Genomic DNA, 144,179 nt, shown 5'->3' with positions numbered 1-144,179 from the left:
AAAACCTACTCCTGACTCGTTTGTTCCACCTTTCCGCTTTAGAGTGACGCCCAATTACTTGGTCCGCTCACAATATGCATATTCTTGATAACATTTGAAAGGAAACACATTGAAGTTTGTGGAAATGTGAAATTAGTGTAGGAGAATTTAAGACAGATCTGGTAAAAGATAATACAAACAAAAAAACATGCGTTTTCTATATATTTTTTGTTCCATCATCTTTGAAATGCCAGAGAAAGGCCATACATTGAGATTGGATTCTAGGTGTGATTTAGATTTTGTCCACAAGATAGCAGCAGTGTTTCAGAGTGATCTAGTGAAGAATTACATCACTACACAAAATGTTGTATCAAGTCCGCCAGGAGTTTTCCCAAATGTGCCAATTTATACATTTTCAAGTACATAACTATAGAGAACATACAAAAATGCTACAGTAATAAAACATTTAAGTTTACACACTCCCAGGAATGTCATACATGATGGATCATTATGTACCCTACAGAAAATACACTAACCTTCACACATCTGCAGTGGTTGCTCAACTAAAAGTTTTGAGATTATGCTGCGGGATTTAGAGGTCATTTGTGGTTTAGCACGGTACCCTGCGTCACCACTTCATTGCTCCAGACCAGCGCAAGGGGGAGTTAGAGCACTGATTATGCTTTTGGGTCCCAAGGCGCTAATGTGTCTAACTGACAATGAATGGGTGACATAAACCAAATAGAAACTGATCATTGTGCACGACTTCAAAATTGAATTTCAATTAACTGAATGATGAGGATGAAAAAGGTGAATGAATTTAGAACAATAGTGTAAGAATTATTATTCCTCTGTCCCGGGAGAAATACACTTTCTTTTGTTACTACTCGTCAGTATTACTTACTAAAACTGTTGTTACACTAAAGTTTTTATTCTAAGAGAAATGTTCAATTATATTCCATGATATTCTTAAAATATGTGTTGACTGAATATAAGGAAGTGATGTCTGCTAAATAATCAAGTTGGCAGCGCAGTCATATAGCCTCGGCACCTACGTAAAGCTGAGTGACTCACTCATTCATGGCTTTGGATCACAATACAGCAGAGTGGCGCAGCGGTCTAAGACACTGCATTACAGTGTAAACTGTGTTGCTAAAGATGCTGGTTCGATACCCGTGCTGGCCATGACCGGGAGACAATTTTTTTAACAAAACAATTATATTTAATTTAGAATTATATAAAAGCAATAGGATTTGAAGCAATAGCCTACCCGCGTTAAACTCAAATATACTAATTGATTAAAAAAACTTTATCGATTGGAATCTTTAACAAGAGGAAGGGGGAAAGTATTATTATTATTAACCCTGTTTTACACAAGCGAAGCAGGCTGTGAATTCTGTAAACAACGTTTCTAGGATGGGCTTTTAGCAGGACAATATATATTGGTCATGTTGGTCATGGCTCCTGAGTGGCGCAGTGGTCCAAGGAACTGCATCTCAAGGCAAGAAGCATCACTACAGTCCCAGGCTGTATAACATCCGACCGTGATGGGGAGTCCCATAGGGCGGCGCACAATTGGCCCAGCGTCGTCCGGGTTAGGGGAGGGTATGTCCGGCCCGGGATGTCCATGTCCAAAAAATAGGCAAGGTAGGCTTTTGGTTTCTCTCCCTCTAAAAACAGAAATAAATATTTTGGCCTTCATTAATATTATTTGGCCTTTATTCAGATTACAACTGGTGACTTTCGGTTATTTGAAAACCAAATAATCTCCAAAATATCGTTCTTTTTTAAACAAGGATTTGAAAATGAGATCGTGAACTCTGCAAACAATGTTTCCAGTCCGAGAATGAGAATAGTAAATGACTGTAATTAATACATTCATTCAATGCATTGGATTGCAAAATAAGCCATTATGAGCCAGAGCTGAGAGGATCACCAAAACTAAAGGTATTTTGGTTTCAGTGCCTTTTCTTTAAAAAAAAAAGTAAACAGCCTATTAATGTGTAGGCATACTGTGTAATAAAATCGATAATTGTGTACTAAAAACGAGAATGTGTTTCTGCAGAGCATACAACCATGCCGACAACCATCCGTGGAGATCAGTGGACAAAGGGCTGGACAACGGACCGCACCGAAAAATGCATGGTTCAACAGAATAACAACTGCGATGGATCCCGAGGCGAATGTGGCTTCTTCATCAACATCTTTATGCTTTGGTTAATAAAATAATGATACAAATACTCTCACCAGCTTTGATCCATGCCTGGGCCTGCAGGACGCACATTTCTCTGTTTGTCAGACAAATCATTGGGTCAAAACTACAAAACAAGAGAACACACATGGTTAATGTTCTGAAAAAAATATATACACTACCGTTCAAAAGTTTGGGGTCACTTAGAAATGTCCTTGTTTTTGAAAGAAAAGCACATTTAGCACCTCGGACTCAGTGACTACCTACAGGGAGAAACTTTGTAACAGGGCATGGGAAAAAAGAGGGAGAATCATCAGGGCTAGTCGCATTAAAAGGGGTGGGAGATGTGGAAATGTTGGACGGCCAAGGAGACATGGCGGAGGCAAATAGGAATCCTGACTTTTAATGAAGTGATGATTAAAGAGCTCAGCCATGTGCTTCTTGTCAGTAATAACCACATCATCAACTTCAAGGGACATGGGCAGCTGTGAGGAGAAGGGTTTATTCTCCAGGTCTTTATCCGTTTTCCAGAACTTCTTGGGTTTAGAACCACAGAGAGAGAACTGCTCCTTAAACTAACTAAGTTTGGCCTTCCGGACAGCCTGAGTGCACTTATTTCTCATTTGCCTGAACGAGAGCCAGTCAAGTATGCGTGTGCCGAGCCTTTCGCCAAATGCAATTCTTGAGGTGGAGTAACTCTGCAAGATAACGGTCAAACCAGGGGCTGAACCTGTTTTTAATTCTCATTTTCTTTATGGGGGCGTGTTTGTTAACAATATCACTGAAAATATTTAAAAAATAAGGTCCAAGCTTCTTCGACAGAGGGGATCAAGCTGATTCTATACAAATTTACAGAAGCCAGGTCATGAAGGAAGGCTTGCTCATTAAAGTTCTTTAGCAAGCATCTATGACAAATCAGGACAGGACATTTCATTGAGCAGCCATTACGAACAAAGGCTGAAAAACAGTGATCACTAAGGTCATTACAGAAAACACCAGACTGATAACATCGAGGAGAGTAGCCTTTCTGGTTGTTTGGGGTCATACCTTGTGGGATTGGTAATAATCTGAGAAAGATTTAGGGAGTCCCATTGCTTTAGGACTTGGTCAGGTGGTTTAAGCATGTCCCAGTTTAGGTCACCTAGCAGGACAAATTCAGACTTAGTGTAAGGGCCAGGAGAGAGCTTAGGGCAGGTAGGGTACAGGCCGGTGCTGATGGAGGACGATAACACCCCACAACAGTCAACAAAAAGCAATTGAAAGTTGAATGCTTAAAACCAGTGAATCAAATTGTTTGGGGACAAACCGAGCAGTGAAGGTGATCCTTGGTAAAGATTGCCACTCCCCCACCTTTGGAAGACCTGTCTTGACAAAAAAGGTTATAGCCAGAAAGAGTGTTTTGAATACTGATGTTAACCTTTCTTAACCACGTCTCAGTAATGACCAACACATCTGGATTGGAGCTGTGAACCCACACCTTCAATTGATCCATTTTAGGTAATAAGCTTCTGGTGTTAAAGTGCAGAAAACTCAGGCTTTTACGAGAGCAGAAATCAGTGAAAGAGATCAGCGCACAAGTCAGAATTGGGGCTAGCAACAGTAGATGGGCCAGAGTGTACATGCACATTTCCAGATATCATCAACAGTAATACAATCAAGGCACGGCAGAGGACAGGGAGAGCTCTGCAGTGTTGATTTATGAAATTTGAATGTGCATTAGATGACAACAGGATCATATTATACAGCAATTTCATCAGGTAACATGAATACAAAGCCAACGAGAGGTGGTTAGAATAGAATGGGGGTCAAAATTCTGTGTAACCAATAGAGAGCCAAAGTCCTGAGTGTGGGAACAAACATAGTCTGTCCCACGATAGTGTAAACAAGAAAGTTCATAGTCAACAAAGCATGCAGGAGTCATGAGACAAATAACAAAATGCACAAGAAAAAAATAACGACTTGGGGCTAGCCATTGGAAGTTGAGTCACTCACCCCAACAGTGCCTGTGTGCTCGAGGCGAGCGAAAGCTCGGTAGAGAGGGGGGAGTGTGGTGGGGGTACTTGTACCAGACAGGGGTAGACAAGCCAGGGCAGACGGTGAACAGATCGCCAGGTGGAATCCAAGCAGCAGTGCAGCGGAAGTAGGTGTCACACCCACTTGGGAGAAGCTTTATTTCTGGAGGCAGATTTCTTGGGAACATTGATGAACCCCATAAAGTGCTATTCAATGGCAACACCATTGTATTGCACACACAGTGTATGATACAGCTGTTCAGTATGGTTTATATCTGGCGTGTAGTCCATGATGACAGCAAATAATTGTACCTTATTAATCTTCTCAATTCCCTCTATGGTTTTATGTGCAACCAGAGTTATAAGTTCATTTTTGATACTCTTGCTAAGATAACAGTCACTTATTTCCTGATTTTCAAACTTTCTCAAACGTTCACTCATTACAGGGTCAAATTGTGCCATTAACTCCACCTGCCAGTGATTTACCTCAAGTGCCATTAACTCTTGGTTGATTACGTCAATGATTGTGCATGTTTTCAATCTTTCCGCAAGGTGTCGCCAACTCTCCATGTTTTGTAAATGCTCAGTATAACACTCATGTGCTTCTAAATTGGTCCTGATATTCTTCCAGTAACAAAAACCATCACTGCTCAAATAAGTCACTTTTTCCAAAAATGCGACAACAAAAACAAAAAGCTGCATCAGCTCTACTTGAATACAGAAGCCATGTCTATGTGAAATATATATTTTTTCATAGTTGTCACTACTAAATCTTCAAGGGACTGGGTCCCCACTTTGAGGGAATACAATATCTCTGATCTGTTTTGATCCCTTTTTGACAAGATCACACCTATGTTTGTCAGACAGCACCTCCGGCCACAGTGCCTCAGGCTTCTAAATACCTAACCCTGGGATAGAGTTGTATTTTTCAGTGGGACAATTACACTCATTTTAATGCCAAAGACTCACCAGAATGTTTTCCCAAGAGGTGTTGAGTGTTCCTGAGGAGTCGAGTCTGTCCTGTTTTAAATCTGCTTGAAAGTGTGGGACAAGGTTTGAATATTGCTGTCCAGCAATGATTCCTAACCACATTTACTGAGCTTAATAAGCAATTTTGAGAAAAACAATGGATATACACTATATGTACACAAGTACGTGGACACCCCTTCAAATTAGTTGATTTGTCTATTTCAGCCTCCGCCATTGCTGACAGGTGTATAAAATCGAGCACACCGCCATGCAATCTCCATAGACAAACATTGGCAATAGAATGGCCTTACTGAAGAGCTCAGTGATTTTCAACGTGACATTGTCATAGCATGCCACCTTTCCAACAAGTCAGTTAGTCACATTTCTGCACTGCTGAAACTGCCCCGTCTAGGAGCAACAACGGCCCAGCCGCAAGGTGGTAGGCCACAAAAGCTCACAGAACGGGAAAGCTGAGTGCTGAAGCAAGTAGCGGGTAAAAATCGTGCACAAAGCGAGGTCCATACATAAATGATCGGTGTGAAAGAACTTGACTGGCCTGCACAGAGCCCTGACCTCAACCCCATCGAACACCTTTGGTATGAATTGCAAAGCCGACTGAGAGCCAAGCCTAATCGCCCAACATCAGTGCCCAACCTCACTAATGCTCTTGTGGCTTAATGGAAGCAAGTCCCTGCAGCAATATTCCAGCATCTAGTAGAAAACCTTCCCAGAAGAGTGGAGGCTGTTATGGCAGCAAAGGGGGGACCAACTCCATATTAATGCTCATGATTTTGGAATGAGATGTTCAATGAGCAGTTGTCCACATACAGTACTTTTGGTCATGTAGTGTATGTTGCCCTAAGACTTGTACAGAGTTGGTAGTATCTTATTCAAAATTATTTATTGCTGTTATTTAGGACCGGTGTTATGGGTGGACGGGCAACCGTACCTCGTTGCCCGTCAAAATAAAATATTTAAATATTGATAATTTATTTGACGAGACGCTCGCCGACAGAAAGACATCAATCTCATTTGAAGCATCCGAGTGAGCGAAATAGCACCCCTCTGTCTCACTATGTGTAGACCATGTTAAATACATGCTTAATCATGTGGACAAGTATCCTGCCTCTATTGTGTTTTGGAGAAAATGGGGGTCATGTTAGCAGTAACTGAAACCAAGGTAAATAAAAGCCATTTTTCTCAGTTCCACGCTATGAGCAGTTACTTCCTTTCGCTCACTCAGATACTTTCTCCTGTGATTTAGTTTCAGTAGAGAGGAAGAGGCAAAGCGAGAGGGCTTACTCTCGCCAAAATCTGTCCAGTATAACCCCAATGCATTTCTATAGGAATAATATACAGACCTAAGCTTGTCTCCTGCCTTCCCGCCTCTGGGACAAAGACTCCCATTGTCAGGGCGGAGACATGAGCATCTCGCCATTACATACGGACCTCTAGTTTCCACCTCTTGCAAATTGGAAAGGAAAGTTGGCGAGTGAATAGTGCACTGTTAGGATTCTGGATTGCCCTAAAGTAAATTCATGTTTTGCCAAAATTCTATAATTACTCCTGTCCAGGGTCGAAAATCTGATATCAACTTTGGAGGGGACAATTACATGACATTTTCTCAAGAGAAATTCCTGAGGGGGACACCAAAGGTAGAGCTGTAACACATAGCCTACGTTGTAATACGTTAAATGTATATTGTGGAACCATAATTACTACAACTGGATAATTGATATTTAAATCATTATAATACTACTACAAATAATAGTTATAGCAGTGTTCCTTATCAGTCCAGTATGTATGCAGGTATTTGTATTTATAACCAGCAATACCAAGAAAGGCCAGTAGGTGGCAATGGTACTGTACACTGTGTATGGGTGCAGTTTCCATAAATACAATGAGCATCGTGCGATCTCACAAAGTTGGTCTCAGTATTGTGCAGTGAAATGTTTAGGCATTCCAGCGCTCCAAGAACAGCAGAGGCAAGTGTGAGGCCCAACACAGTCTTGCTTTTGCTGAAGTGCTCAAATAAGCCACTGGCAGTTGAAGCTGTCTTGGATGCAGTTTTTGCCATCTCCTCTAGGCTGTTTAGTACCCACTCATACTGCCCTAGCACAGCTCTAATAGCAGTATTCCGCACAGTCCACCTTGTTGGACATAGGGGTTTCAGGGTGGTGAGATGTGTATCTTCGGACATGGCAATTGATTCAAACATGTTCTTAAACTTTCCTGACTGGACATAGAGGACACCTAACTGATGGACCCAAGAAAGGGAATCCCGGATCAGTGGGGAGGCTGAGCAGCCAGCCTGTGTAATCAGATTTACACAGTGTGCTCCACAATGCACATAGAGGGCTAATGGCTGCTGCCTCCTCACAATTGCCTGTGCACCTGTGTATTTTCCTGCCATGTTTGAGGCACCATCGTAACTCTGCCCACGTAAGCCAGACATGGGCAAATTGAGCCTCAACAACACATCAGCTGCCACTTTCGCAATGCCCTCGCCTGTTGTCTCCGACACCCTGTGTAGCCCAATAACCTCCTCGTGAGGGACAAGGTCATGGTCAACATAACGCAGGCAGACACTCTCCTGTTCAGCACCAGAGACATCTTGAGTACCATCAACAATTACTGAAAATTGTACAATCGGAAGAGACCTAATCTCAGCTGCGATGCCTCGAATGACTGTTATGTTCATAATTTCATTCTGTGCTTTGGGGCCTGTGTACATTGTGGTATGGTCTGTTAACCACTTCAGTAAAATGGGATCATCCTCTTCTGCCCTATGTTTCAAAAGCTGGTATAAATTCCCACTGTCATCCGTGTGGCCTCTAAAGGCTTGTCCCTGTCTTGCTACATGCCGCACCAAACTAACAATTTTCATCAAACAATGCCTTGCGTCCTCCTGCTGTTTACCCCACTCGCTGGATCACTGGGCACTGATTGGATTTAGCTGCTGTGCTGTTACAGTTACAAAGTGGTGGGTTTGGCAGTTTTGATGTGCTGTGAATTGTACAATTGCTTTTCTCCAGTTCCTAAATCCTGCACTAATGAAGGCAGCATCCGCTCTTTGGTCAAAAGATGGCTGGCTTGAAAACGCTTGGCTACAGTGAAAACACAACACTCCTTTTATTGATGGATTATAATGTAGGCAGGGGAACTCGCAAAACCATCTCTTGAAACGTCAACACTGTTGACAAGAGTTTGCGGTTCTATAAATTGCGGGTGTGGGTGATATGCTTTTGTGCCATCACTGAGGTAACTGGACAATGCTGTGCCACTGTCCCCTAAATGGTGCTGCTGACAATAAGGTTGACACCTGGTCCTGCCGTGGCTGTGACATTGTCATCTGAAGTCTCTCTCCCTGGCTCTTTCCCTTTCACCACCCTCACTGACTCACAGTCTGTCTCCTAGAAAATAAATAAGGTGTTTGCTGTACTCCTAACTACCGGTACCCAAAACTAAACAATTAATCGCAACAGCAATACCATTGCCTTAAACAAATCGTGGTTCAGTCACCAGTTTAAGTTGAGCGTGGGGGTATCCATGTCATTGTCCAATTATGTCCCTATTTTACAAGTCTAAAAAAAGAGAGAACTCAAAATGTTGCCAAACAAAGACACAAACTTACCTGAGACTCCCTGTCTCTGCCAGTCTGTCCCTGCCTATCTGTCCCCAGCTCTGCTGCCTGTGTGCAATCCGTTGCCTGCTCTGTGTGACATAACTCCACATTTTAGAGGCCTTTTATTGTCCCCAGCACAAGGTGCATCTTGGTAATGGTCACGCTATTTAATAAGCTTCTAGATATGCCACACCTGTCAGGTGGATGGATTATCTTGGCAAAGGAGAAATGTTAACATGGATGTAAACAAATTTGTGCACAACATTTGAGAGATAATGACATCATCATGAAACATTTCCATTAGCATTTCACCTCTTTCTTATGAACATTTTATCAACTAGTATTTGAGATATTAGGCTACTGGTTCTTCCTTTGCGTTTTGGTGTACTGAAAAATTCTCTTGATATCTGTCTTTATTCTGCCACGTTTCTACCTGGCTGGCTGGCTACACACACATACAGTGTGCAGGTTATTTACAGTAGGAGATGGGCTTCTATCATATATTATCGTCTATCATTCTATAATGGGCTTCGATCTATCAGGTAGCTAGTCAGCTAGCATATGTTAAACGGATTGCAGTGACAAGGGTTCACCATTTAAGCTACAACCTTTTGTAATTGTAATATAGTTTATGTTTTAGTTTTATATTGACTGGCTTCCCACAATAGCTGAATTTGCAGAGCTAGCGAGCGCCAATTCGATTTCTGTGGTGTTTGATATCTTTGCTATTGTCAGTTTACGCCAAGATCGGCACACAGGTGCTTCAAAGTCCCCTAGCGACAATTTAGCTTTTGCAACGAGACCATTAAAGACATTTAAGACAATGCTAGAAGAGAGTGTAGTTCTGTTCAGTTTATCGCTAACCTTATCACAGGGACTTCGAAGAACTACGCTGCATGCTGGTCTTGGAATAAACTGACGATAGCAAAGATTCCATCTTTGACGACGCCGCATAAATGGAATAGGTGCTAGCTAGCTTGATAGTTAATGTTTGCTTTAGTTTGCTCCATCGGTTTGCTCGCTAGCTCTGCAAATTAAACTATTGTGTGTGTGTGAACCCTGCCAACATAAAACAAAATTGCTATGGTGCGATTGACTGGATTAACCTTGAGTGCCTTTCAGACGGTAGACACAAACCCTCTGTCACCTTGCCAGCTAAGGAACACTACGTTGCATTGCTAGCTTTTCTCATTGACTCGAATTCAAACAGCTGCAAACACTGGTTGATGTTACTGTAGCTAGCTAGAAATCGTCAGCTAACCGCTAGCTAACATAAAGAGTGACCTGTAAATCAATGCAGCAAAAATGAAGACTTGTGACGGTTATAAATGTGTTTTATTGTATTGAGTGGTAGAAGTAAAGAAATGTCTAACATATCCTTTGTTTGAACTACTTACTGGAGGTCAGCCACCAACGACAGACTTGTCAGATTCCCACACATGCAGTGTACTAACATCCGGTGCCACTGTTGAGGGCTGGGGGGGCAGTGGATCAAACCATTGTGAGGCAAAGGGCGGGGGTTTGCAAACTTTTGAAACTTAAAAACGCGCTATTAACTGTCTGTAATAAGCACAAGTGCTTTCATTGCGTATTATTAATATTATTGAAATTATATAGTTATGTTTACAATTATATATTGGGTGTGACAAATCATATTCCCCCGTCCCCCCTGGGATTTCAGCCTATGCTACTGTCTACATAAAATCATTCAAAATAGTTAGAAACAAATAACGTTTTTCAACCATCTACAGAAGGACTAGTAGCTATGCACTACAGTTTGGGGGTTATTTAGCCAGGAGATTACATAGGAAGTATCCAAATACTGACTAGCTGATGTGGTTATGGTAAATATTTTCCCAAGTTTCTCTGTTTAAAAAAGTGTTTTAAAAATATTTATTACATATGACTGTATTAAAATACCTGGTTTGTAGAAATACTAAGAAGATATTGAGGTGATGAGGATGTGGTTTCACTTGACAATAAATCTGTCTTTAAGTGATCTACAATACAGGACAAAGATGAAGACTTCAACTTGTAAGCTTTGTCACTCAGAATTCATTTATCTGATTTGTATACAGATTTGTATAAAAAGTAGTTGCATTTGATAAAAACTAAATTCAATAGACTTGAAACAAACTGAAAACAACCCAAATGAAACAAACAAAATGAAACCTTAACTTGTTCACAGGCCAATGTCAATTGAACAATTAAACCTCATTCTATGTAAAGTCATAAGTGACTATTCAGGTATTGATTACCAACCATACATTAAAATGTTTTTAAAAAATCAACAAAAAATCAATATAATAAACATCAAACAACAAAGAAAGTTATTATACGAAAGAAAGAAATACATGTTTTAGTTAAAAATACATAAATATAAATAATATATATAATACTTAATTTGTACATGAAATTCCTACCTGAAATACAAGTATATTTATTAGCACCACCTGAATCACTGCAAAATGACTAAGCTGACTTCACAGAGATCATTCTGTAGCCTATAATTTTTGCAGAGTTGTTTTTGAGGACGAGAGTAGCCTGCAACATCTTTTTTCCCACCATCCTCGGAATGAAACCGACGCTCCTCTCCATAGTGCCCCCTGGCTTTAACAGTTGAATACTGCAAGATAGGAAGGCATTTTTATGTTAGGTATTTGTCTGAATGACGCAACATATGAATTGACAAGACTGGTTATTCATGTGAAGGTTAGGTGAATGGGGGTTAAAGGGGTAGTTCACCCAATTACAAAATTACATATTTGTTTCCTTACCCTGTAAGCAGTCTATGGACAAGATAAGACACTGGCAGCAATCCAGGCTTTGGTTTTGTTTACCTATCTTTCCATGTCAATAGCCCGCTTACAGGATAAGGAAATCAATATGTCTATTTGTAATTTGAGTGAACTATCCCTTTGAATCTAGTGAAGTTAATCTACAGCGTAACATCTCATAATGAAAATGTTGAAGTGCAAAGAGTTTACAGAATGTAGTTTTGCCTCTAAATCTTGTAAAGTTCCCCTGTGGATATCACTCACATTGCCGTGGCTCATATTGCCATGGCACCAAGTAACCATGTACAGTATAGTTACAGCCTTTAGATAAGAGTTTCAATTGTTTCTCCAAATGATCTTATACTGGCGCTTAGGTTTACACAGCGTTACGTTCTGTCCTTGACTAACCATACAAATATTTAAGGACTTATACCTTACGACTATGCCACTCCTTGTGTTTGCACATTCTTTTGCCAATGCTCAATGGAATGCACATTTTTGTTGTTGTTGGCAGTTACCATCACTGCCTGCCGTCACTCCTTACGTAAGAAATGTTTTCGAGTTGACGTCTGAGACACCCAAGAAGGAAACACATTCAAAGAACACTTAAAGAACATGTTCTTACCTTGAGTGCATTTCCCCCTCGATCAAACCAGAGCCAGTCACGGTTAATAGGCCGCTCACAGGTACAGAGAAGGGGTTGCAGAAGACTACGAGGGCTGTGTGCTCCTTGTGTGGCATGACGGAGTCTTCATCTGCAATCTAAAGAATAAAAAAGGTTAAAGCTATGTCCTTCGTCTGCACACATAGTACACAGGATGTTATCAACCCATTTGTTTTAGGTATAAAACAAGTAATGGACCTATTTCACATAGCAAATCACTGTCTAAACATAGCTATATTGTTTAGTCTAGGACTTAATTGCTTGAATGTTGACGCAAGATGTATAACAGACGTTCAAATACCCTGTGTGAAGTTAATTTGGTGTGTAGAGACTTTCTGAAGAGATGTCTGTACCTGTATGGAGAGTTGAGGGCTGGTGATGTTGAACTCCTCTGAGGCCAAGACTCTCTCCCGAGTGCACTCGTCCTCCATGACCACAGCCAGGTTGACCAAGTCATCTCCCATCAGAGACTCATACTGGGCATGGTCGATCAGGTGATGAATGGCCTTATCTGGAGGGAGGGCGAGGGAGAGGGAGAAAAAGTGAGGGGGGAACCAATTAGTGAATACATGAGGTAGGTTCAACAAAATGGTATGGTGTCCCTGAATTGTTCCATATGACCAAAGACAGAATTTTAAGGAAAATTACTACTTTTAAGTGGTATAGTAGGCATGTCAAGAAATACAACACATTTCATTTCATAGATCTGTGTGGAGGGAGTACAGTATCTTTAGGGTGCTAGCCATATGACATTATGCGCCAATATTAACGTTAGCGATGCGTTAAGGTTCCTACCTTCATGCGGCGCTATCCGGATGACGTTATGGACCTCCCAGAAGGTGTCTGAGGGACTACGGTTGTACTCCTTGGTCTGAGCGTTGACATGCTCCCTCAGCACCTTGGGGATGCTGTCCATGTTGGTGACCATGACTGTGAAGGTTATGTTTTCCCCAGCCACAGGCACTTTAGGGAGGCTCAGAGACACTAAGAGGCCCTGGGTTGACCCTATGAGACACATATGAATGGAACATTAAATGAAGTGTATTATGTCAATGACTCAAAGAAGTGTAATATGTCAAGGACTCAAGGAAGTGTATTATGTCAATGATTCAATTAAGTGTAGTATGTCGATTACTCAATTAAATGTATGATGTCAATTACATTTGTGGACAGATGGAATATAGACAGAACCATATAGAAGATCAAATAATCAACACTCACCTCTCTTATGTGTTGATTCTCCTGAAAATACTAGAGAGAAAAAAAACATTGTTAGACATTTGGAAATAGGAATAGGCTTGTAATAAATACTGTTGAATAGTGCTATTTTTTCATACACTGAATGAATAATGTAGCTAGTAAGTTAGCACTTGCACTCTTGCAAATTAATTACTTAAAAATCATGCAATGTGATTTTCTGGATTTTTGTTTTAGATTCCGTCTCACAGTTGAAGTGTACCTATGATAGAAATTTCTTACCTCTACATGCTTTGTAAGTAGGAAAACCTGCAAAATCGGCAGTGTATCAAATACTTGTTCTCCCCACTGTATATATATAGTAAATATACATATATATATATATATATACACATACAGACAGTGTATTCGGAAAGTATTCAGACCACTTCGCTTTTTCCACATTTTGTTACCTTACAGCCTTAATCTAAAATGGATTAAATATTGTTTCCCTCATTAATCTACACACAATACCCCATAATGACAGAGCAAAAAAAAAATATCTAAATGTTCGAACATTTATTTAAAATAAAAAACGTATTTACATAAGTATTCAGACCCTTTGCTATGACACTCAAAATTTAGCTCATGTACATTCTGTTTCCATTGATCATCCTTGAGATGTTTCTACAACTTCATTGGAGTCCACCTGTGGTAAATTCAATTGATTGGACATGCTTTGGAAAGGCACACACCTGTCTATATAAGGTCCCACAGTTGACAGTGCATGTGAGAGCAAAAACCAAGTCATGAGGTCAAATTAATTGTCCGTAGAGCTCCGAGACAGTATTGTGTCAAGTTACAGATCTGGGGAAAGGTACCAAAACATTTTTGCAGCATTGAAGGTCCCCAAGAACACAGTGGCCTCCATCATTCTTAAATGGAAGCATTTTGGAACCACCAAGGCTCTTCCTAGAGCTGGATGCCAGGCCAAACTGAGCAATCGGGGGAGAAGGGCCTTGGTCAAGGAGGACCAAGAACCTAATGGTCACTCTGACAGAGCTCCAGAGTTCCTCTGTGGAGATGGGAGAACCTTCCAGAAGGACAACCATTTCTCCAGCACTCCACCAATCAGGCCTTTATGGTAGAGAGGCCAGATGGAAGCCACTCCTCAGTGAAAGGCACATGACAGCCCCCTTGCAATTTGCCAAAAGGCACCTAAAGGTCTGTCAGACCATGAGAAACAGGATTCTCTGGTCTGATGAAACCAAGTTTTAACTATTTGGCCTGAATGCCAAGCATAAGGTCTGGAGGAAACCAGGCACCGCTCATCACCTGGCCAATACCATCCTTACGGTGAAGCATGTTGGTGGCAGCATCATGCTGTGAGGATGTTTTTTAGCTGCAGGGACTGGCAGACCAGTCAGGATCGAGTGAAAGATTAATGGAGCAAAGTACAGAGAAATCCTTTATGAAAACCTGCTCCAGAGTGCTCAGGACCTCAGACTGGGGCGAAGGTTCACCTTCCAACAGGACAACAACCCTAAGCACACAGCCAAGACAACACAGGAGTGGCTTCGGGACAAGACTCTGAATGTCCTTGAGTGGCCACGCAAAGAGCCTGGACCTGAACTCGATCTAACATTTCTGGAGAGACATGAAAATAGCTGTGCAGCAATGCTCCCGATCCAACCTGAAGAGCTTGAGAGGATCTGCAGAGAAGAATGTGAGAAACTCCCCAAATAGAGGTATGCCAAGCTTGTAGCGTCATACCCAAGAAGACTCGCTGCTGTAATCGCTGCCAAAGGTGCTTCAACACAGTACTGAGTAAAGGGTCTAAATACTTATGTAAATGTGATAATTCCATTTTTCTAAAATCCTGTTTTTGTTTTGTCATTATGGGGTATTGATGAGGGGGGGAAATTATTTTATACATTTTAGAAAAAGTCTGTATCGTAACAAAATGTGGAAAAAGTGAAGTGGTCTGAATAGTTTACGAATGTGTGTGTGTGTGTGTGTGTGTGTGTGTGTGTGTGTGTGTGTGTGTGTGTGTCTTCATAGTCTACAAATAGTTTATTAACGCTTATCCATGATAGTTACTACAAAGTCTTACCGATTTGATATTAGCATTTGATTCATGGCATCACTTCCTGTTCGACTCACCTTTGGTGGGTTTGTAGTTCCCTGTGATGTTCTGAGGCCTTGGTGAGCCTACGGTCTGGGTGACGATGAGGGAACCAACTCTCTCTGTGTCTGTGCTGGAACTCAGCACCTGGCCCTGCTTCACAATGACCGTTTGGACGTCAGCATTCACCTCAGCATACACAAAGGGGATGTCGTAGACCAGGTCCACACGCCGGTCTCTGATAGCCTTCACTGGGGCTGGGCCACAGCAGAAGATTCCTAGGAGGAGGAAATATATGGTGGAGCTTTAGAACTAAAAGCAATAGTAGCCATACTCTTTGATTGATTCCAGTCTGGATGACGTAGAATGTGTCATAAAAATAATAGAAACAGGTAATAGACATATATTAATTTTTTTCTCTGGTTATCAGTGTCGGTGGCTTGTGACTGTGACAAGTGCAGGGTCTGAATATCATAAAAACTAAAATAATCGTTTTTTACTTGTTATTTATGAATGGACTTTCAGTTTTATTTAATCTAACTTGTATTATGGAGTTTCTATTTAGTCTGTTTCGACTCTGACCTTCGCTCCTCTCCTGCGGGGTTGGATCCAAAACCTGCCATCCGTCAAATCCTGCACCCAGGTCTGGCCGGGTCATCCAACACTCCACCCATACATGGAAATTCCTGAAATGGGGGACAAAACAGCACATTTTAATACCAAAGACTGATTGATTTTTACATGCAATTACTTACATGTTCCTTAAAATACTTCTTGCTATCATATAATCTACTTTCATATTATTTAATCTACAAATAATATTTAATACTCATGGTGTGGTAATGCTGTAGACTAGATATCTGCTTACCATATGCTGTCTTTACTGTGAGGTAGTTTCTTGCCCGTCTCAGAGTAAAACTCCTCGATGACCAGGTTGCCGTTGGTGTCATGGGCTGAGTTGAAGTTGGTGATGACACGGGATGGAATACCAAGAGCTCTCATGACTAGGAAGAGATAGAAATACAAGGATGAAGAATTTGTCAATCATTTGACCAATGATTTTCTAACTCGTTATATTCCTAACAGAAAGACAATCTTGTTCAAATATTCCATTACGATTGTGCCATGATGAACATATACAGAAATTCAGCTGGGAGTGATATTATTCAATATGCATTGATAAAATATTTTTACAATACATACATTTCCAACATATTCATTACCTGTGCACATCACAGCAGCAAACACCCAGCACTGGCCGTACATCACTGGGCTGAACTTGGACTTGGCCCACTGCCTCAAAATATCCGCACTTCCTGTCCACTTGGAGGGGGGCACCCCGTTCTTGAAATCGCCCAACCAGTTCCCTCTCAGGACTCCTCGGTCGTCCTCGCAGTTGATCTGATAGAGAATGACACAATTATCTACCCAATGTTCCCTCTAGGGATCAACAATGTTTATTCGGTAACCGTTTATTTGACATTTCTGAAATACCTGGTAACAAGGTACTTACATGGGAATTTTTTCGAGTCCAAAAGTTAAGTACAAAGTACCATTTATTAAATTCAGAGTGAAATCATTTAAGAAAGGTTAACATAGTAAGATGACTCAGCTACATAGAAACAATATTTTTTAATGGCCTTATCACGTAACCTCACTTCAAACCTCATTGCTTGAACTGAAATATAAACACATTGCGTGAGCGTATTATCAGTATTATAGACTACCAGACATTTCAAGCCAGGACCTGTTTTGTGAGCTCCAGAGCTCCTGAGCTCTTATTCTAATTTCAACACAAAGCGTGAGAGATTAATTTACTATCTGAGGGATCTGAGGCATTGTCACTCACCATGGCAGACACCACCCTACTGAGGTAGATAGGATCGGCGTGGCCTAGGTAGTCCTTCTGCCAGTTCCTGCCGTGCTGCGGGCTGACCTGGAGCAGCTTCAGACAAATATCCAGAATCTCTGGCTCGTACTGCATTGATAGAAACAAAATTGAATATTTATTTATTTATTTACTTTTTTCATCTATGTTATACATTTTTCATTTATGTAATTATTTTGTCAACTTATGTCATTATTTATTCATTTATGGAACAGATTTTTCATTTATTCCTTTATTTATCTTTAGTCATGTATGTTGTCATGTCAAGCCTTTTTGTAGATGTCTCTGGAAAATGTGGTAATTGACTGTGAATGGTATCGTAAAATGTTTTGAAGCTGGTCAGGAGATGCTCACCTGATCGAACGACCAAGGTTTTGATTGAAGGTTTTTAGGGGTCCCCATGTACAATAAACCAGAGTCCTTATTTACATATTCCTCTCTCTGGTCTTCGAAGGGAATGTACACTGCATCCTCTGGAGGGAGAACACTTTGATTACTTTAACATCAAACATGTTTGTATCTTATATAATTGGTACTTACTTTGAGAACGGATCGATGTAGAAATTTGCCAATATGAACCCTTACCTCTCCACCGCAATAACGGAGGTAGGATTCAAAATAGCTAGGATGCATCACCAACGTGATCACACTTAGTAAAGCAGTTTTGATGAAAGGCACTGCATTAATGCAGTGTACCATTATCATTTCCAGAAATCTTATTATCCTATCTAATCAAGATTAAAGTTTGCATTTGACTCAAGGACAATCTGTGTTGGGATAAATTCCATTTCATTTTGTGTCTTGAATCAGAATTTCTATTCACTTCTATATTGCTATGAAGCGAAATGGACTTGACACCAAATGCGGCTACAATCAATACATTTAATCATAGGAGCGGGTTTAAGTCGTCCTGTAGATTAACTCACCGTGGCACCAGGGGTTGCAAAGGAGAACAAAGTCTCCCACCACGTAGCCCTGCTGACCGTGCTGTGTGAGCACGTGGAGCTGAATACTGTAGCGCCCTATGGAGGAAGAGGCAGGGCTTGATATGTACAGAGAGGGAGAGTTGGGGTTCAGGCCTTTGGGGGTGAAGTAGGCACTCCATCGGGAGGGGGATCCCTGCTTGGAGAAGGTGACGGGGAACTCTGCGTACAGCCGACCTGTCGGGAAAAAGGAATGAATATGGGTCAGATAACGCAATGCACACCACCACTATTGTCTCCTTAATTCTCATGAATGGGTGTACTTGAGCTTTCTACAGAGTTAAATACATCATCCATGCTCTGACAAATGTCCTAACCGATTATTGGCAAAACAAATATGACTTGAACAGTATGTATCACAGTGTACCTAGGAGGATTCTGAACATCAGGGTGTCAGTGTGTGGGTTGAAGGCTCGTCCCTTCAGGAACAGGGTGATTTTGAATGGTGTTCCTCTCCGCACCACCAGGGTTTTAGAGTTGAACCCCTGGGTATAGTGGCTCTCATGGTTGCCCTGAAGTTCCAGGTTGACATATTGGATTCTCAATTCTGGAGGGAAAGAAACACTGGGCGTTTGTCAATGGAATACTGAAGACTTTAATGTGAGTCAAATGCAGAGATCGGAAACCACATCCAAATGCGGAAATACCAAGATGTTCCTTTTTGCTATTCAATAAGATATCTCGTCTGAATAGTAAATTCTGCTTAGCAGTGCTAATAACACATTTAACAATTCCATCTAGAATAGAAGGATTTTTTTAAATTCTTTTTTTACAGATAATAAAATCATTCAGTTTTGCGTGATGATTTACACTAGAATAATTTCAAGGATTATAAAAGCATACTGATTCAATTGTGGTGTCAAGAGCACACGGGGGTGCAATGTTGAATTGCTTCGAAAGTGTTATTGCGGATTGACCATGTGACCACAAAACTACAGTTTGACAGTTGAGTAAATCTGAGTTGTGATATAACCCACCAAAGAATCATACCACTAAACTTTTAATGTCACAGGACAATAAATTGAGTAGTCTAAAAAGAATATAGTGCAATAATAGTCATAAGACATAGCCTAACGATAAGCATAACAAAAGCAGTATCTCACCTTCCATTTGTGTGTGCTCCAGTTCGAAAGGCTCACTGTTTTAGTGATATGGGGAACACTTTCCATCTCTACCTATTTAAACAGTCTCCTCTGCCCCACCCACTGGAGTGTCTGAAGAATTACTGTACAGGGTGTTTGCAAGCAGATTAACTGGTTTCGCCTATGATCACTGACAGGTTTTTAATCGGACTTATAACCTTTATGTGATCGCCTAGGGAAAGAGTTGTACAATAGTCAAGGACATAGGTGTGTTCTTGCGCAGATGACTTACCAATGTGCGTGTTTAGAATGTGAGTGACTAACAGGACCAACTCACTCAAAAGTACAGTACATCCCAGATAGCAAGATATGTCCCCTGCTTGCTATTTTCCGCTGACACTACGACCAAGGCTATAAATTCGAGTTAGCCACTCAAGACATGATTTGCATTTCTGGCGGGTAGCCCCCATTCAGAGGACCACTATAAGCCCTTGGCAGACAGCTTTTGCATCGCTGGTATTAAGCCTCCGCTTAGAGGACAGCTATTTAGCCATGAGTTAATTTGAAGGACAATGGCAAGGAATTTCTCTCATCTCAAATTCGGCCTGCCACCCTTCGGCTACCATAGCCAGCCAGAGGCTGCAAGCTGTTTTGTTGTTTCTATAAATACCTTATATCTGTTGTGATTTTAATTAGATTTAATTTATTTGCCAATTTAAAACACAGTACAACCACACATGGGGACATAATCCATTTACAATCATTACTGATTACACAAAAAGTGATAGGCCTACATCTAAACATTTACAGTTTAAGTTAATGATAAAATGATTATACCCAATAATAGCCTACATTTTTACCATTGTTTTAATATAGGCTACTATATGTTTGAGGCACTAAAAAATGGTTCCTTCTTAGCAATAAATGCCACTACCTAAACTGCCTCAACCACTTGAAGAAAAATGTTAATCACAATGTACAGCAAGTAGGTGGCAGCGCCTCTTCAACCCACAGAAGAAATAGCTACCATCCTACATGGTCATCACTAGTTACCACAGCCACAAAGTCATAAATCCCGCCTATTTCTATAAACTATACTGAACAAAAATATAAACCAACATATAACAATTTCTAAGATTTTACTGAGTTACAGTTCACATAAGGAAATCAGCCAATTGAAATAAATTCATTAGGCCCTATTCTATGGATTTCACATGACTGGGAATACAGATATGCATCTGTTGGTCACAGACACCTTAATAAAATGTAGGAGCGTAGATCAGAAAAATAGTCAATATCTGGTGTGACCACCATTTGCCTCATGTAGCTTGACACAGCTCCTTCACATAGAGTTGATCAGGATGTTGACTGTGGATTGTTATCCCACTCCTCTTCAATGGCTGTGTGAAGTTGCTGGATATTGGCGGGAACTGGAACATGCTGTCGTTCTCGTTGATCCAGAGCATCCCAAACATGCTCAATGGTTGACATCTCTGGTGAGTATGCAGGTCATGGAAGAACTGGGACATTTTCAGTTTCCAGGAATTGTGTACAGATCCTTGCAACATGGGGCCGTGCATTATGATGCTGAAACATGAGGTGATGGCGGTGGATGAATGGCACAACAATGGGCCTCTGGATCTCGACAGGGTATCTTAATGTATTCAAATTGCCATCGATAAAATGTGTGCGTTGTTCACAGCTTATGCCTGCCCATACCATAACCCCACTGCCACCATTGGGCACTTTGTTCATAACGTTGACATCAGCAAACCGCTCCCCCACACCACGCCAGATGGCAGTCTGCCATCTGCCCGGTACAGTTGAAACCTGGATTCATCCGTGAAGAGCACACTTCTCCAGCGTGCCAGTGGCCATCGAAGGTGAGCATTTACCCATTGACGTCGGTTACGACGCCGAACTACAGTCAGGTCAAGACCTTGGTGAGGACTACGAGCACACAGATGAGCTTCCCTGAGACGATTTCTGACAGTTTTGGAGAAATTCAACGTTTTATCAGCTGTCCAGGTGGAGATCCTGGGCTGGCGTGGTTACATGTGGTCTGCAGTTGTGAGGCCGGTTGGACGTACTGCCCAATTCTCTAAAACAACATTGGAGCCGGTTTATGGTAAAGAAATTAACATTAAATTCTCTGGCAACAGCTCTGGTGGACATTCCTGCAGTCAGCATGCCGATTGTACGGTGGCATTGTGTTGTGTGACAAAACTGCACATTTTAGAGTGGCCTTTTATTGTACACAAGCTGCACCTGTGTAATGATCATGCTGTTTAATCAGCTTCTTGATATTCCACACCTGTCAGGTGGATGGGTTATCTTGGCAAAGGAGAAATGCTCACAAACAGGGATGTAAACAAATTTGTGCATGCAATTTTAGAGAAATAAGTATTTTATTTCAGCTCATAAAACATGGGACCAACACATGTTTATATTTTTGCTCAGTGTATAAAACGCCTATTTCTAATATGTTTCTAATTAAAAATAGATTTTAAACCTAACCCTGAGTTCAACCACACTGCTAATCCAAACCTTAAATTAAGACCCAAAAAGCACATTTTTGTTTTCACACATTTTTACGAAATAGACCACTTTAACTTTGTGAATGTGGTAATTAACGTTAGTGGAAACCATCCTCGACCAAGTTTTCAAACCTTTTTCAAGCCGGCACGCATTCAGTCAAACGATATAGATGGAGCAACAATACACTAGCCTGGATTTTTAATCTTGCAAGCAGCCAGGGGATCATTTGCGGGAGACAATATACCTTGTTAGCTACATAGCTTAGCTAACTATTTTTTTTTTTATTGTAATTGTTTTTGTTTTTAGTTCTCAGTTCTGCACCAGATTGGAAAGCAATGTTTGTTTAATCAAGTAAGTAGCTAATGTTACTGCTTTCCTTCATTTGTGAGTAGTTTTACTTCTGTAACGTCAACAAGGACAATAACGCAAGCTAGCTAGCTAGCCTAGCTAACTAGTCAACATTACTTGGCTAGCTTACTAACGTTAGCTAGCTAGCTACCTACACTATATTAACAAACGTATGTGGACACCCCTTCAAATTAGTGGATTTGGCTATTTTAGCCACACCTGTTGCTGACAGGTGTATAAAATTGAGAACATAGCCATGCAATCTCCATAGACAAACATTGGCAATAGAATGTACTTACTGAAGAGCTCAGTGACTTTCAATGTGGCACCGTCATAGGATGCCACCTTTCCAACAAGTCAGTTCATCAAATTTCTGCCCTGCTAGAGCTGCCCCGGTCAACTGTAAGTGCTGTTATTGTGGGTGGAAACGTCTAGGAGCAACAACAACTCAGCCGCAAAGTGGTAGGCCACACAAGCTCACAGAATGGGATCGCCGAGTGCTGAAGCGTGTAAAAAACGTCTGTCCCCGGTTGCAACACTCACTACCGAGTTCCAAAGTACCTCTGGAAGCAAGGTCATCACAAGAACTGTTCGTCGGGAGCTTCATGAAAGGGTTTCCATGGCCGAGGAGTCGTACACAAGCCTAAGATCACCATGCGCAATGCCAAGCCTCGGCTGAAGGGGTGTAAAGTTCGCCACCATTGGACTCTGGAGCAGTGGAAACGCGTTCTCTGGAGTGATGAATCACGCTTCACCATCTGGCAGTCCGACGGACGAATCTGGGTTTGGTGGATGCCAGGAGAACGCTACCAACCGAATGTATAGTGTTAACTGTAAAGTTTGGTGGATGAGGAATAACGCTACAGCATACAATGACATTCTTGACGATTCTGTGCTTCCAACTTTGTGGCAAAGCGAGGTCCATCCAAAATTGGTTTGTCGAGATCAGTGTGGAAGATCTTGACTGGCCTCACAGAGCCCTGACCTCAACCCCATCGAATACCTTTGGGATGAATTGGAACACCGACTGCGAGCCAGGCCTAATCGCCCAACATCAGTGCCCGACCTCACTGATTGGAAGCTGAATGGAAGCAAGTCACTGCAGCAATGTTCCAACATCTAATGGAAAGCCTTCCCAGAAGAAAAGTTGCTTTCGTCTCGACTTTCAAGAATGCCTGACAAATCATTATTTGAAGGATAAACCACAAGAAATGTAAGTTGTATAATGTTAATACAAAAAAAGCTGATAACTGCTCTAATCCCCTGGAGTCGATTGACGCACAAAGAAGAACCCTGCGCCGGCCAGGGAGGCGGAAGGACGAATGAACCCTGCAGCCAGAGTCCTCAATGTACCCTTCCATGATCTTGGTCTCCGGACCAAACAGTGAATAAAGCCGCCCCAGAGGTTGTGTAGTGCCCAGGAGGAGGTCAATGGCGCAGTCGTAGAGTCGATGCATAGGAAGAAATGTGGCGTGGGAACGGCTGAGAGATCTGAGGCTTTTCCTAAGGCTGCAGGAGGACATCCAGAGGCAGCCTGCGCCGCCTAGAGACAATGCGCGTGACAGAACGGGCTCCAAACTGGGATAGAACCCATAGCCCAGTCGATCAGGGGGTTGTGCCTCTGGAGCCATGACAATTCCAAAACCACAGGTACATGAGGAGACTCAATGAGCAGAAACTGCATGGACTCACTGTGGTTGCCTGACACTCGCAGGTTATTGGGAACCTTACTGTGAGTGACCTTGCCAATAGAGCGTCCGTCCAATGCACCGGCGTCCATGGGAATGGAGAGGGGTTGTGTGGAGATGCCCAGCTCCGACACCAGGGTAGCGTCCATAAAGCTCCCGTCGGCCCCAGAGTCCATTAGCACCCGGAGAGATTTAGACCAGTCACCCTACAGCTTAGAGAGGAGTACGAGTAATGAGAGATGGGAGACTCCCTGTATGGCCCACCAGCATACCCGTACCTACTGATGAGCCTGGTCTTTTTCTGGACAGGTGGATGTGTAATGAAGTACCACAATACAGACAACTTTTGGAGCACGTCTGCGTAAACATTCCTCAGGAGACAATTTAGCCTAGCCCAGTTGCATGGGCTCCGGAGGAGGCAATTCGACAGTCCTCGATGATTCCCAAGGAAACTCGGGTGACATCGGATTATGTCGGGAATGCAGGCGTCTGGGATCTCCAGGATTCTTAGCTAGCTAGCTAGCTAATAACATTACTAAAATGGACCCTTGCCTTGATTCTCGAGAGCTATGGCTATGAAGATGTCGTGTATGGATTGTAGAAGTGTTAGACTCAAGTCTTCTGCATGAAAATAATTGATTGTTTATACATAAGACCATGTAGTAAACATTACAATACAATCCACATGATGTTGGTGGCATCTTAATTGGGGAGGACGGGCATGTGGTAATTCTGGAGCTGAATCAGTGGAAAGGTATCAAATAAATCAAACACATGGTTTGATGCCATTTCATTCGCTCCGTTACAGACATTATTATGAGCCGTCTTTCCCTCAGCTGCCTTCACTGATACAATCCTATTTACAGTGTTGTATACATGTTTTTTTCTGTAGGATTCCAGAGCTGCTTGAGCTGGCCGTTTCCTGTATACCTGGAGTGATGTTTGACATCATGGAGTATGGGAGAGCTACAGTGCCTTGCTAAAGTATTCATCCCCCTGGCGTTTTTCCTATTTTGTTGCATTACAACCTGTAATTTAAATATATTTTTATTTGGATTTCATGTAATGGACATACACAAAATAGTCCAAATTGGTGAAGTGAAATGAAAAAAAAAGGAAAAAAAACAGAAAAGTGTATATTCATCCCCTTTGCTATGAAGCTCCTAAATAAGATCTGGTGCAACCGATTACCTTCAGAAGTCACATAATTAGTTAGATTGCACACAGGTGGACTTTATTTAAGTGTCACATGATCTGTCACATGATCTCAGTATATATACACCTGTTCTGAAAGCCCCCAGAGTCTGCAACACCACCAAGCAAGGGGCACAACCAAGCAAGTGGCACCATGAAGACCAAGGAGCTCTCAAAACAGGTCAGGAACAAAGTTGTGGAGAAATACAGATAAGGGTTTATGTTATAAAAAAAATATCAGAAGCTTTGAACATCCCACAGAGCACCATTAAATCCATAATTAAAAAATGGAAAGATTTGAGACTGGGATGGAGGTTGACCTTCCAGCAGAACAATGACCCTAAGCATACTGCTAAAGCAACACTTGAGTGGTTTAAATGTCTTGGAATGACCTAGTCAAAGCACAGACCTCAATCCAATTGGCAATCTGTGGTATGACTTGAAGATTGCTGTACACCAGCGGAACCCATCCAACTTGAAGGAGCTGGAGCAGTTTTGCCTTGAAGAATTGGCAAAAATCCCAGTGGAGTATGTCTCGATAAGCTTGGCACATCTAGCCAAGAGACTTGCAGTATTTGCTGAAAAAGGTGGCTCTAAAAGTATTGACTTTAGGGGAGTGAATAGTCAAGTTTTCTTGTCTTATTGTGTCTTTTGTCTTATTTCTTGTTTGTTTCACAATAAAAAAGATTTTAGCATCTTCAAACTGGTAGGCATGTTGTGTAAATCAAATGATACAAACCCCCCCCCCAAAAAGCGTTTTAAGGCAACGAAATAGGAAAAATGCCAAGGGGGTGAATACATTCGCAAGCCACTGTATTTGGAAGGGTGTGAGAACCATGAGCCTCCTAGGTTTTGTATTCCTAGTCAATGTACCTAGAAGAGGACAGAAGCTAACTGTCCTCCAGCTACACCATGGTGCTACCCCACAGAGTGCTGTTGAGGCTACTGTAGACCTTCTTTGCAAAATAGTGTGTTTTAATCAATTATTTGGTGATCTCCTGGCTAGCTCGCCAAGTATGTGGTGGAAAATCGTCTTTAGAAATATAACACTTACAAGAACTCGTGAACTAAATAAAGGCTTTTAATACAAAATATCATAAGCCGTGCTGGTCCGCGGAACAACCAACTTCCCTGAGCACTGGCTCTGCTTTTATACACATACGAGTCCATCCCACATGCAAATTAAGTTACTTCCCTCAGTCCATCTGCTTTCGGTTAGGTTATAATGGTTTCATGTCCTAAAAATAATATATTTATTATGACTATAGTCCATCTGTTGGTCAGTTGGCTGGCACCCTCCTTTGTGTGTCCCTCTGACATTGGTATGTCCAGTCGTCCTATGTCTTTGGCCTTTGTACTTCCCTCATCAGAGCTAGCGGATGCACCAAGTGTCGTCTTCTCCTGTGGTCTGTTCACGTTTCTCCTGTGGTCTGTTCACGCTTCTCCTGTGGTCTGAACTAGCAGATGCACCAAGTGTCATCTTCTCCTCCTGTGGTCTGATGTACACATGTCCTTGCTCTATAGTATTACATCTGTCCCTACATGTAACATTAACTCCCACAGGCGTGGGCAATGTTGTTGAGTTTTTCACTCACCACGTTTATTCCGAAAATGTCTGTCCTCACTCTGGTTAGCCTATGGACAAACATTAAGAATAAGCTACGTGGTGAGTTGATGCCTGTTCGGCAGCTAGTTAGCTAGGTGAATTGATCATGCTACTTTGTATGTGTTTGTTGGAATCCTTGTTTTTGGAACTGATTCCTGTTGGACCGTACCACAAATTATACCCACCCATGGGGACCGGTTAATATATTTTTTGTTTTTACATTTTGAGGCATCAGTCCCACAAAAAAATGCCAAAGCCCTCACCCTGTCAAGCAGAAATGTATTATGGTGTATGCCTGCCTGTAAGTCTTTGCTAGTGTCTGTGTGATGTGTGTTAGAAACGTGATTTATGTTTCTAGAACCATAAATAGAACATGTAAGGTTCTTGGACTATAACATTAGATTCCTTTAGTCCATTATTGGGCTAGCTAACAAGGAGCTTTATGGCACAGGTGGTAGTCAATCACATAGTTGCACCATGGGTGTTCCATCTCTATCACTATTCTTGCAAGCAAAGTATTTCAGATATAACCAAATGCAACTGAACAGTGCAGTGGGCAGGAGCTAAATTGAACGTGTAAATCTTTCTGCACAACAAGTTGACAAATGCAGAGCTTGCTGCCCGGTGGAAGTACTGTGCTCTCAGTACAGAGAAACTCCGGTGCCCTATTGTTGCTTGTGATCTGGGAAGGTGAGGACATTTTAAAATCAGTTTGTTGTTGTGAACTAGTCATATAGTATGACACCATTTTAAATCTAGCAATCTACAATATTTTGTGTTGGCATTATCAGTCTCCTAGGTGTCCCTATTAGATAATTGGATATAATCTGCATTTGAATAATATGAAAATCAGGAAGTAAGTGCTGTTTGTTGATTGGGTGCAGTTAAGAATTAAATGGCGCTGAATATTAGTAGCTTAGTTATAGGCTGCTCTTAGATACTTCTATCACACATGGATTTCATAATCAAAATGCTATTCTTGCTTACAGACTGTATAACAAAGATGCTGTGATTGAGTACCTTCTGGATAAATCTGCAGATAGACCCAACAGCGAGGTTGCATCACACCTTTGTGGCATTAAGGTATGGTAATTTTCCATGATTTCAGCTGAGGCCACATATCATTGCATTATGTAATGTGAATCAAAGGTGTGTGTGTGTGTGTGTCATTCCACAGGATATAAAGGAGCTGAACCTGATTGACAACCCAGCCTGGGAGGGCGAGAGGAGGAACACCAAAGGGGACCGCTATGAGAACATGGCACAGTGCCTGGAGATGAATGGCAAACATAGGTATGGTGTGTGTGTTGCTATGGTGTACACTAATGAATATGACTCTATATACAAGCATCTCATCAATGTCTCTACATCTTATCAATGTCTTTCAATGACAAGCGTAGAGTGGGGCATTTTGACCCGGAAGTGTCATCTCACAATGTCTGCATTTTGCTGAGTTCTGGCACTGAATCATGTGCATTAACCTACAGCCTGTCTGTGCTATAATTTTTTTAACTCCGACACAAACCGATCTGGGACCAGGGTATGTGCAGTAGGCCTCAGTGCTAAACTATAGAGATGAGATTCTGAGTGATGTGAGCCACTACACTATTTGTGCATTGCCCCATTTTTATTTTATTATTAATTTTTTTAGGTCCAATGCAGCCTTTTTTTAAATGTATCTCTATTTAAATCAGTTCTGGGCAATAATTTAAGAACCGTACTGTAATTGTTTTCAATTAAAATTGTCAAAAATGAACAAAGCTTCTTAGAAAATAGCAATTTCTCAAGCAAGAATTTTACTAGACTGTCTGGGAGTGGTCTAGGTGGGGAGGGGGGAAATGAAAACAAGTTCTTATTGGCAGAGGTTTGGAACTCTCAATGGTCTGTTAACTAGTTTCAAGTATTGTGCACAAGTACAGTGTTTTTGAAATCTGACACAGCGGTTGTATTAAGGAGAAGTTTATCTAAAGTTCCATGTTTAATACTTGTATCTTTTATCAATGTTTCTTATGAGTATTTCTGTAAATTGATGTGGCTCTCTGCAAAATCACCGGATGTTTTGGAGGCAAAACATTACTGAACATAACGCGCCAATGTAAACTAAGATTTTTGGATATAAATATGAACTTTATCGAACAAAACATACATGTATTGTGTAACATGAAGTCCTATGAGTGTCATCTGATGAAGATCATCAAAGGTTAGTGATTAATTTATCTCTTTCTGCTTTTTGTGACTCCTCTCTTTGGCTGGAAAAATGGCTGGGTTTTTCTGTGACTAGGTGCAGACCTAACAATCGTTTGGTGTGCTTTCGTCGTAAAGTCTTTTTGAAATCGGACACTGATGGGATTAACAAGTTTATCTTTAAAATGGTGTAAAATACATGTATGTCTGAGGAATTTTAATTATGAAATTAATGTTTTGAATTTGGCGCCCTGCACTTTCACTGGCTGTTGTCATATCGATCCCGTTAACGGGATTTCAGCCGTAAGAAGTTTTACAAGTAAGTTTAAATAAAACGTTAACGCCATGACTACACTGTAATTTATTATTCATAGTGAATTTTTCCTTGCCAGTTCAGTACTTTACCAGTTCAGTAATTTGCTTTTGGTATTTTGACGAAGGTTAGAGATCTATGTAATCGGACCGACTTGTACTCTGTTTACACCATGGTACTCCATCCGTCTGCTAGTCCATCCGGCTTCTAATTTGAAGTGTTAACAGTCAAGCGCATAGATATCCAGGAATAGAACAGTTTAATAAATTATTCTAAAACTATTCCAAAAGTACAATGTTGAAAATATGCTAAAGATAAAGAATGCACAATTATTGTTCCTCACACAAGCTTCTCTTATTTATATGATTTATATGTATAAAAAGTTTGACACTTTGCCTGTTATAGGTCCACCTCTTTCAACAACAATTCTGAGTACTCTGTGTGTTTTCACACTTCTAGTGACAACCGGGAAAGCTCCAGTTCTTCCCAGCTCAAGGATGTGCTAAACTGCATCCTGTGCTGAGTGGCAACGTCTCCTCAAAGTTGTAGCAGCTCAGCCGTTGTTGGTGGTGGCACTTCAGGGAGTCTTTGGGAATGATCCTGAGATCAGATGACAAGTCTTCTCAACACTACTCTTTGAAGTTCTGGGGTGTAGTCATTTGTAGTTTTCAATGTGTAGAAACTTCACCTTTGAGACTTGTTATTGTAGACTCTCCTTTAGCTGAAAGATAGAATAATATTTGGTGAGTTTTGTGTCTATAGAATGTCATTACTATCAGTGCAGAACTGTAGTGTTGACATCTGTTGAAAATATAACAGCGATAATGGGTTTGAAGAAATTGTACTTCTAGGGTTTTAGGTCATACAAATATTTTTCACAATTGAGAGGACAACTAACACTTACATATTGTTGCCCTACGCATTATCCAAGGCTCCAAACCATGTAAATGATTCTGGAAGGACTCCAGCTCAGACCTAGATCATGGATGGGCAACTTTGCTTACCGATCTGATTCTGCTACAATATTCGACATTGGTGGGGGTGGAAACACAGGTTTGCCATCCATTACAAAAAAGATTGCAGTTTTTAAACTGCAGTAAAAGTGCAGTAACTGCAGTCGACTGTGGTATTTTGGACACAGTAATTGTGTACTGCAGTTGAACTGCTGTTATATTGTATAATGGTGCCGGAGGGGATGGCTGCTGTTTTACGGGCTCCTAACCAACTGATATTTTGTTTGTTTTTTCACGTTGTTTGTAACTTATTTTTTAACTTTTGTATATAATGTTGCTGCTATAGTCTCTTATGACCGAAAAGAGCTTCTGGACATCAGAACAGCGATTACTCACCTCGAACTGGACAAAGATTTTTCTATAATGAGTCCGACACAAAGGATATATTGCTTTCTCGAGACAAGCCAAAATCTGCGTCATTTGCGTGAAGAAAAGGGGGTGGAGGTCAGGCTGCCTTCTGAGAATTTGTAGGTGAGTGCGTAAACCTCCACTACCATCTGTTCTATTGGCCAACGTGCAATCATTGGGTAAGAAAATGGATGATCTACGATTAAGACTATCATACCAATGGGACATTAAAAACTGTAATATATTATGTTTCACCGAGTCGTGGCTGAAAGACGACATGGATACTATAAAGCTGGCTGAGTATTCCGTGCATCGGTAGGACAATGAAGCTACAACCGGTAAGACGAGAGGCGGGGGTGTGTCTATCTGTAAATAACAGCTGGTGCGCGATTTCTAATATTAAAGAAGTCTCGAGGTATTGATTGCCTGAGGTAGAGTACTTCATGATAAGCTACAGACCACACTATCTACCAAGAGAGATCTCATCTATATTATTCGTAGCCGTCTATTTAATACCACAAACTGATGCTTGCACTAAGACCGCACTCAACGAGTTGTATAAGAAAATGCTTATCCAGAAGCGGCGCTCCTAGTGGCTGAAGACTTTAATGCAGGCGAACTTAAACCAATTTTACCTAATATCTACCAGCATGTCACATGTGCAACCAGAGGGAAAAAACACTCTAGACCACCTTTACTCCACACACAGAGATGTATACAAAGCTCTCCCCCGCCCTCCATTTGGCAAATCTGACCATAATTCTATCCTCCTGATTTCTGCTTACAAGCAAAAACTAAAGCAGGAAGTACCAGTGACTCGCTCAATACAGAAGTGGTCAGAGGACGCGGATGCCACACTACAGGACTGTTTTGGTAGCACAGACTGGAATATGTTCTGGGATTCATCCAATGGCATTGAGGAGTATACCACCTCAGTCACCGGCTTCATCAATAAGTGCATCGACAAAGTCGTCCCCACAGTGACCGTACGTACATATCCCAACCAGAAACCATGAATTACAGGCAACAACCGCATTGAGCTAAAGGCTAGAGCTGCCACTTTTTCAAGGTGCGGGACACTAATCCAGATGCTTATAAGAAAATCCCGCTATGCCCTCAGACGAACCATCAAACAGGCAAAGCTGGATGTGACAGGGCTTGAAATCTATTATGGACTACAAAGGGAAACCCAGCCGCGTGCTGCCCAGAGCCTACCAGACGAGCTAAATGCCTTTAACGCTTGCTTCGAGGGAAGCAACACTGAAGCATGCATGAGAGCACCAGCTGTTCCGGACGACAGTGTGATCACGCTCACTGTAGCTGCTGTGAGCAAGACCTTTTAAACCGGTCAATATTCACAAAGCCGTAGGCCAGATGGATTACCAGGATGTGTACTGGCAAGTGTCTTCACTGACATTTTCAACCTCTCCCTGACCGAGTCTGTAATACCTACAGGTTTCAAGAAGACCACCATAGTCACTGTGCCAAAGGAAGCGAAGGTAACCTGCCTAAATGGTTACCGCCCCGTAGCACTCACATCGGTAGCTATGAAGTGCTTTGAAAGGCTGGTCATGGATCACATCCACACCATCATCACGGAAAGCCTAGACCCACTCCAATTCGCATACCATGCCAACAGATCCACAGATGATGCAATCTCAATTGCGCTACATACTGCCCTTTCCCACCTGGACAAAAGGAACACCTATGTGAGAATGCTGTTCATTGACTAAAGCTCAGCATTCAACACCATAGTGCCCTCATAGCTCATCACTAAGTTAAGGACCCTGGGACTAAACACCTCCCTCTGCAACTGGATCCTGGACTTCGTGACAGGCCACCTTTAGGTGGTATGGGTAGGCAACAACACATTTGCCACGCTGATCCTCAATACTGGGGCCCCTCGGGTGCGTTTTTCATCCCCTTCTGTACTTCCTGTTCACCACTGTGTGGCCAAACACAACTCCAACACCATCATTAAGTTTGCTGATGACAAAACAGTGGCAGGCCTGATCACCAACAACGATGAGACAGCCTATAGGGAGGAGAGTTTCAAGTTCCTTGGTGTCCACATCACCAACAAACTATCATGGTCCAAACACCACAAGACAGTCGTGAAAAGGGCAAGACAACACCTTTTCCCCTTCAGGAGACTAAAACAATTTGGCATGGGTCCCCAAATCCTCAAATTTCTACAGCTGCACCATCGATTGCATTCTGACCGGTTGCATCATCGCCTGGTAGGGCAACTGCTCGGCATCTGACCATAAAGCGCTACAGAGGGTAGTGCGTACGGACCAGTACATCACTGGGGCCAAGCTTCCTGCCATCCAGGACCTATATACTAGGCGGTGTCAGAGGAAGACACAAAAAATGGTCATAGACTGTTCTCTCTCGTACCGGAAGTCTTGGACCAAAAGGCTCCTTAACAGCTTCTAACCCCAAGCCATAAGACTGCTGAACAGTTAATCAAATGGCCATCTGGACAATATATATTGACTCCCCCTCTCCCCTTTTTATTATTTCACTGCTGCTACGCGCTGTCTATCTATGCATAGTCACTTTACCCATACCTACTTGTACATATTACCTCGACTAACATGTACCCCCGCACATTGACTAGGTATCGGTACCACCTGTATATAGCCTCGTTATTGTTATTTATTTATTTTGTAGGGGGTGAATCAGCTTTAATATTGCGGATAGATTGTAGCTTCCATCAATAACTGTCTGCATCATTTCCAAACCCCCATATATTTTTTGGGGGGGTAAATATACATGCATACATACGACATGCCTACACATACAAACACTACCGTTCAAAAGTTTGGGGTCACTTAGAAATGTCCTTGTTATTGAAAGAAAAGCACTTTTTTTTTTTGTCCATTTAAAATAGCATAACATTTATCAGATATTCAGTGTAGACATTGTTAATGTTGTAAAGGACTATTGTAGCTGGAAACGGCAGATTTTTTAAATGGAATTTCTGCGTAGGTGTACAGGGGCCCATTATCAGCAACCATCACTCCTGTGTTCCAGTGGCACGTTGTGTTAGCTAATTATTTTGTTTGGCTTGCCATTCCAAATAAAATGTAATATTTTTGCTCACGTAATTTAAAAAACAGGTTGCTAGGTGTAGGCAAAACCATAATCAAAAGGGTAAACTATGATATGACTAAAGTTAATCAGTGTAATTTTTCCACAAATAGACAGGTATTTTCCTTTCCACGGTAGCAAGATTTTATCTATTTTTGCTAACTTTCCCTTAATTTTATTGTTGGATCTGATTTTAACAGCTAACATTTCAATGGCAATAATAAATAGATATGCCGATAGTGGACAACCTTGTTTTACTCCTCGACTTTCTGAGATGAAGCCATTATTTACTATTTTACACCTAGGGTTACTATACATAACTTTAACCCATTTTATAAGAGATTCTCCAAAATTGAAATATTCCAGGCATTTATATATAAACTCCAGTTGTACTTTATCAAAGGCCTTTTCAAAGACAGCTATGAATACCAGGCCTGGTTTGCCAGATATGTCACAGTGCTCTATTATTTCCAGTACTTATCTTATCTCCCATGTATCGTCCATGTAAAAAAAATTATTAGGATTAATAATATCCGACAATACCTTTTTAATTCTATGCGCTAAGCATTTAGCTAGAATTGTTGCATCACAACATTGAAGTGCATGAGGCCTCCATTCTTTTATGGACAGGAGCTTTACATTTACCACTTGGATCCTGTTTCAGTAATAATGAAATCAGACCTTGTTGAGTGTCCGATAATCTACCATTTACAGTATATGGGAGTGGTGTTTCACAGATGTTAAATTTACATTATTAATAGGAAAAAAATCCATACAATTGGCTTCTGTTAGTGGAGATGGAGGAGACAAATGAAAACATACGCTTAAAATACTTTACTTCTGGGCCTCCCGGGTGGCGCAGTGGTCTAGCTGCGCCACCAGAGTCTCTGGGTTCGCGCCCAGGCTCTGTCGCAGCCGGCCGCGACCGGGAGGTCCGTGGGGCAACGCACAATTGGCCTAGCGTCGTCCGGGTTAGGGAGGGTTTGGCCGGTAGGGATATCCTTGTCTCATCGCGCTCCAGCGACTCCTGTGGCGGGCCGGGCGCAGTGCGCGCTAACCAAGGGGGCCAGGTGCACGGTGTTTCTTCCGACACATTGGTGCGGCTGGCTTCCGGGTTGGAGGCGCGCTGTGTTAAGAAGCAGTGCGGCTTGGTTGGGTTGTGCTTCGGAGGACGCATGGCTTTCGACCTTCGTCTCTCCCGAGCCCGTACGGGAGTTGTAGCGATGAGACAAGATAGTAATTACTAGCGATTGGGGAGAAAAGGGGAGAAAAAAATTTACTCATAATAATAATTAAACTTCTTCTTTCAAAACATTGTTTAGATCATGGGTGACTGTACAAGTTACAGTAAATTATTTTTTGTAGCATTTCTATGTTGAAGATTTTAAAAAATTGTGCATTTTTCCCCATATTCCATCCAGTTCACTTTATTTTTATAATATATTACACTGGATCTTTCATGAATACGCTCCTCAATTTCTTTTAGTTTGTCCTCTAACTTACTCGGAGCCTCTATGGTACAGTTTGTATTGCCATCTATCTGTACTGTTAGTCTCTTTTGACCTAAATGTATTTTGTTGTATAGATGAGTACTGAATTGCATGGCCTCTAAAGGCACATTTTAAAAGTGTCCCATACAATAAGGGGATCTGCACCTGTACCCATGTTTTGTCGGAAAAGTCAGAAATAAATTATTCTATCCTAGTTATAAATAAGTTATCTAGTAGGCTTAGATTAAATTTCCAATATCTTCGCCCACGTGAAAATTCTGTAGAGCAATATATGCCAATTATGTGATGGTCCGACTGCATTCTGTCCCCTATCAACACATTTTGTTAAACTTTTGGTGCCAGAAAGAATGACATAAGAAAGTAATCAAGACGACTAGCTTGATTGAGCCTCTGCCATGTATATCTCACTAGGTAAGGGTATTTAAGCCTCCATATATCCACTAATTCCAATATATCCATGACATTCATGATTTCCTAAAGTGCATGAGGGTGATAGTTTGTAGTGTGATTTCCTTTACGTTCCATAGAGGTATTTAAAACCGTATTATAATCTCCCACCATAATAATATAGTCTTGTATTGCTTGTAGGGTTGAAAAATGATTATATCATTTCAAAGAAGCTTGGATCATCATTATTTGGACTGAATAGGTTAAGCCATATCTATTTATGGTCCAATAACAGATTTATAATCATCCATCTACCTTGAGGATCTGTTTGGACAATTTGTAAATTTGGATCAAAATTACTATTAATTAATATCATCACCCCTCTTCTTTGCCCATGGGAGAAAAATGTTTTGCACCTCCCCAGTCCTTTTTCCACACAACTTCATCTAAAATTGTTGACTGAGTTTCCTGTAAACAATAGATATTATATTCCTTCTCTTTTAGCCGGGTAAATACTGACTTTCTTTTCTTATCTGCTAAGCCATTACAATTATAACTGGCCATACTTATTTCACCATTTACCATAATGAAATACAAGTTTCATATATATTTATCATATATGTTTGTAAACTCACCATTAAAAAGTTCTATAGTGATTGAGTGTCCATATAGCTATTACCACCCTGCATCCCACTGCTGGCTTGCTTCTGAAGCTAAGAACGGTTGGTCTTGGTCAGTTCCTGGATGGGAGACCAGATGCTGCTGGAAATGGTGTTGGAGGACCAGTCGGAGGCACCCATTCCTCTGGTCTAAAAAAATATCCCCAGGGCCCTGTGTAGGGTGCTGTCTTTCGGCTGGGACGTTAAACGAGTGTCCTGATTCTCTGTGGTCACTAAAGATCCCATGACACTTATTAACCCTGGTGTCCTGGCTAAATTCCCAATCTGGTCTTCATACTGTACTGTCATGGCCACCTAATCATCCCCAGCTTACAATTGGCTCTTTCATCCCCCTCTCCCATGTAACTATTCCCCAGGTTGTTGCTGTAAATGAGAATGTGTTCTCAGTCAACTTACCTGGTAAAATAAGGGTAAAAAAAACATGATATTTGCATTGCTACTAAGTAAACATCCAATTGGTCCCCACTATTTCACCTGCTAAAACCCCTCCCCATCCTGAGTTGGGTTGTCATCCCAGTGACCAGCAGACTGAACCCTTCATCCTATATTGTCCCTAACATATTTACTCCCTAGCAAAAGTTGTGGGATACATACACACAAACACTCAGACACACTCAATCCCTTTCCCCCACAAACAACCATAAACTCAGATACTCAACAATTGTTCCATCCCAGAGTTCATCTCAAGAAAGGCCTTGATTTACGAATGCATATACAGTATGAGAAGGCATGCAAAATTGAGGAAAAATTTTGCAAAAATGGGGAGATTTGATTAACCATCGTCAAGTCCTAGGTGATAGAGATCAGATATACCCCCATCCCCTGAAACACCCACACGTGGTCCCCCGTTGTGAACATATTCACAAGCATCTCTGTGCAGTCAGACCTTTGATGATTTTGTGCCGTCAGGGCCACAATGATATGCCCCTTCTCTGAATGTCCGAGTGTGACCCCCTCCCCATGGGTTATTGCAGCTAGTGTTGCTAGCACTGCTAATGCCTGGGTAATTTCCTTGTATATTATGCTCTCCGATCAGGGGGCTTTAGCTTTGTTGGACCAACCCTGCCAGGCAGGCTCAGAATCTTGAGGGTGGCATGCTGCTTTAGTAGGTCTCTGACCACATTCATCTTTATGATTTGGCTGCTTATAGGCTACTTTTTATTTATTTTTAATTCATAAATTTATTTTATTTATTTTTAATTCATACATTTATTTTATGTATTTATTGTTTATTGAATATCTGAAAAATACAATATACTTGCAGTAAAGCCGCTCAACAACATCATCATACCAGTCATCCAACAGACTCCCATACAGAGCGACACACAGAAGCATCCAGGGTCAATGCCCTGCTCAAGGGCACGTTGACAGATCTCCCACCAGGCAAAAAAAACATGAACCCTCCAAGATCCCCCCACAGTTCCCCAATAGCTGTCCCTCAACCATTTAAGACCCCTCCCAAAGTCCCCCCCCAAAGAAGAAAAATACAATTAATTCCATTCCCCACCCCCATGAACCCCCAACCAAGAGATTGAACTAAAGAGAAAAAAGAAAGACAGAAAATAGCAAACAATGCAAAAAAAAGAAAACGAATAAAAAACAAAGTACATCAAGGACAAGTAAAATCATAACAGCAATGCCAACTGTATATGTTTACACCGCTGGCGTCGCGTGCGTGAGCGTTGCAAAATAAATGTAGAAATCTATATTATAAAATGATTGCACCCACACTGCTCACGAGTGTCTGCGTTGCCAAGGGCTCAAATAGATGTCAGTTCTATTTGTAATCGCGTTTGGTGTGGGGGGACAAAATAAATGTATGCACGATGGCGCACGCACGCAGCCGTTTTGGGTTTCGTGTTAGTTGTGGAAACACTGCCCCTCAGTGTCATTCAAACGTACTTTTTATTATGTTTTTTATTTTGACAAAAAAAAAAAAAAAAAAAAAACGTATGTTTGACCATCATTCTATCTCCCGCATTGCAACTCCACTCTCACAGCCCATCCCATCTATCTCTGCTGGCCACCCACTTCGGGTTTCTACGCAACACATACCTTTCAACTATGCTGTGATGTTTAACGTACAATTTAAATCTACCTAATCGAATAGAATCCATAGATAAATACTTTTACTAAGAGTATTAGTAATTGACTGATTCGGTCTCTCCAGATCTCCTATCAGTACTATTTCTAGGGTCAATTTTAGATCAATGCTATGCATTTTCAGCCATTCCTGAACCTGAGACCAGAAACAGGCTACCTGAGGGCAATACCAAAACAAATGGTCTATTGATTCTGTATCCTCACAACAAAATCTGCAGAGCTTCGATGATTTTATGCCCCAAATATTCAACATTTTACTGGTGGCAAGAATTCTATATAATAATTTTCACTGAAAAGTCTTGAATCTTGCGTTTTATATATCAACTCATACACCCTCTAACATGGAATCGGTACATCAAAAATCTCTTCCCAACTATTTTGCAATCTGTATGGCACAGTTGTCAACATCCTGGTCCTCAAATGAAACTGGTATACTTTCCTATTTATGCTATTTTTATTCCTCCACCAGTTTTGATCCCTTATATTGGGCAGACAGACCAGTTCCCTACCTCCTCTCGCTGCCACCTGCCTCCTCCATTTTTGGGGTAATGCTGTAATCAATTTGTACTCTTGGATTGAGCAGACCTTCCCGTACAATTCTGATAACTCCATGAAGGACATAACGCTACCATTCCAATTTACAATATAATTTATGAACAGAATACCCTTTTCAAATATCTTTCGCATAAATACAGGTATTTTATCAACCAGCACATTTGAGTTCAGCCATAATATTTGTTGTAATATTTGTTCTATCTTTTCAGAGGGATGAAATTGAAATTGTAGCCAGCTCTGCAATGCCTGTTTGAAAAAGAGATACTTAGAAAAAAAGTGTCATTTTCAATTAATCGAAAATGAGACATGGAAATCGGCAAAAAGGCCATTTTTAAACAATGGATGAGCTTTTCTTAGTAATCTACTTGAGAGCCATTTAGGGTTCAAGTAAAACTTTTGAATAAGTGAAGCTTTTAGAGAGGTTTAATGCTTTTATATTTAATAATCTTAACCCACCCTATTTATTATATAGATAGGCATGCTTTATTTTTCCATAAATAGACAGGTATTTACCTCTCCATGGTTGCAGGATCTTGTCTAGTTTGACAAGTTTTTAATTTAAATTCATTGGAGAGCTTATTTATATATTTTGTAATATGAATACCAAGTATGTCTACTTCACCATCAGCCCATTGTATAGGTAAACTGCAGGGTAATGTAAAAGTTTTATTTTTTTAAAGATCCACTACATAATATTGTACACTTATCATAATTAGGTTTTAGTCCAGAGAGTACAGAAAAGTTATCTAGATCTTCAATGAGACATTGCAGGGATCTAGCTTGCGTACTTAATATAAAACTTGAGTCATCAGCATACATACACCTTTGTTTTTAAGCCTTGGATTTCTAGTCCTCTAATGTTGTTATTGGATCTGATTTTAATAGCTAGTATTTCGATGGCCATAACGAATAGATATGGTGACACCGGACACCCTTGTTTAACTCCTCTTTACAATTCAAAACTCTCTGAGAAGTAGCCGTTATATACTACTTTACACCTGGGGTTGCTATACATTATTTTTAATCATTTTATAAGAAAATTACCGAAATTGAAAAAATCTAAGTCATTCATAAATAAAATCCAGTCTTTATCAAATGCTTTTTCAAAATCCACTATAAATACCAGGCCTGGCTTCTTAGATGTTTCATGATGTTCTATTATTTCTAGTAGTTTTCGTATATTATCTCCAATGTATCGTCCATGTAAAAAACCTCTCTGATCAGGATGAACAATACCTGGTAAAACCCTTTTAATTATGAGTGCTATGCATTTCGCTAGTATTTTTGCATCACAACAATGAAGTGTAAGGGGCCTCCAGTTTTTTTAGAAAGACTGGGTCTTTATATTTGCCATCTGGGTCTTGTTTTAATAATAGAGAAATCAGACCTTCCTGCTGAGTATCTGACAGACTACCATTTCTATAGGAGCAGTGAAAACAATCTAACAATTGAGCTTTTAGTATATCAAAATAGGCTTGATATACCTCTACCGGTATGCCATCAAGCCCTGGGGTATTTCCAGACAAAGGATTTAATAGCCTCAAAAAGTTCTTCCTCTGTAATTTGGCCTTCGCACTGATCTTTCTGTACATTTGTTAATTTGCTGTACCCAGTCCACCTGGTCATGCTGCTGCTCCAGTTTCAACTGTTCTGCCTGCGGCTATGGAACCCTGACCTGTTCACTGGACATGCTACCTTGTCCCGGACCTGCTGTTTTGGACTCTCTCTCTACCGCACCTGCTGTCTCTAACTCTGAATGATCGGCTATGAAAAGCCAACTGACATTTACTCCTCAGGTGCTGACCTGTTGCACCCTCTACGACTACTGTGATTATTATTATCTGACCCTGCTGGTCATCTATGAACGTTTGAACATCTTGGCCATGTTTTGTTATAATCTCCACCCGGTACAGCCAGAAGAGGACTGGCCACCCCTCAGAGCTTAGTTCCTCTCTAGGTTTTTTCCTAGGTTCTGGCCTTTCTAGGGAGTTTTTCCTAGCTACCGTGCATCTACATCTGCATTGCTTACTGTTTTGGGTTTTAGGCTGGGTTTCTGTACAGCACTTTGTGACATCGGCTGATGTAAAAAGGGCTTCATAAATACATTTGATTGATTAATTACCGTGACTAACCGGTCACGTGGAAGTTGACTGCCTTCCTGACTCGTGACCGCCGGTGTGGCGGAAATACGGTCACCGCAACAGCCCTAATCATACCACTAGAATATCCCATGTGGCGCCTTGTCCTCAGTGACAGAAAACACATCATTCATTGTGTGCTCCACAAAATCTGACAGAAAATCCGACCCGACCAGGAAAATGAATACCACTGAATACAGCGGTTCTCAGGCAGGCTAGGGGCACACTGTTGTTAGTGTTGCATCACATTGGATGACCACTAGTGACTTATTGAACACAAATACAAACAGTTATATTACAGCTTTAAGCCATATCATCTATTACACCTCCTGAAATAATGTTTTTCTAAGCATATAACGTAAAAATGAACCACATCTACAGTAGGCCTACTACTTTGGTTTTGAGGTGAGACGGGTATGATGAAAGGTTAAGGTGGATTAAGTATAGATCTACCAAACATCACACTATGGGCCTGTTTCCAGGTACTGATGAAATCTAGACCGGAAACCAGTTCTGTATAAAACAGATACATTTCACAGGAAAACAAGTGTGGGTGTGGGGACACACAAACACATGCACTCACTCAAGCACGCACACACACTCAAGCACGCACACACACTCAAGCACACACACACTGAAGCACACACACACGGGTTTATTTTAGATCTTATCAGTACCTGGCCTTGAATTTAGCTGCTTCTATTTAGTAATGTTTTCAAACAGAGATTTACACAATCATGTCTACTATTCTACCACGATGCCGTCTCTCATCCTTTCTCCTGGACTACTAACACCATGTCGTCAAAGTGGCATGGGGTGGACAATTCGGTTGAGGTTGACTCACCATACAAAGCCCTGAAGTGGAATAGGTTAATTTCACAGGAAAATTATTGGTCAGACAGTGTTAGAGGAACTACCCTGACGTCAGACATGCATCTGTTGCCTAGTCACTTTATCCCCAAATATATGTACATATCTACCTCAATTACCTCGTACCCTGCACATCGACTTGGTACCTAGGACTGTATTGGTGGTGGAAATTAGCTGCTTTTATTTCTCTACTAAACTCCCACTATGCTTTCTCCCATCCATTCTACTGTACTACTAAGACCATCAGTTGCATGGTTGAGGTGGAAAATTAGGTTAAAACAGGTTCAATTTGACTTACTTTGTTATTAACATACAGAGTTAGGGAGCAGGATAAGTTAATTTCACAGGAAAATTACAGGTGAGACCATGTGGGAATGCAATGAACTACGCGTCTCTCACAGAAGCGCGCGCGCACAGTACAGGTGAAAGGTTCATATAAAACCAACACACACAGCACATCCTCTTTCCCTTGAATTGAAACGGCTTTGTAAACCACACTTAGGGTGGCACTAGGAGCAGATCAAATGTTTACTCCGATAAACAATTATAGGGTGTAGAGAGAAAGAGGAACTGAACTAACAAATTCTCACAGTCCCTTGTGCCGTTGGAAGAGGATACTTTTTTTTCTCAGACTTGCTAGCTAGCATATGCTATTATTGTGAAAGGGTTGGGCAGTACAACAGCATTACTGTCCATATAATACTTGTCAAAGGACTCATTTGTTGGTCATGCCCATTTGTAAACTACCTTCATCTAGTGAACAATAGGCAAAATTATGAGCTATAAATATATATAGAGGAATGTGATGTAATTCAAAAGGTGAGTATCAGACTATTCTACAAACGTTGGGCTATATGTTTAGATCTGTAATACATTGTAAGGCTGCATGATGCGACTAATTGTCACGATCGTCAAAGGGAGAGAGAGAGGACCAAGGCGCAGCGCGTGAAAAATACATCTTCTCTTTATTATAAGAAGAAAAAACGAAACAAAACAACAAACAGACGAACGTGAAGCTAAGCAAGAACTAAGTGCACACATGCAACATAGAACATCGACATAGACAATTACCCACAAAACAGCTAAAGCCTATGGTTGCCTTAAATATGGCTCCCAATCAGAGACAACCATAACCAGCTGTCTCTAATTGAGACCCAATTCAGGCAACCATAGACTTTCCTAGACACCTACACTGAACACTAAACCATCTACTCTACTAAACCCCCTAAACCATACAACACCCTAGACAATACAACAACACACAAACTTCCCCATGTCACACCCTGACCTAACTAAAATAATAATGAAAACAAAGATAACTAAGGCCAGGGTGTGACATAACCCCCCCCTTAAGGTGCGAACTCCGGGCGCACCAGCATAAAGTCTAGGGGAGGGTCTGGGTGGGCGTCTGTCCACGGTGGCGGCTCTGGCACTGGTCGTGGACCCACCCCACCATAGTCACTACCCGCTTTCTTAACCCCACTGGAATAAGGGGCAGCACCGGACTAAGGGGCAGCACCGGACTAAGGGGCAGCACCGTACTAAGGGGCAGCACCGTACTAAGGGGCAGCACCAGGATAAGGGGCAGCACCAGGATAAGGGGCAGCTCCGGACTGAGGGACGGCAGCTCCGGACTGAGGGACAGCACCGGACTGAAGGGCAGCACCGGACTGAATGGCGGATCCTGGCTGGCTGGCTCTGGCGGATCCTGGCTGGACGGCTCTGGCGGATCCTGGCTGGACGGCTCTGGCGGATCCTGGCTGGACGGCTCTGGCGGATCCTGGCTGGACGGCTCATGGCTGGCTGGACGGCTCATGGCTGGCTGGCGGATCCTGGCTGGACGGCTCATGGCTGGCTGACGGATCTGGCTGCTCATGGCTGGCTGACGGATCTGGCTGCTCATGGCTGGCTGACGGATCTGGCTGCTCATGGCTGGCTGACGGATCTGGCTGCTCATGGCTGGCTGACGGATCTGGCTGCTCATGGCTGGCTGACGGATCTGGCTGCTCATGGCTGGCTGACGGATCTGGCTGCTCATGGCTGGCTGACGGATCTGGCTGCTCATGGCTGGTTGGCGGCTCTGGCAGATCCTGTCTGGTTGGCGGCTCTGGCAGATCCTGTCTGGTTGGCGGCTCTGGCAGATCCTGTCTGGTTGGCGGCTCTGGCAGATCCTGACTGACGAATGGCTCTAGCGGCTCCTGACTGACTAACGGCTCTGACGGCTCGGGACAGACGGGCGGCTCTAATGGCTCGGGACAGACGGATGGCTCAGATGGCGCTGGGGAGACGGATGGCTCAGATGGCGCTGGGGAGACGGATGGCTCAGATGGCGCTGGGGAGACGGATGGCTCAGATGGCGCTGGGGAGACGGATGGCTCAGATGGCGCTGGGGAGACGGATGGCTCAGATGGCGCTGGGGAGACGGATGGCTCAGATGGCGCTGGGGAGACGGATGGCTCAGATGGCGCTGGGGAGACGGATGGCTCAGATGGCGCTGGGGAGACGGATGGCTCAGATGGCGCTGGGGAGACGGATGGCTCAGACCGGATGAGGCGTACTGTAGGCCTGGTGCGTGGTGCCGGAACTGGAGGCACCGGGCTAAGGACACGCACCTTCAGGCTATTGCGGGGAGAAGGAACAGGGCATACTGGACCCTGGGGACGCACATTAGGCCTAGTGCGTGGTGCCGGAACTGGAGGTACCGGGCTGGGGACACGCATCTCAGGGCTAGTGCGGCGAGAAGGAACAGGGCATACTGGACCCTGGGGACGCACATTAGGCCTAGTGCGTGGTGCCGGAACTGGTGGTACCGGGCTGGGGACACGCATCTCAGGGCTAGTGCGGGGAGCAGCAACAGGACGCACAGGACTCTGGGGACACACAGGAGGCTTGGTGCGTGGTGTAGGCACTGGTGGTAATGGGCTGGAGACACGCACCACAGGGTTAGTGCGTGGAGGAGGAACAGGGCTCTGTTGACACACAGGAAGCTTGGTGCGTGGTACCGGACTGGAGACACGCACCATAGGGCTAGTACGTGGAGGAGGAACAGGGCACACTGGACTCTCGAGTCGCACTATAGGCCTGGTGCGTGGTACCGGTACTGGTGGTACCGGGCTGAGGGCACGCACCTCAGGAAGAGTGCGGGGAGAAGGAACAGTGCGTACAGGGCTCAGGAGACGCACAGGAGGCTTCCCAACCTTACCTGGTTGTATGCTCCCCCATATCAACATCTCTCTCTCTTCGCTCTCCTCCAATAACACCAACAACTCCTCAAATGTCTCATAATCTCCCATCCTTTCACTTTCCTCCAATCTGTCCAATAACTCCTCCACATTCTCCGACTCATACCTTAGTTTAGCCAACTGCTCCTGATGGTAAGCACGGGGAACTGGCTCAATTCTCCCACTTGACCCAGCCACACTCCCCGTGTGCCCTCCCCCAAGAAATTTTTGGGGGAGCCTCTCGGGCTTCCAGCCACTCTGCCTTGATTTACGCTGCTTGGTCCGATGTTGGTGGGTAATTCTGTCACGATCGTCAAAGGGAGAGAGAGAGGACCAAGGCGCAGCGCGTGAAAAATACATCTTCTCTTTATTATAAGAAGAAAAAACGAAACAAAACAACAAACAGACGAACGTGAAGCTAAGCAAGAACTAAGTGCACACATGCAACATAGAACATCGACATAGACAATTACCCACAAAACAGCTAAAGCCTATGGTTGCCTTAAATATGGCTCCCAATCAGAGACAACCATAACCAGCTGTCTCTAATTGAGACCCAATTCAGGCAACCATAGACTTTCCTAGACACCTACACTGAACACTAAACCATCTACTCTACTAAACCCCCTAAACCATACAACACCCTAGACAATACAACAACACACAAACTTCCCCATGTCACACCCTGACCTAACTAAAATAATAATGAAAACAAAGATAACTAAGGCCAGGGTGTGACACTAATGATGATTTGATAAAAGTCGCTTGAAAGGCATGAGCTCTGCTTTGTTTTTTGTGCAGGCAGTGCACACTACATCAGTCACTCATTCACAATTTGACAAGCACTTGACAATGCCTAGAATTTCACAGCAGCATCCCCTTTGTTTGACCGTAATGAACCCTAAAAACATCCATGCTGTTTGCGGCCAGTGGCCATTGTGCCCTTCTCCCTGAGTACTCCATCACATGATTGGGTCTTTCTCACAGGCTACAAGTGAAGACAGACACATCGGGGATGCAACTGTGTGCGTCTTTATCCAATTCCGAGGTGCATATTGAAGATATTGGAAGAACTGTCCATATTTACTTTTCATCAGCCAGCAATATGAGTAGGCCTAATGAACAGCAAAAGCACTAGCCTATGTCAATCTACTATCCCCCATACTACAAAAGTCAACTTATTATATTCTGTGCCAGAACAGTTGTGGGACGCAATAGATCCCAAATGAATACAACCACTAGCATAACATTTTTTTTAATGCAATGTGGCTGACACAACAGATCAGAACATTTAGCTTAAAATGTTGATAAACTATTAGGCTATTTCTTCAAATTATAAGAGCAGCAATGCACACATGGCAATAGGCTTAAAGCTTCAATGTTCCATTAGTGGGAAAACACCATTATCACAAGTGAACACAAATGTGATTATGCATGTAATGCTTTTATTATAAAGGTGTATTTTTATGGTGAAACTGACGCGCTGCTTATGTATGCCAGTTAGGCTCTAAACCCTTTGTAAAGCGGATTAATGTGCTTAATTTTAAGAAGTTATTTGGCCACTTTAGTTGTGATACAAACCTTATTAAAACATATAGGCCTATGGGCTAGGCTACATGAGGTGTGTGACTAGGATTAAAAAAGGCGCAAAAAAAAGGCTGTTCTTATGCTGGGCATCATTCACAAGTGATAGGCTAATTTTGTCACCTATCAGACTATTCTTGATTTAATCTTGTCTTTACATATACTACATAATACATGTGACATTTGTTGTGATTTAGAATGCACCTGTCATGCACTTAAATAGCGAATGGAGGACGCTTTTCCTGTGGTTGAATTTCATGCCAGTCAGGTAGGCTATACTCCTGTTGTAAAGATAAATAATGTGCTCAATATAAGAAAAAGTTGAGAAATAAATATAGGCCTAGTGTACAGAAAGCTGATGGGATCCTCCTCTTTTCAATAGAGGCCATCAAAACACGGTTTTCTCACGCAATTGCATAGCCTACATGTTGCGCAACATGAGCTCATGGGCTCTAATTAAGTGTTTTGATTAGATTTTTGATTAAATTTGCATTGATGTCAGAGTGATTAGAGGGACAATTGTCACGATCGTCGTTAGGTGAAAGACAGGACCAAGGCGCAGCGTGATATAAATACATCTTATTTATTAGAAGATGAAACGAACACGAAACACTAATACAAACTAAACAAAAACAACAAACGACCGTGAAGCTACAAACGAAAGTGCAGACACACGCTACTAACGTCAAACATAGACAATTACCCACAACCTGCCTAATGCCTATGGCTGCCTAAATATGACTCCCAATCAGAGACAACAACAGATAGCTGTCTTTAATTGAGAACCAATCTAGGCAACCATAGACTTACCTAAACACCTACACTGAACACAACCCCATAAACTCTACAAAACCTCCTATACAATACAAACACCCTAGACTAGACAAAACACACAAACATCCCCCATGTCACACCCTGACCTAACTAAAATAATAAAGAAAACAAAGATAACTAAGGCCAGGGCGTGACAACAATAGAGTGCTGAGTACCAGGCAGCTAGCAAGTTTGGTAGGCTACTAATGACCATCAGCAGCATCAGTGCTTGGAGAAACCTAATTGGTCTGATATATCCACGTGAGAGACGCAGACTCGGTCTCAACCTTTAAGTCTTTATTGAAGACTCATCTCTTCAGTAGGTCCTATGATTGAGTGTTGTCTGGCCCAGGGGTGTGAAGGTGAACGGAAAGGCACTGGAGCGACGAACCGCCCTTGCTGTCTCTGCCTGGCCGGTTCCCCTCTCTCCACTGGGATCCTCTGCCTCTAACCCTATTACGGGGGCTGAGTTACTGGTGCTCATCCATGCCGTCCCTAGGAGTGGTGCGTCACTTGAGTGGGTTGAGTCACTGTCCGGGTTGGCGCCCCCCTCGCATTCGTGCCGTGGGGGACGTCTTTGTGGGCTATACTCGGGCTTGTCTCAGGATAGTAGGTTGGTGGTTGAAGTTATCACTCTATCGCTCTGCCTTGGCAAAGTGGGTGGGTTTATATCCTACCTGTTTGGCCCTGTCCGGGGTTATCGTCAGATAGGGCCACAGTGTCTCCCGACCCCTCCTGTCTCAGCCTCCAGTATTTATGCTGTAATAGTTTGTGTCGGGGGCTAGGGTCAGTCTGTTATATCTGGAGTACTTCTCATGTCTTATCGGGTATCCTGTGTGAATTTAAGTATGCTCTCTTTTTTTCTCTCTCTCTTCTCTCGGAGGACCTGAGCCATAGGACCATGCCTCAGGGCTACCTGGCCTGATGACTCCTTGCTGTCCCCAGTCCACCTGGTCATGCTGCTGCTCCAGTTTCAACTGTTCTGCCTGCGGCTATGGAACCCTGACCTATTCACTGGACATGTTACCTTGTCCCAGACCTGCTGTTTTGGACTCTCTCTCTACCGCACCTGCTGTCTCTAACTCTGAATGATCGGCTATGAAAAGCCAACTGACATTTACTCCTCAGGTGCTGAATTGTTGCACCCTCTACAACCACTGTGATTATTATTATCTGACCCTGCTGGTCATCTATGAACGTTTGAACATCTTGGCCATGTTCTGTAACAATCTCCACCCGGCACAGCCAGAAGAGGACTGGCCACCCCTCAGAGCTTAGTTCCTCTCTAGGTTTTTTCCTAGGTTCTGGCCTTTCTAGGGAGTTTTTCCTAGCTACCGTACATCTGCATTACTTGCTGTTTTAGGCTGGGTTTCTGTACAGCACTTTGTGACATCGGCTGATGTAAAAAGGGCTTCATAAATACATTTGATTGATTAATTACCGTGACTAACCGGTCACGTGGAAGTTGACTGCCTTCCTGACTCGTGACCGCCGGTGTGGCGGAAATACGGTCACCGCAACAGCCCTAATCATACCACTAGAATATCCCATGTGGCGCCTTGTCCTCAGTGACAGAAAACACATCATTCATTGTGTGCTCCACAAAATCTGGCAGAAAATCCGACCCGACCAGGAAAATGAATACCACTGAATACAGCGGTTCTCAGGCAGGCTAGGGGCACACTGTTGTTAGTGTTGCATCACATTGGATGACCACTAGTGACTTATTGAACACAAATACAAACAGTTATATTACAGCTTTAACCCATATCATCTATTACACCTCCTGAAATAATGTTTTTCTAAGCATATAACGTAAAAATGAACCACACCTACAGTAGGTCTACTACTTTGGTTTTGAGGTGAGACGGGTATGATGAAAGGTTAAGGTGGATTAAGTATAGATCTACCAAACATCACATTATGGGCCTGTTTCCAGGTACTGATGAAATCTAGACCGGAAACCAGTTCTGTATAAAACAGATACATTTCACAGGAAAACAGGTGTGGCCCTGTGGGTGTGGACACACACACACACACACACACACACACACACACACACACACACACACAGGGGTTTAAGTGGGATCTTATCAGTACCTGGCCTTGAATTTAGCTGCTTCTATTTAGTAATGTTTTCAAACAGAGATTTACACAATCATGTCTACTATTCTTCCACGATGCCGTCTCTCATCCTTTCTCCTGGACTACTAACACCATGTCGTCAAAGTGGCATGGGGTGGACAATTCGGTTGAGGTTGACTCACCATACAAAGCCCTGAAGTGGAATAGGTTAATTTCACAGGAAAATTATTGGTCAGACAGTGTTAGAGGAACTACCCTGACGTCACACATGCATCTGTTGCCTAGTCACTTTATCCCCAAATATATGTACATATCTACCTCAATTACCTCGTACCCTGCACATCAACGTGGTACCTGTACACTGTGTATATAGCCAAGTTATCATTACTCATTGTGTATTTATTCCTTGTGTTATTATCTCTGTTATTTCACTTTTTCTCTCTCTGCATTGTTGGGAAGGGCCGCTAAGTAATCATTTCACTGTTAGTCTACTCCTGTTGTTTACGAAGTTTGTGGGAAATCAAATTTGATTGACATGCACACAAACACACACTAGTTTTAATAAGGACTGTATTGGTGGTGGAAATTTTCTGCTTTTATTTCTCTACTCAACTCCCACTATGCTTTCTCCCATCCATTCTACTGTACTACTAAGACCATCAGTTGCATGGTTGAGGTGGAAAATTAGGTTAAAACAGGTTCAATTTGACTGACTTTGTTATTAACCTATTTAATCCCATCGGTCATTTTCAGTTATAAGGCTCTAAAAATGTTACTGAATGATCTATCAATGCATTTCCAGCAAATATTGAAATAATAAAGGGTCTCAATGAAAGATGTGCAGTGTCACATGTTTAGTGTAAATTGTCACATGACCAGAGCTGTTTACTTCCTGGTTGCACCACAAGAAGAGGATGGCTGCATCAAAGCTCCCAAACAAAAGGTTAGTAAAGTATGTTAACATAAAGTTAGGACAAATATTTTTAGTACACGTCATCTTTAAGGTGTCTAGTAGTGATATATGCATTTGCAATTACTCAACTTTGTTCAGTGTGGTTATAGAATGAGTAAACATGTTGACGGCAACAATAGTGACCCGTGGGATATCACAGTGCGTCTAGGTATACACATAGTTATACACATACATAGTTCTTGTTCTAACTAACTTTCTACTCTGTTCTTTCTTTTAGTTTCACTTTGAGTCAAGTTCTGGATATGTTGGATCTAGGTGACTACCCAGACAAGGCATGCAACATTGCAGTTATCCCTCAAAATGAGAAAGATGCTGTCCTGATTGATTGTGATAGCGATGGGTCAGATATGGACTATGGACAGGCCATTTGCCAGCCAGGCTGTTGAATGCATATGCTGAACCTATGCAAACAGATAATGACAGGAACAACGTTACCCCCCCCCCCCCCATCAACAACCTCCCCCACCCCCCTCCATTGTTGATAATGAAGTGCCAAGGGCCTCTACCCGCCAGAGGATCCAGTCAGAAGAGCCAAGGGGAAAGCTGCAGGTGGTCAAAAATAAAGATTGAGTGTTCAAACGATCGAAGAGGCCTGCCACTGATGTGATTCCAAAAGACATAGTATACAGCCCAAATATGCAAAAGTTTGGCACGAAACCACTGAGCCACAGAAGGAGATCTTTACTGGCTGCTACTGTTGAAGATCAGGCAAGATATGACAAAACTTCTCACTGGCCAATCAACACAATGCACCGGTTCCAGAGAAGTCGTCATTGTGACAAATGTACTACCTATGCATGTGAGAAACGCAAAGTGCCACTGCACATTGAGTGCTTCAAGATATACCATGGACAGTAGAAAAGGAGATCAGATCGAATGAAAAAGGGCTGAAAAAGACAATAAAAGAAAAATAGAAAAGTCGATAAAGGGTGAGGAGAAGAAGTACAACGGACTCTAGGAAGAAAAGAAAAGTCGACGAAAAAGACAATCAAAATGACTGAAATGTTTTTGGAAAAGAAGGTCAATTGATTCAAGACATACTGTATGACAGTAGGACTGACTGATCACAGTTCAAAATAGTGATGCACAAACTAATCTGAAGCCTAACTCCATGATATATACTGTATATACAGTATATATAAGCACTCATTGTGCAGTGGTGCTTTTTACATATATATATATATATATATAAAATTGTATTTTGTTCAGTGTAGGCCTCTACTTGAATGCATATTCTACAGGCTAACTCTATCCTAAATGTTACCTTTATGTTCAGTGGGAATGAATCACAGGACTGCTATACAGTTGTTAGTGAATGTTGCACTAAAATGTCACAATGACAATGTTACAATGAATATTGCACTAAAGTACAAGTTCAAATGTTACAATAAAGTTACAATATTAATGTTACAATGTATGTTACAATAAAGTAACAATGTTGAAATACGTTGATGGTTGTTTTTTTGTCTTTGCTCTCAGTATTCATATCGGTGTAGTGTAATGGTTTTTGATGTGTAAAATAATCACACTAGAATGTGACGGGGCATTCTAGTAGCAATGCTGGGGACTGCTAGTGACAGAGTTTTAAATGTGTTAATAACTGGGTTGGGATATATAAGAACTTTGATAACTGCATAGGAGAAATATGTTAATTCAGTATACGTAACATTATCCCACCGGTCACAATTGTGACAGACCATAAAACACACTTTTTCACCTACTTTTCCATGAAAATTTCAAAAAACAATGAATGATTACTTCAAAGGGTTACTAATGACACATGATTTGGATATTTTCATGTCTGGGAAAAATTCGGGATTAAATGGGTTAACATACAAAGTTATGAAGCAGGATAAGTTAATTTCACAGGAAAATTACAGGTGAGACCATGTGGGAATGCAATGAACTACACATCTCTCTCACACACACACACACATACATGTGGCATGCACAGTACAGGTGAAAGGTTCATGTAAAACCAACACACATAGCACATCCTCTTTCTCTTGAATTGAAACGGCTTTGTAAACCACACTTAGGGTGGCACTAGGAGCAGATCAAATGTTTACTCCTATAAACAATTATAGGGTGTAGAGAGAAAGAGGAACTGAACTAACTGACAAATTCTGACAGTCCCTTGTGCCTTTGGAAGAGGATACTTTTTTCTCAGACTTGCTAGCTAGCATATGCTATTATTGTGAAAGGGTTGAGCAGTACAACAGCATTACTGTCCATATAATACTTGTCAACTTCAACTATACACACACACACAGTTGAAGTCGTAAGTTTACATGCACTTAGGTTGGAGTCATTAAAACTCGCTTTTCCACCACTCCACAAATTTCTTATTAACAAACTATAGTTTTGGTAATTCGGTTAGGACATGTACTTTGTGCATGACACAAGTCATTTTTCCAACAATTGTTAACAGACACAGTGAATTTTAAGTGAAATAATCTATCACAATTCCAGTGGGTCAGAAGTTTACATACACTAAATTGACTGCGCCTTTAAACAACTTGGAAAATTCCAGAAAAGGGATGTCATGGCTTTAGAAGCTTCTGCTAGGCTAATTGACATAATTTGAGTCAATTGGAGGTGTACCTGTGGATGTATTTCAAGCCCTACCTTCAAACACAGTGCCTCTTTCATGACATCATGGGAAAATCAAAAGAAATCAGCCAAGACAGCAGAAAAATAAATGTAGACCTCCACAAGTCTGATTCAGCCTTGAGGGCAATTTTCAAACGCCTGAAGGTACAACGTTCATCTGTACAAACAATAGTACGCAAGTATAAACACCATGGGACCACGCAGCTGTCATAGGGCTCAGGAAGGAGACACGTTCTGTCTCCTAGAGATGAATGTACTTTGGTGCAAAAAGTGCAAATCAATCCCAGAACAACAGCAAAGGACCTTGTGAAGATGCTGGAGGAAACCGGTACAAAAGTATCTATATCCACAGTAAAACGAGTCCAATATTGACATAACCTGAAAGGCCGCTCAGCAAGGAAGAAGCCACTGCTCCAAAACCGCCATAAAAAAGCCAGACTACGGTTTGCAACTGCACATGGGGACAAAGATCGTAGTTTTTGGAGAAATGTCCTCTGGTCTGATGAAACAAAAAAAGAACAGTTCGGCCATAATGACCATTGTTATGTTTGGAGGACAAAGGGGGATGCTTGCAAGCTGAGGAACACCATCCCAACCGTGAAGCACGGGGGTGGCAACATCATGTTGTGGGGGTGCTTTGCTGCAGGAGGGACTGGTGCACTTCACAAAATAGATGGATTATGAGGATGGAAAATTATGTGGATATATTGAAGCAACATCTCAAGACAGTCAGGAAGTTAAATTTTGGTCGCTAATGGGTCTTTCAAATGGACAATGACCCCAAGCATACTTCCAAAGTTGTGGCAAAACGGCTTAAGGACAACAAAGTCAAGGTATTGGAGTGGCCATCACAAAGCCCTGACCTCAATCCCATAGAAAATTTGTGGGCAGAACTGAAAAAGCATGTGCGAGCAAGGAGGCCTACAAACCTGACTCAGTTACACCAGCTCTGTCAGGAGGAATGGGCCAAAATTTACCCAACTTGTTGTGGGAAGCTTTTGGAAGGCTACCCGAAACTTTTGACCCAAGTTAAAACAATTTAAAGGCAATGCTACCAAATACTAATTGAGTGTATGTAAACTTCTGGCCCACTGGGAATGTGATGAAAGAAATACAAGCTGAAATAAATCCTTCTCTCATTCTGACATTTCACATTCTTAAAATAAAGTGCTGATCCTAACTGACCTAAGACAGGGAATTTTTACTTGGATTAAATGTCAGGAATTGTGAAAAACGGAGTTTAAATGTATTTGGCTATGGTATGTCAACTTCCGACTTCAACTGTACAAACACACACATACATACATTATATATAGAACAAAAATTGAAATGCAACAATTTCAAAGATTTTACTGAGTTACAGTTCATATAAGGAAATCAGTCAATTTAAATGTATTCATTAGGCCCTAATCCATGGATTTCACATGATTGGGAATACAGATATGCATATGTTGGCCACAGATACCGTAAAAAAAAAATTGGGGCGTGGATCAGAAAACCAGTCAGTATGGATATTGGCGGGAACTGGAACACTGTAGTAGACGTCGACCCAGAGCATCCCAAACATTCTCAATGAGTCACATGTCTGGTGAGTATGCAGGCATTGGAAGAACTGGGACATTTTCCGCTTCCAGGAATTGTGTACAGAGCCTTGTGATATGGGGCCGTGCATTATCATGTCGAAACATGAGGTGATGGTGGCGGATGAATGGCACAACAATGGGCCTCAGGATCTCGTCACTGTAGCTCTGTGTATTGAAATTCCCATTGATAAAATGCAATTGTTTTCGTTGTCCATAGCTTATACTTGCCCATACCATAACCCCACCATGGGGCACTCTGTTCACAAAGTTGACATCAGCAAACCGCTCGCCCACACGATGCCACGTTTGTGGTTGTGAGGCCAGTTGGACATACTGCCAAATTCTCTTACACAACGTTGGAGGCGGCTTATGGTAGAGACATGAACATTCAATACTCTGGCAACAGCTCTGGTGGACATTCCTGCAGTCAACATGCCAATCGCATGCTCCCTCAAAACTGGAGGCATCTGTGGCATTGTGTTGTGTGACAAAACTGCACATTTTAGTGTGGCCTTTTATTGTCCCCAGCACAAGATGCACCAGTGTAATGATGCACACTGTCGATTACACCACGACTTCGAGAAGCTGCGAAGTGACATAATCAAGCACACCCATCTCATTAGTGGTGGTGAGATAATGTATCTTATGTCAGACTAATTTGCAATTGACTGTCACAGTTTGAGAAGACAATCAGAAATACTGTTAGAATGTTTTTCAATTGACTGCCATAGCCCCAAATAAAAAAGTAAACAGGCTGTTAATTACTATTTTTTTCACGTGGTTGCGAGATTTTTTTGATATCAGAATTGGGTCGTGGGCCAAAAAAGTTTGGGAACCCCTGCTGTAGGCTGTTTCGTTGTTGGTATTCAGGCCTACCACTTGTGTCTTCTGCAAACTTGATGATTGAGTTGGAGACATGCATGTGCCTACATTCACCACCTGGGGTCGGCCCGTCAAGAGGTCCAGGACCCCGAGCTTAGTGATGAGCATCGAGGGCACTATGGTGTTGAAGGCTGAGCTGTAGTCACTGAACTGCATTCTTACATGGGTATCCCTCTTGTCCAGATGGGATAGGGCAGTGCGATGGTGATTGAGTCATCCGTGGATCTGTTGGGGAAGTATGCAAATTGTAGTGGGTCTAGGGCAGGGGTCGGGGTCGGGAACCTATGGCTCCCGAGCCAGGTGTGGCTCTTTTGATGATTGCATCTGGCTCGCAGATAAAACAAAATATTCTCACTTTTTTATTTTTTTAAAATAAATTTTATCCCCTTTTCTCCCCAATTTTCGTGGTATCCAATCGCTAGTAATTACTATCTTGTCTCATCGCTACAACTCCTTGTTTTAATCCATCCATCGATTTTTCACTGCTCATGTCCTGTTCAGGGCTGCAGGAGCAATTGTCCATTATTTTAATTAAATGATACTGGCCTACGTTGGCCGTTGCTAGGTAAAACAGGTAAACGCCTCCTTTTGAATCAGTCTGCTCGGTCATTAGCTCAAAGCTAACCCTTCGACGAAGAAGATGGCGAAAAGAAAAAAAGATGACGAGTATCGTGCATTTCAGGACGAATGGACCGAAGAATTCGCCTTTGTGGAGAGAGCAGGTTCTGCGGTGTGTCTAATTTGCAATGACAAAATTACATCGATGAAACGGTCGAATGTAAAGCGGCACTTCGACACGCGCCATGCTACCTTTGCATCAAAATACCCTGCGGGAGACAGCAGAAAGAAAGCGAGCCAAGAGCTACTGAGCAGGGTGCAAGCTAGCCAGCAGCAACTCCGCGTATGGACCCGGCAAGGTGACTATAATTCCGCTAGCTTTGCTGGATCTTTAGCAATAGTGAGGAACGGAAAACCATTCACAGATGGCGAGTATGCTAAAACGTTCATGCTGGATGTAGCCAATGAACTTTTTGATGATCTTCCGAACAAAGACAAGATAATTAAACGGATACAAGACATGCCTCTGTCGGCAAGAACTGTTCATGATCGTACCATCGTGATGGCAAACAAAGTGGAGGAAACGCAAGTGAAGGACATAAATGCAGCGCCATTCTTTTCCCTGGCTTTGGATGAGTCAACAGACGTGAGCCATTTGTCGCAGTTCAGCGTAATTGCAAGATATGCTGTTGGTGACACACTGCGCGAAGAAAGTCTTGCAGTTCTGCCATTAAAAGGGTCCACAAGAGGTGAGGATTTATTTAAGTCTTTCATGGAGTTTGCTCAAGAAAAAAATCTACCTATGGATAAACTTCTCTCAGTGTGTACTGATGGTGCTCCGTGTATGGTGGGGAATAAAAAAGGATTTGTGGCGCTTCTCCGTGAACATGAAAATAGACCCATCCTAAGTTTCCATTGCATTCTACACCAGGAGGCACTTTGTGCTCAGATGTGTGACAGGCAGTTTGGGGAAGTGATGTCGCTGGTCATTCGTGTGATCAACTTTATTGTTGCTCGAGCCTTAAATGATCGCCAGTTTAAAACACTGCTGGATGAAGTTGGAAATAACTATCCTGGTCTGCTTTTGCACAGCAATGTGCGTTGGTTGTCAAGAGGGAAGGTGCTTAGCCGTTTTGCGGCTTGCCTGAAAGAAATCCGGACTTTCCTTGAAATGAAAGGCATCGAGCATCCTGAGCTAGCCGAAACTGAGTGGCTCCTCAAGTTTTACTATCTCGTAGATATGACTGAACATCTGAACCAGCTCAACGTGAAAATGCAAGGCATTGGAAATACAGTGTTATCCCTTCAACAAGCTGTGTTTGCTTTTGAAAACAAGCTAGAACTTTTCATCATGGATCTTGAAACAGGTCGTTTACTACATTTTGAAAAACTGAGCCAATTTAAAGATGCATGCACAGCAAGTGAGCCTATTCAAAACTTTGATCTCCACCAGCTAGCTCGCTGCACATCCAGTCTCCTACAGTCCTTCAAAGCACGCTTTGGAGAATTTCGTGAGCACACTCGTCTTTTTAAGTTCATCACCCTTCCAAACGAGTGTTCACTGAACACAGCTGACCTGAGTTACATTCCTGGTGTCTCCGTCAGAGATTTTGAAGCAGAAGTGGCTGACCTGAAGGCCTCAGACATGTGGGTGAATAAGTTCAAGTCACTGAATGAAGATTTGGAAAGAATCACACGACAGAAAGCGGAGTTGGCGAGCAAGCACATGTGGACAGAAATGAAAAAACTTCAACCCGAAGACCAGCTGATTCTCAAAACTTGGAACGCGCTTCCTGTCACATACCACACACTGCAGCGTGTGAGTATTGCTGTATTGACCATGTTTGGATCTACGTATGCATGTGAGCAGTCATTCTCACATCTTAAAAACATCAAGTCCAACCTACGATCACGTTTAACGGATGAAAGCCTCAACGCTTGCATGAAGCTTAACCTCACCAAGTACCAACCAGACTACAAAGACATCAGCAAATCCATGCAGCACCAGAAGTCGCATTAATGGTGAGTATTATAACAACATTATTTAAGAATAAATTCAGAGGCTTATTATACTGACATTTAGTTGAATTCACTTTTAAAATATATTATATGGCTTTCACTGAAAAAAAAATCCAAATTTTTTGCTTTCATGGCTCTTAGTCAAAAAGGTTCCCGACCCCTGGTCTAGGGTGTCGGGTAAGGTGATATATTCCTTAAGTAGCCTCTCAAAGCACTTCAAGATGACAGAAGTGAGTGCTTCAGGGCAATAGTAATTTATAGTTCAGTTTCTTTTGCTTTCTTGGGTACAGGAACAATGGTGCACATCTTGGAGCAAGTGGGGACCACAGACAGATGGGATAGATTGAATATGTCCGTAAACGTATCAAATTGATCAAACTAAACAAAGTTCAAATATAACAAAGATTGAAGTTCCAGTTGCCCATTGTTTTATTTCAGAATTTTCTAAATTAATTTTGACATTAACATCAAAGATCCTTCCTCTTCACATTCACATAAGAAAAAATAAATAGTATCGAACCATAAACTCCCTTTTATTAAAAGGTTAGAGCTTTTACAAAGAAAAATACAGTGAATACACTATCAACATGATTTACAATCCAATCATTAGAAGTTAAAGTAGTAGTTAACACCTGCATATTTCTATACATTTTATTCCACTATGATCTGGGAACAGCGCCCCCCCAAAAAAGTGGTTAATCAGCCGAGTAAGGTGCTATCGCTTGTTATTTGTTAAATTTTCCATTGTTTTCTACATTTAATTCACAAATTATTATTTAAATAACAGCAATCTCTTCACAAGGCAGTGCACTACGAAGTGGTGAGCCAGAATGGGTGCGTGTGGCAAAGAAGTCATGAGTATGCAGTGAAGAAATGGGACAGAATCACCCTGACAATTCACCCAGTTATATAAAACGGTTTCAGAGCCAAGAAAGAGACCAGCCATTACAATAACATGGCGATTTTAAAACATTTTGAAACAAAAAATGTGTTTCTTATTGGACAAGTTCAAGGAGTACATCCGTTTCAAAACGTTTTCAAACTACTGAACACGACCCAGATGCTCATAGCCAAGACAGCCTAGGGGTTAACATACAATATTTTTGCCAAATATGTAAGTTGGTGTCCAGTGCATTAAAATAACACACTCAGGAGAAGGTTGTGTGTCACTTGCAAGTTTGATTTGACTGCAAACACACACGTGACCTAAACATTTCATGAGTGAAAGCTATATTTCATCTAACTTTATTACACTTCCACTTTTCCTGTGAAGAAATCCTACCGAGAGGCCTGTTAGAGATATGCCTGAGAAGCAGAGGACACAAAAAGGTCAGAAGTGGCAGATCTCATCCAATGCCAATCAACAGGCTGGTGTTTATCAGGTCACGAGACAGAAAAGGTTTTGCAAAATTTTGCAATGAGAAACGAGAATGAGGACAAGTCCAGGTAGTCCCTCCCGGTTTGAGTCCATTTTCTTCCATGTGGTGCCTAACACAACCCGTTTGTTTTCTGGCAAGCCTTTTTCCCCTTCTCCCCCCTCCTATCGGTCTGTCTGAAACTAAGCTTAGAACTTATCTTGACTTGACTCTGGGCTTGTCTGTTTGGTGTCTAGATTTTTAAGATACAATGTTGCCTATTACCAAACATATTTTTCCTCAAAACACAGTGCTGACCATTTGCGGTTGTGCATGGACATGGTTCATATTTTACTTTTGATTCACAGTCGTTTTCCTACGCTCACTCCAGTGGTTTTAAAATATAGCTAACATCATTTGGGACAGGTGATGCAATGTTTAGCTTCACACTTTTAACAAAATATCTAGAATGACAAAAGTGAACCCTATAAAACTAGGGTCACATTGGTGTTGAGTTAATTACGTTAACTACTACTTGTTATTGTCATTCTTATCCTCTTATTCACTTAACATGAATATACAGTATATTTCTTAGGGCTATGGGCCTGGGACATGACCTTATACTGTATACTCGGGTTCATTCATACTTAGCTCTACTTAGTAAGTACGCCATTTGAAAAAGTTCCCTGCATCATACTGTATATGCATGTATACACGCCGAGCATTCATTAAAATCAACTAGTTTGGACACTTAATTGTTTGATCTTTAAATCACGGAGTTATTAGTTATTCTCTATAGGACAAAAAAGGAAAGTGATACCTTTCAGAGGGAGTGATTCTCACAAGCTGTTGTCTTAGTTAATTTCCTAATTATCCCATTCTTAAAATGTACTCCTAAAATGTACTCTTCACCTAGCCGCTGTCTTTGACACGCTGCTGACACTCCCACGTCATTAGTAACTCATTCGGTTTGCCATAAAAATAAAAACAAAGTTATTAGCGTATACATTTGAACCCTATACAGCTCAAATCAGTAGTGCTGATCCTGAATTTTCGGGAAAGAAAAGGTCCGTCAAAATGACAACAAACCAGGGTCGTCTTCAGCAGGCACAAAAAACAAACAGTTTCAAACGGAAAACAAAAATGGCTTGAGCACTAAGACAAAACGTTGTCACTTCTCTTCCATTTGAGGCCTAATGAATACGACCCTGTTTTACTACAATGATTCCAGGCTATAAAAAAAAGCATTCTCCATATTCTGGGTTGAAATCAATACAGAGACTTGATTAAAAACTGACTTATAAACAAAAACTTTGGATTGCAGTAAATAATTAAATGTCTGGTTTATCTATATTAAGGGCATAAACAGCTGACTAGAAAACTATTCTATTGCACGTAAAAAATATAGCTTTTCATCTTTGCAACATTCACAAATACCTTTTGCCACAACACGGTGGTGTGCCAGCAAAGTAGATGCTTTAAGTGTCAATATTTCTTTCAGAAAGCGACATGTTAAATCAAGTAATACTGTAAATCTCTAAATGTCAAATCGATGAGGTCTTTTTGGAAGAATCCGCAGCACTCGATCCTAGCATTAATTCATCCATCCATTCATACACTTAACAAATCAGGGCTCAGGGAGAGGAAGGGAAGAAATGACGGCTGACATTGTACTGCATTTTGAATAGTCTCCGTGATTATTAACTACTGTGGTGCGGTGTGGAGATGAGACAGAGACAGACGTGAGTTGGGGAGGGAACATCCCCTCTTCCTCTCAATCCCTACCTCTTTCTTCCTCCCTCTCTCCCTCCTCCCTTCCCGGACACGTGGGCTGAATAAGGCAAGCTGCAACAGGGTCACACAATTTAGGAGGTGAAAGGTAAATCAGTCAGTATGAAGGGTCATCACCATGGAGACGGACTGACTCCACCTTAGGTGCAGGGGGTGTGTCTATAATGGGGCTCGGGACTGCAGAAAGGAGTGGATGTCAGTTTCTGCCCTTACAAAGAGCCAGGTCCTGGGGGAAAAGTGCTGTTGCCTAAAACCTAGACAGAACAAAGTGCTGGAGAGCATAACGTCGTGTGGAAAACGGCTCCTCGTGGCGGCCATTTTGGCGTCCCCATGTTACTACTCCTGTCCGAAGCCCTCAGTTTCCTCAATGGCAAACATCAGCTTTTCCTTCAGCTGCTCGTAGCTCTTGTAGGGGGGCAGGTCCAGTCGATTAAAGCTTTATAAACACAAAAGGAACACAGAATGAGACAATTACATTGTAAGTAGATAAATGATACAGACTTCCCAGTTGGTAAGAGCATGGGCACTAGAAACACAAAGATTGTGGGGTTCAATCCGGCGGGGATCACAGACACATAGTAAACATTTACGTTCTCACTGTACAGAGTTGCTTTTGATAAAAGTGGCATAAAATGTATTAGATATTTGATAACAAAATGCAATGTTTGAAGAAAGAGAGGAAAGGTCGTCTATGGTTGAATTGAAAACATCAAAAGAAGTCTTGTGTGGCAGGGCAACGTTTAATATTCAGTCAGTGAAAGTGCTTAAAAACTACCAGTGAGTAACTCCATGAAGGAACTTACCAAGTGTGACTTCTTGGAAGCCAGTTTTCTTTGCCCACCTTCTCAATGCAGAACTTCTGTGGGCCATTACTCCCTAAAAAACAACAACAAAACATTACTCGATACAACTCTCCTCACTTCTCATCCACACAAGTAACATAAAATTGCTCAATGTCTGTAATTGGGCCTGGTCTAGCAGTCCATACTTGTTTGTCCATTTCCATCTACAGCTAACTGCCAAAATAAAGGACACATTTGAGCAAATGAGGGATACAAAGTATATTGAAAGCAGGTGCTTCCACACAGGTGTGGTTCCTGAGTTAATCAAGCAATTATCACCCCATGCTTAGGGCCATGTATACAAATGCCCAGTTGCCCAATATTTTGGCTATCATGACTAGAAGAAGAGATCTCAGCGACTTTGAAAGATGGGTCTCAAAAGGAGCATAGGGGGTTGAAAGGGTTGTGTGTGTGTGTGTGTGTGTGTGTGTGTGTGTGTGTGTGTGTGTGTGTGTGTCAGTCACCAGATCTCAACCCAATTGAACACTTATGGGAGATTCCGGAGCGGCACCTGAGACTGCGCTTTCCACTACCATCAACAAAACACCAGATGATGGAATTTCTCGTTGAAGAACGGCATCTTATCCCTCCAACAGAGCTCCAGAGAATCTATGCCAAGTCGCATGAAAGCTGTTCTGGTATCTCGCGGTGGTCCAACGCCCTATTAAGACACTTAATATTGGTGTTGCCTATATTTTGGCAGATAAATATAAATAAAATGCCCCCCAAAATATATATTTGAATCCTCAACATCAATGGATTACTTGCTCGGTATCCATAAACAATCCCTTTAGGTGTGAGTTAGTTGAAAGAATAGAACAAAACATATCTTATATTGGGACGACAGGGGTTAACCAGCCTTCTCTCTAACTTTTTCAAATACATGTATTATTTATTCTCCAACGTACCCATGAGGTCAGCGAAGCCGCCCATGGGAAGCCGACAGGTGCCGGTGACAAACTGCAGCAGCCTCATACGTTTCTCATTGTCCATCTCCTTCACAAACTGGAATTAACATTTTCACGTCAGAACATTTTACGCGTCAAACTATGCCAAACACCCCTTCACAACATTCCATAATTCATGAATTAATGAACTGCGTCATTAAACGGTAGAGCCATGCTGACCTGCCAGAACCAGAGGATCTGCTTGCTGCTGCGTGCGTAGTGCCTGTAGATGGTGTGCCTCTGCCAGTCCACCAGGTCTATCTCCTGCATGCCACACAGCATCACCTGGTGGGGGACGGACCGGGGGGGGGGGGGGACCAGATATTACGTTACACCATACTCAAATAGGGAAGCGCTGTACACTCCGGGAGAGTGACTTTTTACCCTGAGTGAGTTTTGAACCCAGTCCACCAGGTCTACTCCTGCATGCTACACAGCACCACCTGGTGGTGGGACCGGATATCACTTTGGGAGATTATATATTTTTTTAACCCGCTACTGTGGTGAATGACCACTGCTGGTTTCCAAATTGACCCCGAGAATCAACAGTCTAGGGCCGAGGCACTCGATACTTCAGTGCAAGACATTAGCACTAGAAAGGAAAGGTTGAAATACTGAAGGTAGGTCTCTGTTTAACAGCCATACGGTTAGATTAAAAGGAGGCCTCTATTTGGGTAGTCCCCTTACAGATGGTCCAAAAAGCACTGAGTGGTTTTCAAGTCACATTTCTTCATTACAGAAACTAATTTGATCAGTCTATGAATTAACCCATTGTGTACCTCCAGTTCCTTGGCGTCAAAGTACTGCAGGTACTGCTGGGGGAGGACCTCATTAAAGCCCTCGAAGAAGGCCTGGGTCTGCTCCTCCACCCCTCTGGACAACCTCCACTCTGCCACCAGCCTGAAGGAAGGACACAGACACACAGGGGGACACAAAGACAGACACGCGCACACACCGATGTGTCAGAAGACTTGCTTTCTTCTGTTAGAAAAAACATCTGATAAAGAAAGTGTTCACACACACACACACAGATTTCTACACTGAACAAAAATATAAATATATAAACTCAACATGCAACAATTTCAAAGATTTTAATGAGTTACAGTTCATATAAGGAAATCAGTCAATTGAAATACATTCATTAGGCTCTAATCTATAGATTACACATGACAGGGAATACAGATACGCATCTGTTGGTCACAGATACAAAAAAAAAAAATTAGGGGTGTGAATCAGAAAATCTGTCAGTATCTTGGGTGACCACCATTTGCTTAATGCATAGAGTTGATCAGGCTGTTGATTGTGTACTGTGGAATGTTGTCCCACTCCTCTCCAATGGATGTATGAAGTTGCTGGGAACTGGAACATGCTGTTGTATGTGTCGATCCAGAGCATCCCAAACATGCTCAATGGGTTACATATCTGGTGAGTATGCAGGCCATGGAAAAACTGGGACATTTTCAGCTTCCAGGAATTGTGTACAGACGCTTGCGACATGGGGATGTGCATTATCATGCTGAAACATGAGGTGATGGCTGCGGATGAATGGCACTAAATGGCCCTCAGGATCTCATCACGGTTTCTCTGTGCATTCAAATTGTCATTGATAAAATGTAATTGTGTTTGTTGTCCGTAGCTTATACCTGCCCATACCATAACCCCACTGCTACCATTGGGCACAACTCACAACTTTGATATCAGCAAACCGCTTGGCCACACAACACCATACACATGGTCTGCGGTTGTGAGGCCGGTTGGATGCATTGCCCAATTCTCTGAAACGACGTTGGAGGCAGTTTATGGTAGAGAAATGAACATTCAATACTCTGGCAACAGCTCTGGTGGACATTCCTGCAGTCAACATGCCAATTGCACGCTCCCTCAAAACTTGAGACATCTGTGGCATTGTGTTGTGTGACAAAACTGCACATTTTAGAGAGGCCTTTTATTGTCCGGAGCAAAAAGGTGCGCCTGTGTAATGATCACTCTGTTTAATCAGCTTCTTGATATACCACACCTGTCAGGTGGATGGATTATCTTGGCAAAGGAGAAATACTCACTAACAGGGATGTAAACAAATTTGTGCCCAAAATTTGAGAGAAATAAGCTTTTTGTGCGTATGGAACATTTCTGGTATACTTTTATTTCAGCTCATGAAACATGGGACCATCACTTTATATGTTGCATTTCTATTTTAGTTCAGTGTAGTTGGTTTTCAAAGCAATCCTACCTGATGTATTCCTCTTTGTTTTCCTCAGTGACCAAGACATTGCCTCCGTCTGGCTTCAGCTCGTGAGTGGTGACCTCCCCCAGGATCTCCTTGTCCACAGAGAAGTACATCTCCAGACCACACTCCTCCAAGTTGTTATCTCTGGTGGTTGGGAATCACAAGAGGGCAGTCATCCTCATCAGCTCCTCCTCTGCGCCATCGTCGTTATAGTCATACATTTTCCTCTTCTCCTCTTCCTTATAATCATTCTTACACTTATCTCCCAATCATCCTCACTCAATAACAATCAACAGCAGTTTCCATTTATAAGGAAAGCTGTTCACACCAATTCCCATTTCTACTCCCAATTCCCGGACTCACTTGATCCAGATGAGGGAGTTGTAGAATTCCGGGTCGATGGATTCCAGGTCCTTCAGGGCCAGGGGTTTGTTCAGGATGCGCTTGTAGAAGGGCAGGGAGAATCCCGTGTCGATGAACTTCCCATGGAACAAGGCCTGGAGAGAAACATAATGAACCAGGGATGTGAAGGGCTGTTGCGGTGACAGTATTACCGCCACACCGGCAGTCATCAGTCATGACCGCAGTAAAATTCTATGTGACCATTGAGTCACGGTAATCTCCTCTTATGCACTCTGGACATTCATTGGTAGTACCCAACTCGCTAACGATCATCAGGTCACTAATAGCCTGGTACTCAGGGCTCTATTGTCTCTCTAACCACTCTGACATGAATGCAAATGCGATTGAAAATCACATCAAACACTTACCATTAAAACAGTATGTGGTTTAAAAAAACTCACCCTCACTGTGATCATTTTGAAGAAAAAAAGTTTAAAAAACAGGTTGAAACCGGGTGGAAAACATGGTCGTTGTGGATGTTGTTTCAAAGCCTAACAAAATGGACAGCGCTTTCTAAGGTGATGATTAATTCAAAACATCCATATGCATATTAGAGCTTATGCATAGGCCTATATACAGAGCATTCGGAAAGAATTCAGACCCCTCCAATATTTTCACATTTTGTTATGTTACAGCCTTATTCTAAACTTTATTTTATTTTATTGGCCCCGCATCAATCTACACACAATACCCCATAATGACAAAGCAAAAACAGGTTGTTTGAAATACGGAAATATCACATTTACATAAGTATTCAGACCCCTTACTCAGTACTTTGTTGAAGCACCCTTTGGCAACGATAACAGCCTCGAGTATTCCTGGGTATGACTCTACAAGCTTGGCACACCTGTATTTGGAGAGTTTCTCCCATTCTTCTCTACAGATCCTCTCAAGCTCTGTCAGGTTGGATGGGGAGCTTTGCTGCAAAGCTATTTTCAGGTATCTCTAAATATGCTCGATCTGGTTCAAGTCCGGCTCTGGCTGGGACACCCAGGACATTGAGACTTGTCCCAAAGCCACTCATGCGTTGTCTTGGCTGTGTGCTTAGGGTCTTTGTCCAGTTGGAAGGTGAACCTTCACCCCAGTCTTAGGTCCTGAGGACTCTGGAACAGGTTTTTATCAATGATCTCTCTGTACTTTGCTTCGTTCATCTTTCCCTCGATCCTGACCAGTCTCCTAGTCCCTGCCACTGAAAAACATCCCCACAGCATGATGCTGCCACCACCATGATTCACTGTAGAGATGGTGCCAGGTTTCCTCCAAACGTGACGCTTGGAATTCAGGCCAAAGAGTTAAATCTTGGTTTCATCAGACTAGAGAATCGTATTTCTCCTGGTCTGAGAGTCCTTTAGGTGCCTTTTGGCAAAATCCAAGTGTGCTGTCGTGTGCCTTTTACTGAGGAGTAGCTTCCATCTGGCCACTAGCATAAAGGCCTGATTGGTGGAGTGCTGCAGAGATGGTTGTCCTTCTGGAAGGCTCCACCAACTCCAGAGGAACTCTGGAGCTCTGTCAGTGACCTTCCTGACCAAGGCCCTTCTCCCCCAATTGCTCTGTTTGGCTGGGCAGCCAGCTGTAGGAAGAGTCCTGGTGGTTCCAAACTTCTTCCATTTAAGAATGATGGAAGCCTCTGTGTTCTTGGGTGACCTTCAACGCTGAAATTTGGTACCCTTCCCCAGATCTGTGCCTCGACACAATCCGGTCTCAGAGCCCTACGGACAATTCCTTCGACCTCATGGCTTGGTTTTTGCGCTGACATGCAGTGTCAACTGTGAGACCTTACATAGACAGGTGTGTGTCTTTCCAAATCATGTCCAATCAATTTAATTTACCACAGGTGTACTTCAATCAAGTTGTAGAAACATGAAGGATGATCAATGGGAACTGGATGCACCTGAGCTCAATTTCACTTCTAATAGCAAAGGGTCTGAATACTTATGTAATTAAATTGTTTTTATTTTTAATACATTTGCAAAAATTTCTAAAAACCTATTTTGGCTTTGTCATTATTGGGTGTAAATTGACAAAGAAAAGGTTTTCTTTTATACATTTTAGAATAAGGCTGTAATGTAACAAAATATGGAAAAAGTCAAGGGGTCTGAATACTTTCCAAATGCACTTTATGAGCCCAAGCCTGAAAAAAACTGAATTAAAATAATGATTGTGTCTTTATACAAGACATAGCCTACCATATATTATACAAGGCAGAAAAACATTTGGAAAAATACTGATACTGATATCTTTGGTACATAATTGGTCTAGCCTACAATTACAGTGAATTTGTACCTGATTTTGAATAGCCTAATAATAGGGCATTTTCAATATTTTTATCATTAATAGGGTGACATTTGCTTTCGCTACAGAATATCTCACCACTGAGTTACCATCTCCTCCCCTCTCTCCTTAATTTCTTTATCCAGTGCGCAAAGAGAGGGGTTGTTAACAGTTTAATGAAATATGTTTAGTTGTGAAAACGTGACAATCGATGTTCCCAAACAGATTTCACTTGGTTTCCCAAAGCACTGGGTAGCTGCAGGAACAGGGTTGGAGAGCCCATGGCATACAGAGTTTGGACGGAATATCACCTGTTGCGCAGCGAAAGAGATGATTGTGGACTACAGGAAAAGGAGGACCGAGCACGCCCACATTCTCATCGACGGGGCTGTAGTGGAGCAGGTTGAGAGCTTCAAGTTCCTTGGTGTCCACATCACCAACAATCATGGTCCAAGCACACCAAGACAGTCGTGAAGAGGGCACGACAAAGCCCATTCCCCCTCAGGAGACTGAAAAGATTTGGTATGGTCCCTCAGATCCTCAAAGGGTTCTACAGCTGCACCATCGAGAGCATCCTGACTGGTTGCATCACTGCCTGGTATGGTAACTGCTCGGCCTCCGACCGCAAGGCACTACAAAGGGTAGTTTGTATGGCCCAGTACATCATTGGGGCCAAGCTTCCTGCCATCCAGGACCTCTATACCAGGCGGTGTCAAGAGGAAGGCATATTACCTCAATTACCTCGACTAACCGGTGCCCCCGCACATTGACTGTACCGGTACCCCCTGTATATAGTCTGGCTATTGTTATTTTACTGCTGCTCTTGAATTATTTGTTACTTTAATTATATTGTTTTGTATTTTTTCTTAAAACTGAAGTTGTTGATTAAGGGCTTTTAAGTAAGCATTTCACTTTAAGGTTGTACCTGTTGTATTCGGCGCATGTGACAAATAACATTTGATTTGAAATAACCGGAGTAACCTATACCCGGCATGAGTGTAAAACATACCAGCGGGAAAGTGGCCTCCATTCGATATTCCAGTGCATACAGAAGACATGTCTTTTTTGACTTGACCCTGTTCCTGCCCACTTGAAAACAGGCCATTCTAAATCTCAACAAATTTGACATATTGGTAAAGACAAGATTAAATTGAGAATAGTGTAATGGGTGAAAATATGATCATTTGAGAGAACAGCGTGTGCAGCGTGAGGCAAAGAGCCTTTAGTCGCAACACGCAGCCCATACGTTTTGATTTCTAAGGCTTTCTAAGGTTTGTATCATTCACAACTAAAGTTGCCAAATAACTATAAATCTAGTTGTTTCAAATGATCACTTTTTTAAAATGTAGATGTTCCAAAGGCGGGCGTCAGATGCTAAACGATGTTTATGTTAATTAACGGTCAATTACCATGAGACCGGCAGTCTTGCATGACAATAACCGGCTGACAAAATGTCATGACCGCCACAGCCCAAGATGTGATCAGGAACGAGAGTGTGGCTTATTTCAGGGTTGTGTTAATTCGGCACCAAACAAACTTAAAAAGGCATAATGCAGCAGTTGTCGTCTCCATATTAAATCATATCTGGGTAACAATTAAGTACCGTACTGTGATTGTTTATTTTAGACAATTTGAAAACAAAAACAGCTTTTTAGCCAAGAGCAATTTCTCAAGCAATAACTTTAAATGAACTGTCTGGGGGTGATCTGAGTGGGGAGGGGGAAACTGAAAACTAGCTGTTGTTGGCAGAGAGGTTTGGAACTCTTTCTTATTTGTCTGTTAACTAATTAACCACCTGGTGAATTCACCAGGCAGGCCAAAACTCCATCCCACCAAAACAGGTGGTCTTTTCAAACAGCTTTTACACTACAAGGCATTATCATAATTTTCACAATATTATTCCAACCAAATAGTGTGGAAATTCGACCTAAATGGAAGTCAAGTTTCACCCCATAGAGAGTATTGAGGTAGGTACCATGGCAATGAATCGTCCAATGAACTTGAAGTACTTGAGGTGGTCGGGGTTGATGTAGGAGGCAGGGTTGATCTGGAGACAGTAGTTGTCCTTGCCGGCATACTCAAACAGGCAGTACATTGGGTTCAGCACCTCGTGGGATAGCAAGAAGAACCACTCCCTGAGAACACACACACACACACCATATAAGAACATACCACACACACACTATATAAGAACATACCACACACACACCATTCCATACACGCACGCATAAAAAAAAAAAGAAACATTCAAATCGGCAATGATCTCTAATATGAGTTCATACTTAACCTATCAGAATTCACCTTGCCACTCCTCCGTAGTCCAAGCCTTCCTCTCCGGGGAAAATTATCCACAGTCTCCGTCTGAGATCTTGTGGATGAAAGCTCATCATCTGATGGATACAGAATTGGAAACAGTTACAACGTTCGACTATTCTTGGAACACAGCCCCTATATTCATCCGCTATTCTGTACCACAGGCAATGGTACAAAAATAGAGTACTGAAAGAAAAGTACTAACTATTTCTCTAACACTGATGTCTTTTCAACTAGTGTTATTATCATTTTTTATTCACAGGACTACAAAAACAGCCAGTGCAGTGGTGTCTTAATATATTATTATTTATTTCTTTGTAATATATCATTTTTTTTATACACTCACTTGCTGGAATGAATCCTCAAACAGGGTTTTGCGGGTGACGGTGATCTTGATGTGCTGTGGCATTGACAGTTGCTGGAAGACGAAGAGAATTACTCAATTTACGGCCCCAGGAACAAGAGGAATAACTATGGGTCCCAATTCTCTACCCTTCTGCCATAAATGACAAATCCTAACTTCCAATTAAGTCACATTTCTTAGTCATGCATTAATGTCAATGGGAATCTAAGTGTCAATTCGACTTAAGGGCAACTCCTAATTTTCACTTAAGCGTGCACGTGTTCACTTCCCTTCATGGATTTAAAAGGAAAATTAGACTGGTGGAAGAAATATGGTGGAAGCCAGATCTGGGTTCCAATACTTGAGCTGTGCTTGATTGAGCTTGCCTGTTGCAATGGAACCAATACAAAAGTCCCAAAAAGTGCAAATCCACCCACGAGGCATTACAGACAAGCTTAAGCAAACACTCAAAGTATTGTAACAATGTCTAATAATATTTTGACCCAGGTCTGGTGGAATCTCCCTCTAGCCCGGCATTAAATACACCAATTCTCCGTTTAAAGGCATGGGGTAGAGTGCACTTGTAAGTGCATACTTTGGGAGAATTGGGACACAATGCCAAAGACTCACTGCATATTTATTTAAAGTTTTGCAGAATGAAATCTCTCGAATCTTGTTTTCAAGAGTGTCCAAATGAAAAACAAAAACAATACTTATTAGAAGGGCAGAGGTGGTTCTGAGGATATAAAGTGCACACTACGATCTAGTAGTGATTGAAGATGACGCCGTACTGTATGGCTGCCGTCTTGTGTTTATCTTTACTATTTTTGCACGAAATGCATCCACTATGATTTCTTATGATCAACAAGAACTTTTGAACATCAGATCGGCAGTTACTACCCTCAATTCTGGCTTCAACTTAAACTAATCTGCCCTGGGCTCTGTGTAATTCCGATCCAATTTTCAGGCCACCTAATCCCTCCATTCTATTGGCCAGTCACTTGATAATAAAATGGACTCTCATAACTGCAATATTCTGTGCTTTGATGAAACAGGGCTTTCGGACAAGATACCCGCCCCTCAATTGCCCCATGGCTATCTAACTAGATGGATTCTCCAGTCATCGAGCAGACAAGACATTGGATTCAGGGAAATCAACAGCAAACAGCAAAAGGACAATATAGGAACAAGATGGAATCCTATTACACAGGCTCTGATGCCCAATGCATGTGGCAGGGGCTACAGTCCAATACGGATTACAAAGAAAGACCCAGCTGTGATCTGGCCAACTTTGCCTCTCTACCAGATGAACTCAATGCATTTTATACACGGTTCGACAAAAACAACACCGAGCCGTGCACGAGGGCCCCCGCTGACCCAGTGGACTGGGTGATCTTGCGCTACGCGGCCGACGTCAGTAAGGTTTTTAAATCAGATCAAGACTCATTAGGACTCGGGGGGGGCAAGACATTATTCCAGGGCTCATTCACAGAGCGTGTGCAAGACGGGTGGCAGGCATATTCACTGTCATTTTCAACCTCTCTTTGTCCCAGTCTGTAATCCCCACGTGTCAAGCTGACCACCATCATTCCTGTGCCTAAGAACTCTAAGACTACCTGCTACAATTTACATTTTACATTTAAGTCATTTAGCAGACGCTCTTATCCAGAGCGACTTACAAATTGGAAAGTTCATACATATTCATCCTGGTCCCCCCGTGGGAATTGAACCCTGGTCCCCCCGTGGGAATTGAACCCACAACCCTGGCGTTGCAAGCGCCATGCTCTACCAACTGAGCCACACGGGACCACAATGACTACCACCCTATAGCACTCACATCTGTAATCATGAAATACTTTGAAAGGCTGGTTATGGAACAAATCATCTCCATCATCCCAGGCCCACTCCAATTCGCATACTGCTCAAACAGATCCATAGATGATGCAATCTCAAATTGCACTCCACACTGCCCTCACTCACCTAGATAAGAGGAATACCTATGTGAGAATGCTGTTCATTGACTACAACACCATAGTCATGGTGGCATGGGCCCTCAAATCCTCAAAATGTTCTACAGCTGCACTCCTGAGGCCATCTTGACTGGCTGCATCACTGCTTGGTATGGCAACTGCACCGCCCTCGATCGCATGGCTCTACAGAGGGTGGTGCAGAGAGCCCAGTGCCTTCGCAAAACAAAAATACCTTACTTACATAAGTATTCAGACCCTTTGGTATGAGACTCGAAATTGAACTCATCGAAGGAATTGTCTGTAGAGCTCCGAGACTGGATTGTGTTGAGGCACAGATCTGGGGAAGGGTACCAAAAAATGTCTGCAGCACTGAAGGTCCTCAAGAACACAGTGGCCTCCATCATTCTTAAATGGAAGACGTTTGGAACCACCAAGACTCTTCCTAGAGCTGACCGCCTGGCAAAACTGAGAAATCGGGGGAAAAGGGCCTTGGTCAGGGAGGTAATCAAGAACCTGATGGTCACTGACAGAGCTCCAGAGTTCCTTCCAGAAGTACAACCATCTCTGCAGCACTCCACCAATCAGGCCTTTATGGTAGAGTGGCCAGACGGAAGCCACTCCTCAGTGAAAGGCACATGACAGCCCGATTGGAGTTTGCCAAAAGGCACCTAAATACTCTCAGACCATGAGAAACAAGATTCTTTGGTCTGATGAAACCAAGATTTAACTCTTTGTCCTGAATGCCAAGCGTCACCATCTGGAGAAAACCTGGCACCATCCCTACGGTGAAGCATGGTGGTGGCAGCATCATGCTGTGGGGATGTTTTTCAGTGGCAGGGAATAGGAGACTAGTCAGGATCGAGGCAAAGATGAACGGAATAAAGTACAGAAAGATCCTTGACGAAAACCTGCCCCAGAGTTCTCAGGACCTCAGACTGGGACGAAGGTTCACATTCCAACAGGCCAACGACCCTAAGCACACAGCCAAGACAACGGAGTAGTAGCTTTGGGACAAGTCTCTGAATGTCCTTGATTGGCCCAGCCAGCGCCCGGACTTGAACCCGATAGAACATCTCTGGAGAGACCTGAAAATTGCTGTGCAGCGACGCTCTCCATCCAACCTGACAGAGCTTGAGAGGATCTTCAGAGAAGAACGGGAGAAACTCCCCAAATACAGGTGTGCCAAGTCATACCCAAGAAGCCCCGAGGCTGTAATCGCTGCCAAAGGTGCTTCAACAAAGTACTGAGTAAAAACAATTTAATACATTTTAGAATAAGACTGTAACCTAACAAAATGTGTAAAAAGTCAAGGGGTCTGAATACTTTCCGAAGGCACTCTACATCAGTGGCGCCGAGCTCCCTCCCATCCAGGACCTCTATATCAGGCCGTGTGAAAAGGGCCGGAAAATTGTTAAAGACCCAAGCCTATGTTCTCTCTGCTTCCGTTTGGCAAGTGGTACCGGAGCATCAAGTTTGACACCAACAGACTCCTGAACAGCTTCTATCCCCAAGCCATAAGACTGCTAAATATCCAACAAAACGGCTACATGGACTTTCTGCATTGACGTTTATATTTTTGCACTGTCTCCATGCACACACACACACTTTATGCACATTTTTCACACTCACACGCTCTTCATTTACTCACGCACACACATTCATACGGACTCTACACCCACACACAATCATCAAATACGCTGCTGCTACTCTGATTATCATATATCCTGATGCCTAGTCACCTTACCACCCTACATATCTAACCCTACCACGCTAGTATCCCTGCACATTGTATATGGTATTGGCGCTGACCCTGTATATAGCTTACTTACTTTGTGTTATTATTTATATTTCCTGTGTTTTTGTTCAAGTTGACTTTTTCTTATTTAAAAAAATATGTATAGTACTACTGCATTGTTGGGAAAGAGCAAGCACGTGTAGTAGTGCACGTGACAAAAACTTGAAACTAGGATTCAGGGTGTGTAGGGTACATACCTGACACCAGAACCTGAAGTACTGCACTTTGGCTTTGAAGTCCCTGACGTAGGTGATCTGGGGCCCGTTCTCACTGTGGGAAGCAAAGATTAAATGCATGAGCTTGTTGACGTGGGTCTCACTGGAGTACAACATTTTACATCTTTGTATTGAGTGACACAATTGAACCTTCGCTAAGCCCCGCCCCAGAATTTGGGGCAACAAAATTGCAGTGCTACGGTGGATAGCAAACGTTGCTAACCAAGCTCGAGTCATGACAACTTGGACAAATTCACGCTTCAAAGCACGGAAGCCAATGAGGGCAATGGCAAATACAGTTTTCATTCAAAAAAATATTGTTGAAATGGCTAAATAATTATACAGTTCACCAGGGAAAGAAAGGGAAAGGGGATACCTAGTCAGTTGCACAACTGAATGTATTCAACCAGAACGTGTTTTCCGCATTTAACCCAACCCCTCAGAGGTACGGGGGACTGTCTTAATCGACTTCCGCGTCATCGGCACCCGGGGAACAGTTGTTGTTGGGGGTTAAATGCCTTGCTCAAGGGCAGAACAGCAGATTTTTCAAACTTGCCGGCTCAGGAATTCAAACCAGTGACCTTTCAGTTCCTAGCCCATCGCTCTTAACCGCTAGGCTACCTGCCACCCCAGGGGTAATTGTGACTGTAATACCTTAAAATGCATTGTTTGCTAACTGGTTACCTAGCGCTCCTTGAGTCTAGGGCTGGGCGATATGGCCAAAATATCAAATGGTATTTTATGTTTTTGATTAATAAAAGTTCTAAATTTCCTTTATGAGTAGTGCGTGACCCTAGGGTGGCAACACAGATATTCTCAATTATTTCAATGGGTCTTTCTCCATTCTGATTGTTTTATACTGTTCAATTCAACATCAACCTAAAATAATTTCCTGCATTTCCTACACTCGTTTGAGATCATTCCACACTGCCACAATATGGGCAAAAATACTAGGCCTTATTTTTAACCAAATGTTGCAATTGCGATTTAGATCAAAACACTTGAGTGAACTTTTGGAATAATGGAAATAGAATGTTTATTATAATTAGAAAATAAATAATAGTGGGCACTTTGAATACAGTGTTGTTTGACATGACAACGAATGAAAATGCCATGGACAAGTTATTGTGACAGGTTTGGAACCAAAGTGATGTTCCGTGTTTCCTAGGGGACGCTATAATCTTTGGATACATTACATCTTTATTCATATAAGCTAATATATTCATGCTTTGCCTATTCCTAATTGATTTAGCAGATACTGTTGCACAAACATGCTGATTTAAGCCTCCACCAGTACTGGTATCAGGCTGTATTAGCTAGCTCCGTTCGCTCTGACTCTGCCAGCTAACTAGCGATTAGCATTAGTGGCTAACACGATTTAGCTTAACTTGCTTTGAAAATACAAACAGCTGTTTGCAGATGTAAGAAACAAACTAATATTGTAATTATAGAACACTTGTGGATTTATATTAAGATCAGAGTGTAAACATTGTTGTCATCAACATTGTTGCATGTGCTGCATGTACCATGCAGACTGAACTTAAGTGGCTCGTGGTCAAGCAACAACAAACACGCTCCTTGAGTGACGGGGGGTGGGACTAGGTCTGTGTGGAAAGCGGCACGGAGAGAGAAAGAGAGCGGAGAGGGATGACTCAAGTAGCGGAGTAAACTATAAAAATGGACATTACACACGGCGTATCACATTTAACAAACCAAACATTCAAATACCGTTATAGAAGGTAAAGTAAAAACCCAAACCGGTCCGTGCATAAATACCGGTATATAGTAAAATATGGTATACCGCCCAGCCCTACTTGAGTCACCATTGAAACCTTTGCTAACACCAGCTAGCCAATTAATATAACTTGTTTTCTCCTAATGCATGTTAGCTAGCCATGTTAGCTATTATGAATATAACTTGTATCTGCTATTGACATCAGGAGATGATGTGAGAGCACTAGTTGGCTCCAAATGTGGTTAGCTAGTAGCTTTGACTGCATGCTGACACTGCATTCAGAGCCATCCAGTGACTTGCCATAACACAAACTTCATTTTACCAGGTTCACGTGAAGCAATTGTAATGACTGTCCACCACAACATTCCCAAGAGTCTCCTGATCCTCAAGGGGTAGTCTGTGTTTAATTTCATTGTGTATTAAAAACAGTTTGCGATCATTGTGAGGGGTTTTCTCCAATGGTTTGAACTAGGATTTTGACTTCCTGGGGAAATGGAGGTGAGCTTAGGGAATGGTCAATTAGGTGGGTGAGTGCACCTGTGAACTTTGACTAATGCGATTTGTGGATTAAAATTAAGTATTTAAAATATGTGAGTGCGTGTGTTGGCACGTAAGTGAATGAGGAAGCGAGTCTAGAGATTAGAGAGCCGGCCAGCAATCAAAGGGTGAGTGAACACTTGAGGGTTTACTAGACTCACAGGGATGATTTGCCCGTGCGAGGGTCGATGTAGGTGGTGGTTCTCCGGTTGTGGTCCACAAAGTAGGGGATGCCATCCACTGTGAACCTCATCTCCCAGCCTTCAGGTAGGGGCTTGTCATTCAGCAGCCTACAGGAGGGACAGACACACACTTATTTACAGGGTATTGACAGTCATGCAAGAGCCTTAATTAACAGGACAATACTTGTGTTGTTTGTTTAGAAGTTTAACTGACCCTTGTGTCCGTGGGTCCTCCCACTGAGTCATCCGCGTTGTGTGATGAACAAAATAAACCCTGCCGTTGGTGTCTGTTCGCTTCTCTGCAGTAGACAAAAACAAACAGAAGAACGACACTTAGAGCTCTATTTTTATAAGGCATCCCTTTTTTTAAATGTATATTTAATATTGCAGATAGATTGTAGCTTCCATCAATGTAAATGTCTGCATCATTTCCAATCCCCCAGATAGATAAAGTTTGGACACCTACACATTAAAGGGTTTTTCATTTTGTATTACTATTTTCCACATTGTAGAATAATAGTGATAACCTCACAACTATGAAATAACACATGGAATCATGTAGTAACCCCCCAAAATCAAGATATATTTTAGATTCTTCAAAGTCGCCACCCTTTGCCTTGATGACAGCTTTACACACTCTTGGCATTCTCTCAACCAGCTTCAGCTGGAATGCTTTTACAAACGTCTTGAAGGAGTTCCCACATATACTGAGCACTTGTTGGCGGCTTTCCTTCACTCTGCGGTCCAACTCATCTCAAACTATCTCAATTGGGTTGAGGTCAGGTGATTGTGGAAGCCAGGTCGTCTGATGCAGCACTCCATCCCTCTCCTTACACAGCCTGGAGGTGTGTTGGGTCATTGTCCTGTTGAAGAACAAATGATAGTGGGACTAAGCGCAAACCAGATGGGATGGCAGCAAAGCACCCCCACCTCCATGCTCACGGTAGGAACCACACATGTGGAGATCATCTGTTCCCACAAAGACATGGCGGTTGGAAACAATTTGGACCCATCAGACCAAAGGACAGATTTCCACCGGCCTAATGTCCATTGCTAGTGTTTCTTGGCCGAAGCAAGTCTCTTCTTCTTATTGGTGTCCTTTAGTAGTGGTATCTTTGCAGCAATTCGACCATGAAGGCATGATTCACCCAGTCTCTGAACAGTTGATGTTGAGATGTCTGTTACTTGAACTCCGTGTAGCATTTATTTGGGCTGCAATTTCTGAGGCTGGTAACTCTAATGAACTTATCCTCAGCAGCAGAGGTAACTCTGGGTCTTTCTTTCCTGTGGTGGTCCTCATGAGAGCCAGTTTCATCATAGCGCTTGATGGTTCTTGCGACTGCACTTGAAGAAACTTTAAAAGTTCTTGAAATTTTCCACATTGACTGACCTTCATGTCTTAAAGTAATGATGAACTGTCATTTCTCTTTGCTTATTTGAGCTGTTCTTGCCATAATATGGACTTGGTATTTTACCAAATAGGGCTATATTCTGTTTACCACCCCTACCTTGTCACAACACAACTTGATTGACTCAAACGAATTACGGAAAATAAAAAGAAATGTCACAAATTAACAAGGCACACCTGTTAATTGAAATGCATTCCAGGTGACAAGCTGGTTGAGAGAATGCCAAGAGTGTGCAAAGCTGTCATCAAGGCAAAGGGTGGCTATTTTGAAGAAAATCAAATATAATATATATATTTAACACTTTTTTGGTTACCACATGTGTTATTTCATAGTTTTGATGTCTTCACTATTATTCTACAATGTAGAAAATAGTAACAATAAAGAAAAACCCTTGACTGAGTAGGTGTCCAAACTTTTTACTGGTACTGAATACACACACACAAGAATGCAAACCCCTTAACTTTTTACACAGTATTTAAAAAAAATCATTATAACAAAGCAAAACATGTTTTTAGAAATGTTGCCTATTTATAAACAAAAACTGAAATATCACATTTACATAAGTATTCAGACCCTTCACTCAATACTTTGTTGAAGCATCTTTGGCAGCGATTACAGCCTTGAGTCTTCTTGGGTATGATGCTCCAAGCTTGGCACAACTGTATTTGGGGAGTTTCTCCCATTCTCTGCATATCCTCTCAACCTCTGTCAGGTTGGATGGGGAGCGTTGCTGCACAGCTATTTTCAGGTCTCTCCAGAGATGTTCTATCGGGTTCAAGTCCAGGCTCTGGCTGGGCCACTCAAGGATATTCAGAGACTTGTCCCGAAGCCACTCATGTGTTGTCTTGGCTGTGTGCTTAGGGTCATTGTCCTGTTGGAAGGTGAACCTTAACCTGTTTGGGCTGCAGCCCGACACCGGTACACTTATGACAACATCCAGCTCAAGTGCAGGGCCCGAAATTCAAAAGATATTTTTTTAAAATATTTAACTTTCACACATTAACAAGTCCAAGACACCAGATGAAAGGTGCACATCTTGTGAATCAAGCCAACATGTCCGATTTTTAAAATGTTTTACAGGGAAGACACAATATGTAAATCTATTAGCTAACCACGTTAGCAAAAGACACCACTATTCTTACTCCATCAGTTTCTTACTCCATCACTAGCTATCACAAATTCGGCCAAATAAAGAAATAAATAGCCACTAACCAAGAAACAACCTCATCAGATGACAGTCTGATAACATATTTATTGTATAGCATATGTTTTTTCGAAAAATGTGCATATTTCAGGTATAAATCATAGTTTACATTGCAGCTACAATCAGAAATTGCACCGAAAGCAGCCATAATATTTACAGACACCAACGTCAAATACCTAATTACTCATCATAAAACATTTCAGAAAAATACATAGTGTACAGTAAATGAAAGACAGGCATCTTGTGATGCCAGACAATATTTCCGATTTATTAAGTGTTTTACAGCGAAAACAAAATGTAGCGCTATATTAGCGTAGCCACAATAGCCAGAAACACTTGGGCGCCCACGACCAGTTCACATGCACGACAGATATATGAAATAACATCATAAATTGGGTCTTACTTTTGCTGATCTTTCATCAGAATGTTGAACAAGGTGTCCTTTGTCCAGATGAGTCGTTGTTTGGATTCAGAATGGCAACTTTCTCTCTCCATTTAGCAAGCGTGCTAGCTGGGTTGCACGGATCTCTCCATGTAAACAAACGGAAGAGAACGGAACACGGCAAAACTCCCGAAAAAATTTCAATAATCTGATGAAACTATATTGAAAAAACATACGTTACGATGATATGGTGACATGTATCAAATAAAATCTAAGACGGAGATGTTAGTCGTCCATAACGGGAGCAAAACAGAACGCATATCCATGTCCAAGTCGCGCGCTTCAGAGTACCGGAAGTGGACGGTCACGTCAAAGAAATAGCTTTTATTCCACCTCAGACCAAGATAAACACAAAATTTCTTCTCTCACATCCTCTTGACACCCAGAGGAAGGCGTAAGAAGTGTACGTAGACTCTTACGTATCATGACCATGTATAGGCAGGAAGTTGAACAGAGCATATATTTCTGACATTCCACTTCCTGGTCAGGAAAAGTGCTGCATAATGAGTTCTGTTTCACTCAGAGAAATAATTCAAACGGTTTTAGAAACTAGAGAGTGTTTTCTATCCAATAGTAATAATAATATGCATATTGTACGAGCAAGAATTGAGTACGAGGCCGTTTGAAATTTGAAATTTGAAACGTTTGAAATTGCTCCGTTCATCTTTCCGTCGATCCTGACTAGTCTCCCAGTCCCTGCAGCTGGAAAACATCTCCACAGCATGATGCTGCTGCCACCACTATGCTTCAACGTGGGGATGGTGCCAGGTTTCCTCCAGACGTGACGCTTGGCATTCAGGCCAAAGAGTTTCATCTTGGTTTCATCAGACCAGAGAATCTTGTTTCTCATGGTCTGAGAGTCTTTAGGTGCCTTTTGGCTAACTCCAAGCGGGTTGTCATGTGCCATTGTCAATAGACTGGAGCGCTGCGCAGTGGTGCCCTGCAGCGTTTGTTCGCTGTTTAAACCTGTTTAAACTCGTCCATTTTTTATTATTTGCTTTTAGTAGTTTAATGGTGTTTTATGTTGCATTAGATTACCGATTAGGCTACGGTAGAGCGGCATGAAGTGCGTACAGTGGAGAATAATCTTGGATTACTTTTGCTGGTACCTGAAACAGCATGAAAACCTCTGAGAAAGTTGGCGGCACCACACATCCACTACAGCAGAAACTCTTTTACAATGTAATAACTCACGTTCGGGAGAATGAATCAAAGGGGACATACCTGCAGAGATCGTGAGACAAATCAACCTGGGTGAAGGACTACTAAGAAGGAAGAGGAAAAGGGGCAGGAAATGCGGTGTGTGGCATAGGTTGAGAAGGAACAAAACAAAGATTCCACTTCCAACTATCCTGCTCTCCAATGAGATATGAGATATGACTTTTTTTCTAAAAGCATTAAGAATAAGGAGACACAAAAAAATACAATTGTTTGAAATGCTTAGAAACATACGGGTTTTAAAGTCTTTTTAGATTTTTAGTTTAGTCTTTCTTACTCTTGTATGTGTTGTGTTTTTACAAACACATATAATTAAGGGAAAAATGGACGAATTGCGAGCAAACTCATGGTATCTACAGTTGAAGTCGGAAGTTTACATACACTTAGCTGGTAGTCATTAAAACTTGTTTTTCAACCACTCCACAAATGTCTTAACAGCTGAAAAACATCCCAACCGTGAAGCACGGGGGTGGCAGCATCATGTTGTGGGGGTGCTTTGCTACAGGAGGGACTGGTGCACTTCACCAAATAGATGGCATCATGAGGGAGGAAAATGATATGGCTATATTGAAGCAACATCTCAAGACATCAGTCAGGAAGTTAAAGCTTGGTCGCAAATGGGTCTTCCAAATGGACAATGACAACAAAGCATACTTCCAAAGTTGTGGCAAAATGGCTTAAGGATAACAAAGTCAAGGTATTGGAGTGGCCATCACAAAACCCTGACCTCAATCCCATAGAAAATTTGTGGGCAGAACTGAAGAAGCGTGTGCGAGCAAGGAGGCCTACAAAACTGACTCAGTTACACCAGCTCTGTCAGGAGGAATGGGCCAAAAATCACCCAACTTACTGTGGGACGCTTGTGGAAGGCAACCCGAAACGTTTGACTCAAAAGGCAAAGCTAGCAAATACTAATTGAGTGTATGTAAACTTCTGACCCACTGGGAATGTGATGAAAGAAATAAAAGCTGAAATAAATCATTCTTCTCTCTACTATTATTCTGACATTTCACATTCTTAAAAATAATGTGGTGATCCTAACTGACCTAAGACAGGGAATTTTTACTAGGATTAAATGTCAGGAATTGTGAAATACTAAGTTTAAATGTATTTGGCTAAGGTGCACGTAAACTTCCGGCTTTAACTGTATATGAATACAGGGAGGCCTGTGTGATGGCCTTCTCTGAAACTTGGCTCTCGGAGGCGGTGCTCGACTCCGAAGTCACCCCTGACGGATTCACTATCACTCGTATGGACAGAGAAGCTACTGGTAAGGAGCAGAGAGGCGAAGTCTGCGTTCTGATAAATGATAGAGGGTGTAAAACTACGATCGCCAGGAAAAAAAATATGCATTCCTGATATAGAGCTACTATCAGTGTCACTATGCCCCTTCTACCTACCCCGTGAATTCCCCCAGCTTTTTTGGACAGTTGTTTATATCCATCCAAGAGCAAACAGCTCTGTAGCTGACAATTTTTTACCTCACTCGAGAGCTTGATGCGATTTCCCCTGATGTTCCCAAATTCATCATGGGTGATTTAAATAGCTGTACTTTTAAGCACACTGAGTACTTACACCCAGTATGTGACTTGTCTAACAAGGAAAAATAAGATCATTGACTTATGTTACGGCTCGGTCCCCAAAGCGTATTCATCCTTGGCCAGACCTCCACTGGGTGGATCAGACCATAACACTGTTTTCTACGACCAACTTATAGACAGTTACTCAAAAGGGATAAGGTGGTGGAAAAACAAATACAGGTGTGGGACAATGATAGTATTGATCAAATGCAGGGATGCTTTGATTGTACCGCCTGGAGTGTATTTGAAGAATCATCAGCTGACCTGAACGAGTTGACTAACGTAATATCTGGCTATATTGAATTCTGTGTTGATTTGGTGATCCCCCCCAAAAAACATGTAAGATATTTCCTAACAACAAACCATGGGTGACCAAAGAATTGAAAGTGGTGCTTAATAAGAAGAAACAAGTGTTTGCCTCCGGAGAATCCACTCGAAAGAAAAGAGGTACAGAGAGAGGTGAACAAAGCGATAAAAAAGGCGAGATGCAAGTACAAGGAAAAGGTGCAACAGATAATGTTACAGGGAGACTCTCGTTCTGCCTGGTTGGGCGTTAAGAATATGGCAAACGCCCCCTTCAAAAAGGTAGGTAACTTATCGACCCCTGCCTGGATGAGAGGGTGTGCCTCTCTACAGCCAATGAACTAAATTAGTTCTTCACCTGCTTTGAAACTGGGGTCACCCCCACTCCCCTGGCCTGTCTGGAGGAGGATGTCGTGGCAACCAAGAGCACGCTTGTCATCAATGAGGAAGTCGTACAACGAGTGTTCAAAAGCCCTGGAGCACGAAAGAGCCCGGGGCCTGATAACATAAGTGGTCGTGTCTTGAAACACTGTTCTACTCAGCTGTGCGGTGTCTTCTGCTCTCTTTCAGCAGTCTTTGGATACATTGGAAAGTCCATCTTTATGGAAAAAAAATCTATTGTTGTACCTGTCCCAAAAACCTCTCATCCGTCTGCATCAAATGATCTCTTGATTAAATCTCTTGAAAAAATCATCAAGGCTTACATCATCACCACCAGTCACCTTCTTGACCCCCTCCAATTTGCATAACGGTCAGAGGGACAGATGAGCCATCCCTTTGCTCTTACATCTGTTGTACGTGCATTTGGAGGGCAGTAAAACACATGTGCGTATTATGTTTGCAGATTTCTCCTCGGCATTTAACACAATCAATCCGTTGGTCCTTGCGGACAGACAGAGGAGTCTTCGTACTTGATGCTATGCTTATCACATGGATCATCAACTTCCTAACTGATAGGTCTCAACAGGTACAAGTTGGCAACACGCTCTCTGAGGTGCGCACTACTTTAGTTGGAACCCCACAGGGCAGTGTTCTTTCACCAGTACTATACATACTGTATACAGACAGCTGCCGGAGCCGGTTCCCAGGGCACCACCTGATCAAATATGCTGACGATACTGCTTTGGTCAGTCTTCTCGAAGGAGATGAGACGGAGCATGGACTGGCTCTGAATGATTTTACGGTCTGGTGTGAGTCATCCCATCTAATTTTAAATACGTCAAAAACAAAGGACATGGTGATTGACTTTCGAAGGAACACTACCATGCACACACGCCCATTGAAATAGCGGAGTACAAATACCTTGGGCTAGTCATTGATGGGCGGCAGGGTAGCCTAGTGGTTAGAGCGTTGGACTAGTAACCGAAAGGTTGCAAGATCAAATCCCCGAGCTGTCAAGGTAAAAATCTGTCGTTCTGCCCCTGAACAATGCAGTTAACCCACTGTTCCTAGGCTGCCATTGAAAATAAGAATGACTTGCCTAGTTAAATAAAGGTAAAATAAATTTTAAAAAACAACAAGCTGTCCTGGGATCAGTGTACTGATGCAATTCTTAAGAAAGGCCAACAGAGACTATTTCCTACGGAAACTGCACTTTCTTAATGTTGATCGAACCATCATGGTTCTCTTTTATAAATCATTCACTGAGAGCATTCGGTCCTACTGCTTGACCTGCTGGTTTGGGAAGGTTACACAGAAAAATAGGTTGGGCAAGACAGTCAGGACTTGCGGAAAAATCATGGGACTGCAACAGCAAGAACGCATCTCTCGACCTGGGCAGAGCCCTCCATAAGGTGAATAAAATGCTTCAGAGTTCAAGTAACAGACACATCTCAACATCAACTGTTCAGAGGAGACTGCGTGAATCAGGCCTTCATGGTCGAAATGCTGCAAAGAAACCACTACTAAAGGACACCAATAAGAAGAGACTTGCCTGGGCCAACAAACACGAGCAATGAACAATAGAGCGGTGGAAATCTGTCCTTTTGGTTTGACGAGTTCAAATGTGATATTTTTTGTTCCAACCGCCGTGTCTTTGTCAGACGCAGAATAGGCAAACAGATGATCTCCGGATGTGTGGTTCCCACCGTGAAGCATGGAGGCGGTGTGATGGTGATTTGCTGGTGACACTGTCTGTGATTTATTTACAATTCAAGGCACACTTAACCAGCATGGCTACCACAGCATTCTGCAGCCATACGCCATCGCATCTGGTTTGCGCTTAGTGGGACTATCATTTGTTTTTCAACAGGACAATGACCCAACACACCTCAAGGCTGTGCAAGGGCTATTTGACCAAGAAGGAGAGTGATGGAGTGCTGTATTAGATGACCTGGCCTCCACAATCACCTGACCTCAACCCAATTGAGATGTTTTGGTATGAGTTGGACTGCAGAATGAAGGAAAAGCAGCCAACAAGTGCTCAGCATATGTGGGAACTCTTTCAAGACTGTTGAAAAAGCATTTCAGGTGAAGCTGGTTGAGAGAATGCCAAGATTGTGCAAAGCTGTCCTCAAGGCAAAGGGTGGCTAAATCTAAAATACATAAAACACTTTCTTGGTTACTACATGATTCCATATGTGTTATTCCATTTGATGTCTTAACTATTATTCCACAATGTAGAAAACAGTACAAATAAAGAAAAACCCTTGAATGAGTAGGTGTCCAAACGTTTGACTGGTACTGTATATTGATTGTTATATTTTTCTTTATTTTAATGACTGTTCTCATTGCAAATCCTGTAACAGCAAACCCCCATGAGTATTTAAAGACAACTACTATTCATTTGAAAGGAATTCATTTGCCTATCAGCTTAAAAGAGAAAAGGTTCAGATTGCTCTCCTACAGGAAACATCTGACATGAGAAATTAACGTGAAATGGATAGGCAAAGTGTTTTACGTGTCATATAATTCTAAAAGCAGAGGCTGCCGTTCTTAGGTATAAAAAAACAACCCAGATTTCATCACTGGATAAGATTGTTAAGGATTCTTAAGATATGTGATTATTACTGGTTTTCTATATGGCGAGTATATTCAGCTGGGATCAATTTATTCTCCTAATATTTACGAAAATACCTTTTATTGCAAAACTTGTAAATTCTGTATTTTCACTGGCAACACCATTCTGTGTTTCAGGACGAGACTATACCTGTCCATTGAACCCACTGGGTCGATCAAAAACCTCCCAATCAGAAGGCATCTAGGATAACAAAGGGTATACATATATTTTATTTCATTTTCTGTGTAATTAATAAATAAATATACATACACATATATATATATACACATAAACACATATTTTTGTACCTTTACCCCCTTTTCGTAATATCCAATTGGTAGTTACAGTCTTGTCCCATCGCTGCAACTCCCCTACGGACTCGGGAGAGGTGAAGGTCAAGAGCCATACTTCCTCCGAAATGCGAATCGGCCAAGCCGCACTGCTTCTTGACACACTACTCACTTAACCTGGAAGCCAGCCGCACCAATGTGTCGGAGGAAACACCGTCCAGCTGGCGACCGGAGTCAGCTTACAGGCACCTGGCCCGCCACAAGGAGTTGCTAGAACGCAATGGGACAAGGAAATCCCGGCCGGCCAAACCCTTGCCTAACGACGCTGGGCTAAATGTGCCTCACAGGTCTCCAGGTCACGGCCGGCTGTGACACAGCCTGGGATCGAACCACACCTGAATTCATCGTCTATTTAAAGAATCAATGGAATCTCTATATGGAGAACGATGAAACATCCAACATATCTCCTTCAATAATTTGGGAAGCAGGCAAGACAGTTATGAGAGGGAATTTTTTGTAGTACTACATTGATTACTGCATTGTTGGGTTTAGACCTGGCAAGGCATTGAAGGCATTTCACTAATTGTGCACGTGACATTAAAACTAAGATTATTTAATCTTACAATTTAAAGAGAGAAAACATTAAAACTACAGTTGGACTTAGAATTAAATAAGGCAACTTGAAGATGAATTTAAAAAGACTTCAAAGAACTACAAGCTGCAAGATCAGCATTAGACTAACTGCTTACAAATAAATCAAAAGCATCTCTTTTCCAGGCTAGACACAGATTATATGAATATGGAAGTAAGCAAAGTCTCCTCCTCTCAAGACTGGCAAATAATATAACTGCACCAGATGCTATCCCTTCATTAAAGCATCAAATCAGGGGTGGAACGATTCAACACTAGAGAAATTAACTGTCGCTCTACAGCTCAGACTCCAGCAATAATCTGGCTGACATGCAATCCTTTCTGGATAAACTCTCTCTCCCAACAATACCTGTGGGAGACAGAATTACAATGTAAGAGATATCCGAAGAATAAATACAAGAGGCAATTAAACCCTTAAAAAACGGGAAATCCCCAAGTCCTGGTGGGTTTAGACCAGAGTTTTATAAGAATTGACAAGACTTAACAGAATCCCTATTTAGGAATGTATACAGACTCCTTTGCCAATGGCGAACTACCTCCAACTTTAAACCATGCTAATATTTATCTTATTCTTAAAGGTAAACCAGCAGAAGACTGCTTGAGCTATAGGCCTGTGCCCATTAATGTGGACAGTAAACTCTTATCTAAGACCCTAGCTAGGAGACTAGAAAGATTTCTACCACTTTAATTAAGCTGGTAGACGTTCATTGATAAATTTCATAAATCTCCTCAGCATAATACAATACGGTGAGCAATCACAACATAGAGCAGTGGGCCTATCACTGGATGCTTAGAAGGCATTTGACTGAGTAGAATGGCCATACCTATTTAAAGTACTTAAGTGGGAGAGAATTTCGTTAACTGGATAAAGTTGATATACCATGCCCCTCAGGCCAGTGATAACAAATGTAATGCAGTCACAGTTTTTTTTTGGGGGGGGGGGCATGTCAGGGCTGGCCCTGTCATTTGCCTTGGTATTAAAGCCCCTGGCAGAGGCTATACATACCCAGGAAGGTCTTACAGGTGTCAAGATTGTAAGACAAACCCACATGTCTCTATATGCAGATGATATTTTGTTATTAATTTCTAACCCAGAAATGTCCATTCCAATTCGTATTAAGAAGTTTAGTGATTGTTCTGGTTACAAAATACATATTTATAAAGTTATGCCCCTAGGGCGCTTGGGTGACTATTTGAACAAATTTCCATTCAATTAGACAAAAAAATTAAATAAACGTAAAAACTTAAAAACCTGCCCAACAGCAACTTACCATCTGTACTTAGAGCAGCTAAGGAAAACCTAGACAGGTTGATCGACTTGCCATTATCATGGCTGGCTGGAATTCCTCTGATGAAAATGAATGTTTTTCCAAGACTTTAGCATCCTCTCCAGATGGTGCCATTATATATTCACACACCGGAAAATACTTTTAATGCGCTCAATTAAGAAAAATAGGCTGAGAATGAGTAAACTGCAGCTACCATACAATTTAGGAGGCCTGGCACTACCTAATTTGCTATTTTATAACTGGGCATGTCATGCTCACATAATGGCTCAGAGATTAACCTTGCTCTAACTGGGTCAGTAATGACTGCTGCTTCACATTTCCATATGCATTTAAATCAGTTTCATGACTGGTAACAGAAACTCAGTCAGCACAGAAGTCTTTGTGTGCAGTTTGAAGGAAGTTGCTAACTAACGCTAGCGCAATTGCTAACTAGTGTTAGAGCAATGACTCGAAGTTCATGGGTATCTGATAGCATGTTAGTAGATACCCATGGACTTTCAGTCATTGCTCTAACGCTAGTTAGCATTGGTCCACGAAACTAGCTCTAAGTTCCTACAGACATAAAAATGGTATCCACGAGTTTCTGACTCTGGGGAATTAGGTAAACGGCCTCATTGCTAAATCTGGAGAGATATTTGCAAACACCTTGGGAGAAAGGATTACTTCTCCGCTCTGACTCCCCTTATTAACAACAAGGTCTTCCCCCTGGTGTTTCTAACAGCATTTTCCACCTCTGGTAACAGAAAGGTAAAAGGTCAATAGAGATATTTGATGGTGATATTGCTATTGTTTCAGCAAATCCAACAAAAATGTGCTGTATCACACAGACAATTCTATGCGTATCTTATTGAATCCAAGATGGTGTTCCCCCCACAGAACCCAATACGAACCACAGTTGACAAAATTGTATTGCAATTTTTATGTTGTCATATACACTAATGTTGAAAATAACACAAGTGCTCTGATTAGGGTATGGGAAACAGAGCTGGAAAGAGGCCCAGAAATTCAAAACTGGATAAAAGATGTGCTCGAGGCATGACAATTGTTCATCTGCAAGGTGCAAGAGATACAATATAAAGATTATGCAAAAGGTTCATATGACTCCCATTATATGTAATAAAATGAATGCAAAATCATCTGATACCTGTAATATGTGTAAGAAGGAAAAAGCCACTCATGGCTATCTGTTTTGGACTTGTCCATTAATTACAAATTTCTAGGAATGGATAAAGGAATTCCATTCTAGGAATTCCATTCTAGGAATGGATAATGCATAAGTGTCATTGGAAATAGGCCCTCATTTACCATAGCACAGCTCAATCTTTAAAAAAAAATACTCTTTGTTGGCCGCAAATGTATTCTCCTTAACTGTATGAACTGCCAGCCACTAACAATAAAATCAGGGGAATTATGAGGTCTTTAAAGTGCTGCCACTGGAGAAAATTAGCACTATATTTAGGAACAAGGAAAGAGATTTCTTCACAATATTGGATCTCTTCCCCCTAAACTTTCAGATACCCTAAGAAGTGTCAATATACAAATACTATGGGTCTTTCGTTGATACAACTGGACCCTGGCCCTCTTGACTCCGCTTTCTTGTATGGAATACATTTTGTGGTATAGCTATCTGTAAGGCAAGGCCTCAATACTCCGTTAGGGGTATTTTGTTTTCTATATACACTACAGCCACACCCTTTGCAACAGTCAAATTAAGGAAGGCATGTATGGGAAAAAAGATCGTTAGAGGCAATGAAACATTGTAAGAGAGCAGAGAACTCAAAGTGAATGTACAATTGTTAGTGTGTTTTTGTTTGCTCTCATTGTTTTGTTATGCTATGTTTTGTTACCGTTTGTTTTTTGGAAATCAAATATATGTACATATGTACAATTTGTTTATGATGTTGACCTGAAAGGAAAACAAAAAAAATTAAGATATTTTTTAAAAGGTTTGGGGCAGGCTTTCATTGACCAGTGAGTTGTCAAGCCCTCGTACAGACCAACAACGGTATAATTCATAGAAAGCCTGCCTCTTTACACTAACGGCAGGTGTGCGCCCATAATTCCCGCTGTCAAAATAGAACAAATATATCTGACACCCACAAAGCAACAGCGAGTGCACTAAGATTTATGTTTGCATTTGGATTGTTAAAATAGAGCCCTCAAGGCATCTACAACTAGGTTCGGTTTGTTCCTAGCAGAACTTGGTTAGGTGAAGCGAACGTCTGCCTCGCATACTCCCTCAAGATCTTTGGTCAAAAAACAAGGGAAAAAAATTGTCAATATTAAAAGTTGTTTGTCCCACTTGAGACTAGGCCTGGGCGGTATACCGTATTTTATGATATACCGGTATTGATGCAGGGACCAGTTTGGGTTTTTACTTTACCTTCTACAACGGTATTTGAATGTTTGGTTTGTTAAATGTGATACGCCATGTGTAATGTCAATTTTTATAGTTTACTTCGCTACTTGAGTCATCTCTCTCCCCTCTTTCTCTCCGTGCCACTTTCCACACAGACTTAGCCACGCTCCCTGTCACTCAAGGAGCACATTTGATGTTCTTCAACCACGAGACACTTGCGTTCAGTCTGCATGGCCAACGCAGCACATGTAACAATGTTGATGACAACAATGCTGTTTTCACTTTCCTTCTTAATATAAATACACTAGTGTTCTATAATGACACTATTAGTTTGTGTTTCTGTTAGGAATTTTGTTAATAATAACTAAAACAATTTCTAGATTTAGATAAAACTATAACTAATTGAACTCTGCACGCCTAGTGAAAAGAAATTTGTGCTGTGGGTTATAAAGTAAGCAAAAAGGGTCGTTAAACTATGGTTGAACTGACCCAACTTAGCCCTGAGATGTTTAAATAAGGCAGTGAGTAACTTTTTAGGTCTTCCATTATCTTGAGTTAAAGATAATCTGCTAAAGTGGTAATAAAGTGGTAATAAGTCTGCTAAAGTGGTAATAAATTATAGTGAGCCTTCAGGAGAATAGATTATATTGTGTGTCATGTGTGTGCGCTGGGAAGTTGGAATGAACTTTTGAACCTGTTTTATATTGGTCAGGAGGAGGAGATTTATTCTGTAACCTATGACGTCATATCTTGTATATAAACTGTTGTTTATGGTCAAATGGTAGCGTGCTCCGAGAATAAATACTATTATCTAATTTTAATAAGACTGTATCCTGTCTATTTTATGTTAATAAGTATCTTACAAATTCTTATAAATAGACAGATTGATTTTAATTAATGAGTACATTAGAGGAATTATTTAATTCCCTTAACAGTTTCTTACATCAGCATGTTGTTTGTGCAACAGCATCTTCTAAATCAAAGAGGAATATGCAAAGCAAGAGTATGTTAGCTACATGAAGTAGCTAAGAGAATACATGCAATGTAGCCAAAGCTTATAGGGTCCCCTAGGAAACACTTATCAGCACTTTAGTTCCTACCCTGTCACAAAAACTCCTCCCTGGCATTTTAATTCGTTGTCATCTCAAACACTGTATTCAAAGTATTATATTCTAACTATAGAATTAGAATAGTCATTCTATTTCCATGATTCCAACAGTTTTGCTCTAATTAGCAAGTCAAATCGCGATTGCAACATTTGGTTAAAAATAAGTCCTAGATTATTTGCCCATACCGTGCAGCCCTACGTGGCAGTGTAGGAATTATCTCAATTGAGCAGTGGTGTAAAGTACTTAAGTAAAACTACTTTCAAGTACTACTCAAGTAATTTTTTTTGGTATCTGTACTTTACAATTTTTATTTTTGACAACTTTTACTTCACTACATTCTTAAAGAAAATACTGTACTATTTACGCCACACATTTTCCCTGACAACTAAAAGTACTCGTTACATTTTGAATGCTTAGCAGGAGAGGAAAATGGTCCAAATCACATACTTGTCAAGGGAACATCCCTGGTCATCTACTGCCTCTGATCTAGAGGACTCACTAAACACAAATGCTTTGTTTGTAAATTATGTCTGAGTGTTGGAGTGTGCCCCTGGCTATCCTAAAATATAAAAAAACAAGAAAATGGAATTTGAAATTACTTATACTTTAACTTTGATACTTAAGTATATTTTAAAATAAAATACTTTTAGACTTTTATTCAAGCAGTATTTTACTGGGTGACTCACTTTTACTTAGTAATTTTCTATCAAAGTATCTTTACTTTTACTCAAGTATGACAATTGGGTACTTTTCCACCACTGCAATTGAGCGCAGGAAATGCAGAAATTATAAAAGTGCTGAAATTTGTTTTGGTTGAAGTTGAATTGAACAGTATAAAACAAATCAGAATGGCTAAAGACTCATTGATATCACTTAGAATGTATGTGTTACCACCCTAGGATCACTCACTACTCATAAGCAAATGTAGAACTTTTATTATTCAAAAACCAAAAATATCGTCAAATACAGTCATACCGTCCATTTTATTTTAAATACCGTGATATAATACTTTGGCCATATCGCCCAGCCCTACTTGAGACAATGTATCAATAACATACCCAGTAAAACTTCCTAAAAATAGCCATAAACAATCTAAGATAAATGAAGAAATCTATCATTAACTTCTCTAGGGTAGCTGAGACGCTAACGTCCCACCAGGCCAACATCCGGTGAAACTGCAGAGCGCTAACATTTTAAATACACCATTCATTGGATTAAACATTCTTGTAAATACATGTATCTTACATCATTTAAAAGATGAACGTCTTATTAATCCAGCCGCTTTGTCAGATTTCAAAAAGGTTTACTGCAAAAGCAAACATGCGATTTTCTGAGGACGGCGCCCCACACACACAAGTAATACTAGCATTTTCCAACCAAGCATTAGCGTCACGAAGGTCAGAAATAACAATAAAATAAATCGCTTACCATAGAAGATCTTCCTCTGGTGGCAATGCCAAGTGTCCTAACTACACAGTGAATGTTCGTTTTGTTTGATAAAATCCATTTTTATAGCCTAACACGAAACATTTGTAAACCGGTTGTGTCGTGATTTCCGTCTCATTCCACTTTGGACGAAGCGTTCGTGGTAATTACACACACTAAACAAACGTTTATCCAGTCATGGTTGGTTTCATTGCAATCCTCTGGTTCCTCTGGTGCAATCCTCTGGCAATCCCCTAACACAACCATACATGATGGCTCTTTTCCCGGGATGTATTGACCGAAACAAACCGATTGGAAGACACCAATCAATGACCTCATTGCGCACCAATGGTAGGACCGGTCTATCGTTGATTGACTGTATTTTGGCCCAATGACCACTGATCATCTTGAAATCTAGCTTGGAAGATAGCCAATGAGCTGAGGTAAACGGCAATATGTAATGGTTATACGTTTGAAGACCAGCCTTTGTCGTACACTCTGGCGTAAAAGAGGTTCATTCGCCATTGCAAATCCTACTTGACGGAGCCACGAGGAGTGTAACGCATAGCAGTACATATTCAATAGCATTTTCAACAAGTTTATATATTTAAATTATGGCGAATAAATCAGGAAAAGCTAAAACAAAGTCTAGAGTCTGTGAACACCACAACCAAAAACAGAAAACGTATGTTTAATTCCTTGTATTTTCTTCTACCAGATCTATTGTGTTATATTCTCCTACATTCAATTCACATTTCCACAAAATTCAGAGTGTTTCCTTTCAAATGATACCAAAAATATGCATATCCTTGCTTCTGAGCCTGAGCTACAGGCAGTTAGATTAGGGTATGTCTTTAGGCGGAAATTGAGAAGAAGGGGGGATGCCCCAAAGAAGTTCATTGAAGTTTTTGCTGAGGAGGTCTATATTCGCACAATTTTAGATCTAACTAAGATGTTTGGCGAAATATTTCAAGCGGAAAAAAATTGCAGGAAAGGTAGTCTCCTCTCGTTGAATGACAAACATTTAATTGAAGCATCCTTACTGTTGACCACTCACAAAGGGGCGTAGACGTTGACTACCGAACTTCGGCTTACCTCATGAAAAAAATGTGCACTTGAACAGCCAAAAGAAACCCTGCCGAATACAACATTTCTGCAAACGGTGTCGACTGGTAAGCATAGAGTAAGCTTTAGAATCCCTCATCGTACCACATACAGATTTCCATTACAGCTGTATGCTTAGAAAGTTAATTGAATCCTAATCTGTCAAAATAAACATCAATTTTGACACACCAGTGTTGGGGGTAAAGCGAAAGCGTGTGAGCAGTTGCTAACTAACTGGAAGTAATTTCAGCTAGTTAGCTAACTAACCTGGCTAACTGTGGGGCAAAAACAATGTATAGTTAGTTAGCTATAACACTGCCCTGTGCTAGCAAACATGACGCTGCCACCAAAACTGGCAAGGTATTTCTAGGCAATGTTTACATTTTGATGTTTTGTCTGCACTTTCCAAGCATAGTGACATAAGTTACAGTTGAAACGTGCTACTTACCCCAGCCGTGTGGCAGCGGCCCAAGTGGGTCAAACTCTTTGTTTGCTGCAGCTATTTGCTGATCCTGGAGCTACAATGGAGAAACAAGGAGGTGAAATTAGCAGAGTTTACAGTACATGTGTTGAATAATGCTTCTTTACAATAGTAGAAGGGAGGGAACCTGTGTGGGGGTTGACAACTCACACCCTGTCGTATATGTAAGTATAAGAGGATTCTCTTTTCCCTTCCAGTATTGGCGAAAGGAATGTCCTTTGTTAACAGACACCCACCGAAACTCTAACACGTTAAAAAGTGAATACTGGATCAATATTTCTAACATAAGAACGTGGGGAATTGTCAGAGATGATCTACAGAAAACAAATGTCATATAGGCTGTTATTTTGTGATGTCATAAAAACTTTGACGATATACTGTAACTTGAAAAGTATACACACTATATGCACAAAGTTTTCATTCAATACGTTGGACATATAAAAAATTATAAAAGTGTTTTTGTTAAGAGAGGGCTGATTAGCCTAAAAACCCATGCTGTAGCTCTGTTCAAGACTACATGACCAGTCTTGGAGCCATGGGCAACTAAGGAGGTCATTGTGACCTCTTGTGGACAATCAGAGCCTTACAAGCGCGCCAAATGAATATCCAACGAACTACCTTTCCAGGGTGGCCCGGTTCCGAGAGCTACACCGCGGCATCCCACAAAAATACATTCATGATTTCTTACTCCAAGCGGGCAGCGGTTCATGTGCAAAGTATATGATTACTGTGAGAGTAGGTTCTAAATGTACCAAAGTATTATGTCTCTGTCCCTCTCTGCCCCCCCTCTCTCCATCTCTGTTGTAACAAGCCATCATATTATGTCAGTCTGCTAGGGACCTGTTTGCTTCGTATTAAGTTTCTAGTCAATAATCTATACAGTGTGTGTGTTTATCCTTTGTTATTATTTAGTTAGCTAATAAATAAATAATTTAACCAATTTGTGTAGTGCTGAATCATAAGTAAGGCTAGGGTTTTTGCAGATGCAAGGAGGATACAACGTTCAGAATGATGATATGAGGTGATGATTAATAAGTTGACTGTTATCAATGTAATAGATATATACCTTCTTGAGTTTAATTCGGGAGATGGTAACTCTTTAAACAACTTTTTCCGTGGTGCTCAAAATCCTAATGAGTTAATTGTTTTACACTATGAATTTAAAAACGGGTAACAATTAAACATAGTCAGAGACAACAGTCCTCAGATTAATCAAGGTCACGTCACGACAGTGGCCCAATCCCATTTCCACCCCTAGACCCTATGCCCTATACACTTGTGGAGATCTGAGATGATTTGACAGGTGTAAGCAATTTGGTAATAGTTTCAACTTGCCACTTTGATAAGCTAGGAGGTTCTAAGGCTAAGTTTCACCATATTGCCTACACCTTTCAAATAATCTCAGATCTCCACAATTTAGGATTGTGCCAGTGCAGGGAAGTGAACAAGTGCACACTTTGGGAGGAAGAAGAGAGTATTGCAAGGTAGCCTGTGTCTTACCCCAAAAATGAACCTCTGGTTGAACTGCTGCATGGCCCCCTGCAGCTGGCTGCGCTGGTGCTGCCACTCCTCATAGTTGCGCACAGACTCCTGCGTGGGGCGCTGCCACGTGGTGGTCCGGGTGATGTGGTCCACGAAGTACACCCTGCCCATGGGGTCCACACGCCGCTCCCAACTACACGGGACAGGAGGGGAGAGGCGAGTGAATTTTGTATGACGGCAAAATTATGAAGGCCCTGGTTGAATAGTTCAGAAATAAGGATCCATTTCCAGTCCACCTTTCTTGAAGTAATCACAGATCTGAAACCGTTGGATTGGTGTAAGTAATAGGGTGGTAACCTTGCTTACATCTATCCATTAACTTATACACCAAGTGTACAAAACATTAAGAACACCTTCCTAATATTGAGTTGCACTGCCACTTTTGCCATCAGATCAGCCACAAATTGTTGGTGAATGGACTCTACAAAGTGTTGAAAGCATTCCACAGGGATGCTGGCCCACATTGACTCCAATGCTTCCCACAGTTGTGTCAAGTTGGCTGGATGTCTTTGGGAGGTGGACCATTCTTGACACACAGGAAACTGTTGAACATGAAAACCCAGCAGTGTTGCAGTTCTTGACACCTATCACCTGGCACCTATTATTATACCCCGTTAAAAGGCAATTCAATATTTTGTCTTGCCCATTCACCCTCTGAATGGCACACATACAACGCATGTCTCAATTGTCTCTAGGCTTAAAAACCCTTCTTTAACCTATTGTCTCCCATTCAGCTACACTGATTGAAGTGGATTTAACAAGTGACATCAATAATGGATCAAAGATTTCACCTGGATTCACCTGCCCAGTCTGTCGTGGAAAGAGCAGGTGTTCATGTTTCGTACACTCAGTGCACAGTGATTCGGAAAGTATTCAGACGCCTTGACTTTTTCCACTTTTTGTTACTTTACAGCCTTATTCTAAAATGCAATAAATAAAAATCCCCAGCAATCTACACACAGTAACCTATAATGAAAAATTTGTTTGAAAAATTAAAAACTGAAATAGCTTATAACATTTGTACTCAGACTCTGTGCTATGAGACTCAAAATTGGGCTCAGGTGCATCCTGTTTCCATTGATCATCCTTGAGATGTTTCTACAACTTGGGAGTCCACTTGTGGTAAACTCAATTAATTGGACATTTGGAAAATTTGGAAAATAAACACCTGTCTATCTAAGGTCCCACAATTGACAGTGCATGTCAGAGCAAAAACTAAGCCATGAGGTCGAAGGAACTGTCTGTAGAGATCCGAGACATGATTGTGTCGAGGCACAGATCTGGGGAAGGGTACCAAAACATTTCTGGTCATTGAAGGATTGAAGGTCACCAAAAGAACACAGTGGCCTCCATCATTCTTAGATGGAAGAAGATTGGAACCACCAAGACTCTTCCAGGAGCTGGCCACCCAGCCAAACTGAGCAATTGGGGGAGAAGGGCCTTGGTCAGGAAGGTGACTGAGAACCTGATGGTCACTCTGACAGAGCTCCAGAGTTCCTCTGTTGAGATGGAAAAACCTCCCAAAAGGACAACCATCTCTGCAGCACTCCATCAATGAGCCCTTTACGGTAGGGTGGCCAGACGGAAGCCACTCCTCAGTGAAAGGCACATGACAGCCGCAATGGAGTTTGCCAAAAGGCACCTAAAGACTCTCAGTCCATGAGAAACAAGATTCTCTGGTCTGATGAAACCAAGATTGAACTATTTGGCCTGTATGCCGAGAGTCATGTCTGGAGGAAACCTGGCACCATCCCTACGGTGAAGCATGATGGCGGCAGCATCATGTGGTGGGGATGTTTTTCAGCGGCAGGGACTAGGAGACTAGACAGAATCGAGGGAAAGATGAACGGAGCAAAGTACAGAGAGATCCTTGATGAAAACCTGTTTCAGAGAGCTCAGGACCTCAGACTTGGGCGAAGGTTTACCTTTGAACAGGACAACGACCCTAAGCACACAACCAAGACAACGCAGGAGTTGATTCGGGACAAGTGTCTGAATGTCTTTGAGTGGCACAGTCAGAGCCCGGACTTGAACCCGATAGAACATCTCTGGAGAGACCTGAAAATAGCTGTGCAGCAACACTCCCCCATCCAACCTGACAGAGCTTGAGAGGAGAAGAACGGGAGAAACTCCCCAAATACAGGTGTGCCAAGCTTGTAGAGTCATACCCAAGAATACTCAAGGCTGTAATCGCTGCCCAAGGTGCTTAAACAAAGTACTGAGTAAAGGGTCGGAGTACTTATGTTAATGTATATCTGTTTTTAATTTGTAATAAATTGGTAAACATTTATAAAAACCTGTTTTTGCTCTGTTATTATGGGGTATTGTGTGTAGATTGATGAGGGGGGGGAAATAATTTGACATTTTAGAATAAGGCTGTAACCTAACAAAATGTGACCCATTTCAGGAAACTAGGCATATAGCCATTTGAATGGAAACAAAAAAAATTCAAAATGCTTTTTTTGGCAGAAATGCCTTCTGGAACATGTAAACTTTCATGTGCCTTAACAAACTTGTATGCCATCTGTAAATACGAATGAAATTGTTAATTCGAAGCATAGTTGGTTTAGCCACAGAAAAAGTAAGCAACCTTCCCGCTAGCCATGATTGGCTGAGATAATGAGTGGGCTGGACATGCCGAGATGAGTTCGGATTGGTCTGCCATATAGCACACTTCTGTCTCTTTGAGCTGGTTAGTGTGTGTGTAGGTAATCCTAACACAGCTATTTTATTTAAATATATTGCTTAGTAGAACTGTATAAATCAAATCAAAATTTATTTGTCACATGCGCTGAATACAACAAGTGTAGACCTTACCTTACTTACAAGCCCTTAACCAACAACGTAGTTCAAGAGAATTAATAAAATTCTTTTTTTTATCTAATCAATCAAAAAGTAACAATACATTTACATAACAATAACGAGGTTATATACAAGGGGTTGCTCTCCATTTTCTGGAGGACCGAGTTTTGAAATCAGTGGAATTAGAGTATGACAGCTAAGGAGATGGAGAAAACACCTGTCTCTGGATTACATCTTCAAACTAAGGGCAACCGCGACAGGGAGAAGCGTCCAACCATCCAGAAGCGGCACTCTTAGTGGCTGGGGACTTGAATGCAGGCAAACTTAAATCAGTTTGACCAATTTTTTTATCAGCATGTCACATGTGCAACAAGAGGTAAAAAAACAAAAATAAAATAAAAAAATAAAATAAAACTCTAGACCACCTTTACACCACACACAGAGATGCATACAAAGCTCTACCCCGCCCTCCATTTGGCAAATCTGACCATAATTCTATCCTCCTCATTCCTGCTTACAAGCAAAAACTAAAGTAAGAAGTACCAGTGACTCGCTCAATACGGAAGTGGTCAGATGATACAAATGCTACGCTACAGGACTGTTTTGCTAGCACAGACTGGAATATGTTCCGGGATTCATCCAATGGCATTGAGGAGTATACCACCTCAGTCACCGACTTCATCAATAAGTGCATCGACGACGTCATCCCTACAGTGACCGTATGTACATAGAGGTCGACCGATTAGGAGGACCAATTATTGATTACCGATTATTGGAGGACCAAAAAAAGACAATACCGATTAATTGGCCCATTTTATATATATTTGTAATAATGCCAATTACAACAATATTGAATTAACAGTTTTATTTTAACTTGTTATAATACATAAATAAAATCAATTTAGTCTCAAATAAATAATAAAACATGTTTAATTTGGTTTAAATAATGCCAAAACACAGTGTTGGAAAAGAAAGTAAAAGTGCAATATGTGCCATGACAAAAAACTAACGTGAGAACATATGAAAGCTGGTGGTTCCTTTTAACATGAGTCCTCAACATTCGCAGTTAAGAAATTTTAGGTTGTAGTTATTATAGGAATTACAGGACTATTTCTCCCTATACCATTTGTATTTCATTTACCTTTGACTATTGGATGTTCTTATAGGCACTATAGTATTGCCAGCCTAATCTAGGGAGTTGATAAGCTTGAACTCATAAACAGCGCTGTGCTTCAAGCATTGCGAAGAGCTGCTGGCAAACGCAGGAAAGTGCTGTTTGAATGAATGCTTACGAGCCTGCTGCCGCCTACCACTGCTCAGTCAGACTGCTCAATCAAATCATAGACTTAATTATAATATAATAAACACAGAAATACGAGCTTTAGGTCATTAATATGGTCAAATCCGGGAACTATCATTTCGAAAAACAAAACATTTATTCTTTCAGTGAAATACGGAACCGTTCTGTATTTTATCGAAAGGGTGGCATCCCTCAGTCAAAATATTGCTGTTACATTGCACAACCTTCAATGCTATGTCATAACTATGTAAAACTCTGGCAAATTAATTAGGTTTATGTTAGGACGAAATGGTCTTCACACAGTTAGCAACGAGCCAGGCGGCACAAAATGCTGCATATACCCTGACTCTGCTTGCACTAAAGGCAAGAGAAGTGACACAATTTCCTGCTAAAATGAATTTCTTTTAACTAAATATAAACTAAATATTCTTTTAACTAAAAAAAAATACTTGTGTATTGATTTTAAGAAAGGCATTGATGTTTATGGTTAGGTACATTGGTGCAACGACAGTGCTTTTTCGCGAATGCGCTTGTTATATCATCACCCGTTTGGCGAAGTAGACTGTGATCCGATGATAAATTAACAGGCACCGTATTGATTATATGCAACGGAGGACAAGCTAGTTAAACTAGTAATATCATCAACCATGTGTAGTTAACAAGTGATTATGTTAAGAGTCATTGTTTTTTATAAGATAAGTGTAACGCTAGCTAGCAACTTACCTTGGCTCCTTGCTGCAATCGCGTAACAGGTGGTCAGCCTGCCACGCAGTCTCCGCGTGGCGTGCAATGTAATCAGCGTCCAAAAATGCCGATTACCGATTGTTATGAAAACTTTAAAATCGGCCATGGTCGACCTCTAGTACATATCCCAACCAGAAGCCATGGATTACAGGCAACATCCGCATCGAGCTAAAGGCTAGAGCTGCCGCTTTCAAGGAGTGGGACACTAATCTGGACACTTATGAGAAATCCCGCTATGCCCTCAGATGAACCATCAAACAAGCAAAGTGTCAATACAGGAGTACGATTGAATCGTACTACACCGGCTCTGACACTCGTCAAATGCGGCAGGGCTTGAAAACTATTACGGACTACAAAGGGAAACCAAGCCGCAAGCTGCCCAGTGACGCAAGCCTACCAGGTGAGCTAAAAGCATGCACAAGAGCACCAGCTGTTCTGGATGACTGTGTGATAACGCTCTCGGTATCTGATGTGAGCAAGAACTTTAAACAGGTCAACAGTCACAAAGCCGCGGGGCCAGACGGATTACCAGGACGTGTACTCAAAGCATGCGCGGACCAACTGGCAAGTGTCTTCACTGGCATTTTCAACATCTCCCTGACCAAGTCTGTAATACGTACATGTTTCAAGCAGACCACTATATAGTCTCTGTGCCCAATGAAGCGAAGGTAACCTGCCTAAATGATTACCGCCCGTGCACTCACGTTGGTAGCCATGAAGTGCTTTGAAAGGCTGGTCATGGCTCACATCAACAGCATCATCCCGGATACCCTAGACCCACTCCAATTCACATACCGCCCCAACAGATCCACTGATGATGCAATCTCATTCGCACTTCACACTGCCCTATCCCACCTGGACAAAAGGCACACCTATGTGAGAATGCTGTTTATTGACTACAGCTATCTGGGTCCCCAGATATTCAAAAAGTTCTACAGCCGCACCATCGAGAGCATCATGACTGGTTGCATCACCGTCTGGTCTGGCAACTGCTCTGCATATGACCGTAAGGAGCTACAGAGGGTAGTGAGTACAGCCCAGTACATCACTGGGGCCAAGCATCCTGCCATCCAGGATCTATATAATAGGCGGTGTCAGAGGAAAGCCCATAAAATTGTCAGAGACTCCAGTCACCCAAGTCATAGACTGTTTTCTTTGCTACCGCACGGCAAGTAGTACCGGAGCGCCAAGTCTAGGGCCAAAAGGCTCCTTAACAGCTTCTACAGTTGTTCCTCTTTTAAAAGTTGTGTCATACATTCACTGGCATGTTATTTAGTTGTCAGCCATTATTACATTAATGCAAATTAGTGCTAGTTTGATCACCAGAGGGCAACTTTGAGAAGCATTGATAGTCTCCCATATTGGCATTAGAGAATAAAAAAAAAAAAATTGTATTAACATAGTACATTGGATTGATTTGAAGAAATTTGGTTTAATTAAGTTGATTAATATTGTGGTGTTTCTATTCCGAGAAAAATGTAAAACTCCGGGTTTCTGTTATGATAGAATGGAAAATATTGCGCTGTACAACGTGGCGGTTGGGAGTAGGCTACAGCATAAAAAGATTGGAGGATTCTAAATTAATATCTAAGGGGCAAAACATTTCCACACTCTAATTGTAGTGTAACCAATACTAATTTCGCCTATGGTAGGCCTACAGTATATCTAAAAGATTTGTTATCAATGACGTGACTCTAACCCAATGATTACATTTAGAAGATTGGAGGATTCTAAATTAATATCTAAGGGGCATTTCCTGGGGCTTTTACATAATTCCAAATTAATTAATAATCAATTTGTTTAAAAAGTAACAATATTTGGAAATTTCCTTTTTATTTAAGCTAGAGTGAGTGAGAAAAAAGACGTTCTTGAACATGGGGTGAGACATTCTCAATTATTTGTAAATAAAGCCAGTTTGTTATTTAGAATTATATTTCTGGAGAAACCTAACTTGATTATTAAGCAGCCATCACCTGCTTATATTCAGTCAGCACATACAGTTGAAGTCAGAAGTTTACATACACCTTAGCCAAATACATTTAAACTCAGTTTTTCACAATTCCTGACATTTAATCCCAGTAAGAATTCCCTGTCTTAGGTCAGTTGGGAGCACCACTTTATTTTAAAGAATGTTAATTATATATTCAGCTTTTATTTTTTTCATCACATTCCCAGTGGGTCAGAAGTTTACATACACTGAATTAGCATTTGGTAGCATTGCCTTTAAATTGTTTAACTTGGGTCAAACTTTGCGGGTAGCCTTCCACAAGCTCCCACAATAAGTTGGGTGAATTTTGGCCCATTCCTCCTGACAGAGCTGGTGTAACTGAGTCAGGTTTGTAGGCCTGTGTGCTCGCACACACCTTTTCAGTTTTTCCCACAAATGTTCTATAGGCTTGAGGTCAGGGCTTTGTGATGGCCACTCCAATACCTTGACTTTGTTGACCTTAAGCCATTTTGAAACAACTTTGGAAGTATGCTTGGGGTCATTGTCCTTTTGGAAGACCCATTTGCGACCAAGCTTTATCTTCTAACTGATGTCTTGTGATGTTGCTTCAATATATCCACATAATTTTCCATCCCCATGATGCCATCTATTTTGTGAAGTGCACCAGTCCCTCCTGCAGCAAAGCACCCCCACAACATGATGCTGCCACCCCTGTGCTTCACGGTCGGGATGGTGTTCTTCATCTTGCAAGCATCACCCTTTTTCCTCCAAACATAACGAAGGTCATTATGACCAAACAGTTCTATTTTTGTTTCATCAGACCAGAGGAAATTTCCCCAAAAACTATGATATTTGTTCCCATGTGCAGTTGCAAACCGTAGTCTGGCTTTTTGTATGGCGGTTTTGGAGCAGTGGCTTCTTCCTTGCTGAGCGGCCTTTCAGGTTATGCCGATATAGGACTCGTTTTACTGTGGATATAGATACTCTTGTACCGGTTTCCTCCAGCCTGTTTCCTCCAGCATCTTCAGAACGCGTCTTCCTGAGAGGTATGGCGGCTGCGTGATCCCATGATGTTCATACTTGAGTACTATTGTTGGGAGCACCACTTTATTTTAAAGAATGTTAATTATATATTCAGCTTTTATTTTTTTCATCACATTCCCCGTGGGTCAGAAGTTTACATACACTGAATTAGCATTTGGTAGCATTGCCTTTAAATTGTTTAACTTGGGTCAAACTTTGCGGGTAGCCTTCCACAAGCTCCCACAATAAGTTGGAAATTGCTCCCAAGGATAAACCAGACTTGTGGAGGTCTACAATTTTTTTTATGAGGTCTTGGCTGATTTCTTTTGATTTTCCCATGATGTCAAGAAAGAGGCACTGAGTTTGAAGGTAGGCCTTGAAATACATTCACAGTTACACCTCCAATTGACTCAAATTATGTAAATTAGCCTAACAGAAGCTTCTAAAGCCATGACATAATTTTCTGGAATTTTCCAAGCTGTTTAAAGCCACAGTCAACTTAGTGCATGTAAACTTCTGACCCACTGGAATTGTGAAACAGTGAATTTTAAGTGAAATAATTTGTCTGTAAACAATTGTTGGAAAAATGACTTGTGTCATGCACTAAGTAGATGTCCTAACCGACTTGCCAAAACTATAGTTAGTTAACAAGAAATTTGTAGAGTGGTTGAAAAATGAGTTTTTATGACTCCAACCTAAGTGTGTAAACTTCCGACTTCAACTGTATAAGCCACCTGCATTTGTTAATTAGGCTACTGTGCAGTAAACATAACCTACAATACATACTGTAGTAAACATGGGAAAGTGCCTAATTCCTTACACATGGGAGAGCAGGCCATGTCCAGACTTTCTCGGTGACCTCAAGTACCTTTAATAATGGCTGTACTAGAGAATGCGGGTACGCAGAAGACCAGGGTTCAATTCCCTGGCGGGGAGGATGGAGTAGGCTGTCCTTGTAAATAAGAATTCACTTGTAAATAAGTACTCTGCCAATAATTACATATAGAGGATTGGATGATTCTAAATTAAAACCAAAAGCCACCTCATGGGTCTCGAACCTGCATCTGTAGCAACTCATTTTGCACTGCGGGAGCCCCCATCCACAAAGTATCAAAATACAGAGGTGTTGGTAAAGGTATATTGTCCTGCTAATAGTTCATAATGGGCTATTATAATACTGTACATGGTGTCCAGGTCAGGATAACCAAAACATTTCTTTATTAAAAGACTAAATCAGAGAATGTTGTTACTTATTTATTTTGATCCAAAGCCATGAATGAGTGAGTCACTCAGCTTCATGTAGGTGCTGCTATATGACTGTGTCATCAACTTCATAATATATAACGATATTTGAGGTTCTCAATAAGGGCCAAAACATTCATTTCTGTTTTTAGAGGGAGAGAAACGCTGGGCCAATTGTGCGCAGCCCATAAAGGCCAAAATATATCCCTACTAATAGCCATAATGGCGCTGTACAACGTGACTGTGTGTTTGAAAGAGTATTTTCCAGTAAGCAACAATTTGTTTAGCCTTCATTAGACAACTTTGTTCCAATATTTCTGTAATTCACTGATATTTATTCATTTGTAATGGATCCATAACTGGATCCATTACAATGGATCCATAACTACATAAACATCGGCATTATGAAAGAGTATTTGTATCATTATTTTATTAACGATAGCATAAAGATGATGATGAAATACTATACTGCTGTTTTGAGTTAGAAATGTAACACTTCAGAATTCTTATGCATCGAATACATTGCAGGTAGGGGGATGTTCACACCTACAGTAGCCAGGATATAAAGAGTCTATTGTCCTGCTAATCGGACTACAAGTGTTTGAAAACCTTTTTTCAAAATGCCACTAGCTGTCCATCACTCCACAAGATCACAAATAATTTGTATGTACCTTTCCAATTACTTTTAGGGTTTGGGATTAATTTGATTAATATTATGGTGTTTCTATTCCAAGAAAAACAAAAAACCCTCTGGGTTTCCGTTAGGATGGGAGGGAAAATATGGAGCTGTACAATGTGACGGTCAGGAGTACAGAACTGGGCTATTTAGCGAAAGAATCCAGTGACCTGCGGGAGACCGGGGTTCAATTCCCCGACGGGGAGGAAGGAGTAGGCTGTCCTTGTAAACAAGAATTTGTTCTTAATTAACTGACTTGCCTAGTTAAATAAAGGTTACACTAAGAGCATTACATTTCTACACCCTAATATTCAAATTCTAGTCTAACCAATACCCAAACGGAGATTAAGTGAAAATAAAAATCTCATTGATTTATCAAGACCAGTCCCCATGCTTGTCATCGGGTAGTGCGAAACGGTGCTAAAATAGTTGTAGGCTATTGCTTCTAACTTCAATATGCTCTTTAAACAAATAAGACCTACACCACTTTTAACAGCACATTACTCAACACTAGTGAGACTCATGTCGTCTACGGTAGGCCTACAGTATATCGAAAAATATGACGTGACTCTCCGCCAATAACTACAAAGAGGATATTTCTGCAATTCAGTGATATTTATTCCCATAGTAATTCGTTATGGATCCATAACTAAATAAACATCAGCATTTTGAAAGAGTATTTTTAGCATTATTTTATTAATGAAAGCATAAAGATGCCATTATTAGTTACATTGTTTTAGTTTGAACGTGCAGACTAGCACTAAGACAGCGGAAACGTTTCCCTAGTCAGCGCCATTATTAGCGCAATGCCCCTTAAATATTTTGGAGATGATTTCATTTTCAAATAATGGAAAATAACTGAGAAAAAGGCCATTCTTAAACATGGGGCGAGACATTGTTACTAATTTGTAAATAAAGCCAGTTTGTTATTTAGAATTATTTATTTCTGTTTTTAGAGGGAGAAAAAACAAAAACCTAGTCATCTCATGGGTCTCCCATTCGAGTCCGGCACGGTTATTGAACCAGCATCTGTAGCAAAACAACTTGCACTGCTATGCAGTGTCTTAGACTGTTGCGCCACTCAGGCACTGTACAACGTGACCGGTCGGGAGTGGCCTACAGTACTACAGTAAGAGCAAAATAATCCTAACAAAATAAAATAATAAAAACCTTCGTGCAGCAACAGTTTTAGTAAGTAATACTGAAGTCGTGCAGAAATATCAGTTTCTATTTAGATTTATGTAGCCCATTCATTGTCAGTTAGAGACACAGTAGGACCCAAAAGCATAATCAGTGCTCTAACTCCCCCTTGTGCTGATCTGGAGCAATGAAGAGGTGACGCAAGGTACCATATTAAACCACAAATGACCTTTTAAGTGCCGGAGCGTAAGCTCGCAACTTTTAAAGGAGGAACCACTGTACCCCCAAGCCATTTTTTTTGCACACTGCTACAACTCGCTGTTTATCATCTATGCATAGTCACTTCACCCCTACCTACATGTATAAATTACCTCAACTAACCTGTAGCCCCGCACACTGACTCGGTACCGGTACCCCCTGTATATAGCCTCGTTCTTGTATTGTGTTACTTTTTATTATATTTTACTTAGTAAATATTTTCTTCTTGAACTGCACTGTTGGTTAATGGCTTGTAAGTAAGCATTTCATGGTAAGGACAACATTTGTTGTATTCGGCGCATGTAACATAAAGTTTGTTTTGATGTATATGGGTAAGATCGCCTAGTCAGCAACATTTTCAGATATTACATGCTTCTAATTTTTACAAAGTAGTTTTCATTTCAAGTTAAAGTGTACTGTTAGCTAGCTAGCTAACTGGTCCGCTAGCTAACGTTACATGTACGATCTTATTATTCGGATTCGGATTTGATGAATAAAGCATATGTTTCTTAAGTGTTAGTTACCCAGAGGGGAGAGACTCTGGTCGGTCCCATGTCGTCCTCTTCTCAATGTGATCCACGAAATACATGCGGCCATTCTGGTCCACCCTCTGCTCCCAGCTTCATACAAAAAAACACATAGAACAGTCAGCAACTACATTTGACAGGCAACAGGCTTGCACAAATGTAATCGTAATACCTAAAGGAATGTTAAGTTCCTCATAAAAAGCATAGCAAAAATGTGGTTTCACATTCATTGAAATTTCAAAGAATATTATAACTAGCAACTGATGTACATTTTATTACATGTAATTACCCACGTTATGCATTATACAATAGGGATACTGGCGCTTATGTAACAACAGACTACAGTAAATCCATTATCTTTTCGACTGACTGTCAAATGAGTGAGAAATCTCTCAAGTCCCATCTACTGGCGGTTGAGAGGTTGTTTGAAATATCAAAATGAAGTGTCAACCGTTATTCATAACCAACGTGGCGTTAAACATTTATTTAACTAGGCAAGTCCGTTAAGAACAAATTCTTATTTACAATGGCGGCCAAACCCGGGCGACGCTGGGCCAATTGTGTGCCGTCTTATGGGACTCCCAATCGCATCCGGATGTGATAAAACCCGAATCTCTTACATGATGCAGGTACACAGCGTGGGGATATATTGCACGAAACATACAATAGGCTATATAGGAAATACAGTCAACTCCTGACATATGCAATAGCTTGGTTGGTGAATATGTGCATTAAAATTATGCTACAGAACACGAATGCACATTTCCGATAGATGGAGCTGGTCAGGGCTTTTTTTGACTTGTTCTTTTTGTACTTTCTCATTATAACATCTGGTTAGGCATCTATGAGTCCCCTTACCCTGGAGGCAGTGGGCCGTTAGGGATGACTCGGGGGGGCCCACCGGCTGGGGGTGCACCAGCTGGTGCCCCGATGGCCGGGGGGGTGCTGGCTGCCTGTGGGGGTGCAGCTCCGTTCTCCTGAGGGGGGTCTGAGGAGGCCCCGCTGGCCGAGGCCAGGGACGAGCCGTATGAAGCCGGGGGCTCACTCACCTCGCTATGGGTAGAGCTGCTGGAGGAGGCTGGACGGAGGAGAGAAGGTTAGCTGTGGTCGCTAGTAGGAGATGCCGATGAGAATCTAGTAAATAAGGCTAAAAAGGTTACTAGAATGCATATCGGTCGGTGTTGAATACCATATCTGGCCAGCACTTATTTCTTTCAATTTCACTAAATGGCATGAATAGTGAATGGCATGAAAACATGACAGTTTCATTACATGAGAAAGCAATAAATGGACATGGCATTAGCATGTCAACACATGAAAGGAATATCTTTCAATAGTTCTGTCAGAGAATTCTATGTTCATCTATTGTATTACTATCGTTTTACTTTTTCTATTGTATTTCTATAGTATGGCTATGGTATTGCTGTGGTATTTCTACCATATATATCTAGGGTAATACTATGGTATTTCTACAGTATTTTTTTGCGTGGTGCCCACCTGGGGAAGCGGCTGGTCTGCGGGGGGTGGGTGGGGGAGGCCGTGCAGGTCTGGGGGGCCGTGTGGACTTGGAGCCCCCTGGGGATGGGGCAGGAGAACCCATGCTGTTGACCGTGTGGCCGTTGGGGACGATGACCCAGTCCTCTGTGGAGTCACTGGAGGGGGACGTGTCCCTGCTGGATCTGGGTGGTATGTTATCACTAAAAGTCAAAAGATAGAAACAAAAGTAACAGCCAGTGGCTCCTAGTCCTTTTTCAACATATACTTCTTCTTTGATGTTTTGGCTGTAATGTAAGCCAGGTAGTGCCTATTACTTTTTGCTTCCCTTAGTGACGTTTTTTTTGTGATCAACCTTTTTATTTACTTATACTACTACTACTTTTCATTTTACAATATACACATACCGGAGGATCACTTCACTGACATCAGCAATTATGACACAAAAAAAATTATTTTATGAAAGCAATATAAATATTTACATACTGTCAAGTGTTAACGTCATGTAAAAGAAAATGTCCTCCCCCCTCTCCCTTACCAAGAATGTAAATTAAGTAGGATCAAGAATTGTTAAGATATGTCCTTTGTTAAGATAATTGCAATCAGCAAGCAGTTATCAGGACTTCCCAGACTATATCGATATAGTATTGAATAAAATGCAACTGATATCGATATAGATTTTCCTTATCGGTGCCCATATCTAGTATTCACATTGGGAAGATATCCTACTTTGACTGAGTAATATTACAAAACAGTATTTTGCTGACTTAATACCTTAAGGACATTTCCAAAAATTGTCAAAAGTAGGTTTGTTCACTTGAAGAACATACAGAAGACATAAAACAATTGTTAGAAAATATTTTAGAAGTATAAAAACACAATACCTGTTGACACTATCTCCGTTCTGTCTCACCTCCCCGTTTGGAACAGCAACTGTTGAAATGTTTTTAAAAATCAAAACAAAGAATACAATTCTGAGGGGAGAAATAGATCATATTCAATCCAGGGAAACATATTAAAGGGATAGTTCACCCAAATTACATACTGATTTACTTTCCCTGTAAGCTGTCCATTGACAAAGTATGACAGCAATCCATGCATTGATCAGGCTGCTGTTTCAAATGCTAACTTTTTAGCATTTGTGGCACAAATCCAATGCAAGTCAATGGCACCTACACTACCGGTCAAAAGTTTTAGAACAACTACTCATTGAAGGATTTTTCTTTATTTTTACTATTTTCTACATTGTAGAATAATAGTGAAGATATCAAAACTATGAAATAACACATATGGAATCATGTAGTAACCCCCCAAAAAAGTGTTAAAAAAAATCGAAATATATTTTATATTTGACATTCTTCAAATACCACCCTTTGCCATGATGACAGCTTTGCACACTCCTGGCATTCTCTCAACCAGCTTCATGAGGTAGTCACCTGGAATGCATTTCAATTAACAGGTGTGCCTTGTTAAAAGTTAGATTGTGGAATTTTTTTCCTTCTTAATGCGTTTGAGTCAATCAGTTGTGTTGCGACAAGGTAGGTGGGGTATACAGAAGATATCCCTATTTGGTAAAAGACCAAGTCCATATTATGGCAAGAACAGCTCAAATAAGCAAAGAGAAACGACATTTCATCATTACTTTAAGACATGAAGGTCAGTCAACACGTAAAATGTCAAGAACTTTGAAAATTTCTTCAAGTGCAGTCGCAAAAACCATCAAGCGCTATGATGAAACTGGGTCTCATGAGGACCGCCATAGGAAACGAAGACCAGGGGAAATTTGTCCTTTCGTCTGGAGTCCAAATTGGACATTTTTGGTTCCAACCGCTGTGTCTTTGTGAGACGCGGTGTGGGTGAACGGATGATCTCCGCATGTGTATTTCCCACCGTAAAGCATGGAGGAGGAGGTGTGATGGTGCTTTGCTTGTGACACTGATTTATTTAGAATTCAAGGCACACTTAACCAGCATGGCTACCACAGCATTCTGCAGCGATACGCCATCCCATCTGGTTTGGGCTTAGTGGGACTATTATTTGTTTTTCAACAGGACAATGGCCCAACACACCTCCAGGCTGTGTAAGGGACTATTTTACCAAGGAGAGTGATGGAGTGCTGCATCAGATGACTTGGCCTCCACAATCCCCGACATCAAACAAATTGAGATGGTTTGCAGAATGAAAGAAAAGCAGCCAACAAGTGCTCAGCATATGTGGGAACTACTTCAAGACACTTGGAAAACCATTCCAGGTGAAGCTGGTTGAGAGAATGCCAAGAGTGTGCAAAGCTGTCATCAAGGCAAAGGGTGGCTATTTGAAGAATCTACAATTTTGGGGTTACTACATGATTCCATATGTGTTATTTCATAGTTTTGATGTCTTCACTACTTCTCTAAAATGTAGAAAATAGTAAAAATAAAGAAAAACCCTTGACTGAGTAGGTGTTCTAAAACTTCTGACCGGTAGTGTATATTAGCATTTATGCACGATAAACCAATATGTAATTTTGTAATTGAGGTGAACAATCCCTTTTAAATCACATGACCCTCACCATGGTCCCTCTCTGCAGAGGTGAATGTCTCTGGGTCCACCTGCATGCCGTCCAGACAGACTGACAGGTCCCCCACCACGTCAGTGTGGTCTCGGTCTGAACACAGCTGCAGGGTCTGCACCACCTCAGAGACTGACACAGGAGAGGAGAGTTGAGAGATATGGCATGCACGCCACACATACATGCACACACACACAGGCATGTAAGCACGCGCACACATACACACAGGCATGTAAGCACGTGCACGCACATGCTGGTTTGTAAACAAACTGAAGACAGTGTAAACATGGATGTGGTGGATTAGCTTGAATTCTAGCCTAGATGTATTCCCATCTCATGTGAGAAATATGACTTGTGTTCCTGAAAAAGCTATGGCTGGGATAACAAGTATGAATGGCATTTATTTACCATATTATTATCATTTTTATTCATTAGCTTACATAGGTGTGTCTGGTTCCTTTGACCTCTGACTGTAGTGCAATAATTTATGAAACGGGTGTTTGAGGGTCACATGCCGACCATGACCGAAAGGACTCACTGTATTGGCAGAGGAAGCCCATTCACCTGCTTGAGTGAAAGTCAAGAGTGGGCTAATATAAGCTGGAGTGAGGGTTGCGTCGCAAAGAATACCATACATGTATGAAATAGTGGATTAGAGAAGAAAATCTAATTTCCCCCTAACAGACCACAACACACACATACAAATATTATTCCATAACGTGTGTGCAGTCAGACAGATATAGGCCTATATGCAGGCCTTGACAAGACAAAAGTATGTTAGTATATAAAGGACTATATGTAAATATATTTTGCAAAGCCCTTGTACAGTGCCTTTGGACCCCTCGACTTTTTCACCTTACAGTCTTATTCTAATAGATATTTTTTTTAAATCCTCAGCAATCTACACACAATACCCCATAATGACAAAGAAAAAGTATTTTTTTATATAAATGTTCCTCAAAATTTAGCTCAGGTGCATCCTGTTTCCACCTGTGGTAAATTCAATTGATTGGGCATGATTTGGAAAGGCACACATCTGTCTATATAAAGTCCCACAGTTGACAGTGCATGTCAGAGCAAAAACCAAACCATGAGGTCGAAGGAATTGTCCGTAAAGCTCCGAGACAGGATTGTGTTGAGGGACAAATCTGGGGAAGGGTACCAAACAATGTCTGCAGCATTGAAGGTCCCCAAGAACATAGTGGCCATTGCTCTTAAATGGAAGAAGTTTGGAACGACCAAGACTCTTCCAAGAGCTGGCCGCCCGGCCAAACTGAGCAATCGGGGGAGAAGGGCCTTGGTCAGGGAGGTGACCAAGAACCTGATGGTCACTCTGACAGAGCTCTAGAGTTCCTCTGTGGAGATGGGAGAACCTTCCCGAATGACACCCATCTCTGCAGCACTCCACCAAATCAGGCCTTTATGGTAGAGTGACCAGACGGAAGCCACTCAGTAAAAGGCGCGACTACCCGCTTGAAGTTTGCAAAAAGGTGAAGGTTTACCTTCCAACTGGACAACGACCCTAAGCACACAGCCAAGACAACACAGGAGTGGCTTAGCGACAAGTCTCTGAATGTCCTTGAGTGGCCCAGCCAGTGCCCAGATTTGAACCCGATCAAACATCTCTGGAGAGACCTGAAAATAGCTGTGCAGCAACGCTACCCGTCCAACCTGACAGAGCTTGAGAGGATCTGCAGAGAGGAATGGGAGAAACTCCCCAAATACAGGTTTGCCAAGCTTGTAGCGTCATACCCAAGACTTGAGTCTGTAAACACTGCCAAAGGTGCTTCAACAAAGTACTGAGTAAAAGGTCTGAATACTTAAGTAAATGTGATAAAGTTGATTTTTTTAAATAAATTTGCTAAAATTTCTAAAAACCTATTTTTGCTTCGTCATTATGGGGTATTGTGTGTAGATTGATGAGGGGAAAAAACTAATTAACATTTCAGAATAAGGCTATAATGTAATAAAATGTGGAAAAAGTCAAGGGGTCTGAATACTTTCCGAAGGCACCGTATATCTTACATCCCAATGCATCACGCTTTTCCAATATCAAAGAGTCAGACAGAGATTTCAGATAATCACATTTCATACTACCTGCTCTGTGCCTTATAGGGAGAAGAGAATTAACTCACGTTTCATATCATTGGACTTTAGGGTTTCACTGATCTCCAATGTAGCCATTCCCAATAAGATGTCGGCCTTCAGCGTCTGATGACTCCATACCCGGAAAATGAGCTTACTGAAAGGTGTGAGAATTCTGTGTAGAGGGAAAAAGTATATTTAGTTAGGGTTTCAACACTGCACGTAGGCTATACAACAGTACACAAGGAAGAGACAATAGTCTTGTCACGATACCAGAATTTTGACTTCGACACCGATACCAGGTTTAGTATCACGAAACTCAATACCACGGCAAAAAAAAAAAGTCACAGAATGGCACTTGATCCAGACAGATCTTTTGAGATTAATATCATTACATTTGACATTCGAATGTATGCACTAATGAATAAAATCATACAAATCGATGTGAGTTTTTTCTTTTACCTATCCAACTACAAAAACAACAATGGTAGTCATTTATTTTAATGGTAAATCTCTATTGATAAACTGGGTAAATCAAGATGTAGCCTAAGCCTATTCACAATACAGGTGAATGCATACTCAATAGGTGTGTGTGCATGCATTGAGTTATTGAGCTTGTTTTGGCTGATATCATGAGACTACAGAAAAAAAATCTATACAAAAAAAAGGAAGTGTACCTTTTATTTGTTAGGGCTGTCCCCGACTAAAAAAAATCTTGGGTCGACTGAAAGTCGTCTGTTCTTTCAACCAATCGATTGGTAAACATTTTTAAAAGTGCATTTTTCCATATATAGACACACCCTATGTGTTTTAATTAAATCAACTATATGCATTGAGCTTGCCTGACGCTTTAACCTTACAGTTTGATGAAATAAGACAAATGCCTCAAGAGGGCACCAGAGAACGATGACCTGAAGAAAAAAAAGAAGAAAAAAACCTAGCCCAACTATTCTCCTCCCGCTCCTGCTGGTTTTTGTAGATTCTGCCATGACTCTCCTGAAGTTGCCGGTAATAGGCTACACGAGGAGTCTGCAACCTTTCCCATATGGAATGCCAATTTATCTTACCATTTCTACCGATCTGCGTGCCAGTTATGGTTTTCAAACATACATTTTCGTGAAATAGTTTCATTTAGATAAAGTCTTCATATCTTAAAATTGATGTTATGTGGTTAATCAATCCAAATGAAAATAATAAACCTAAAAAGTAACTTCTATTGCCATTGCCAACTACGTAAAAATAGCCTACATAAAGACAAATAAAAACATTGCAGCCTGCAGGTAGAAAATACTCTGATAAAAATAAAATATCCTATAAAATCACATTGGCTACACATTGCCAGTCTACAACAAACTTGAAACATTGTATCAACTATTAACTTGTGTCTGGCCCGAAACTAGTACTAACGAACTTGCAACATTGTATAAAAATAAATTGTGAGCTCGGGACAGAAACAACTGCAGGCTATTTGCGCAAGAGATAAGAAGCAGTGCTTGACTTGGGCAGATGTACCAGCACCTCACATTTTCTACTGCTTGAGCTCCTCTTATAGAATATTAGCTCAAAAGCATTGTGGAGCTCCTGCACCTAAATATAAAACCGTACCAGCACCCAAAATGAGTACCAGAACCTATTTCAATCTAAGTCAAGCACTGATAAGAAGTAATCAGGTAGAACTATTTTATGACGTTTCAACTGGATCAGAGCATGACATTTTTCCCTTTCACGCTGAGTAGTTATCGAAAGGGAGAGAACTGGAAAGATATTTCAAACACATTAAGGAACTATTGTAATTCTCAATGGGATGTAAAAACAGACTTTGTTTGCTTGCTGTTTTGAGGTGAATAAAACATTATTTTGAGAAGCTCCACAGGTCATTAGTGGTGATGCGTTAACTTCTTTGGGATAGGGGGCGGTATTTTGACGTCCGGATGAAAAGCGTGCCCAAACTAAACTGCCTGCTACTCAGGCCCAGAAGCTAGGATATGCATATAATTGGTAGATTTGGATAGAAAACACAAAAGTTTCTAAAACTTAAAATAATGTCTGTGAGTATAACAGAACTGAAATGGCAGGCGAAACCCTGAGGACAAACCATCCCCCCCCAAAAAAATAATCAGCATATCACTGATTTCAATGGCTGGCACTTGTATAATAGGGTGAAATCGTCCCCGGTTGCAGTTCCTAGGGCGTCCACTAGATGTCAACATTCTTTAGAAAGAGATTCAGGCTGGTTTTAGAAAAACTACAACTTCTCCCTCATTTTTCCAAAGTGGCTCCCATTTTGGCTGTAGTGTTTAAGAGTTTCCAAGGGCATGGCCAAGAAAGCGCATTCTTTTTGTTTATCTCCCGTAAAGACAATAACGATTCTCCGTCTTAAATTTTATCGTTCATTTGCGTATTAGGGTACCTAAGTTTTGATTATAAACGTTGATTGACTTGTTTAGATAAGTTTATTGGTAACGTTTGGGATTAATTTTGTATGCATTTTGAAGGAGGGAAACCGAGTGAATTATTGACTGAAGCGCGCCAGCTAAACTGAGTTTTTATGGATATAAAGAAAGACTTTATCAAACAAAAGGACCATATGTAACGTAACTGGGACCTTTTGGAGTGCCAACAGAAGAAGATCTTCAAAGGTAAGGCATATATTATATTGCTATTTCTGACTTTCGTGTCGCAACTCCCTTGTTGAAAATAATTTTTTATGCATTTGTGTGCTGGGCGCTGTCCTCAGATAAGCCAATCAGAAATACTATCAGATCTCCAATTGGCCACATTTATATGCCTACATTTCTGAGCAGGCTAGGTGGCCTATAGGCCTACTTCTATGTGTGTGCGTCCTTAGTCAACATTGACAGGAGCGCTCCAAACAAAAAAGACAATGACTGAAATGACAAAGTCAATTCTCACAAGTGTAGCATAGATTATGCGCTGCGCAAACAATGTGTCCACTCCAACAATGGTAACAGTAAGACTGGAATAATAATATTTATTGCATTAACAGCAATTACATAACCAATGCAATTAGGAATTAACAGAAATGTACTACTAGTGATATACAATGCATTCGGAAAGTATTCAGACACCTTGACTTTTTCCACATTTTGTTACGTTACAGCATTATTCAAACATATATTCAAATGTTTTTTTCCCCCCTTATCAATCTACACACAATACCCCATAATGACAAAACAAAAACATTTTTTTTGAAATGTTTAAAAATGTATCACAAATAAAAAAAAAACTGAAATATAACATTTACATAAGTATTCCGACCCTTTACTCAGTACCTTGTTGAAGCACCTTCAGCAGTGATTACAGCCTCGAGTCTTCTTGGAGATGACGCTATAAGTTTGGCACACCTGTATTTGGGGAGTTTCTCCCATTTTCTCAAGCTCTGTCAGGTTGGATGGGGAACGTTGCCCCACAGCTATTTTCAGGTCTCTCCAGAGATGTTTGATCGGGTTCAAGTCCGGGTTCTGGCTGGGCCACTCAAGGACATTGAGACTTATCCCAAAGCCACGCCTGTGTTGTCTTGGCTGTGTGCTTTGGGTCTTTGTCCTGTAGGAAGGTGAACCTTCGCCCCAGTCTGAGGTCCTGAGCGCTGTGGCGCAGGTTTTCATCAAGGATCTGGCAGAATCATCCCCACAGCATGATGCTGACATCACGCTTCTGCCACCATGCTTCACCATGGGGATGATGCCAGGTTTCCTCCAGACGTGACGCTTGGCATTCAGGCGAAAGAGTTCAATCTTGGTTTCATCAGAAAAGAGAATCTTGTTTTTAGGTGCATTTTGGCAAACTCCAAGCGGGCTGTCATGTGCCTTTTACTGAGGAGTGGCTTCCGTCTGGCCACGCTACCATACAGGCTTGATTTGTGGAGTGCTGCAGAGATTTGTCTTTCTGGAAGGTTCTCCAATCTCCACGGAGGAACTCTGGAGGTATGTCAGAGTGACCATCGGGTTCATGGTCACCTCCCTGACCTTGCTTCAAATCCTATTATAACAATTGGATGACTTTGGGTGTTCCAGTAAGCAACAATGTTGCCTTCATTAGCCCAATTTATTCCAATATTTCTGTCATTCAGTGATATTTATTCCCATATTAATTCGTTATGGATCCATCCAGATGTGGTTAGAAAACAATGCATTTGGTGGACTCGGTAAGATGGACTCAATGATGGTTGAAGATGATCACCCGGCAAAGGCAATCAACATGGCTCAAATCATAGAAGATAGTCGAAGACATTTTACATATTTATTTTTCTCTTTTCTCCCCAGAACAGTAACCATGTGTGTTCTCTTGTATTGTTCAGTAGTTTCGACGCAATGATTTGTCTGACAAACAAAGAACTTTGTGTGTAGCAGGCCCAGGCATGGATCAAACCTGGCAAGACATTCAATGACATCAAGAGATATGCTGGACCCTGTCAGAGAGGTGTTTTTGGGACCACATCGTGTCTATTGTCCTGCTAATAGCCCTTGTGAAAAACAAGTGTCTGAAAACACGTTTTCAAAATGCCTCCAGGCCGACAGAGAAGTTTCTTACTTTTTCCCCCTTCCACTTGCCTCTTCCATGTATTCCCATAGTAATTCATTATGGATCCATTAATATATTTAAAGTCCCTAAACTTGACAAGAGTCTATTTTCCTGCTGATAGTTTAAATAAATGTCTGCATTTTGAAATTATAATTTTATTAATGAAAGCATAAAGATGTTGATGATATGCCATAGAATCGGTACATCAAAAATCTCTTCCCAACTATTTTGCAATCTATATGGCACATCTGCCAATTTTTTGGTCCTCTTCTCCAAATGCAGACAATGACCCAAAACACATTGCCGCCCAGGTTTGCATTGCAAATGAGGGTATAAACTGGGTCAAGACACCAGCAGAGTAAGTAGACCTTTACGAAGTAAAATGAAGGTGAAATAAAAATAAATAAAACACATAACACTTTTAACAGCACATTATTCAACATTAGTGAGACTCATGTCGCCTACGGTAGACCTACAGTATAACAACAAAGAAATTCTCATCTCTATATGTAGGTCTCCTAATTTAAACCCAATCAAATTTGTTTGGCATCAACTGAAAACATTAATCCTTAACTCTGCCAAGCCTACAAGGAAAGAAAAACTGGTGAAGGCCATCAAGACGTCTTGGCTTGAGAAAATGACGATACAACAATGCAACAAATACATTGATCATCTCAGCAAGGTTTTACCCGTGGTCGTGGAGCTGGGGGAAGTGCAACTAAAATGTAGTTGAAATAAACATTGAATACATTGCAAGTTGGGGGGGGGGGGGGGGGGGGATCACAACTACAGTAGCCGGGCTATTAAATTCCCATTTTGTAAATGAAATCACACAAAAAAAAAGAGGTGGAGTTCCAGAGCTCAAAGGTGACTCTCCGTGACTCTCCTGGCTCTGGACCAATGCATCAGATGATTCATTTTACAATCACGGCTAAAGCGATTTAATTAAAAGGTTTCCATTAGGAAAATATGGCTCTGTACAACGAGACAGGTTGAGAGTACTGTAGGCCTAAGCTACTAGGTGACTGCAAATGAAGAGCAAAATAATCCTTATATTCCCAAATAAAAATCTGATTGATTTATCAAGACCAGTCCCCATGCTATGTCATTCAATAATAATAATAGTTGGATAACAGATCGGAACTCATTAAGCGGCGGCTTCTATCTTTAATATAATCATTAGTTCAGAAGATTAAACCCATAGGTTTTTGGCCTGCAGTAGGTTATAATAAACGGAAAATTGCGTGTCAATTAATAAACCATGTGCTATGGAATCGGTACATCGAAAATCTCTTCCCAACTAGTTTGCAATCTATATGGCACAGCTGTACATTTTTTGGTCCTTAAATGAAACTGGTGTCATGACGTTGGCCTGTTGGTGAGGTTTATGACCCCCATAAATACCTTTCCCCCTTTCCTCTCTCTCTCTACCCTACAGAGTGACTCTTGGAAAGCACTTTGTTAACATAGAGAGTCGGGTAACATCAAAAGGGTGGTGAACAGAACCAAATTTCGGTAATCCAACCAGTTGAAAATATGCGTTGGTACTTAAAGAATATGATATCAGATCAGTTGTCATCTGAGACATTATTATTGATGATAGGATGACATGAACTGTATCTTGGAAAGTCTACACATTATAGTTATCAGATTCACATGGAATTGTTGTGCAATTTAAATGTTTAAATATGAAACTATTTGTGAACAGATGAAATGTAATTTTAGCTTCTAAATGAGAGAATTGGTTTTCATAAGTGAACTAGGCTCAACTCAGTGGCCCCGCCCATGTGAACCGACATTGGTTGTGAACTATGAAACATGCCCTTCTATCCCTACTACATCAGCCCTTTACAAAAATGTTTGTAAACAGCTCATACATTAAAAGGGCTAATATCAAACTACAGAACTAAGCCAACTTCAGCGTGAGCTCAAAGTATGGCAACTTAGTATGAACTTTGAACTATTATTCACTAAAGAAGTGATACCACCTAGCCGTTGAGTTAGCAGCAGCAGCTGTAAACGTGGGCTAGGAAAGGACGGACAAAGTATCTGCTCTACCACACGACGACGGCACTACAGCGTATCCGTTCTGCCACAAGACATATTCTTCAAAGGACAAGGGAGATCTCTGTTGGGCAACATGGCCTTCCATCTACGACCAACCTATTGAAGCATAGCTCCGAGTAAATATTTCTTGCATTTTCCTTTTCCAAATGGGCGGTTATTTACAATGCATAAGATTCTGTATTTACGATAGCATAGCCTTACAAGGTCCGATCAGAGACCAAATTATTTGTTCCTCAGTCTTCCCGCGCTTTCATTCGAACCCCAACCCCCTTTCTTTGTGTAACCAGCCGTCAAATTTGTTCAGTCCGCTAGGGACGTTTTCTTTTATGACAATTAGTAATCAATGTATGACCCATCCTGTGTATATGTAATTCTGTGTGATTGTTTAGGTATTAGTAAATAAATAAATCAAATTTTGTATTGCTGATTCAACTTGTTAGCCAGGGTTCGTGAAGATAATCAAGAGTTTACGATGTTCAGATGAGACTGAATAAGGTGACGATTAATAATTGACTGCTATTGATGTAAAAGATTACCAGGTCTTTAAGAGTTTATTCGGAAGATAACAGCTCTATAAACATTCTTTAGTGGTGCCGACTTTATAGTTAATTACATTTACATGATAGTTTAATCAGGTAATATTAATTACAGAGAAATTATTTTATTACAATAGCATGACATATCACTTAATCCAGCATAGCAAAGACACGACACTGGTATATATTTTTATTTGTCACAATTTTCTTTAAACTATTTTGGTTTTTAATGCAGGGCCGACAGACAAGTTCCTTCATTTTTTGCAATCAACTTTCCATGTCTTGTTTAAAAAGATAACGATATTTTGATTAGCGTTTTAACTCCCCCTTGTGATAGTGTGGTGCAATGACAGAATATGCTAAATGAATATACATGCAAATAATTATTGCTGTAGTTACACTGTCAGTGACTGCTTCCATTTGGGGTTGTGTGTGTTGTTGCATTTCTCGGTCTTCTTCGACTGACCGTCCACAGCCACCTCCACGTACGGACTGGGGCCAAACCAGTTCTTTTTGTTCTCCTTCAGTTTGGCCGACAGCACTGTGTGCAAAAAAGGACATAAAACACACAAATAGCATGGTAAGCAAAAGTGTAGTAAATCTCTTATCAGTCACTTAAGTGAGATATAGAAATAAACCTCAGAATGGAAATGCGAGAACTACATTCACTTAGGCCTAACCAATATCCTTGTTTTGGGGTCTGTTAATATCCTACCATGTTACTTATATTTTTGGAACACTGAAAAGCAAAGTTCCCTCAAAATAAAGTTATTCTATACACTATAAGTACTTGATCAGAGCTTGTGCCATCAGCTAGGCCTATAGAGAATAAGCACTGCCCAGTCCAATTCAAAAGGTGTCTTCTGCCTCCTCGGGTGTCAGTGGCTGATTCTTATTTCCATTCTATCCACAAAACAATATTAAATGCCTACTAAAAAAATTAAAACATACCATCACTTTACTATTAGCTACTCAGGGCTATAAGTTAGGGTGTAACAAAAGGTCAAAACTCACCAGTAACTTGTAGTTGGGCCTTCATGGTTCAGCCATTAACACCGAAGCCCGCTTCGGTTACGACAGGCTCTGCAGAGAAAGCAAACGTGACATCAAATGTAAACATTAGGAAACAAGACACTCGTCTATATTACAGGTGTCCTCGTTTACACAAGGGATTATCCCACTGCAGTCAATGGAACGTTTAAATATACTACTATACTTAGGCCTATAACAAACCTATGGAGACAAACTAAACAAGGCAATGAATGCTAACATTGAGCATTTTGTTGTACAGAGAGTAAGAAGTAGCCAAAAAGCCTACCTTTGCATACTAATAGGCTAGGCAATCCCAACTACCATAGAGCCGTGACATTGGTGGTCACAGCTACATCAGAAGGATAGGAAAAGTTAAATCCCTCCTGGATTACCAGATTACGGAAACTAGTACATCATGAGTCACCGATAGTTTTAGGCCCCGATTGGTGTCCTCAGATAGCCGTTTGGCCTAGCGGCTCAGGTGACATTTGGGTTTATAGATTATGTAGGTTTAGACCTACAGTGCAGTCTGAAAGTATTCAGACCCCTTCCCTTTTCCACATTTTGTTACGTTACAGCCTTATTCTAAAATGGATTAAATCATTTTTTCCCCCCTCATCAATCTACACACCATACCCCCATAATGACAAAGCAAAAACAGGTTGACATTTTTGCAAATATATATATAAAAAAATATTTAAAAAAAACTGAAATATGACATTTACATAAGGATTCAGACCCTTTACTCAGTACGATGTTGAAGCATCTTTGGCAGCGATTACTGCCTTGAGTCTTCTTGGATATGACACTACAAGCTTGGCACATCCTCTCAAGCGCTGTCTGGTTGGATGGGGAGCACCGCTGTACAGCTATTTTCAGGTTTCTCCAGAGATGTTCGATTGGGTTCAAGTTCAGGCTCTGGCTGGGCCACTCAAGGACATTCAAAGACTTGTTCCAAAGCCACTACTGTATTGTCTTGGCTGTGTGCTTTGGGTTGTTTTGTTGGAAGGTGAATCTTCACCCCCTGTCTGAGATCCTGAGTGCTCTGGAGCAGGTTTTCTTCAAGGATCTCTCTGTACTTTGTTCCTTTCATCTTTCCTTCAATCCTGAATAGTCTCCCAGTCCCTGCCGCTGACAAACATCCTCACAGCATGATGCTGCCACCACCATGCTACACTGTAGGGATGGTGCCATATTTGCAAAAATACCTAAAACCTGTTTTTGCATCGTCATTATGGGGTATTGTTCGTAGATTGATGAAGGACATTTTTTTTATCTAATCCATTTTAGAATAAGGCTGTAACGTATTAACTTATTGATTGTCGCCTGTCTCAGCAGACTAATCCATTGCGGAGGCCGCGGGGATGGCACACCAGTAGCACATTAATTCCCAGAATGATGTTTGTTCGGTTACCATAATTTCTGTTAATGCATTCAATATATTATTACAGTCTTTTACTCTTCTCATTGTCAGAGTGGACGCATTGTTTGCAGAGCGCACAACCTAGGCTACACTTGTGAGAAACAAGTTTATTTCATTCCATTTAGGCAATGAGTTGTCAATTGATTGTCTTTTGTTTGAAACGCTCCTGTAAATGTTGAGTAAGGACGCGCACCTGATTATGCATATATAAGTAGGCTTGGGCTACCTGGCCTGCGTGCAAATGTAGGCTTATAAAATGTGCTCATCTGGGGATCTGATAGTATTTCTGATTCTCTTAACTCACCACCACTAATGAGCTGTGGAGCTTCTCAAAGTAATTTTTTCTCCACCTCAAATAGCAAGTAAATTAAGTCTGTTTTTACATCCATTGAGAATTACAATAGTTCTTCAATGTAGCCTATTTGAACAATATTTCCAGCTGTCTCTTTCGAAAACCACTCTGCAAAAAGAAAAAACATGTACATTTGAAAATCATAACATTTCTACCGATCTGCATGTCAGTTATTATAAATTGGCACTCCAAATGGGGGAAAAAAAGGTTGCCGACCACTGGTGTAGCCTATTACCGGCAACTTCGGGACCGTAATGGCAGAATTTGTGAAGGCCAGCAGCAGCGGGATGTGGTGGTTCGGGAACAGGTTATCTTGATTTCTGTCTCCCTTGAGTCATTTGTGTGTCTTAATTATTGAATCACTGTGCTTAACCTTTTCACGCATGAGTTCCAAATATCTCTAACGGTCATCCAAACATTGTTTTTTTTTATGTGCGCGATGTCAGAATGGACTCACTCACTGTTCCAAAATGTGATTGTTATGCAACAGGACAGTTAGCCTATATATAAATAGCTTGAGGGCAGTGCGGGTTGTTTCAACTTTTCAATTTCAAGTTTCAATGAAGGTGTGTTGCCCCTACTCATTAATTCGCATAATTAGCCCATTTCACTGGACAAATTATGTTTGAGGCTTTATTGAGCATGACAAACTCTTCAGCGAGAGTTCAAGCACTTCCCCAGTGTTTCCCCAGATGAAGTATGAAGACATTTGTGCATCTCTAGTCAGAACAGGTCTTGCACAAACCTTTCCCCCTGGCACATTTTCTGGCTGGTGTCTGCATTGCCTTCATGGTTGTTTTCCTTACAAATAATAACTTAGGACATGTGTGCGTTCCTATCAAAGTAAGGGCCTTATCTTCTGTGCATCGTGTTGTCGTTTCCACTGTAGCATTCCGTATGCATGTACAGTACCAGTCAAGTTTGGACACCTACTCATTCAAGGGTTTTTCTTTATTTTTACTATTTTCTACACTTTAGAATAATAGTTCAGACATCAAAGCTATGAAATGATACAAATGGAATCATGTCGTAACCAAAAGTGTTAAACAAATCAAAATATTATATTTATATTTGAGATTCTTCAAAGTAGCCACCCTTTGCCTTGATGACAGCTTTGCACACTCTTGACACTCTCAATCAGCTTCATGAGGTAGTCACCTGGAATGCATTTCAATTAACAGATGTGCCTTGTTAAAAGTTAATTTGTGGAATTTATTTTCTTCTTAATGGCTTCGAGCCAATCAGATGTGTTGTGACAAGGTAGGGGTGGTATACAGAAGATGGTCTTTTACAAAATAGGGCTGTCAATATTACGAAGAACAGCTCAAAAAAGCAAAGAGAAACGACAGTCCATCAATACTAAGACATGAAGGTCAGTCAATCCAGACAATTTCAAGAACTTCAAGTGCAGTCACAAATTGTAATGACTTGCCTCGTTAAACAAATAAAATACAGAACATCAAGCGCTATGATGAAACTGGCTCTCATGAGGACAGCCACAGGAAAGGAAGACCCAGAGTTACCTCTCTGCTGCAGAGGACAAGTTCATTAGAGTTACCCGCCTCAGAAATTGCAGCCCCAAAAAATGCTTCAGAGTTCAAGTAACAGACACATCTCAACATCAACGGTTCAGAGGAGACTGCGTGAATCAGGTCTTCATGGTCGAATTGCTGCAAAGAAACCACTACTAAAGGACAACAATAAGAAGAGACTTGCTTGGGCCAAGAAACACAAGCACTGGACATTAGACCGGTAGAAATCTGTACTTTGGTCTGATGAATCCAAATTTTAGATTTTTGGTTCCAACCGCTGTGTCTTTGTGAGACGCAGAGTAGGTGAACGGATGCTCTCTGCATGTGTGGTTCTCACCGTGAAGCATGGAGGAGGTGGTGTGATGGTGCTTTGCTGGTGACGCCGTCTGTGAATTATTAGAATTCAAGGCACACTTAACCAGCATGGTTATGATAGCATTCTGCAGCGATACTCCATCCCATCTGGTTTGGGCTTAGTTGGACTATAATTTGTTTTTCAACAGAACAATGACCCAACACACCTCCAGGCTGTGGAAAGGCTATCTGACCAAGAAGGAGAGTGCTGGAGTGCTGCATCAGATGACCTGGCCTCCACAATCACCTGACCTCAACCAAATTGAGATGGTTTGGGATGAGTTGGACCACAGAGTGAAGGAAAAGCAGTCAACAAGTGCTAAGCATATGTGGGAACTCCAAGACTGTTGGAAAAGCATTCCAGGTGAGGCTGGTTGAGAGAATGCCAAGAGTGTGTAAAGCTGTCATCAAGGCAAAGGGTGGCTATTTGAAGAATCTAAAATATATTTTGACTTGTTTAACACTTTTGGTTACTTCATGATTCCATGTGTTATTTCATAGTTTTGATGTCTTCACTGTTACCCTACAATAATAGATTAATAGGGTAAACTTCATTATATTTGCTGACATCCTACAGTCAAATGTTGGCACCAGTAGAGTAGCCATTTAGCTATATGAACCACATACCTCTACAAGCACACCTTCTCCAATGTTGGTTACAAGGCAGTACTTAAATTAGGTAAGATAATATCATGTTACCATTGGCATAATAAAATGAAAGTTAAAGTGATTTCACCTCTTCCCCTTAATAATGAATCAAAGTGTTTGGCACTGGAGGGGAACAGTAACTTTCTGATCAAACATTATCAATGTAACAGCAGACATTTTGCATACCTTTGGTCATCATAATTTGATCTGGTTTTCTTCAAATATCCTCCAACTTCATGAAAAACATGATTTCGACTGTCCATGACCTTTAAAGCCTGCTTTAAAAGCCCCAATAGCTTTGAGCAGTCCTGAGACTGTCAGGAATGGAGCGCCAAAGGCACGGTGCTTGGGAGGAAGAGGCACAGAACCCCATTGTGCAGAGCCAGGTCCTATGGGTATGGAGCAGTTTGGCATGGCCTGAACGTAGTGTGCGTGGAGGTTTATAGGGTGAGAGTAGATCTGACAGGTAGGCAGGTCCGGTGCCATTTAAGGCTTTGTAGACGACGAAGTGAATTTGAAAGGCAATTCATTGAGGGACAGCCAATGGAGGCCAGCATGGATGGGGGAGATGGGGGTAGACTTTTTTGTTTTCCTTGCAGCATTGTTTTGGATGAGCTGTAATTTATTAATTGAATTTGCAGGCAGGCCCCCAAGTACTGCGTTCACATAATCAATTCTAGAGAAAGTTCCCCTCGCCTCATTTCTTTAGTTACTGTAACCTGGCTCTCACTTTTCTGTCTGGGTTGAAGGCAAACATTGACTCGTCCCTTGGTTTCCTAACTTCCACAGGCTAGTGACATTAAGTACGTCAAGCTCAGAAGTTGCCACAAAACCCTCCTCCATAAATAAAGGTTAAATGAAAAAAATACAAACATTAAAATATATATATCACTACAAAACGCAAATCCGATCTTACATAATTAACTAGCTACTTCTGGTAGAAAGACAAACGCTTAGTAACTAACGTTATTAGTATTGCTAGCTGTTTGTGTGTGGGGGGATATACAGCTAAATTAGTTAACTAACTAATCCACGTTTTAGTGTTAGCAAAATACAACCATGTAGACCTAACCACGTTAGATAACTAAAGTAGCTGCTGTATGTTTGCTAGCTAAATTAGCTGCCCTGTAGATACTATTTGAATAATTTCTGATTCCACAGAGTAACGATACAACAATGTATAGCCTACTGCTACATGGAATAGGAGCGATAAAATAGGAAAATGTCAAACGAAAAGCAAAGCGGAGATTACAATAACAAGCCCTGGTTGTTACCAGCTCTGTCTGGTTGAAAGCAGGCCAAAAAAAGCTAGCTAGTTACTAACAGCTAACAACAACAACTCTGGTAGTTAGCTAGTGAGCTATCGTTACATATTAGTTTCACAACATATAGAAGAACAAACACTAGATTATAGTTAGCTATCTTAATTATTAACTAGCTACTTAGTCAGTAGCATGTGTCGTGAAGTTTTGCACAGGTTTGCTAGCTTAGAATTTTGCTGTCACACAGGTGAGATAGCTAGCTAACGTTAGCTAGCTAGCCTAGGCTAACTAGCTAGCTACGGATATCTTTGAAAATGTACAATTCTTCCATAAAAACGATTGGATTATGTCTTACCCGTGACGGTTGGTAGCAAATTTTTCTGTAATGTCCCCTCACGCCCACCAAGGCATATGTGGACGGTAAACGATTTCTCAGAAAAACTAGAAAGATGTCTGACAGGTACCGCTCACAGCCCTTGGCACGGTTACCACAAGCCCATTCACTTCTTCGTATATGGTATTACCGCGGTTAGCAAACAAACACTAGAGGTGCATGCCACCACCTACTGTACTGGAGTGTGTAGTCAATCACAGTTTAAAGACAGACAAAATAATAAACAAACACAACCTGATTTCCGCCTACATAGACATACCCAAAATACTGTAATTCTTTATAATGAAAACCTTGTAATGCTTATACTACCAGAAATATTACAATCTCATAGTTATGTTATCTATGTTTTCAAACATAGTTATACATTGCTGAGGTGTAGTCATTTTTAGGACACAAGGTCAAGTACACAGTACAAATATGATTAAAATGTAAAAATATAAAAGATCATATAATTTTTCCTATTCAACAAAAGTGGGGGAATAGGGCTTTAAATGATTGAAATGCTTTCTAAATATAGTAACAATCAAATTATATATACGACTTAATCTAATATCTCACATTTCTTATAACTTTCAAATAAATATCATACTTAGTTACAGTACAAAATTGTAACTGATGACAGAGCATTTTCTGCCCAGTGTTCTCCGCCATTCAAATGTCTGCTGACTCATTACAACTTCAGCTCTAAGGACAAGTTGATTTTGTCTCTGTGACCAAGAGAAAGTGATCTTGTTTCAATACTACAAATTGATTTTGTATTTTTTCATGTTGAAAGCTCTAAATCCATCTGAGAATATTACAGCGAGATGAGACTGCGTTTGCTGCCATTGCTAGTCTCCCGTCCCATATCTTATATTTTAAGCAGAGCTGCCATGTTCACAAACAGGGGTATTCGATCCTTTGTCTGGATAGGCCAGAAAATGTGAGGTGTCGTTCCTTATGCAAATTGGGTGTCAGATTTTACATACAGCTACAACCGGACGTGACTTTTCGTAGCAGATTAGAAGAGCCTTTTAGCAGACCCTAACCCTTTACCTAACCTTAACCTCATTCACCTAACCTGCTACATTCATTCTACTAACCTGCTGTGTAAATTCTCATAATCTGCTCCGAAATAGTCACTTCCGGTAGTAGCTTTATTCTGCATCTCAGATGAGAGTAGAGAATGGCATGCGAAGCAGGACAACCAGAGCTGTCACGGAGTTCACATCAGTTGATGTTGTTCTGTTCACAGAGCACTCTGTTCACAAAAATGTGCTGTAGACATTATGGTGAAATGCTTACTTTCGAGCCCATTCCCCAAAATGCAGAGTTAAAAAGTAAGACAAATATTTGCTAAATAAAAAAGGAAATAGTAACACAATAAAAAACAAAAATGAGGCTATATACAAGGAGTACCAGTACCGAGTCAATATGCAGGGGTCCAAGGTAGTTGAGGTAGATGAGGTCCTTGAGGCAGAACTGAGTGATTTCCACTACATGGGCCAGTTGCAAAGTCAAAATTGTATATAGCCTGTTGAAAGCATTTATGAAAATAAATTGCTTTTTAGTCTTAATATAACATTAGGGTTAGGCAGTGTGGTTAAAGTTAAGGTTACATTTAAAATCAGATTTTATAACTTTGTGGCTGTGCCAGCTACTAACCTGCGCCTTTTAATGGGAAAGTAATCTAAAAGTAATCAGATAACGTTACTGAGTTTGGGTAATCCAAAAGTTACGTTACAGATTGCAATTTTGGACAGGTAACTACTAAATGTAACGGGTTACATTTAGAAAGTAACCTACCCAACCCTGTGTGCTTCGAACACCTGTGTGTAAGCGTAACTGGGGAGGAAGTTGAGTTCGTCGGTTGGAGGCACACAGCATATGGGTGTGTGCAAAACTGCTACAGCGAGTGAATATTTTTTACTTAAAAAATTCATTATAGCCAATAGGAAAGACAAGGGCCATATGTTTCGAAAATTGTTTTGCATGCGATGATTACTGACGTTTCTAAACGTTAAAACACAGCATCGGGACTGTGTTTTTATTATTATTATTTTTTATTTCACCTTTATTTAACCAGGTAGGCCAGTTGAGAACAAGTTCTCATTTACAACTGCAACCTGGCCAAGATAAAGCAAAGCAGTGCGACAAAAACAACACAGAGTTACACATGGGATAAGCAAACGTACAGTCAATAACACAATAGAAAAATCTATGTACAGTGTGTGCAAACGTAGTAAGATTAGGGAGGTAAGGCAATAAATAGGCCATAGTGGAGAAATAATTACAATTTAGCATTAACACCGAAGTAATAGATGTGCAGATGATGATGTGCAAGTAGAGATACTGGGGTGCAAAAGAGCAAAAAAATAAATAACAATATGGGGATGAGGTAGTTGGGTGTGCTATTTACAGATTGGCTGTGTAGAGGTACAGTGATCTGTGAGCTGCTCTGACAGCTGATGCTTAAAGTTAGTGAGGGAAAAATAAGTCTCCAGCTTCAGTGATTTTTGCAATTCTTTCCAGTCATTGGCAGCAGAGAACTGGAAGGAAAGGCGGCCAAAGGAGGTTTTCGCTTTGGGGATGACCAGTGAGATATACCTGCTGGAGTGCGTGCTACGGGTGGGTGTTGCTATGGTGACCAGTGAGCTGAGATAAGGCGGGGACTTTACCTAGCAAAGACTTATAGATGACCCTGGAGTCAGTGGGTTTGGCGGCGAATATGTAGCGAGGGCCAGCCAACGAGAGCATACAGGTAGCAGTGGTGGGTAGTATATGGGGCTTTGGTGACAAAACGGATGGCACTGTGATAGACTACATTCAATTTGCTGAGTAGAGTGTTGGAGGCTATTTTATAAATGACCTCGCCAAAGTCAAGGATTGGTAAGATAGTCAGTTTTACGAGGGTATGTTTGGCAGCACGAGTGAAGGAGGCTTTGTTGCGAAATAGGAAGCCGATTCTAGATTTCATTTTGGATTGGAGATGCTTAATGTGAGTCTGGAAGGAGAGTTTACAGTCTAACCAGACACCTAGGTACTTGTAGTTGTCCACACATTCTAAGTCAGAACCGTCCAGAGTAGTGATGCTAGGCGTGCGGGTGCAGGCAGCAATCGGTTGAAGAGCATGCACTTAGTTTTACTAACGTTTAAAAGCAGTTGGAGGCCACGGAAGGAGTGTTGTACGGCGTTGAAGCTCGTTTGGAGGTTTGTTAACAGTGTCCAAAGAAGGTCCAGATCTATACAGAATGATGTTGTCTGCGTAGAGGTGGATCAGAGAATCACCAGCAGCAAGAGCGACATCATTGACACATACAGAGAAAAGAGTCGGCCCGAGAATTGAACCCTGTGGCACCCCCATAGAGACTGCCAGAGGTCCGGACAACATGCCCTCCGATTTGACACACTGAACTATCTGAGAAGTAGTTGGTGAACCAGGTGAGGCAGTCATTTGAGAAACCAAAGCTATTGAGTCTGCTGATAAGAATGCGGTGATTGACAGAGTCGAAAGCCTTGGCCAGGTCAATGAAAAAGGCTGCACAGTACTGTTTTTTATCGATGGCGGTTATGATATCGTTTAGGACCTTGAGCGTGGCTGAGGTGCACCCATGACCAGCTCGGAAACCAGATTTCATAGTGGAGAAGGTACGATGGGATTCGAAATGGTCTGTGATCTGTTTGTTAACTTGTCTTTCGAAGACAAGTTATTTCAACAATTTAAGTGGATAATTTTAGAAAGAGAGGCTCCAGATTGTCTAGCCCGGCTGATTTGTAGGGATCCAGATTTTGCAGCTCTTTCAGAACATCAGCTATCTGGATTTGGGTGAAGGAGAAGCAGGGGGGGGATTGGGCATGTTGCTGCGGGGGGTGCAGAGCTGTTGGTCGGGGTAGGGGTAGCCAGGTGGAAAGCATGGCCAGCCGTAGAAAAATGCTTATTGAAATGATCGATTATCGTAGATTTATCAGGGGTGACAGTGTTTCCTATCCTCAGTGCAGTGGGCAGCTGGGAGGAGGTGCTCTTATTCTCCATGGACTTTACAGTGTCCCAAAACTTTTTGGAATAATGCTACAGGATGCAAATTTCTGTTTGAAAAAGCTAGCCTCAGCTTTCCTAACTGACTGTGTATATTGGTTCCTGACTTCCCAGAAAAGTTGCATATCGCGGGGGCTATTCGATGCTAATGCAATATGCCACATGATGTTTTTGTGCTGATCAAGGGCAGTCAAGTCTAGGGTGAACCAAAGGCTATATCTGTTCTTAATTCAACATTTTTTGAATGGGGCATGCTTATTTATTAAGATGGTGAGGAAGCACTTTAAAGAGGCAGGCATCCTCTACTGACGGGATGAGGTTAATATCCTTCCAGGATACCCGGGCCAGGTTGATTAAAAAAAGCCAGCTCGCTGAAGTGTTTTAGGGAGCGTTTGACAGTGATGAGGGGTGGTTGTTTGACCGCGGACCCATTACAGACGCAGGCAATGAGGCATTGATCGCTGAGATCCTGGTTGAAGACAGCAGAAGTGTATTTAAAGGGCAAATTGGTCAGGATGATATCTATGAGGGTGCCCATGATTTAGGGTTGTACCTGGTAGGTTCCTTGATAATTTATGTGAGATTGAGGGCATCTAGCTTAGATTGTAGGACGGCCGGGGTGTTAATCATATCCCAGTTTAGGTCACCTAACAGTACAAACTCTGAAGATAGATGTGGGGCAATCAATTCACATATGGTGTCCAGGGCACAGCTGGAGGCTATAACAAGCGGCAACTGTGAGAGACTTATTTCTGGAAAGGTGGATTTTTAAAAGTAGAAGCTCGAATTGTTTGGGCACAGACCTGGATAGTATGACAGAACTACACAGTAGATAGCAACTTCGCCCCCTTTGGAAGTTCTATCTTGTCGTAAAATGTTGTGGTTGGGAATGGAAATTTCAGAATTTTAGGTGGCCTTCCTAAACCAGGATTCAGACACGGCTAGGACATCAGGACATTGTAGTTCACATGGAGACAGCTGTGGGCAAAGCTAACCTCTGAAAACCCTACTGGAAAGTGTTTGAGAGCTAGGTTTCCACTGACTCAAGTTAACTCCATGGTGAAGGAAGTTTGATGAACTCCACCAATGGAGTTGAGCAGAGCCCAGGCTTTGTTTCGACTAGATAACACAGCCACAAAGTCAGATTTCACACCCACAAAATCTAAATTGGCTTAAAACATTTGTATTTTTGTCTTAATTTAAGGTTAGGGTTAGGTGTTAGGTTAGGCAAGTATTATTGTAATATTTTTGTTGTTGTTGGGGGGTGGTAGATCAGCTTTAATATTGCAGATAGATTGTAGCTTCCATCAATGTAATTGTCTGCATCATTTCTAATCCCCCATATATTTTTTTGTAAATATATACAGTATATAAATATATTGTCCTTATTATTTTCCACAAACCCCACCACCCATCCCCTAATTGGAGTAAACTAATGGACAACACTTAAGCTTCTACTTCCAGCTCATACATGCTATATACATTTTACGGACAATGTATTTTACAATAGTTATCTTTTTTGTTTTTAATCCCACCCTTCAACTACCTTCAGTCCCTCCCATCTATCTCTGAAGACCATCCAGTGGGATTTCTATTTGCCATATATTTTTAACTGTGCTGTTTCACAAAAGTTCTGAACCTATATACACTGCTCAAAAAAATAAAGGGAACACTTAAACAACACAATGTAACTCCAAGTCAATCACACTTCTGTGAAATCAAACTGTCCACCTAGGAAGCAACACTGATTGACAATAAATTTCACATGCTGTTGTGCAAATGGAATAGACAAAAGGTGGAAATTATAGGCAATTAGTAAGACACCCCCAAAAAAGGAGTGATTCTGCAGGTGGTGACCACAGACCACTTCTCAGTTCCTAAGCTTCCTGGCTGATGTTTTGGTCACTTTTGAATGCTGGCGGTGCTTTCACTCTAGTGGTAGCATGAGACGGAGTCTACAACCCACACAAGTGGCTCAGGTAGTGCAGTTCATCCAGGATGGCACATCAATGCGAACTGTGGCAAAAAGGTTTGCTGTGTCTGTCAGCGTAGTGTCCAGAGCATGCAGGCGCTACCAGGAGACAGGCCAGTACATCAGGAGACGTGGAGGAGGCCGTAGGAGGGCAACAACCCAGCAGCAGGACCGGTACCTCCGCCTTAGTGCAAGGAGGTGCACTGCCAGAGCCCTGCAAAATGACCTCCAGCAGGCCACAAATGTGCATGTGTCAGCATATGGTCTCACAAGGGGTCTGAGGATCTCATCTCGGTACCTAATGGCAGTCAGGCTACCTCTGGCGAGCACATGGAGGGCTGTGCGGCCCCACAAAGAAATGCCACCCCACACCATGACTGACCCATCGCCAAACCGGTCATGCTGGAGGATGTTGCAGGCAGCAGAACGTTCTCCACGGCGTCTCCAGACTCTGTCACGTCTGTCACATGTGCTCATGTGCTCAGTGTGAACCTGCTTTCATCTGTGAAGAGCACAGGGCGCCAGTGGCGAATTTGCCAATCTTGGTGTTCTCTGGCAAATGCCAAACGTCCTGCACGGTGTTGGGCTGTAAGCACAACCCCCAACTGTGGACGTCGGGCCCTCATGGAGTCTGTTTCTGACCGTTTGAGCAGACACATGCACATTTGTGGCCTGCTGGAGGTCATTTTGCAGGGCGCTGGCAGTGCACCTCCTTGCACAAAGGCGGAGGTAGCGGTCCTGCTGCTGGGTTGTTGCCCTCCTACGGCCTCCTCCACGTCTCCTGATGTACTGGCCTGTCTCCTGGTAGCGCCTCCATGCTCTGGACACTACGCTGACAGACACAGCAAACCTTTTTGCCACAGCTCGCATTGATGTGCCATCCTGGATGAACTGCGCTACCTGAGCCACTTGTGTAGGTTGTAGACTCCGTCTCATGCTACCACTAGAGTGAGAGCACCGCCAGCATTCAAAAGTGACCAAAACATCAGCCAGGAAGCATAGGAACTGAGAAGTGGTCTGTGGTCACCACCTGCAGAATCACTCCTTTTTTGGGGGTGTCTTGCTAATTGCCTATAATTTCCACCTTTTGTCTATTCCATTTGCACAACAGCATGTGAAATTTATTGTCAATCAGTGTTGCGTCCTAAGTGGACAGTTTGATTTCACAGAAGTGTGATTGACTTGGAGTTACATTGTGTTGTTTAGGTGTTCCCTTTATTTTTTTGAGCAGTGTACATTTTACGGACACAGTATATTTTTTACATTGGTTATCTTGTTGTTTTAAGTCCCAAACTTCAGCTCCACTCAACCACTCCCATCTATCTCTTAACACCATACATTTGTATTTCTATTTGCCAACTGTGCTGTGATGTTTCACAAAAGTTCTGAACCTTTCTCTTCTAATAGTATCTACAGATTGTAAATGAAAGATACTAATTTCTGCTAAAAGTATTGTAATATTATTGATCGATTGACTATGTTGCAATTCTTCAGCCATTCCTGGACCTGCGACCAAAAACAAGTTACATATAGACAGTACCAAAATAAATGATTCTGTCTCTTCGCAGCAAAATCTGCAGAGCTGGGATGGTTGTATCCCCCAAATATATAACATATTTGGTTGCAAGAATTTGTATAATAATTGAAATTGAAAAATGTGATGTTTTGAATCCAGCGTCGTTTTGTGTATCAATTCATAAACCATGTGCCATGGAATCGGTACATCGAAAATCTCTTCCAAACTATTTTTCAATCTATATGGCACAGCTGTCAATTTTTTGGACCTTAAATGAAACTGGTATACTTACTTATCAGAATAGAGCCGACATTTCCATATATTTTAGTTAGCTGCATGTGTGACATAACTCCACCAGTCCTATTTATGATATAATTAACAAAGATTCTACTTGTTTGTTGTTGTTGAAAAACAGGCTAGGGTTAGACATAAAGTTAAGGTTAGGTTTAATATCTGATTTTAAGAAGACACATTTGATAAATGGGCTGGAATTAGCCATAATCATGACTTTGTGGCTATGTTAACAAGGGAAGACCACTTGGGAACATCTGTGTCATGTGACCAACGTAAGGCGATGTGAGCAACAACATAGCTAGTAGGCCACGTTTTTTGCATGATAAATAAGAATTTCTAGAAATTAGAGATTCACTTCCAAAATGAAAATAAAATAAAATATTTTTACACATGGAAACTAAATCTTGTGGGAGCCAAAACAATATACAATAAAGAAAATGTTAAACAAGCAACATTTATTTATTAACTAGAGTTTAGGTTTTGCTTGTTTGAAACAGGATTACAGTAATACATATTCATAAGAGTACACAAATCACAATCTCTGCACTGGACCTTCAGTGACAAAAGCGCTCCCCTGCACAGGTTGGGGTGCATATGTGAGAAGGGGAAAATAAGTATATATTAGAACAAATAATATGTTCTATTATATTATATTATCTACAATGTATTGTTATCCATAGCCTATACTTTGTGTGTGTGTGTGTGTGTTTAAAAAAAATATATATATCTGGTATTCGCATTCATAGGCTAGCCTATCACCAGCAGATGGCAATGTCTGGCCCAACAAACCTCAGACATCTATAGTGGGGTCAGAAATTATTAACATGACTATAAAATATCGAATTCAAATACTGAGCTATATTGTATGCTCCCCAAAAAAATTGAACTTATATTATTTTATACTAATACAATTACTCAGAGAAAGAGATTTTGTTAAACAAGTAATACAAAATTATTGACACCCCTGTTTTCAATACCTTTCAATACCTCCCCTGGTGAGGATAACACCACTGATCCTTTAAAAAAAATGTTTGGGAGGAATCTTAGACCATTCCTCTATACAAACACCTTCCAGATCCTTGATATCCTTCGTATGTACTCATGGACTGCCCACTTCAATTCAAACCACAGGGTTTCAATGGGTTTTATGTCTAGAGACTGAGTTGCAAAATGTTGATTTTGTGGCCAATTAACCATTTCTGTGTGGATTTTGATGTGTGCTTGGGATTACTGTCTTGCTAGACGATTCACTTGCAGCCAAGTGTCAGCCTCCTGGCAGAGGCAACTGGGTTTTTGGCTAAAAGTTTATGATGAGGTTGACCTTAATAGGCCCCAGGACCAGTGAAAGCAAAATAGTCCCATAACATCAAAGACCCACCATATTTTACAGTAGGTAAAATGTAGATGCTAAACCCACCACTGGGGTGTACGCGGCCAAAGAGCTCTATTTTCATGTCATTTGATCAAAGCATCGGTTCCAATCCAAGTGCCAATGCCGTTTAGCAAACTCCAGGCATTTACCTTTGCTGTACAACATTTTGGCCACACACACCAGTAGTGGGTTTGGCGTTGAAATTAGAATGCATGAGCAGAAAAATATGGTGGTGGATCTCAGATGTTATGGGGCTATCTTGTTTCCACTGGTCCTGGGGCCCTTGTTAAGGTCAATGGCATCATGAACTTTACCCAGTAAAAAACCTTGCATCATAAATAACTACTCATTATTATTTGTAGCTCGGTCACATCAATTTACCCATGATACATCACAGTTTTGATTCTCTCAAACAGGACTATTATCTGCTCATTTCGCTGAGTCTACCTTTAACCTACAGTTAGAGTTAGGCCAAATTTGATTTCCTTCATATCAACATCCTTATTGTAGCTCTATCAATCTTATTTGCTCCTAACGTTTGAAATTCGCCTATTCTAGCCTTTTCTACCATTTATATTGTAAAATAATGTTATTATTGCGCCACGTGGTAGCTTTTCCTCCTCTTGCCTTGCAGGGATGCGCAACAAAGATTTTGACCAATCAGCGCTCTAGAAGGTGGGGTTACCTACCACAGAAAGTTGCAGAGCAGCATCACTGCTGGAGCACGGTTGCAGATCAACATCACTGTTGCAGCACTTTTGCCTCGGTTTAACAGGGCAGGGCGACACTTTTGAACCCCTTGTCAAAAGGCTACACTTTCCAAAGAGCAGGTGTCTACAAGTCGGCTATACATCTTCCACATCAAGATGTTGGCGTGCACAGAGATGATCACTATGTGCCTTCAGTCGGCGAAAAATAAGCATCTTCGCGCTCAGCAGGAACAACCGCAGCCACTGCATAGCCCTGTTAATGGACTTCCAATTTTCAAAGATGTAAGTAGTCACATATTCTCTCTGAAAGCTCTGCACACTGCTGTCAGAAACAATCAACCTATTGAAATTCTTTATTTGCCTATGGTTGATGTATGTTAATTTGGGGGGTGGGTATAATTTGTTGAACGTTCCAACAGGAATCTGTTCCAATAACTTCGTAAATAACAAGGATGCCAACAAACAACGCATATAAAGTAGCATGATCAATTCACCTAGCTGACTAGCTGCCGAATAGGCATCAACTCACCACGTAGCTTATTCTTAATGTTTGTACATAGGCTACCAGAGTGAGGACAAACATTTTTCAGAATAAACGTGGTGAGTGAAAAACTAAACAAAATTGCCCACTCCCTGCCTACCTGGTATCTTATTCTCCCGCGATACAACTTTGTATGCGTTGTTTGTTTACAACCTTGTTATTTACTAAGTTTTTGGAACAGATTACTGTTGGAACGTAACACAAATTATACCCACCCTTGTAAGCATGCACAAAAACTATTATGCAGAGTTGAACTATAGGCTAATGGTGTTAAAAACCAGTGAACCTCTATGTATTTATAATCAATCATCATGGAGATTAACTACTTGTTTTGTAAGCATCTTGTTTTAAAAATTAATGGTAAATACATCTTGCCATATTGTGGCTAAAGACACCATTATCGACCTACTGTAACCGACACAAACATTCAATTGAGGTTAAGTGCCCATATCTCCACCACACCTTGCTGCACTCATTGACTCCTGATATGATATTTGACTACTATGTATTGAACTCAACCTCTGTGTGTGTGTGTGTGTGTGTGTGTGTGTGTGTGTGTGTGTGTGTGTGTGTGTGTGTGTGTGTGTGTGTGTGTGTGTGTGTGTTTAACAAGAATAGTAAACAAACAAATTTGACCAACTGGGGACATTTTGTTAGGGTTAGGAGCTAGGGTTAATGTTAGGTTTTTTGTGTTAGGGTTAGTGATGCACCGATATTACATTTTTGGCCGATACCGATATCCAATATTTTCCTTGCCAAAAAAAACAATACCGATAACCGATATTTAAAATTTTAGCGGCCTTTTTACCCATTCTAGTACAGTTAAATAGTTAACACACACACATGGACGCAGCGGTCTAAGGCACTGCATCTGTGCAAGAGGCATCACTACAGTCCCTAGTTCGAATTCAGGCTGTATCACATCCGGCCGTGATTGGGAGTCCCATAAGGCGGCGCACAATTGGCCCAGCGTCGTCTGGGTTTGGCCGTCATTGTAGATAAGAATTAGTTCTTAACTGACTTGCCTAGTTAAATAAAGGTTACACACACACAAACACACCACACTGACCAAAAAGTTATTTTGTTGGCTTTACGTATGTCCCCATTACCAGTAAAACATAATCAAAACCTATTTCTTTCACTTGCTGCGCTGTTTCGTTGTTCAGTCGTTCCATTCTCAACCAGGATTTCTATGGAACACCGTTTGGGTCTTTGCGTGTCAAAAGAGACACTATTTAAAACTATTTGACCAATTGTTGACCAATCAGGACCTGAATATGACTGCACGTCACATAAAAATTTAACTCGATCATAAATTTTTTTACGTAGTTATTACACATTGATTACACTATCACTTGTATTTCATATGTCACAACGATTCATCGATACGTATGCTTTGATGCTAGTAAAGTTGTCTTGTGCACCTACAGTGCTGGTCATTTAAAAAAAGCTAGCTAGCTCATGAATGCAAACAATGTTCTTCCCCAAAAACATAGCAAAATGACCATCTGTTTGACTAGCTATAGTTAGCTAGCTAACTATATAGCTAGGTGATATAGTTAGGTGTCATCATCTAAAATAACCCTAATTTATAAGACAGTTCTTATTTGATTAATGGTGGTCGGACCCATCTATGTGAAGCTAGCCACAATAAGGATTAGCCACAATAGTGGACTTTGCAGTTAGCCTTTGTTAGGTTCTTATTTTTTAGAGTAAATAACTCACGGACACGAGAGAAGCTTAACCAAGTTTAATTCTTCCCAAAGGGTCATTACAGCTTTAATTCAGACAAATATTCAACACAAGCACTGATATTTAACCCTTTCTCCTAGGCTGAGTCTCCTCCTCCACAACCGAACAGCCAATGCATCTCTGTTACTAGACAGAACCTTAGTGATATCTATTCTTCCTCACTTCACCTAACCTGACCTCTACCCCAAAGTGCTCACTCCTTCCCAACTCAAGGCTGTCATGGTTATTGATACCAGACTGTGTCTCGTCTCCGCCCAGAGGATCCCTGATGGCTAACAACATATCCTGACAATGTAAACATTATACATTACCCTCTCTCCCTCAGTGACATTGTTAGTTTCTAAGATCTCCACCCGTCTCCCCTTATCAATGCCTGTCACATGTAATCGCTTCCCTGCACTCAACACATTCCAAGCTTAGTTGCACCCAGTATATACCTTCCTCCTATACCCCTTAAAGTAGACCCTCAACCTTAGGACTTCAGTGACATGAATAAGTAACATTTCATATTCTCAGAACCCAACACCTTCAAAATAAAAGTATAGCATAATTCTACTATTTGTGTTCATTTGCATCACTTTCAATTACATACTTTTATTTTGAAGGCAACCTGCAAATTCCACTATTGTGCCTAATCCTTATTGTGGCTAGCTTCACAACACATAACCCGGTCCGGTCGAGCGTCACTAGCCAGATGAATCTAGCTGGCTGCATATAACGTTAGCTTTGGGCAACAGGGTTAAGTAGCTGGCAAGCTATTTATTTTCATGAACTGAAGTTCAACTTCAATAGTTGAACAACAAGTGGCAACCTAGCTAATACTTACTCACAAGGATTCCTAAATCATCGCTAAGAATAATGAAAATGACTGCAGTTTCTACTGGTCATTGTTTTCAGGCTGGTTGTATTGGTGCTAGCTAGGTACCAAGCTAAAGCTAGCAACCCCAGAAGTTGCGGTCGAACAAATCTTTCTTTATTACCTATGCGGTATTGTAAACACATCGTTTGTGGCCGGTGTTTGCTAGTTTGCTGACTGTTTTGTACAGCTTTGACAGTGCTACTATCTTTTTTGACATGCAAAGACCCAAACGGCGTTCCATAGTATGTATGTCATGAAGCTAATAGCAGTGACGCTATTACTGTGTAACTCCGGTAGGGCAACATCGGAAAAATAACGCACTTGGTAGTGTTAACTGGTTCTCGACCAGTCAGCGAAGCCAACATCACCCACAACAGAGAATGGTTGATTGTCAAGGGCAATGAAATTCCATTGTCTTGCCTTTTTTGTTACTCTTTGAAATGACTGCTTGACTTGTTGACTGCTTGATCCCAAAAGCAGACATTGTGGGCTAGTTTCAGAATGCTGTGTTGCACGTATAGTGCAAAATTTTACGTGGCGTCATTACATCATGTCCCTTCGTTATATAGTAATTAATGTCGGCTTTGACATCGGTTTTACACATCGGCATTTAACTAGTCATTGGCCGATACCGATGTTTTCATTTTAGCTAATATCGGCCAATTCCGATATGTTCACCGATATATCGTGCATCCCTAGTTAGGGTAAGAGTACAGGTTAGGGAAAATATGATTTGAATGGGACTGAATTGTGTCCCCACAAGGTTAGCTGTACAAGACTGTGTGTGTGTTTGTTGGGTGGTATCACTAGGGTTGGGCAGTATCCAGATTTTCATACCTTCATACCGTTCCTGTACCATACCGGGGTATTTGATATTACTGACAGGGGGCGCTATTGCTCTCCAAACCTAAAAAAGTATTTAAAAAATGGTTCATTTTTTTGGACACAACATATTTAGGCACCAAGGATCTTGATCCTGGATGGGATTGTCTCTGCTGTAACAAAGAAGTTTGGTCTAGCAAGCTAGCCACTTAGCTAGTAAGTTAGCAAACCAAATGTATAGCTGGAGCCCTTAGTTAGAGATCATTTATTTGGCACATCTTAGATAGTTATAAGCAGCAGCAATGTTTCTGCAAAGCTTGACACAAGCAATAATGGAAGCAATAATGGAAAAGCTAGATAGACTGCTGTTTACATCGGCTTTTACAGTAACCTTGAATACTAGCACACTAAAGTGACAGTGTAGTTTTTACAGCATCCCTTGTTTGTTGGTTTATTTGTTCCTTGATCATCACAGTGAGTTTGGATCTGTTAATTTGTGGATATCTTATTCATATAACACACCGAAGCTCCGTTGAGGTTTTTACTGCCTACTTTTAATTGGATTCTTGTTTCTTTGTTTCATCACAGTGAGTTGGGATCATATGTTATTTATGTGACCCTCTCTCCTCACCATGCACTAACCAAAGGAAGAATAATGAATGCGCTTAGATAAAAATATGTCTTTGCCATCATCTCCTTGAAAATGTATTGTGCAGTTCAGAATATTGATTTATTGAGATGAATGCACTCCTGCCTGACAATGCCAACTGATGCCAACTTTTATTAGATTTTCTATCGCTCTCGAGATAAACAACCCAAATATAGCGTAAGAGAATGTTTGGCTAATTCACTTGGTTGATAAGTGGATGAGCTCTTTGTGATATGAATATATTACAAGGCTAAATAGTTCTGCGATACCGTTGTATATTTTGCCCTTGGAAATGTGTCATCTTATGTCATATTTTCCCCTATAGGTAACATAGAAAAGTCACAGTTTATGATAGCATTTTGAAATCATTGGAGTGTGAACCTGTGCGTAATATTTGTAAATCGGACACAAATAATCATGGTCTTAAGCTGCAATTTGAACGCAATAGGAATACAACCTCAGATCTCAACTTCTTGAATTAGGCAGAAGGAGAAGGCAGACGCTTCAAAAGACTCTCCTCTGAAGGTTTGATGGCTTCTTTGTTGACCGTGTGTAAAATATTTGTGTGTACGTGACTGTGCGATCGTGCGTGCGTTTCCGTACACTGAAAAACAGGAAGTTACGACGAGGGAGATCATCCTCAGGCAGTCACTTGGGCAGCAGTCTCCTTCCCCTCAGAGAACAGTGTCAGTAGGACTCGAGGTTCCCACTAGTTTAACACCTTCCCACGTGCCATCTGAAACAGACGCTCTGGGAAGCAAGACTGACCTTTATCTTCACGTTGTAAATGATGCATTATCCTCTCAAAACACTTTAGCAAAATATGGGGACTTTCTCACTGCCATCTAGAAGCAAATGCCAAGTAAATAATATTTAGACAGATAAGAGAATGTGTTGGGCCAATTAGAGATAATGGGTTTCTTTAATACATTTTCTTTCATTTCCAAGGAAGACAGGAAAGCTAAGGTACATTCAATGTGAATTTTTTTGTTGTTCATTGAAGTGTAAAATAGATGTCTTCAAATCTGTCATTCAAACAAGC

General features: G+C 41.4%; 2 protein-coding genes across 2 annotated transcripts; both read right to left on the bottom strand.

The window, feature by feature from the left end:
• Positions 1-11,242: 11,242 nt before the first annotated feature.
• tgm5l (transglutaminase 5, like) lies at positions 11,243-24,137 on the bottom strand. The gene is made up of 13 exons (XM_038965978.1): positions 24,050-24,137; positions 18,757-18,936; positions 18,333-18,566; positions 17,761-17,879; positions 17,368-17,496; positions 16,742-16,919; positions 16,387-16,522; positions 16,101-16,204; positions 15,557-15,796; positions 13,013-13,222; positions 12,571-12,728; positions 12,179-12,315; positions 11,243-11,402 (listed from the first exon to the last, which is right to left on the bottom strand). The coding sequence occupies exons 1-13, from the start codon at positions 24,135-24,137 to the stop codon at positions 11,249-11,251; spliced, it is 2,067 nt and encodes a 688-aa protein (XP_038821906.1). The 3' UTR covers positions 11,243-11,248.
• Positions 24,138-58,779: 34,642 nt separating this feature from the next.
• LOC120064371 (E3 ubiquitin-protein ligase Itchy-like) lies at positions 58,780-128,737 on the bottom strand. Its single transcript, XM_039014912.1, has 24 exons — positions 128,597-128,737; positions 122,653-122,721; positions 122,038-122,179; positions 114,544-114,668; positions 112,409-112,540; positions 110,742-110,790; positions 109,861-110,060; positions 109,222-109,441; positions 108,361-108,456; positions 96,662-96,836; positions 95,129-95,198; positions 77,514-77,598; positions 77,279-77,407; positions 74,828-74,900; positions 70,869-70,940; positions 70,511-70,599; positions 70,185-70,344; positions 65,900-66,033; positions 65,540-65,680; positions 64,089-64,209; positions 63,490-63,594; positions 63,271-63,367; positions 62,324-62,396; positions 58,780-61,956 (listed from the first exon to the last, which is right to left on the bottom strand). Exons 2-24 carry the CDS (start codon positions 122,675-122,677, stop codon positions 61,857-61,859), a joined length of 2,613 nt encoding a protein of 870 aa, XP_038870840.1. The 5' UTR covers positions 122,678-122,721; positions 128,597-128,737; the 3' UTR covers positions 58,780-61,856.
• Between the last annotated feature and the right edge of the window lie 15,442 nt (positions 128,738-144,179).

The sequence above is a fragment of the Salvelinus namaycush genome, chromosome 2 (genome assembly GCF_016432855.1).
Source record: "Salvelinus namaycush isolate Seneca chromosome 2, SaNama_1.0, whole genome shotgun sequence".
NCBI lineage: Eukaryota > Metazoa > Chordata > Actinopteri > Salmoniformes > Salmonidae > Salvelinus > Salvelinus namaycush.
The sequence above is the reverse complement of the archived record's forward strand: the minus strand, read 5'-3'. Positions and strand labels throughout refer to the sequence as shown.

What these genes read in the sequence shown, in the direction of transcription:
- tgm5l (XM_038965978.1), bottom strand. Translation starts at nt 24,137, where the DNA reads ATGGACGCCGGTGCATTGGACGGACGCTCTATTGGCAAGGTCACTCAC. An exon ending in GATGTTCAGAATCCTCCTAG is followed by an intron (nt 18,567 to 18,756) that starts GTACACTGTGAT and finishes TTTTCCCGACAG; the next exon opens with GTCGGCTGTACGCAGAGTTC. An exon ending in GAACTACAAACCCACCAAAG is followed by an intron (nt 13,223 to 15,556) that starts GTGAGTCGAACA and finishes TGTGTCTCATAG; the next exon opens with GGTCAACCCAGGGCCTCTTA.
- LOC120064371 (XM_039014912.1), bottom strand. Translation starts at nt 122,677, where the DNA reads ATGAAGGCCCAACTACAAGTTACTG. An exon ending in GCCGCTGCCACACGGCTGGG is followed by an intron (nt 77,599 to 95,128) that starts GTAAGTAGCACG and finishes TGTCTACTGCAG; the next exon opens with AGAAGCGAACAGACACCAAC. An exon ending in AGATCCTCTGGTTCTGGCAG is followed by an intron (nt 63,368 to 63,489) that starts GTCAGCATGGCT and finishes TGTTAATTCCAG; the next exon opens with TTTGTGAAGGAGATGGACAA.